The following is a 138,839-nucleotide window of genomic DNA, read 5'->3' as shown; positions in this document are numbered from 1 at the left end:
CCTCCACTCTCTCTAAAGCCTCCCAGCCTGCTGATAAAGCAGGCATCATCATCACACTTCACAAATTTGGAAATGGAGGCTCAGACGAGCTGAGGGCAAGCCTGGCTGAGGCTGGGATTTCAATCCAGATCTTGGACTCAAACATCAGGAATGATGCTAGTTGAATCCAAACACATCAACTTCAACTGAACCCCTGGGAGCAGCATCTGGGCCTTCAGCTGCCTGGAGATCCCGGTCCCACCTCCATTCCATCCCCTAGAGCTCAGAGAAAACAAGTCAGAAACATCATTGACATAATCAATTCAGTCCAACTGGATTCATGGCACCAGCAATAAGGTGCTCTTTTTGGAGTGTTTCCATGAACTGGACTCTGAAAGCCTTCACCTCAGTTATCCCACTCTAGTGAGTAGACACCATTCTCCTCCCTTTAGAAGCAGGGAAATTGAGGCCTGGAGAGGTCAGGCAACAAAGTCACACGGCCGGTCAGTGGCTCAGCCTCCAGAGGCCTAGTCATAACCACTAGGGGACACTGCCCTTGTACTGACATTAACACCAGAGAGGCCAACAATAGCTAAATGCTCACTTGTTGTTTAGTCACTAAGTTGTGTCCAACTCTTCTGCAACTCCAAGAACTATAGTCCGCCATGGTCTTCTCTCCATGGGATTTCCCAGGCAAAAATACTGGAGTGGGTTGCCATTTCCTTCTCCAGGGGATCTTCCTGACCCAGGGATCAAACCCATGACTCCTGCATTGGCAGGCACATTCTTTGCCACTGAGACACCAGGGAAGCCCAAATGCTCATTTAGCACTATTCTAAGTGACCAGTCCTCATAAAGATCCCTAAGGGAGGTGCTATGGCCATCTCTCATTCTATCAGTAAGAAAATGAGGGCACAGAGAGGTAGAGTGGCTTCCCCAAGGTCACACAGCTGGGAGGAGGCTGAGTTGGGATTTGAACCCAGAAAATAAAGTTCTGAGATCTGTGCTTTTAGCTCCCTCCCTCGTGTGACAGTGACAAGGAACCCTGGAGTCATCCTGTAGCTTCCCCCAGGCTGCCCATCATTTCTGGCCTCATCACTCCCTCCTACCCGTCTGAGCTCTAGCTCCCCTGCTCCCACCCTGCCCAGTGGGCTGGGGGACCCACAGGATCCTACAGACCAAGCCCTCCTCCTGCTCCCACAGGAGTCCCCTTGGCCACCACTCTCCCACTAACTGCCCTTGGTGTCCCGTCTCCCAACTTGAACCCTAAGGGCTAGATTAGACTTGGAATGTCCCATCCCTAAAGCTCTGGCAAGCCATCTCATCCACTCTTATACCCATTCTACAGGTGGGGAGACCAAGGCCCCACAGGGGATGACCTGACATATTCAAGATCACAGGTACCTCATTCCCTGCTGGACTCAGGCAGCCTGATTCATGGGCTTCTAGTGCCCACCCCAAGAGCCAGCACCCTCCTTTCTTCTCCAGGCACTGGCTTAGAGTGACATGTCCTGATGAAGCTCCAGAAACAGCTCTCAGCTCCAAGATGCTCCATCAGCTGGTAGGTCTGGGTCCCTGTAGGGGTCACATACCACCTGTGGACAGAGGACAATCACCATAGCAGGCTGAGATGTGGCCTGGGCTCAGCAGCTGCTGTCACTTCTGATTGCACGTGAGACGTGTCCCTCTGTCCTTCCGGTTATCAGGGGGGCAAATGGGAGTGCTGCAAACAGGAATCAGCTCCTTGTCCCTTTTTTAAAAAGATTTTTATTGGTATAATTGCTTTACCATGGTTTGTTATTTTCTGCTGTATAGCAAAGTGAATCAGCCATATGTTTATATATATCCCTTATTTTTTGGATTTCCTTGTCCCTTCTGAGGAACCAGATTTCTTAGGCAGTGGTTCCCAAATGTCAGCTTATGAATCAGCTACATCAGAATCACATCTCAAAAATAGAGCTTCTCAGGCCCCACTCACAGATCAAGGAGAAGGCCCAGGAATCGGGATTTGAAAAGCCTCCTGTTCCCACTCAGCCTACTCTGGCCAGTGAGCTTGGGAACCACTGCTCGGGACACTTCATTCACAAAGGGTCAAACATGGGGGCATCTTAAGGACCCTCTAGTCCAGCCCACCCATTGTACAGATGGGAAAACTGTGGCTCATGGAGCTTGTCCTGGGTCACAGAGTGACTCAGTGATGGTGTTCTGACTCAGACCCAGGTGTCCTGCCTCCCAGACCGAGATGTTTGCCCTTCTAGGCCATCTGCAGAAATAGCAGAAAAGTCCTTCTAGCTCAGGGCTGGAGGCCATGCTTGGCATGGAGCAAAACTGTCATAGAGAATTGTTGGATGGAAATTGAAGAGCGTTGAATTGGAGACAGACAGTGCCTGTTTTTGCTCATCTGTCACCCTTCTATGTGGTTCTGATGAAGCTTATTCACAATGCTCTGTGAAGCACCAACACACATCATGTCACACACACACGTCACACCACATATACCCATCACACCACACACACACACACGGGAGGGTGTGTGACTGGACCAGGCTGCCCAGAGTTCTCATTCCTCTAGTCACTATATCCCCTTCTCTTGGATCTGTGAGTGACAAACTATGTTTTCAATGTCAAATGCCTCATGATCTCTTGGTCTCACCACACCTAAATAATGATACAACTATACTTTTAAAGGAAATCAACCTTGAATATTCATTGGAAGGACTGATGCTGAAGCTGAAGCTCCAATACTTTGGCCACCTGATGTGAAGAGCTGGCTCATTGAAAAAGACCCTGATGCCGGGAAAGATTGAAGGCAGGAGGAGAAGGGGGCAACAGAGGATGAGATGGTTGGATGGCATCACTGACTTAATGGACATGAGTTTGAGCAAACTCTGGGAGATGATGAAGGACTGGGAAGCCTGGCATGCTGTAGTCTAATTTCCATCCAACAATTCTCCATGGGGTCACAAAGAGTCAGACATGACTTAGCGACCGAACAACAAAATACTTTCAAACACTCTCAGCTTCCCTGTTTATAAGCTGGAGATGCATCCATCCACCCTGCCTCACAGGATCTCAACAGGAACCAGAAGTGATAATACTGTCAAGAGCCTGAAAACTATAGAAGGCTCAGCAGACAAGAGGAGGCAGGTCCAAACCCAAAGGCAGTCCTTTGAGGATGCACCATCAGCTTGCCTCTGCATGATAGCTCTTTGGAACAGGTTGGGCCAGAATGATTAGCCCCCTCTCCGGATAGGTACACTGAGGCACCGCGAGGTCAAGGACTCACCCAAGGACAGGCTACTGGTTCTTCAAAGATTCAAGACTTGAAATTGAGAAAGGAGAGGAAGAGTAATCCAGGCCAGCTGGAGTTAGCCAAGGAGCGGGTCTTGAAGGAGGTGGAGCATCATGTAGAGAGACACACGGTGCCCATGTGCACATGCATACACACACATAGGTATGCACACATATGTTCACACCTGCTCTTGCTGCCAGCCCAGGCAGAATTAACAATGTAAGCAGTCTCTGTATTTGGACTTTAGAAAAATGGCACAGATGAACCTATTTGCAGGGCAGGAATAGAGACACAGATGTAGAGAATGAATGTGAAGACACATGGGGGAAGGGGAGGGTGGAATGAACTGGGAGATTAGGATTGACATACAGATACTTCCATGTGTAAAAGAGACAGCCAGTGGGAACTTGCTATATAGCACAGGGAGCTCAGCTCAGTGCTCTGTGATGACCTAGAGGGGTGGGATTCGGGGGCTGGAGGGAGATCCAAGAGGAGGGTGTATATGTACACATAACTTTGGGCTTCCCAGGTAAAGCTAGTGAGTGGTAAAGAACCCCCACCTACCAATGCAGGAGACGTAAGAGATGCAAGTTCAATCCCTGGGTTGGAAAGATCCCCTGGAGGAGGAAATGGCAACCCACTCCAGTATTCTTGCCTGGAGAATCCCATGGACAGAGAAGCCTGGTGGGCTTCAGTCCATAGGGTTGAAAAGAGTTGGACATGGGTGAAGCGACTTAACACACATAGCTGATCCACTTCACTGTACAACAGAAACTAACACAGCATTGTAAAGCAATTATACTAAAAAAAAAAAAAAAAAAGTGTATACTTGAGGACTAGCTAGACAATTATCCTGTCAATCCCACTTCTAATGCCTTCCTCCTTGTTCTTGGACAAAACTAGGAATCTCTTTTACTTTTTATTTTTTGGGAAACCTCTTTTAGGTTCACAATTCAGCCCCTTCTCCAGCTGGCACTGTTTCCATGCCTCCCACACAGCCCCTGCTCACCCCACGAGTTTCCATCACAGCCCTCTCAGCCCAGCGAAGCCTGACAAATCCTTCTTGCAAACATGTATGTCTCAGGCTCAGCATAACCTCCCAAAATAAAATAAAAACAAGTTTGAAGTGCCTCCAGATAACTCAAAGTGTTCCGCTCACAGCAGCATTAACAGCATCTGCTTTCTCCCCAACAGCACAAACATTTCTTGTCTGCAGTAACCATTCAGGCCAAGTCCAAGGACAGCCAGAAAAGCCTGTTGCCCCAAAGACCCCTGATAACTGGACCACAATGAATAGATTCCCCCTACCTTCCCACCCTGAGAGTGTTGGGAGTCAGAAGAAGGAAGACAGCTGGTTTCTGGTGCAGACAGAGCAGGACGAGAACAATCACAGGAATTGTCAGTGTCACTTACTATTGGCCAGGCACTGTTCTAAGCACTTTGCCTACATTAGCTCATTTAGTCCTCATTCCAGCTCTGTGACACAAACATTATTATTGTGCCATTTTACAGATGGGGACACTTGCAGAGACTGAGACCATCTAACAACCCAGGATCAGCATCGTCTCATGGCAATCATCACTGGAGCATAAAAATGGCTGCCCCTCGAGGTGGGCATGCACACTCCTCTTTGCCACAGTCCTCACCACCCCCTGCTGTATCACACTTTGTCTGCCTGGCTCATTTAAGTCACTTGCTCCACCCTTGCACATGTCTGGGTTTCAACTCCAACACTGTAGTGTCTCCTCCCCTGTGCTTCCTCCACCCTCATCCAAAGAGTCAGGATCTGAGACCTGAAGATCTGAAAAAAGCTCCACCCTTCCCCTTCCTTTAGACTGACTCCTCCAGGAAGCCTTCTTTGTTTAATCATCAATTCTGCAGGTACCTGAGGTGAAAGGATTCCTGCAGGTCATCTTTTTGCTTCCCTGGTGACTCCGTGGTAAATTATCCATCTGCCAATGCAGGAGACATGGGTTCAATCCCTGGGTCAGGGAGATCCCCTGGAGGAGGGCATGGCAACCCACTCCAGTATTCTTGCCTGGGAAATCCCCTGGACAGAGGTGTCTGGTGGCCACCAGACTGTCCGTGGAGTCACAAAGAGTCGGACATGACTTAGCAACTAAACAATGACAACCCATCAGTTATATGTGAGAGACTGGGTAGAAAAGAGCCACAAAACGCTGCTTCCTGCCTGCCCCATCACCCATCCACATCCCACCAACATGGTCTCAACTCCCATTCCTCCCCATGGCAGGGGAAAAAGGGCTGGTGCTGTTTGCAGGCTTATTTTACAAATGAGGGAACTGAGGCAAGACTCTGGGTCCCTCTTTGAAACATGAGAGGCAGCTCTCAGGTCCCAGGTCTCCCTTGACACCAAGCAAAGGCTCTTTTCCCCCTGATCACTCTTCCCCTTCTGACTCTTCTCTTAGTTTCTCAGCTCTAGGACCAGGTCTGGATCCCCCTGGCATTCTCCTGGGCACAAGCCTCCGGACGCCCAAGCCTGGAGCTCCCACTGAGCCTCCTCCCCTGGTACTCAGACCCTCTATTCTGCCTCCCCCATTTACAGTCACCCTGGCCCCTCTTTTCCCATGTTCCCCTCTCCCCTCTGCACGGCCCTCCACAGGAGCCAAGGAGGGACTCCGGGACATCGCTGCAATCATTCCCCTGGCTGGCCCTCCCTCCCAGGGCCCCAACCACTTGAGAGACACCTCCTTTTCTGGGGTTGGCGGTGGAGTCTTGGGCCCATCCAGGATCATCATTTCTTCGAGCCTTTGAAGCACAAGCCCTGGCAGATCACTGAGCTCCTGCGTTCTCTTCCTCCCCTGGATACTGCCTGTCTCTGGAGCCCCTGAGCATCTCCCAGACAGCTTTGCAGGTTGCACACAGCACCCCCTGCCCCGAGCAGCCACATGCTGCAGTCCTAATTGTCACTCACTAGGCATCACAGCACGTCCCTCACGTCCTGCCCTATGCAGCTGCCAACTGGAGAGAGTGCCGCCGCGGTCTGCCACTCCTGCAGACGGGTGGGGTGGGGGTGGGGGGGTAGGGGGGCCTCTCCCTGCCCTCACTGAGCACCCCCACCCCTACCACCAGACCTCTAAATGCCCTCAAGCAACTGGGGGTGGACCTCAGGGACTGGGAGACAAGGGCCCCCCAGCTGGGGAAATCTCGCTTGGCTGTAATTAAACTCCGCCACCATGCTGGCAGCAGACAAAAAGGAACCCATAATGGGATTAGAATTGTCATAAATTAAAATCATAAATTCAATAAACGCCTTATCGGCCTCCCTCTGGAAACGGCTGGCCTACAGCGGCCAGCTCTGATAGGCATAATGGAGACGCTGCGGGAAGACGGGTCAGTGCAACCAGGCAGGCAGCAGGCGGGGAAGACTCTGGCCCAGCTGCCAGCCCAAGCTTACGGGGCCTGACCGGGGGGCCCTTCTCCAGAGAACTTCCCATGAGGGCAGACCACGGCACCTGGTAGTGCTTCAGAACCAGCCGTGGCTCCCTGTTACCCCCACAACTTAACGCAGCCTGGCTCTTCACCAACTCCCCACTTTAAAGTCTGCTGACACATGCCTCTGCTACCCACCGCATGGGCATCCATAAAATGGCCTCTGGCCTCAAATGTGTGGTGTGATAGAAAGACATGCTTTTCAGGTGACTATGGTAAAAAGTCACCTAATACAAAACATAGTATTTTAACCACATTTAACTGTGCAGTTCAGTGACTGAGAACTCACATGTTGTGCAGCTCTCACCATCATCAACTCCTGAATTTTTCACTTTCCTAAACTGAAACTGTCCCCATTCAACACTAATTCCCATCCTCCCAACCCCAGTCCCTGGCATCTCCCAGTTCTCTTTCTGATTCTATGAATCTGACTATTAGAAGGGCATGCTTGGACACAGACAAGTTCTAGGTTCTGAATCCCAGCTCCAGCACAGGCCAGTGGCATGCTCTCTGAAAGATATCTGCATTCAGGATCATCTACCTGCACGTAGTTAGAGTTCCGAATGAGTGCCAGCTTCTGTGCTCACCGGTGGGGGGGAACAGCAGTGCGCAAGACACACAGGTCACAGATCTGGCATTCTAGTGGGAAAGTCAGACACATGCAGGTTTTGCATGTGTTAATCATCAGTTCTGCAGGTGCCTGAGGTGAAAGGATTCTGACATTACTATGATTGTCCTTGTCAACAATTTCAGGAATTGTTGTTTTGTCGCTAAGTTGTGTCTGACTCTTTGCGACCCCATGGACGGTAGCCCACCAGGCTCCTCTGTCCATGAGATTTCCCAGGCAAGAATACTGGAGCGGGTTGCCATTTCCTTCTCCAGGGAATCTTCCCAACCCAGGGATCAAACCACGTCTCCTGCATTGCAGGCAGATTCTTTACCAACTAAACCAGGAGGGGCCACCAAGGGGAAGCCAAAGAGGCCTGACCAAGCTGAGAAAGGGGACTTGCAGAGAGAGAAGGTCTTTGTGAAGAACTAAAGCTGGAGCTGAGATCTGAAGAATATGCCAAGGTGGGGGTTAGTGTTAGTCACTCAGTTACGTCTGACTCTTTGCAAACCCATGGACTGTAGCTCACCAGGCTCCTCTGTCCATAGAATTCTCCAGGAAAGAATACTGGAGGGGGTTACCATTCCCTTCTTCAGAGGATCTTCCTGACCCAGGGATCGAACCCAGGTCTCCTGCACTGTAGGCAGATTCTTTACCATCTGAGCCACCAAGACTGCTAAAATGGTGGGAAAGAGCTCTCAGTGAAAGGAAGAGTGTGTGCAAAGTAGCAGGGGATCCTAATTTTTCAGGATCTGAAGTTTATACAACTTGGGTGGGAGGTGGTGGATTTAAAAAAATAATGCAAAACAGCACTCTTCATTCAAAAGAATGCAAAATTATGTGTGAAAGTTAATGTTTATTTAGAAAGAAATACAATGAAATAAAGTTAATGTTTATTTAGAATGAAAAAGTATAACTTAACTATTTTTTAAGCTGACAAATACCACAAACATTCCAAAATCCGGGGGCGGGGATTTTTTTTTTAACTGCCTAGCACCCCTATAACAGTTTCTTACATTTTTGGCTACATACTGTTGGATTCCCCCTTCACATGTCAAGACTTTGGAATCTCATTTTCAAGAGAGAAGACAGAAAGATAATTCTTTCAGCATGGTTGAATAAAATGCACACACACGTATATATTAATCTACACACTCTATTAAGAGTCTGTTATATGGAATGCATAAAACACAAGCTTCACACACAGACACACTCATTGTCTGTGGAGCTGATACAGGTTTATGTCCTACTGTTATCTACAGAAAATGTCCCCCCAAAAGATGCCTATGCCCTAATCCCCACAACCAGTGAATGTTTGGTTACATGGCAAATGGGACCTAAGGTTACAGATGGAATTCAGGTTGCTGATCAGCTGACCTAAAATAGGGAGACTGTCCTGGATTATCCAGATGGGCCCAATGTAATCCCAATGGTTTTAGAGGTGGAAGAGGGAGACAGAAGGGAGAACCAGAGAGACGGCAGCATGAGAAGAACTCGGCCCAGCGAAGCTGGAGGAAGGGGACAAGTCAAGGGATGCAGGCAGCCCCTAGGAGCTGGAAAAGCAAGGAAACAGATGTTTCTCTGAAGGCAGAAAGGAATGCAGCCCTGCCCATACCTGGATTTTAGCCTTTGATTCAATCCCTGGTCCGAGAACTAAGATCCCATATGCTGCGTGGTGTGGCCAAGAAAAAAGAATCCCAGGAAGAGGATACGGAGGCTGGGGAGTGGGGGAGGATGGGAAGGATGCAATATAAGTAGGACAGATTGAAGGTGGGGTTTGAGGAAGGGGCAATGTCAGGGAGACGCCAAGCTTCTGGCTCAAAGATGGGAGGATTCAAAGAGGCAGTGGTGGGTGTAGGGGGTCCAGGGGAGGGACCCTGTGTGCCCACCTCCCCATTCCACACTCTCCCCCGCCCGTAGGAGAGAGAAGGGAAGTCACTCCCGACTTCCCCTGCAGCCTCCCAAACGCCACATTCAAAAGAGACTGAGAACTTCCCTCTGCTCTAATGCTACCAAGCACCCAGTGCCTCAGCCCCGAGGCAGAGCAAAAATCTTGCAGAAAGAAAAACGGGGCTCTCTCCTCGTGAACCACGCAGCTTCTCAGGCTCCCTCAGGAGGCCACCCATTCCTGAGCCCAGTGCTCACCCCCCCACCTCTCAAGCCCCCACCCCCTAACCCTCTTGGGGTCTCCATTCCCCAACCTCAACTTCCAAACCAAGCCCAGAGTCATTGCTAGTGCTTATTAAGCCACTAATTAATTGAATTTTTCCCCCTCATTGCATGCTGTTAATTAGTTTCTTGTAGTAACAGAGACTATTATTCTTGGAAGTAATAACTTGGTTCAGGAGGCAGTTTTAATGTTACTTATAATTGCTGGAGGGGGTGGGATCTTGGGCTCAGGTGGGCGGGACTAACTCAAGGAAGGAAGGGAGTAAAGCAGACACAATTCTCTTGCCCAAAAGATGACTTTTTCATTTGTCTTAACAGTGTCCTGCCTTTTCCAATTTTCTCCAAAGAAACACATTACTTTTATAATATCAAAAGAAAAAAACTTAAGGCAGGGGAGGCCTTAGAGTGTCTTGAAAAATTGTGCCTGGGAGAATGAAGCCAGAGTGCTGGACTCGGGGGCCAGAGAGCAGTGGGCTTCCTTTGTTCCCACAGCTTCTGTTCCAGGCTGTCCTTTCTGTCTCCTCCCCATGAGCCCGCAGTGAATCAGCCCCAAAACCAGGGTGCAAAATCAGGGCTCTGCCTCCGAGCCCAGGGACCTAACACTGATTCAAGCTGAGTTACAAAGAGAAAATAGCTGGGAGCCATGTGTGCCCCAGATCAGGAATCATGAGGCCACGGTGAGGAGATGACAAATAAAAACAACCAAAGGGACTTCCCTGGTGGTCCAGTGGTTAAGGTTCTGCCTTCCAATGCAGGGGACATGGGTTTGATCCCTGGTTGGGAAACTAAGATCCCACATGCCACAGGGCAACTAAGCCCATGCACCACAACAAGAGAAGCCTGAGCTTCTAGATAAAGATAACTAGATAAAAAAGCCCACGTGCCTAAATGAAGAGCCTGCATGTGCCACAATGAAGACCCAGCACAGCCAATTTTTTTAAATAAAAAATTAAATAAATAAAAGCATCCAAAATCACAAAGTCCCTCCATTTTCGTGGAGCTTGCATTTTAGCAAAAGAAACAAAGAAAGAAGAAAAACAGAAAATAAAAGAGAAGATCATCGGTGCAGAGAACCATACTGGAGATGGGATGGCCGGGGTCTCCTGGAGGAGATGCCATTTTAGCTGCAAACAGAAGGATGAGGTGGGGGGGAACCCAAACATAAAAGAAGGGCCTTCTAGAGGACGAGTCTGTGTTTATCCCCAAGGAGGGGCCTCAGTGCACTCCCCCCACCACCAGATTCCTGCTTGTCCACAGAACCCTGCAAAAAGCTATCACTCACACCAATAAAAGCACCCGTTAACCTTGAGTCAGCCCTCAATTAGCCACAAGGTCTTAACTCCATCATTAGTCTGGGGGTTACAGGGGAGGGCAGTGGGAACCGCATCTAATTCCCAAAATGACCTGTGATGTTGAGAAGTGGCCAAACAGAGGCTGACAACTCCTCACTCCTCAACAGGAATTCATTTTGCTCTTCCTCAGTTCTCCCAGGACAAAGAGGCCACTTACCAGCAGGAGGATCATCCTTGGCAGCTCCAATATGACACCCATCCTTTGCTACTGCGGCAGGGGACAGTATTGCGCAAGGCGCCCAGGGGCACTGGTGTGCAGATAAATGCTTAACAACCAGCTCTCCAAGGGGGAAAAGCCCTGATTTGCAGCATCTGCCAATTTCCATGTTGTCAATACCCTAGCCAATTTCAAACTACCAAGCTGACATCACTGAACGGAGATGCAGACTGGGGTGAGTCTGCCTGGCACACCACTGCTTTAGGCATGACCCCTCTGCAAGTCTCCCCATCTGCAAAACGAAGATTAAATGAGATTGTGGTAAATAACCATCACCCTTGAGAAGTGTCAACAGAGGTTGGTGCTGACAAAACAGGGCTTCCCTTCTTCCACCCAAGGAAAGCAGAGGAGTCCTGGCACGAAGTTGAGAAAAATCACCGGAGCATTTAGGGACTGAATATCCTGTTGAACCATCTGGGTAGAGATGAGGTGGGGTGGGTTTGCAGGGGAGGGGGCAGGAAAGAGAACATAGAATCAATTCCTGCCCCCCGCCAAGCTCAGTGCAGAGTTTCACCGGCTGGGTGGTAGCAGAGGGAAGGAAAATGTAGCAGAACTTAGGGTCCCCAGGACAGGGACCAGGCTTGGCTGCCTTACGGTCTATGCCCAGTCCCCGGCCCAGGGCACAGCAGGAAACACAGCTGTTCAATAATGTTTGCCAGATGAGCTAATGAATGAATCCCAGCGTTCTCTCTAAGTGGGGGATGGGAGCCTTCCCCCCTTCTCTCTCCAAGTGGGGGATGGGAGCCTCCCCCCCCCCCCTCAGTCCACACACATGCGCAGCAGGCAGCCTGAATTGTGGCTGGGGCCCTGGAACCGATCACCAGGCAAGCCCCCCACGCCTGCCCAGGACCCTGGGGTCTGGAGATGGGCCTGCGGCGCTGCATGAGAGCAGGTTAGAGACAGCCTGTGATTCATCGCAGCAAATGCCCAGAAAATAAATATCACACTGCCCTAGCCCTTCCCACTGCAGCCTCTAATATCATTTCCGTGGGAAGAGGCCTTATTATTCAGTGCCTGTGGTGACAGCCAACGAGTAAATCAGTGACCTGGAGATTGCTCCCTGGGGAAATTGGATGTGGCTTCTGGTGATGGCCACTCTGCAGGTGCTGCGTGGGAGGAGGAGGGGTGATTTGGGGGCAGGAGTTGGGGCGGGGTTTTCACATGGAGAGAAACTCCCTGCCCATCTTCCTGCTTCCCACGAAGCTCACCTGATTGGGAACTCCACCCCATGCTGTGCAGTCACTTCCCAGGTTCTCAGCGGGTTGGGAGTACGCCCACCACACCCCTGTGCTGTCACTTGCCTTCCTGGAACAGAACCAGCTCACAGACAGAGGCACAACTCAAAGGAAGCATCCTGTGGTCTTCTGGGCACTAGTCCTTCCCAGAGCCTGTCCCCCAAGCCCTAAATCCTATAACAGTATCCACTCTTCCAGGCTGGAGTGGGTGGGAACCCAATCCACCAGTTACAAGGATGAGAGATCATATCTGTTTTCCCAGTATTGACACCTAATTCTTTACTGTTTGCCTGGCACATAATAGCCCCTCAGTAAATATTTGTTGAATGAATAGATGAATAAATGAAGGCCCAAAGAAATGGTTACAGAATGGAACAGGCATGTGTGTGCATTTTTCATCTGTTTCTCTGCCTTGTTATGTTCCTAATCTTTTCAAGGACACACCACCACTTTTCATCACAGCAGCTGTTTAATGTACCAGGTCACACTCATTTATAGTCTCTAGCTTTAAAGTCTTCTTAGTTTTTCTTCCTTTCCTCCAACTATCATAATGACACTACTCTGAAGTCCTCTTCCCCCATCCAGTTGGTGGGCATCATGAACACGCGCCCTGCATCCACTGACCTCCTCCAGCATCATGTCTTCCCACATCCCAGCAGGCCCGCACGGGATAGACTTCATGGTCAGTCAGATGCTAAGCTAGTAGGAGCTACTTTGGGGACAGAGGGCTTTCCTGTTGCCTTGATATTTCAGTGGAGAAGTAAAAGTTCTGGGCACAGTACCCACAGAGCCACGAACTTGGTGAAGATTAAAGGACCAGTTCCAAGCTCTCCCCAAGGTCAGCAGGATACAACAGCGCCAGCTCCACTACCTGCCACTCTAGCAAATCTTTCTCCTAATTATACCTGAATTATGCAAATCAATACCAATGTCGATATAGGATTTCCTCTAACAAGTCAAGAACATGCAAGAAGTAAAGACACGGGGAGATGGAAATCCATCTAATTAGGAGTGAGTTTCTCTCTTTCTCTCTTGGCTGTGTGAATAAATGGTTGCACGACAACCCCAGAGAAGAGGTCAGCAGGTAGAACAAAGCAGGGAAGAAGGCAGAGAGAACGTGAAGATGGGGTGTGAGCCAGAGGGGAGAGGACTGGGAGACTGTGGTCACGCTGAGAGCATGATGGATGTAGCATCAGTCACAAACAAAAATGGGATTTTTCCACCGAGCAGTTTAAAATCTGCCAAAGCTGGAAGTTGGGGGCCCAGGAACACAGAGAAGGCATAGTCAAAGGGAGGAAGGAAGGAGGCAAGGGGGAAAGAAAGAAAGAGGGAGGGAGGGAGGGCTTTCATATAGTGAACTTTTGCTATGTGCCTCTGAGAAGCATTGTACCTCCAGGCTCTCATTTAACCCTCAGCACTTTGAGTTAGGTACTGTTATGACCCCATTTCAAAGATGCAGACTGTGAGCTCAGAGAAGTAAAATATCTTGCCAAGTTTCCACTGCTATAAGGGGAGTAATAAGTTTATGTGCTCAGTCGTGTCCGACTCTGTGCAACCCCATGGACTGTAGCCCATCAGGTTCCTCTGTCTATGGGATTTTCCAGGCAAGAATACTGGAGTGGGTTGCTATTTCCTCCTCCAGCGGATCTTCCTGACCCAGAGATCGAACCCGTGTCTCCTGTGTCTCCTGCATTGCAGGTGGATTCTTTACCCGCTGAGACATTGGGGAAGCCTGTAAGCAAAAGGCTGGAGCATCAGTTCTTCTTGTCCCATCGCACTTATTGCTTCATTATATGCAACTGGGGCTCAAAGGCAGAATGTGGGCAGGCAGAGAGCTGCCTTTGGGGGGTGGAGGAGAGGACAAGGACACCTACCTTGAAGCTGTAGAGCCTTAGGCCTAGGCACCCCCTCCAGCAGACCCCTCCGGCAAGGAAGAAGCAACAGGGCCTGAGTTTATCATGAGGGCTGGCTTAACTCCCTTTGCACTTTATGCTCAATAATTTTATTATAGCTTGTCTTCTCCAGGTAGACTGGAACACACCTGACAAGTAATTTATATACCCCATGTTCAAACATCCTCCAAGCTGATGGCTCAGCATGAGGCACTATAGTATAGTGGCTAAGATCTTGGCCTCTGGAAGCAGACTGTGTCTATCCACTGGCTTATAACAAGTTACTCTCCATACCTCAGTTTTTCCATCTCTAAAACGGGGCTGATGATAGTGCTTGATACATACTAGAAACTATGATAGCTGTTGTTATTGCTCAAGGCAGGGCACTAGGTCTCAAGATGACTGAGGCACCATCTCTGTCTTTGAGGAGCTCATAATATAAGAAGAAAAGGGAAAAGATGGTGCTGTAATAAGTCAGTTACAGAGGTAAGCAAAGGGGCTATGGGAGACCAGGAAGGAAGCCTTTAACTCTGCCTGGCTTTGCCCTTTAGGGAGGCATGTTATAGTCAGGGAAGGCTTCCTGGGAGTGGTGACACTAGGTGATGGTGGTTTAGTCACTACATCGTGTCCAATTTTTGTGACCCCATGGACTGCAGCCTGCCAGTCTCCTCTGTCCATAGGATTTTCCAGGCAAGCATACTGGAGTGGGTTGCCAGTTCCTTCTCCTGGGGGTCTTCCTGACCCAGGGATCGAACCTGGGCCTCTTGCACTGCAGGTGGATTCTTTACTGACTGAGCTATGGTGTTTGCAAGCAGAGGGCTCAGCCTGTCCAAAGGCCTGCAGGCATTCAGAAAGCCTGCAGCAGGCAGCAGCAGGAGTTGAAGCTGGAGAAGTGGGCGGGGCCTTGCCTCTCAGAGATCATGATCACCCATCTAAGAGGTTGAGGTTTCAGCCCAAAGTGCCAGGGAGACCCTGAAGAGAGACAGGATGAGCCTTGAACTTTGGAAGGGTTGCCGTGCATTTGGGTGAAGGCTGGAGAAGAGGTGCAGAGGTGGCGAGGTAGGAAGCTGCATCCTAGCGCCCAAGCCCCCAGCTCCTAGCTCCCAGCCAGACTTGCCTCTGGGGGGGCCCCTGGGGGACCCTGAGCTCAGCGGGACTGGGGAAGTTATTAATCGCTCCACACCGCCGCAGGCCATGGTCCATTTGCTGCTTTTCTCGGTCTGTTTTGAAACTGTGAAATGAGCCCCAGTGTTCAAGGCGGCCGTAATAACCATCCCGATTCTGACATTTAAATTACAGATGGCATTTTCAATTAAACAGGCGCTCTCAGCAGGTTTAATTTAGCTATCAGTTCTGGTCTGTTCTTTAAGTGCTAAAAAAAAAAAAAAAAAAAGCCAGCAGTGAATTCTAGGTCTCTTTCCAGGAGGAGGGAGGGTCTCTGAAATGTGACATAACATAACTCTCATCTTCTGGCTCTCAGAGACTTGTGCAGCCTTCTGTAAACAGTCACAGTCCATTGAATTCACCCTTGTGCACTCCCAAAGGCACTCACAAAACCACACACACACACACACACACACACACACACACACAGAACTACAAATCCAGTGGCTATGAGGGCATCGTTGAAACAAGTGTGGAGAGGCTTGTGGCCCCTCCTATCTGATAAAAAAAAAATAAAGCAAGAGATTCAGGAACTAGACAAACTTGGACTGAGATCTTTGCTCTACCACTAACTTGCTGTTGACCTGGAGCAACTTACTGAACTTTGCTGAGTCTCTGTTTTCTCAGTTGTAAAATGAGAATAAAGATGAGACCAAGTTGGAATAAGTATTAAAGTGTCCAGCACTGGTGCTGGCTGATATAAGTGCCAATAATCCTTGTGCCTCTCCTTTCTTCTTCCCTTACTTAGACTGTCACCCATCAACCTGGAGCTCTCCCAGTTAAGATCGCCATTCCTTGGGTCTTGGGTCCCAGATGGTGGCAGGTCGTTGTCCGCGGTGCTGAAAAACACCTCTTGCTTACTTTCAGTTCCTCATGAGTTAGCTCCTCCCTCCTGCCTGGTTGGTCTGCTCTGAGAATCTCCCTCAACCCAGGTCGCTACTGCAGGTGAGTTAGAAAGCAAAGGTCCAAATTCTCTCCTAAGGTTCTGCTTCCCCATATTCAAAGTCACTAAAATCCAGGCTGGGGAGCAGTGGAACTCAAAGAAACAACATGCCTGGTCCCTGTCCTCCAACCCTTATGGACACAGAAAATCCTCAGTTTCAGTTAAGAAAAGTCCAGCTGCTGGGCTCCATCAGATCATACCTGAGGTTTTGGTTGTCCTAGGTTGATCCCTGCTCTATTCTGGGGTTCTGAACAGGATGTAGATAGGCTGGCTTCTCTGGCCACAGCATGTGCTGGCTCAAGTACCAGGGAGAAGCTGGCTCTGGAGAAGCTGCAAGTGGCCAATTATAATGTATTTGCATGCACTGCCTGTCCCCTCACCCTAGAACACTTGTAATCAGGTGGAATTAGGGCTGAGGGAAGGACAAGGCAGAGATTATCACCCTTACTTTACAGACCAGCTAACAAAGATCCAGAGAAAGCCAGAAATCTACCCAGTGTATCACGTCAGATCTAATTTCCCAGTCAAGCCCACACCAGCAGACCAGGTAAATGTTCACCCAAAGAATAAGAAATTGGGAGGGTCAGAAGGCTGCAGCCCAGAATCTGGTTAAAATGGTATTCCTATGGCTGTGTGTTTGGGGCATGGCTGGCTCTCCAAGGGAGAGTTTTATATGAGAGAAAGCTCTTTGGCTCTGGTAGAAACTTATCTGCAGTTCACAAAGCACTTTCTCAACCACTCACCTCCTTGGCTCTGGCAGCAGGCCTGTGTGCTAAGTACTATTATCCCATTTCAAAGGGAAGGAAGCTGAGGTTCACAGAAGTGAAGTAACTTGTCCAAGGCCATCCTGAGAGAAAGCAACAGCATGTGGACTTGAACTCTGGACATGGGAAGCTCCATTCTCCTTGTTCTAATGCCCCAGGCCACTTTACTCAGAAGGGAAGGGGGGCTGGCAGGAGCCAGGGGGGCCAGATGCCCCCTTAGGGAAAAAATACAGGGACCTGAGATTGAAACTACAGGTATTCAAACCAGACTCAAGAAGGTACATGGGTGCATATACCCACATGCTCTCTTCCAGAGGCCTGGAGTCGCCTATATGTCTTAGGGGAAAAAACTAATAAAATCTGATATTTGTTTTGAGTACCAACTGTGCCCAGAGTTGCACTGAGTGATTTATGTACAGCATTTAATTTCCTTCTTATGACTGCCCAACAAGCTGACCCAACATTTATTCCTATCTGACAGATAAGTTCAGAGAGGGCCCAGCATCACACAGCCAAGAAGAGACGAGCTGGTCACTCTGCACCAGGGCCTGGGCTGGGAACCTTGTGCTCTGCCACTTCTCAGAACCTGACACCAAGTCCATTGCTGTGCTTCTCATCACCTACCCTCTGGCTCCTGAGATCCCTTGTCCCTGGTGGACAGGGGCCAGGAAGTCCAATCAAGCACTTGAGGCCCTCTAAAAACCAGGTCTCTGCCAGCTCTGCCCACTGTCCTCCTCATTTCCTTCCTGACTCCAGAAACTTCCCAGTGTTTCCATACTCCCTCCCCAGCCTAGGTCCTCTTCCTCCCAGCCCTTCCTCTCCACCCAAAGGAAACCAGGGCAGTGATACTGACCTCCCTCCCCACACCTGTGCACACAGCTGATTCTAGAACCAAGATACAGAGTTGGCAGAATCAGGCTGACCCTCAAGAGATGCACATCTATCCCCTCACCAACATGGCCTCAGTTTCCTCACCTGTAACTGGAAAGGTGTGGGGTCAGGGCCAGGGAGTGACTTGACTGCATACCCCTTAGACAGAAAGAGCCAGCACTCAGGTGGGTGTGAAACAGGACTCTCCTCTCCATCCTCTTCCTCCTTCTCCTTCCTTGATCCCTGGGGGCAGTTGTTTGATTGACAGGGTAGATCTTTCTGGATGCGGTTGGGGGTGGGGAGTATAATATAAAAAGGCAGCTGCAATATTAAAACAAGACTTTACATTGGGGGGAAATAAAACAGCTATTCAGTGCTCTCACAATGCAGGATAGAGACAATCCAACTCGCAAAACTGTCTTGGCCACAGGTGGATCAGACTGTGGTGGGGCAGGAGGAGGGCAGGATTAACTGAGGAGTCGGCAGAGCTACTGTGGGGGGAGAGCCCCCATTGCCGCCCTCCCCATGTTCCCGCTCCTCTCTCCTTAGTCAGGCCTCCAGCCCCTGGGGAACCCCAGCCTGAATCGGACATGCCCCCCCACTCCCAGCAGCTCCCTTGGCCCCAGGTCATTAGCCCTGAAAAACCTGCTCAAATCCAGGGAGAGGGTTTTTCAGCTAAAATATCTCCATCTCAGGCTAGTTTTTTCCTCGCTTCCCCACATCATTAGTGAAAGTGCAGTCTCTGCAGCTCCCAGGCTGTGTGGTGAAGAATGCCCCCCACTGCTCCCTGGGGACCCCTGGCCAGACAGAGGACGACATGCTGGGATCTGGCCTGGGGGTGGGCTGGGGGAGCAGATGGCTCCGGAGACCAAAAGGGAGGCAGAGGGAGTCCCGGCAGAGCCCCTAGTATCCTGCCCAAGAGGATGCTGAGTCCCCAGAAAACTGGAAGCAACTGCTGTCAGCAGGGCGGTGGCCAGCTGAATGCTTGTCCTGCACCAAACACCCACTCGTCCCTGCCCGAGGCTGTGTGGGGTGGGACTGTATGTTAAATGTTCATTGCGCTGCCTGGCCTCCTCCTCTCAGCCCTGTGGTTCTCAGTGACTCCATTCCAAGCCTTTCCCATTAGAATGTCACTCCTCTCACCACAATAATTAGCTCAGAAGTGGGCATATGAACCCACTGGACTTGACGCCAGAAAGACACGGGTCTGGGGGTGCTCAAGTGCCTTCTGGGGTGGGCCTGCCTGGGATGAAGCCACACAGAACTAACAGACAAAGAGAAAAACCCAAGTTCTGAATATATTGTTGGAGTTCCTGTATCCAGCTTTACCTGAAAGAAAGCTATACTGGGCTTTTCTGTTATGTGAGCCCCCAAATCTACATTTACTTAAACCACTTTGAATTGCATTTCTGTCATTCATAGCCGACAGACTCGCAGCCAACACAAGCATTTTAGCACACCTCGTTTTTTCCATCAGGAAACTGAGGCCCAGAGAGGTTACACTACTTGCCCCAGGTCACAGAGCTATCAATCTGTGTGTATCGAGCCAGTGATCCAGAGCGGGGGTTGTGGGGGGGGAATTCCCAACTGGAACTTGTTCCCCCTGGGGTTCTGAGAGGAAGGGGGCTGGGGGAGGCTCTGAAGCCATTTTCAGCAGGACAAGGGACAAAAAGGTAACAGGTTGCCATGGTTACCAGCTCACTGTGTGGTCCCAGACAAGCAACCTCACCTCTCTGAGCCTCGGGCTGGCAACAAAATGTCTCACCCTGCAGAGTGCAGGTGGCCCTCAGGCAGGCGGGATGACTGCTCTTGTCCCCCACCCCAGAGGTCTGTGAGCAGGCGGCTTCCCCAGCCAGGCAACGGAGTTCCCCCCCCACCCTGAGGTCAGGCACTCCCAACCACACACACACTCCACCTGGTTTTAAATGTCTCTCAAATACCAAATTCAATTTCGTATAACTCCACCAGCTCTGCAGTGCAGAATTCATCGGATGAGGAGCCTGCTTTTCGGAGAATAATTCATTTTTCCGGTGTTGGAGAGGAGAGTAATTGATCCAGGGGGCCGACACCTCCCTCCCTTTCTCCCTCCTCGGGACCATCTGATTCCAAATGCAGCTCTGAGACCGCTAGGTCAGAGTCAGGGGGCTTCTGCTTTAATATATTGGATTATTCCACTCGGCGGTGACGAAAAACAAGATTTAATTCCCCGAGAAATGCCAGCAGAGAAAATCATTTCCCTGCCTGCTTCTCCCCTCCTTTTTTTTTTTTCTTTTTATTTTTTTTTCAGAGACATCTTTGTCTTCGTGCAGGCTTTACAGCCTTGCTACAACCCTACACCACCAGAGACTTCCTGAACCTGCCTACCCCATCTAGAGTCCTCTTTTCCTGTCTTGAAGAAGATTCAAAACCCTCTCTGCCCACTCCACCTCAATCAAGGGCCCCTGAGGACAGATGTTTCTATTCAAATTTGGATGACATTATGGTACTTTTTGTTCAGTCTCTAAGCCATGTCTGACTCTTCGCAACTCCATGGACTACAGCACGCCAGGCCCCCCTGCCCTTCACTATGTCCCAGAGTATGCTCAGATTTCTGTCCATTGACATGATGCTTACCACGTTGATAAATTACAACAAGTCCGGGGAAAAGACCACTTAGTACCACAGCTCTGATTGATGGGACAGGAAGCTAAGAGCTGGCCAAGGAAGTAATTTACTTTGCTACCACCTCTCAGATCAAGAGTCCACTTACTGCCTCCTCCAGGAAGCCTCCCCTGATTAAGGTCCAAGTTAGCTATCCACCTTGGGTTCCCAAAATACAATTGGCTACCCCCTCACAGCCCTTTTACTCTCTGATGGTAGTTGCCAGACTTTTATTTATGTAACAAACTAGTCATAGCACTTGCTATGTGCAGGCCCTGACCCACGTGCCTTCCAAATATTAATTCATTTGAATCCTCCTAACAACCAGGAACTATGATCAGCCCCATTTTACACACAAGGAAACTAAAGCACCGACTGGTTATGTGACTTGGCCAAGGTCACACAGGTAGGGATGGCGAGAACTGGGAATCCAGGTGTCTCCTCCTTTAGTCTGTGAGCTCCCAAGGGACAGGGACCCTGTCAGTCCACTAAACCCAGAGGCCCCCACCCTCCAACAATCCCACCACTTACAGGACAGAAAACCCCATAAAAGTCGCATGGGAAAGCCCCTTGATGTGGAGCAAATTCCAGCTCTGGAGTGAGACAGTCATCAGCTAGATTCCAACTGTGCATCCTTGGGTGGGACTGTGCTGCCCTGAGCCTTGATTCTGTCACAGTCTCTCAAACAGGAATGAAAACAGTACACAGGTGCACTGGGAGGATTAGATAAAGCCATGCACCAATGGTGCTTTGAACACACCTAGCATGTAATGAGCACTCAGTAGGTGTGAAAGAGCCTGGACTCGAAAATGGAGGCTTTGGGGATACACTTGCACACTCAAATAAATAACAAAACCTGATCAATTCAAGTCAATGAAGCAAGCTCTGAAATCTGGGTGGAAGGGTGGATTTTTCTTAATATTGGTAGTAAGATGGGTGAGTTGCCAAGAACTACCAAGAAGAATCTTGCAAAGTACATGCAATCCATTTACTTCTGGGAGTTACTGAGATGTGGGAGACTCTGAAACAAGGGATCACTGGACCAGAAACAGCACTTGATGGGTGTTTCAGTCCTTCAGCAAGTGTGTATCCAGTTTCTTGGAGCCATGTGGAGGTGGGAGGGGCACAAGCCTTGGGGGCCCTTTGGACCCAGCTAGCTCTGCTGCTGACTGCTTTGTGACCTTGACCGTGAGACCCACCCTCAGAACCGCAGCTTCCTCAACCATAAATTGGGATGACAAAATGAAGCCTCCCCAGGGACTGCTGTGGGGGGCCAATCATGTAACCAGGGTAGCAGATCGAGAGGGAGTCATTCCTTCCCATTTCTCAATAACAGCAGCAGCAGTCAGCCCAATCCCATCAACCTCCCATCTTGTGCAGAAAACCTCAGAGGCACTGGGAGCCGGACCGGGAACCTGACTCCTTGGAGCAGCAAAGCAGATGGGCAGGTGGGGTCGCAGGTCCCATTTTATAGATAAGGGGCAAAGGGCTTCCCACATGGCACTAGTGGTAAAGAACCCGCCTACCATTGCAGGAGACATAAGAGACGCTGACTTGATTCCTGGGTCAGAAAGATACCTTGGAGGAGGGCATGGTAACCCACTCCAGTATTCTTGCCTGGAGAATCCCCATGGACAGAGGAGCTTGGCAGGTTACAGTCCTTGGGGTTGCAAAAAGTCAGACATAACTGAAGCAACTGAGCAAGCACGCATGTATAAGGGGCAAAGCCAAGCGAAATCCAAGTGTTTCTGTCTCCAAATCCATGCACTTGATCCTGGACGAGCAGCCTCCCTGATTCCTGGGAGAAGAAGGGAAGAGGGAGATCAGGGCTGGGAGGAGGCTGGGGACCCCTGTGTGCAGGTTCATTTATCAAAGGCGACCCCAGAATGGAGTCCATGAGGCTGAGACAGGTCACAGAGAGACCCCCTATGGGAGGAAAAGTAGGGGAGGGTGCCAGGCGGCCTGGGATGGAGACAGGTGAGTGATCAGAGAGCACTGGAGCCTCAGAAAGCAAATGCCTGGTATGTGCAGGGGTCCCTGGATTCCCATGGAGCCTCCCTCTGTGTCTTATAAACATCACCTGGGTGGCTGAGTCCATGCTCTTCATCTCCCTTCTTTGGCTCTTGCCCCTCCCCTAATCCAGGCAGTTCTTCCTTACATCTAACTGAAACCTTTCATGCTACATCACCAACAGACCCTCGCTGAAGCACCGGAAGATGTCCCCAGCCCTGCCCATGCCATCTGTGAGCTGGTGGCACTCCTGGCTCAGGGCGGTTATCTTGCTGACAATTAATTGGCTTTTGTTAGAGGAGAATGAATACCATCTCATCTTAATCTTCCTCATTATTCTCCTTGTTCAGCAGAGTCAACACAAGATTAGGTTTAATTTACGGGGAAAAAAATAGCAAAGTCATTACTCACCAGGAGATCAGGATTGGATCTGCCTGAGTGTTCTGTGTTCACTGCAAGTGAGGGGCCACGAGGAAGACCTGGAGTTCTGCTGAGGCAGGGACAGGCTGGGGGGACCTTGGCCCCCAGATCTGTTTGGGGCTGGATCCCTGGAGACCACCAGCCCTTTCTAGTCTTACAGGACTCAGGCCTCAGAGGACCCAGCCTCCTACATGTTTCTCAGCAACCTTTGCCATAAGACCAGTCCCAAAGGAGGGCAGGGAGCTCAGCCTCTGAAGAGTCAGACTCAACCCAAGTCCACGGAAAGAAATCAGGATTTGGATTCAGATTCTGACTTCTGAGACCACTTCCTCTGCAGAGAACTGGCCGGAACCAGCCCCTCCTGGGGGCTCCCTTGACAATGCTGCCACCTAGTGGTGGTTAGAGGAACTGGTCCTTCCTTCCATCCCTCTACATCCCCAAGCAAACCATACCATGTACCAAAAAAATCCAGACTCACAAAGTAAATCAGAAAGAGAAAGAGGGACTTTTAGCCATTTCAAAATGGTTAAATAGATTTCCACCAAGAAGTCTAAAAGAAAATTCATCTTATCTTCCCTGACCCCTTAACTAAAATGGCCCAGACCCCTTAGCACCCCCTTTTTCTGCCTGGGTCAATAATAAGCAGAGAAGCCCAGAAGCCTCACAGTCCTTGTCATTTCCAACTCTTTCCACTTCCCCTGCCCCAACTCTGTCCTCTGGCACATGCTCATCTTGGACCCTGTACCACAGTGGAGTAGCTAGGACTAGCTCAACTACTTACTCGTCATATGACCCTAGGCTAGTTACCCAACATCTGAGTCTTATCTCTTTCATTCATAAAATGGGAGTGCCTGATCTACCAGAAAGGGCCACTGAGCAGATTAAACAAGCCTGTGTGCTTAGCACAGGAACTGGCAGCAGAAAGTCCTCAGCAAATGCCTATCACCCTCACCACCATCATCACTATCATCCTTTTCATCCTGCTTCTCTGAAAGTTTGGTTTCATCCACTAAACTGTAAGCTTCTAAAGGTGGCTCAGTGGTAAAGAATTCCCCTGCCAGTGCAGGAGACACAGGCTCAATCCCTAGGTTGGGAAGATCCCCTGGAGGAGGAAATGGCAATCCACTCCAGTATTCTTGCCTGGGAAATCCCATGGGCGGAGGAGCCTGGGGGTTACAGTCCATGGGATCACCAAAGATCTGGATACAACTGAGCACACATGCATACACCTCTAACTCCTCATCCCCAGGTCCTGCTAGACAGAAGAGGGTTTTTTTTTTCCTAAAAGGACACTGATATCATCTCTGCTTCTTGTATCATTTATAGCTTATTAGACAGAGCACACGGTAGGTGCTGGGGAAACTCTCAGGATCACCTGCCAGCGTCTCCAGCTTCATGTCAAACCACTTCCCCACTTGTTCACTGAGCTCCAGTCACACTGGTTGCCTTTCTAATCTGTAAGTTCATTCCCAACCCCAGGGCTTTGCATTTACAACTCCTACAATGTTCTTCCCCCAGATATTTGGTTTCTCATCACCATTCAAATGTCACTTTCTCAGAGACATCCTCCTTGATCACTTGACCGTGCACAGCAGCACTCCCACGCTCACTCTCAACTTTGTTTACTATGCTCTAGAGGTCAAGCGCCTAAGTGGCTGGGTAGAACTCCTGTCTACCACTTACTAGCTATGTGGCCTCAGACAACTTGCTTTACCTCTCTGCGCTTCAGTTCTCATATGTAAAAATGGAAATGCTAATAATAGTGGTTCCTACTTCATAAGGCTCTTATGATGAATCAATACATGTAAAGCTCTTGGAGTAGCGCCTGTTGTCTCTAAGTGTTATATCATGTTGGTAATTATCCTATTTATTTAACTGCATGTATTTATGTTTCTCCATCTAGACTGTATATTCCAGGAACACAGAGGCCTTCTTTGCTTTATCCCTGCCTGGCAGAGAGCAAGTGCTTAAAAATACCAGTTGATTAGAAAGAAATCTTAGGGCCAGGCAGGCCTCTCCTTAATCACACTCAGGTGCCTTTGAGCTAAGTAGCCAAACAGTCGGCTATCTCTGGCTTTCACACTCTCAGGGCCCTCGGGCTCCCCCTGCTGGACAGAGAATAGGTTTTGTTGTGTTGTGTTTTTTTGCCTTGAGGCTGATCGCAGCCTGCTGTAGCTGTCAAATTTCCATGCCCGCCTAGGGGACAGTAAACCTGGCTCTTTAGAGTCAGACGCACTTGGATCAGAACTTGTGCTTCTCCAGTTATTCTGCACATCATATGGCAGGAAAGTCTCTCATTTGAGCCTCCTTATGGGCAGAAGGGGGGTAACGATGCCCTTGCCCCCTCCCCCACATCTAACTGGGTTATAGGCAGTGTGGTGTGAGGGCACCCAGTGCACAGGGAGACCTGCAGGCCCACACCCCCAGAGTCAGCCCTTGGATGATGCAGAGAAGCCGTCTCATCTTCCAAAGCTAAACACCACCAGGTATCTGCTGTTTCTCTAGGGACAGACACGCAGGGACAGTCTGGAGCACCCCATTATCTGAGCCCCTTGGGTCTCCTCTGTGGGCCCTATGGCCTGGGGAAAGAATCTGGCCTCTGTCCCTCTGGCTCCTTCCTCTGAGAGCTGGCAGTTGGCTGAAGAGGGCCTTGCTGGGCTTGCATACTCCTATTCACTTGACCCTCACCTCCCTGGCTACTGTCTCCCCCATCGTGGCCTCAGAGGCCAAGGGTTCCCTGCCTCACTCCACACTTGTTTCCAGATCTCACACTGCCCTTGGCTTTAGCTGAAGACCACAGACACTGCAACTCCTATATCTCCAGCCCAGAGTCCTCATGGCCCTCTTTCCTGAACACCCCCTGGGGGACTTCTCCCTACCTACAGCACCTTTCATGCCTTCCATACCCCTGCCCTGACACCTAGTCCTTGTGGACCCCTGGACTCAGATTCCTGGCCTCTCATACCCACTGCAACTCTGTCCAATCTCCTCCCAAACCCCCTCTGTGGTCTCTGGTCCTGACTCATCCCCATCTGGTTCCCCATGTGCCCATCCTGTTCCCTCACCCCCAAAGTATCACCTTGCCCATTACTCCTTTACTTAAATCTGCGAGCTCAAGGGGTAACCCTCTTCCTTCATGCCTCCTCAGCAAACTGGGTCCCCAAGGTAAGGCATCGCTTACCCTGTCTGATTGGCAACTCAGGTGCGTGTGAACAATGCCTTTCCCACTGGACTGTGAAATCCTCTAGAAAGGGCCAAAGGTGCTCATGGGACAGAAGGCTGTGGCTGCACCTTCAGACTAGGAGTTTTCAGGGATGTGTCTTCCCTATCTGACTGAGGATGCTCCCAGAGCAGGGAGCATATCTCCACCATTAGACTGGATATAGCCCTTCCCCAGATGCCCCATCCTTGATGTGGCCAGGCAGTGACTTTTCCAGGGACAAGGAGTGTCTTTCTCAACCTTGTAACCTTAGGACCCTGCACTAGGCCTGCCCCCAGGTTGGGGCTTCAGGAATCATGGGTGAATAAATGAACCAAAGAACAAATGCAGGCAGGCTGCAGCTTAAACTCTGCAAGCCCACTGCCCCAGCAGGTGGCATCAAGGAAAGCTGGAGAGGCAGGGAGATTTTATTGGTCATCCTTCTGGAGAGAACAGATTTCTCAAGACCCTCAACCACCCCCAAAACCAGCCGCTGAGAGTCTTGGGGAGGAGGCTGGGTTTGAGAGGTGCCGGGGAGGCCAGAAAAGGAGCTCCTGACCCAGAGCCTGGTACACATCCTTCCCTCCACCTCTCCCTTTGAACCAGTGCCAGGGGCTGGCCTCTGGGCAGGACTTGGAAAATGACCCATGAGACCAGATGCTAATGACTCCTGTCTAATCCAATACTAGGCCAAGGAAGACAGCATGAAGTGGGTATGAACTGAAGAGGGACACCAAGCTGACCCTTCCTGTGCCTCCCACCTGGTCACCACCCCCCGCCCCCCAATCTCCCACCTTGAGCCACTGGCACTAATCGTGGGCCCAGGAGAACTGGTACCTTAGACTAGGTGCTGCCATCACTCACCATCCTGCCTTCAGAAAGGAACAGGGCAGGGGATCAAGAGAGGCCAAGAAGGGAGCCCCCACACATGCCCTGTTCTGGCTTCTGGGCAGTTTGGGTGTCAGTCAGGCGCCAGGCCCAGCTCCCCATCCTTGGCCTCACAATCCCAGCCTTTGTTCCGCCGATCCAGGCCCGGCTGGCTCTGCACCCCCCCAAGGGCCCCTGGAAACCAGAGCAGCTGGAACCCCACCAAGTATTTATCCAGACTGGGCCAGAGGCCCTCAAGAGACAGAGACTAAGCAAAGGGAGGGGGGTTCATTCATCCGTTTGTTCATTCATTCCTTCCTGGGACAAATAATATTTATTGAACGCCCACAGTGGCAGGCACTGTGCTAGAGAACAAGTGCTAGGGGATTTAGTGGTCGGCCCAGTGCAGACCCACGCCCTCACCCATCTTATTTTCTGGATGCAAATATATACCAACAAAACCTCTCTCTCCCTATGTGGGGGCTGGGCTTAGAATATGGGACGGAGAGGAGTGCGTGGGGGTGGGGAGGGTGAGGATGCTACTAAGGCCTATCTAATCCTGGGCCTCTGCCCCTCCAAGGCAGCTGGGAGAGGCTGGAGGACAGGTCAGTCAGGGCTCCACCCACACGCTGCTGTTGGTCACCCGGGCCCCGAACCAGCCCTTCCAGTAGACGCAGTCCTGTCCCCCGTGCTCGAAGCGGACGAAGCGGACGCCGGGCCCATAGTCGCTGAAGGTGTGGGAGATCTGGAGGTGGGGAGTTGGGGGAGGGTCAGGCTCAGAGCCCTGGGGCCTCCCCCAGCCACCCCACCCCGGCGCCCTGACCCTCCTCTAACCCCCTGGACTTTCCAGCGCAGCATCCCTCCTCCGGGTCTCTCCCACCGTCCAGGCTAGCCCCGCCCACAAGCCCCGTGGGCGGGGTTTCAGCGAGCCCCGCCCCTCGCATCCAGGCCCCGCCCTCCGCCCTCGGGCCTCTGAGCTCACCTCAATCCAGCCACCGTCGTCGCTGTCCGCCGGCACTGCCACCTGCCCGCTGTTGAACTCGGCCAGCACGTCCTCGTGCTCCGACAGCAGCTTCACCGTGAGCTCGTACAGGCAGCCGGCGTCTCTGCGGCCCGAGTACCTACCCCAGGGGAGGGAGCGAGCGCCCGGGGCAGGCTTCAGCCCTGCTGAGCCAGTACTCTGGGCCCAGCTCTTAACAGAAATTAACCCTGCCGGCCGGTACTACCAATGACCCCGTTTTACAGATAAGGAAACCGAGGCCGGAGAGAGAAAATGACTCGCTCAAGGTCCGAACCCAAGAACTAAATCCCAGATGGGCCAGACCGAACCTTGGGACCAAAACCAAACCTGCCGAGAAAGTTCTTGTTTGGATCGCAGATGGATATTGAAAAACAAAACCAAAAAAGCTTGTCAATATTTAAAATTCAAGAGGGGAGGCGGTTTTCCACCTTCTCCTGAAAACCCGTGGCCCGTGTGATCGCAGGCTCTAGAGTTGGGAGGCAGGGGTCCCTGAAGCGGGGTAGCCGGTTCCAGTTGGCCCTCTACCCCACTCCCCTAGCCCCCCGGCCGCTCACCAGTCCTTCACCACGATGGCCGGCTGAGTGGTGTCCAGTAGCTCCTCCCAGTAGCCCTCAGCCTGCAGATCAATAATCTGCGCTTTGCGACACCACCTGGGAGACTGGGGGTTAGGATGGAGTGGAGACTCCTCCCCTCCCCTTCCCATCCGTCCCCCTCCTCCTTACTCGAAGGAAGAGGCGAAGTACTTCTTGACGCTCTCATCGTGGATGAATTCCACCCCGCAGTCTCCGGGCAGCTCCTCCACCCTCCAGCCGTCCCCACCGTGCTCCACGTCGCACCAGCCCTCCAGGTCCTCTGTAGGAACACGACAGCCCCACGCTGGCCACCCAGTCCCTGCGAGGGTGTGGTGGGGCTGGCTCTTGCCCCCATCGTGGGGGGAGGGCAAACGTGGTCCTTGAACGTTGGGCAGAGGGTGGTGAAGGTGAAGAGTGAGCACTTCCTGGTTTTCCCCCGGATTTTCTCACGCTCTCGGGAGGGTCTTCCGCGGGACCTGTCTTGCCCCAGGTCCCCGGGGATGGAAGGATCCCCAGAGAGAGCGAACCTCCCCCCCGCCCCACCCCGCCCAAACCTAACCCAGGGAGCAAGACAGAAAGATAATACTACAGTATGTATTGGGGATACTCTGTGCTGGGCACAGCGCCAAGCACTTTATCTCATCTACCGCTCATAGCAGTCTGGCCTTGTTACGGCCCATTGTATAGAAGGGGAAGCTGAGCTCCCAAGGCCAGGGAGACAGGGTGCGACCTCTCACCTTCCCCACACGGGTTGCGCAGCAGGTTGCGCCGCCTCTTGCTCAGGAAGTAGAACTGCTGCCAGTGGTCGCGCTCGTCCTCGGGGCCGTCCTGGGGCACCAGCCCCTCCTGCTGGCACTTGAGCAGCCACAGGGGGGCGCCGTCCACCAGCTCCTTCCAGCGAAGGCACACCAGGCGGCAGGCCTGCACCAGCTGGGCGGCCGGCAGCTCGGCCAGCACACGCAGCAGCAGCGGCTCTGGCAGCTCGTCCAGGTACGCCGCCTCCTCCGGCCGCTCCTCCCCGCCGCTCGCCTCCTCCGCGCACGCCTCCTCCTGCTGCTCCTCTGGGCTTACCTCCTCCGGCTGGCCCACGCTCCCTGAGGGTGGGCAGGGCGGGGGTGCTGCTGAGACTCCCCCCGACTGTCCCCCGCCGCGCCCCACAACCTCTATGTGAAGGGCATCGCCTCCACCCACGCTCCGACAGTCTGCAACTGGGGCCGGATTCCGTGACCAGAGAGTAGGGCCTTGTGGAGGAAGCCCAGGGGACCGGGGCCACCGATCAGCCCCAGGTGAACTGAAGAGGGGCCTCAGAGAACTGTTTCCCCTGCAGGGCCAGTACACCACATACCTGAGCCGAGAGCAATAACTGATGATATTTCTGACACATGGAAGTCCCTTATCCCTCTGAACAGCCCTCTGAGATCTCTGCTCCAGTCACCTCCTCAAAGGAGCCCTCCTGGACCTCCCCTATTACAAAGTCCTCTCACCTCACCGTTGGGAGTTCCGTCCTTCCTAGCTTTTATCCAAGAATGTGATGGTTTATAAACACCTTTCTTTGGACTAGACTGAGGGAATGAGGGCAAGAACAGGGTCTGGGCAACTCACTGCTTCACCCCTAGTGCTTGGCATCGGACACCCTCCCCTGCCCACTGTCAGCAGCTATTGTCTATTGGGCTGGGCTTTCCTGATGGTTCAAATGGTAAAGAATCTGCCTGCAATGCAGGAGACCTGGATTTGATTCCTGGGTTGGGAGGATCCCCTGGAGAAAGGAATGGCTACCTGTTCCAATATTCTTGCTTGGAGAATCCCATGGACTGAGGAGCCTTGAGGGCTACAGTCCATGGGGTTGCAGAGTTGGACGTGATTGAGTGACTAACACTACCAAGAGTTAGGCCCTATTTCATTCTAAGCATTTCAATTGTATTTACTCTTTAAATTATCACAGCGTCTCTTCAAGGTTGTCGGTATTATCGTCCCATTCCATTGATGAGGAAACTGAGGCAGTGAAAGGTGAAACCACCCAGGATCACACAGCAAATGAGTGGCTGGAACCTGGATTTGAACCCAGGCAATGGGGCTTCCGAGGTGATGCTAGTGGTAAAGAACCCACCTGCCAGTGCAGGAGATACAAGAGATGTGAGTTCGATCTGTGGGTCAGGAAGACCCCCTGGAGAAGGGCATGGCAACCCACTCCAGTATTCTTGCCTGAAGAATCCCATGGACAGAGGAGCCTGGCCATATGGGGTCAAAAAGAATCAGACATGACTGAGGCAACTGAGCACACCACCAGGCTCGAGAGCTGCCTTTAAGCACCACAGCCTTGAGGAAATGATTCGTGGGGTTGGGAGTTATCATTTTGATTTCAGGTGAAAATGCTCAGGCTCAGAGGTGTGGAATGACTTGCCAAAGGTCACAATGCTGGTATTCAGGCAGGGGACACAGGGACCTGAGGCCTGAAGGGAGAAGAAACAGGGGCGTGGGGATCGGGGAGGGAGGCTCCTTAAAAGACAATGTGTGTGTCAAACAGGGAGGTGTACTATGTACTTGGGAAGGAGGGTTTCTTCACTACTTTTTCTATCCCTGGCCCTCAACTTCCCTGTCTATAAAATAGGAATAATCCCTGCGCCAAGGCATTCAGACGGTACTGATAATCAGCTCCGCTGAGGAGTGGGCAAGGGCATTCTAAATTATGAGAGGGACCCATGTCAGGAGCTGTGGGCTGAACTGTCTCTTGGATCCTGGCTGGCCTCAGCTGGGCCATCCAAGCCTTGAATAAGCAAATACTGTGTGCCCCGTGTCCCTGGAGACGGTGGGGAGGAGGTGGAGCCACTCTGAGTGATGGGGGAGGCCACTGCTCTCAGACCTAGGATCAGGGCAGGGAGGATTCCCTAAGGGCTGGGCCTTGGAAAGCCAAGGCAGGGGCAGAAACAGGCCAGGCACCAGGGGAGGAACAGGCAGGGCCCAGACCCAAGGCTGGGGGTTGCCAGGACCTGGCCAGCCAGTCCGTCACCTCCTCACATGCAGCATTCCCCACCCCCAAACCCCAGTCAGACCCCCGAGAGCCGAATCAGGGTTTACCTCTTCAGAGCCCAGTGTACACAGGGAGTCCTCAGTACATCTTATTCAGTGAATCTTATTAGTTAGCACAGTTCCCTTCATTATTAGCATTTTTTTTTTTTTTTTTTTTTGGCCACATCTTTATGATATGGGGCTTTACCCACCCCTCTGGCCAGGAGGAAACTGAGGCCCAGAGAGGCTTACTGGCCTCTCCCAAGTCACACCATAGAACAGTGGGGATGGTGGAGAGGAACATGCCTGCCCTGAAGCCATGTCACTTGCCTGTCCTGCTGCCCACAGCTCTCTGGGGAGCTGGGCCCAGTGTCCTCACCTCTCTACCCCTCCCCCTGCCCTGCCCTGCCCTGGCCCTGGTGGACACCTGATGCTTCCCAGAAAGGTGCACCTCACCCAGTCCCCTCTCCTGGCCCCAGGCCTGGCACTCAAGGCCCCAGATCTGATTACAGGCCCCCCACCCCCTCTGGAGCACATACAACTCCCCACATTGTTGCCTTCGGAAAGTTATCTGGGTCCTGGAAGCTGCCTCTGAGGCTTATTCACTCACTTGGATTGGGCCCTTGAGTCCAGGGAATAGCTGGGCCCTGAGAAAAAGCAGGAAACCATTCTGGGTACTATGAAAGATGTGGCAAGGGGGCCATGGATTGGGAGCAAGAGCTGAAGGAGGTAGATTTTCAGGGCTAGAGGTGGGGGCAGGGCAACTCAGCCACCCTAGTGAGCATCACTGTTACCCATTGTCTCCCCCAGGCAATGGCCTCTCAGAGGTGCCTGACGACAAAGGGGTGAGGGAATCTGAGAGTGGGCAGATCTTGTTCCCACCCTGACTCAGCAAGCAACCCCTCCAGGCACAGCGGGAAATCCTAGAGAGGAGGAGGGGGTCTTTGGTGCCAGACAAGATGACTGGGCAGTCTCAAAGGGCTCGAAGCGTCAGCTAGAGCTGATGCCTTAACTCTCTCACCACTGGCCTGGTGCCCACTGGGCATCCAGCCAACCAAATGAGGATAGCCCCTCCAGACAAGGGATCCCAGGAAGAAGGCCTGGATAGGGTGGGGAGCGGCCAGTAACCCCAAGAAATTCGTGGGGATTCAGACAACTCATGGCCCAGAGTTGGCAAATTCAAGAAGCTGATGGAATAAAAAGGCTTGTGGCCTCTTCCATCGCAGATGGGTCCCAGACCCCGGTCCAATCAGACCCTCAGGAAGCCGGGAGGAGGAGGGAAGGTGGATCACTCCTATGCTATCTGCGTATTAAATGGGACCCAGGAGACCTCCCTTTGCCTGTCATCTCTCAAGGCCTCCCGCACATCAAGATACCAGACAGAAGGCTGTGCTCCTTGAAGACTGTCTCAAGGGCTCTGCTTGGGTGAAAGTTTGCCGCTCTGGGTCTGGGGGCCCCCTCGCTCTCTGATGCCCCCTCTCCGTAGCACTCGCCCGCCTGCCCCGGTCACCCCTCCTGTACTGAGCGAGTGGATCCGGTGGCGGCGGCGGCTACCTGGGTCACCGTCTCCGTCCATCGCTGCGGAGGGCGTTCGCGAGAGGAGGAGGAGGACCCGGAGCGCTGCGGGGCTGTCCGAGTCCCTAGGCGGCGGCGGCGAGTCCAGGCGCTGCCCGCGTCTGGGTCGGGTCCCGGCCGGCGGAGCCTTTTAAAGGCCCCCGTCTCCGCCCCCGCCCAGCGTTTGGCCCCGCGCCGGGACGCCCCGCAGTCCGGAGCAATCGGCCAGAGGCCGGAGGCTCCCGGTTTCTTGGCGGACCCAGGAGGCCCGGAAAGGTCGGGTTTTGTTTTTGTTTTTTAATGCAGGAGGAGGGGGAGCCCAGTTCGGGCGTCTCCCAGAGCCCTCCTGGGGTGACTGCTCGGAGGAGGCGATGAGGGGGCGGGTAGAGTCTGGGTCACGCAGAGGGTGCGGGGTACGCGGCCCAGGCGGAGCGAGAGGGCAGAAGCTCCTCCCGGCACCGCCCCGCCCCCGCCACCCCAGGTAATTTTCCTACATCGGTGAGGGGCACGTCCCAAGCCTGGTGCTCCCCAAGCGGCGGCGACCGGAGCCGTCCGCGGGGGCGGGGCCGGGGCGGGGCCTGGTCGGCCGCGCAGGCGAGGCCGCACCCACAGCGACTGCAGGTCCAGGCAGGCTCAGCCCAGGCCGCCAAGCGGGATCGCACAGCGGCGGCCGAGCGCAGGTGACCGGTGGGAGTAGGCGCGGGGAGCGCCGGGGAGAGGATGCGGGTTGCGGGGACCGGGGGCCTCGGCGGTTCCTGGCACCGCCGCAGTGCGCCGAGGGAGGCCCAGCGCGAACAAGGCCCAGGCCGCGGGGTTGCGCGGCGCGGCCTCGGGCGGCGGCGCGGGCGAAAACCCCAACTGGGGTTGCCATCGATGCGCGGGGGTCCAGGCCTAGACTTCGAAAGCCACAAGGAGGGATGGGAAGTCGAAGACGCGCGAGGGCACCTGGGCCTGGAGCCCAGCCACGGGGATGGGGGTGGGGGTATAGGAAAGGCGACTCGCCCTCGCCTACCGCTTCTCCAGTCTCAGTCAGGCAGGTCATTTCCTCCGTGGTCTCGGAAAAGTGGCTTGAGCCCTTTGGACGTCGGTCGGAGACAATGACAATTATGCTTTCCCCTCCTCTGTTTTGAGGATGGGAGAGAGAATGAGAAGGTACCAGACAGGATGCGGAGTTTTGCGTTCATATTTCCAGGCGAAAAACTGGCCTATTGAAAAAGGCTGGCTCTAGACTCAGAAAGGGCTCAGGCTCCTTTCCGCTGCTCCTGTCCGTGTGTCCTCAGGCAGATCCCACCTCTTCTGCCTCCTTCGCCTCCCTTAGGGGCTATTGTGAGGTGCCAGTAAAAAAAATCAGAGCCCACATTTTACTGAGCTTCTCCTGAGAGGGGTCCTTGAACCCTTTCCAGGAGGTAAGTACTGTTCCTGGCCCCATTTTACAGAGCAGGAAACTGAGGCTCAGAGAAGCCCGGTGACTTTCCTGAGACAATCAGTGGCAAAACTGGGAGGAGAACCTCCACCACGGCGTGCTGTGAGTACCTGGTCCTCGGGAGGGGGCCAGGTCTGCAGTGTAGCTTGTCAACGCCCACAGGAGGGCCATGGCGGTGGGGAACATCAACGAGCTGCCGGAGAACATCCTACTCGAGTTGTTCACACACGTGCCCGCCCGCCAGCTGCTGCTGCGCTGCCGCCTGGTCTGTAGCCTCTGGCGGGACCTCATCGACCTCGTGACCCTCTGGAAGCGCAAGTGCCTGCGCGAGGGTTTCATTACCGAGGACTGGGACCAGCCCGTGGCCGACTGGAAGGTCTTTTACTTCCTCCGCAGCCTCCGCAGGAACCTCCTGCATAACCCATGTGCTGAAGGTGGGATGCTGACTGGCTCTGACATGCCCCCCCACACACACACACACTGTTGTGATGTCAGCTAACATTCATTAAGCACTTAACTATGAGCCAGCCAGGCACTTTACGGGGCTTAATGCCTTTCATCCTTTCACAGCAATCCTAAGAGGTAGGTGCTGTTAGACATCAATCTTTCAGATGGGAAAACTGAGGCCAAGAGTGGCATTTCTTATTCCACTCTTAAGGTTATTTCCCCAGTGACCTTTCTGAGGAGAAGGAATGTTGGCCAGTTGGAACTAATTGTGCCAGGACACAAGACCCGGAAGTCAGAACCATATTTTCTTGGCCTGGTTCCCAGACTCCAGGATTAAGCCTACTAGGAGTGTCCCAGAGGACAAAGGGGACTTTGCTCATGAAAGAGGGAGAGATCCAATCTTCTTTCCAACACATTCCAACAGCAGGTGAAACATGACTTCTGTGGTCATCCAGAGGCCCCCCTTTCCATTGCTGTGTTGTAACTGATTAATTAGACACTGGGATGGGATGAGAACCTCATTCTCCTTTATGTGGTCAAATTCTGGAGTGAAATAATAAAACCACCCAAAGCCGTCCAGAGCTTTCAGATGCCTCCTCATTTGACTCCCCAACAGCTATGTTCTTGACCAGCAGTTGACATACCATGGTCCATAGGCCAAATCTGGCCCAGGATCTAAGAAGAATTTCTGAGGTTTTATGTGATAGTCAATATGTAGCCCACGAAACCTAACACTTTGTGGAAAAAGTTTACCAGTCTCCATTCCTGACCCCAGTTTACAGAGGATGAAACCAAGACTCAGAGAGAGAAAGCAGCTTGCATAAGGTCACAGAGTCCAGTATTGGTAGAGCTGGGACTAAATCCAGATCTGCCTGGTGTCAGAGTATTCCCTAACATTAGTCGCCTGGTCATTCCCACTGTCAGGATTCCCAGTAGAAGTTAGTCATGGTGGTGCCTGGCACACCGGATGTGCAGGGTTCCCCAGCTAAGGACTTGAGGGCAGCTGCTGAAATCCAGGGAGAGATGCTGGGAGCAAGGGGCGCTTGGGCGCTGACCACTAGGGGGCCTCCCTTTGATGTGAACTGTGCTTTCCCGCCAGAGGGCTTTGAATTCTGGAGCCTGGATGTGAATGGAGGTGATGAGTGGAAGGTGGAAGATCTGTCCAAAGACCAGAGGAAGGAATTCCCCAATGACCAGGTCAAGAAATACTTCGTGACTTCTTATTAGTAAGATCCATGGGGTCACGGGGCCGGGGGGTGGGGCGGGAGGAACCCAAGTCACTGCACCTTGAGGCCTCTCCTGCTCTGGGAAGGGCAGTCCTAACCCTGGAGGGCCCTGGTGGCGAGCCCCAGCCCCTCCCACCCCTCCACCCACCCTCAGCACCTGCCTCAAGTCCCAGGTGGTGGATCTCAAGGCCGAAGGGTACTGGGAGGAGCTGATGGACACCACACGGCCAGATATCCAGGTCAAGGACTGGTGAGTGCCTGGGGCGAGGGCTTGGGGGGGGGGGGGGCTGCCACTCAGGTGCCCCACCCCCACCCTGCCCCCCATCTCCAAGGCCCTGATGGGCCCTCCCTCTGCCTGCAGGTTTGCAGCCAGGCCAGATTGCGGGTCCAAGTACCAGCTGTGTGTTCAGCTCCTGTCATCAGCACACGCACCTCTGGGGACCTTCCAGCCAGACCCAGCAATGATCCAGCAGAAGAGCGATGCCAAGTGGAGGGAGGTGTGTGAGTCGGGAAGGGGACAGGGGCACACTGTCCAAGGCTGAGACCGCAGTCACACAGGCCTGGGTTCAGATCCCAGTTCCTCTGCTTCTGACCTGGGCTTTGGCTGCTCTGACCTCTAAAAGACTTCAGTGAAAATATGCTGGGAAATATATGTTCAAAAAAGTTGACTACTACTAATTACTACCAGTTATAACTATTATTTAGGTCAGGATTCAGTGATCTTTTTCTTAAAAGACCAGATACAAATAGTTTAAGCTTTGCTGGCTGTACTATCTCTGTCTCAACTACTCAGCTCATCAGCTCTGCCATTGTCATGAAAGCGGCTTTAGCAAATGGGCATATCCGTGTTCCAATAAAACTTTATTTATAAAACCAGGTAGTGGGCCCCTAGACCAGTTTCCCAACTCCTCATCTGAACCAGTGCTCTCCGGTAGAACTTTCTGCAGTGACAGAAATGGTCTGTCTGCCCTGTCCAGTTTGATAGCCCAGAGCCACACGCAACTGAAAACTTAGTAAAAGCCCGTTTGTAGTGTAGCTGAGGAACTAAAGTTTTAATTTTATCTAACATTAATTAATTTTAACTTAAATAGCCACATATGCTCAGTGATGACTGGACATCCTTTGGCAGCTTGCAACGTTTCCTTCAGTTCCTTTCAGCTGCACTTAGATAATCCCATGGAGTGGATCCGGCAGGATTTTGCTCCATTTTACAGATGAGGAAATAGAGGCATAGACAAGGGAGGTAGTCTGCCCAAAATCAGAGTAAGGACTCAAATTCCATTCTCCTGACTCTGGGTCAAGCACTAAGACCTCAGCCCATCCTGGCCCCCTCACCCACTCAGGCAGTGCCGCACTCGGGGTCAACTCCCCTGACCACTCTCCTTCCCTCCGCCCACACCCCCTTCACCAGGTCTCCCACACTTTCTCCAACTATCCGCCCGGCGTCCGCTACATCTGGTTTCAGCACGGCGGCGTGGACACTCACTACTGGGCCGGCTGGTACGGCCCGAGGGTCACCAACAGCAGCATCACCATCGGGCCCCCACTGCCATGACACCCCCGAGCCCCCAGCCACCTAATCCCAACTGAAAAACTGCTGTCAGAGAAGGGCTGGGTTTGGGAAAGGGAGGTGGAAGCCAGGCTCCCCCAGACTTCCTAGTTCATCTTTGCCCCCAGCTCCCCAGTTGCCACTTTGTGGAGCCTCTTTGTTTGTGCGGCCTTTATATGTTATGCGTAGCTAGCTCTCTGCCAGGGGTCTCAGTCTGAATGATGGGGCCCCTGAAGTTAGGGAGGTACAGGTCGTTCCCCCAGGCTCCTCCCCCAGTCACCTCTGAGGGAAGGTCTCCAAGTTCTGATGGTAACCCAGATCTATGTGTCTACCTTCTCTCCCTGGGCCATTTTCTCACTGTCTTCTTTGAGGGCCCCCAGAGCAGGGACAGTCAGGACTTCCGGCAAGCCTGTGACTGCCCTATGTAGTAAGGTGCTGGGAGGTGACCGTGCAGCTTAGACAGCTCTAGGAGTGGAAGGAGGGTTCTGCTGGCCCATCCTCTGCCCCGTTCTCAACCACCCTCAAACTCTCTCACTCTAAGCCCCTGCTCAGGGAGGTGGCTTTGGCCCAGAGGCTCAGGCCTGGTCTGAGATAGTCAGGCCCAGTGGGGTGGGGTCCTGGCCAGATCTAGACAGTCTTCAGTCAGGGAAGCCCCAGAAGCCACACAGGTATTAAGTGGAGGCAGGGCTCTCCAAAAGACCCCCCTGGAATTCTGTGCAGGGTAAGCCAGGGCAGGTGGGGGGGGGGGGTGGTGCCAGGACTGGTCCCCCTCCATGCCTAGACCATGCTCTCTTTAGCTTGGACAGCATTCCAGGCCCCCACGCTACCCTCAGAACTACCATTCCCAGGACCTCCCCACCCCGTCTGCCCACATTCCCACCTCTCCCTCCTGCTGGAAAGAGAGCTGTGCTCTAGTCCTACCCCTGCTGCATGTGGCCAAATAAAGGTATTCCAGCCCAACATGTGCCCTGTGTTTTCTGGGAGAAAATGGCAAACTTCATGGGAGGTCCTGCCTCTGGCCTGCAGAAGGTGCAACTTGTATGGCTCTGTCCAAGGTACGGAGAGGGGTTGACATTTCAGGAGCCAGACTTTGAAGAATGAGGGTCCTGGGACAGACCGCTGGAAGAGCTGCTGACCCCACATCCCAGCAGCCCTCCAGTACTGCTGGCTTCCTCTGGAGGCCTGGTCACCAGCTGGGGGGTGAGGCATGCAGGTTTCTTGGGCAGCTCTTGCCTACACCTCTTGCTGGGTCAGCAGTGCCACCAAAGGCACTACTTACTGCTGTTTTTTTCACTGCCCAGAGCTTTACTGACATTGGATGAAGCCTAAGAATTTATAGTGGCTCAGCTGGTCAAGAATCCGCCTGCGATGCAAGAGACCTGGGTTCAAACCCTGGGTTGGGAAGATTCCCTTGGAGAATCGAAAGGCCTGGAGAATTCCATGGACTGTATAGTCCATGGGGTCGCAAAGACTCAGACACGACTGAGTGACTTTCACTTTCAAGAATTTATAAGGGTGCCTGGCACACAGTAGGTGCTCAATAAGTACTGTTAAGTTGCAATATCTTCACTTAACAGTTAGCTAGAACCACAACCCACTTAACTGTATGGCAAGTAAGCAAAGGACTCTGTCTTGGAGGAGACGCAGCCCTAAGTTAACAGCCTGGCCTGGGTCTGGCACCCCTGGCAGCGCACAGCCTTTATGACCCTTTGTGATTACCTGAAGTGTTGTTCTTCAGTTGCTCAGTCATGTCCGACCCCTTAGAGACGCTATGGACTGCAGCCCCTAGGCTCCACTGTCCATGGGATTTCCCAGGCAAGAATACTGGAGTGGGTTGCCATGCCCTCTTTCAGGGGATCTTCCCAACCCAGGGATCTAACCCGGGTCTCCTGCTTGGCAGGAGGATTCTTTACCACTGAGCCACCTAGGAAGCCCCTGAAGTAGGTGCTTGCTAATTATCTATTGAATAGAGAAAGTGAAAGTCGCTCAGTCGTGTCCGACTCTGCGACCCCATGGACTATACAGTCCATGGAATTCTCTAGACCAGAATACTGGAGTGGCCAGCCTTTCCCTTCTCCAGGGGATCTTCCCAGCCCAGGGATCAAACCCAGGTCTCCTGCATTGCAGGCGGATTCTTTACCAGCTGAGCCACAAGGGAAGCCCTGAATAGGGAAAGGAATTAACTTAATCCTAACAAAAAAACACAGATTGGATTTTACCTTTGAGTTAATTGAGGCTGCCCGAGAGATGGTAGGAGCCAAGCGCAAGGCCAGATTTCAGCAGTCTCCCTCCAGACCCACTTCGCTCCGGGGGTCCAGGGATCCCGGGTAGATGTCTAAGGAGCGGCCCCAGAGGGGAGGAGCTGGATCAGGAGGCGGCTCCGGCTTCCCCGGAAGGAGGAGAGAAGGTCGGCCCCCGCCGCTAAGCCGCCCGCCGCCTAGAAGGGAACGCTTGAGGTCTGGAGCTCCCCCGACGCGGCCCCGGCCCTGAGAACCCCAGAATCCCTGGCACACAGTGGGTGAAGGGGTTCCGGCGCTGGGTTGGCGAGGTCTCAGGAGCGGCCCAGAGGGAAGCGGCCGGACCGCGGCGCGTGACGCAGGCGCGGGGCGGGGCGAGAGCGCGCGGCGCCTAGGAGGCCGCAGGCTCCAGGCCGATCCCCAGCTCCGGTCCCGCGGAGCGCGCCGCCCCGCGACCAGGTCTCAGCCCAGCCGGGGGACGGGTAGGGGGGCGACAGGCGTGGGAGGGGGCTTGGATGTCAGGCACTGCGGGTCTCCGATTCTCCCAACGTTGACCGAGCCCGAGGACGCCGTCACTGGCTGACCGACACCCACGGCAGGCGGAGAGGGACGGAGGGAGCCGCTTCCGGGCATGGTAGGGGCGTGGCGGGGGCGGAGCCCATCGCCGGGGTCTGGTCGCCCGGGCGCGGAATCTCTCGCCTCCGGGCCTGGCTGTCCCGGAGCATCCTCGGCTTCCGGGGCCCCTTCCGCCTCACCTCCAGACCAGCGCCCTGGCCAGGAGACAGTCTAGGGACTCTGGGCACCGTCACTCCCGCGGGCCTGGGACGGGGCCAGACTTACCCAAGCCTCAGCTTTGGCTTTCGGAAATGGGCTTAGTAACAGGGTCTCAGGGGGTTCTTAGGAGAGTCTAGGGAGAAAAGGCTAGTGTGTGGCTTCTGGACTGGTACGCAGGAAGCCCAGTAGGTGCGAGAGGCTGCTTCGTAGCGCTGATGCGCTGATGTAGACGTTTCCACTTAAGAGTGCCCCAGGATGACCTTCACCCACCCACCCCCACCCCCCGCTACCCCCTGCTGCAGTCAGGCTTTGAGGATGGGGTCCAGTAATAATGTGGGTTGCCATGCCCTCCCTCAGGGGATCTTCTCCGCCCAGGGATCGAACCCGCGTCTTTTATGTCTCCTGCTTTGGCAGGCAGGTTCTTTACCGCTAGTGCCACCTGATGTTGTTAGTCGCTCAGTCATGTCCAACTCTTTGCAACCCCACGGACTTTAACCCACCAATCTCCTCTGTCCATGGGATTCTCCAGGCAAGAATACTAAAATGGGTTGCCATTTCCTTCTTCAGGGATCTTCCCGACCCAGGAATGGAACCTGGGTCTCCTGCATTGCAGGCAGATTCTTCACTGTCTGAGCCACCTGAGAAGCCCAGTAACATGGGACCAGACTTTGGACCACAGGTTAAGACACCTCTAATTTGGAGATCCAACCAGTCCATCCTAAAGGAGATCAGTCCTGGGTGTTCATTGGAAGGACTGATGTTGAAGCTGAAACGCCAATATTTTGGCCACCTGATGCGAAGAGCTGACTCATTTGAAAAGACCCTGATGCTGGGAAAGATTGAGGATGGGAGGAGAAGGGGACGACAGAGGATGAGATGGTTGGATGGCATCACCAGCTCAGTGGACATGAGTTTGGATAAATTCTGGGAGTTGGTGATGGACAGGGAGGCCTGGCGTGCTGCGGTTCATGGGGTCGCAAAAAGTCATACACGACTGAGAGACTACACTTTCGCTTTTCACTTTCATGCACTGGAGGAGGAAATGGCAACCCACGCCAGTGTTCTTGCCCGGAGAATCCCAGGGATGGAGGAGCCTGGTAGGCTGCTATCTGTGGGGTCGCACAGAGTCAGACACGACTGACACAACTTAGCAGCAGCAGCAGCCCAAGGGACCAGGGGACTGTAGGAGCCAGGCTTGAGGCCAGAGTTTCAACAGTCTTTGTCCAGGCGGGGGCCCACCTCCCTCCCTGCATCCAGGAAACCAGGGTAGAGGTCTAGGGAGTGGCCCCGCAGGCCAGGGGCTAGGTCAGGAGGACTCTGGCTTCCCAGAGGGAGTAGGAAGCAGAGAGAAGGTGAGTCCTTGCAGGAGCTAACAAGTTCCTTGTGGTGATGGTGGTTTAGTCACTAAGTTATGGCCACCTCTTTTGCGACCCCATGGACTGTAGCCCACCAGGTTCCTGTCCATGGGATTTACCAAGCAAGAATCCTGGAGCGGGTTGCCATTTCCTACTCCAGGGTATCTTCTCGACCCGGGGACAAGTACCTTATTTATCTATTTCTCTAGTAATGGTAAAATGCTTCTACCTGGGCAGGTGCCAGTGTGCCCACCCTCATTTTTTATGGGATGAATGTGTTGAGAAGACTGTGAACTGTGTGAAAATTAATAAAGGGAAACTGATAGTACAATCCCAGCATCAAGAGGCATACTGGGCATTTCTGGCAGAAAGTGACAATACTACTGCAAATAGGAGGCAAAAAAGAACTTACCCTAGTGAAAGTGACAATACTACTGCAAACAGAAAGCAAAAAAGATCTTCTCCTCGTTTGGCAACAACTCAGCCAATGAGAGACTAACAACTCAACCAATGAAAAGCCATTATGCTTCCAACTCCTAGTGTCTTCCAGTGAATTTTTTTGTTTATAACAGCCCCACCCAACTTTCCCTTCTCCTCTATGAAAAGAGTCCCTTCTCCTTTACTGAGCAGGACTTGTAAGTGGTTTGGTGAAGTTGCATAGCCTGAATTGCAGTTCTTTGCTGCTCCAAAATAAACCGGTTTTGCTAGTAAAAAAAACGACCATTTTACTGTTTTAGGTTAACTTTTCACGGAGATTTCCACAGAGGTTTCACGGAGATCCGGGGAAGACCTTCCACCAACTCCAAGGCTGCTGAGCAAACAAGTGCCGCAACTCATAGAATCCACTGGGCTCATTACTTTCTTGCCAACCTGGCAGTTTGAGGGTAAGTTTTTCTCCTGGATCCGAGCTCCGCTCTTTCTGCGTTTTGAAGCTCTCCAGGCTTTATTTGGGGGCTTCCCTAGTAGTTTCAGACGGTAAAGCATCCGCCTGCAGTGCAGGAGACCCAGGTTCGATCCGTGGGTCAGGAAGACCCCCTGGAGAAGAAAATGTCAACCCACTCCAGTATTCTTGCTTGGAAAATCCCGTGGACAGAGGAGTGTGGTGGGCTACAGTCCATGGGGTAGCAGAGTCGGACACAACTGAGCAACTAACACACAGGCTTTATTTGGAATCAATTTGAAGGCGCCATCCTTTTTTTTATTAAGGCCTTGTTTGTCTGTGAGTACTTCGTTAGCTCTTAGGCCTCACTCCATGTTGAAATCAGACTGTTCCTAGTGGAACTGTGCTAGCTTCCAGCCCAACTACTTTTGGAACCAGGCTTTTCCTATTGAAACTGTGCTAATATTTGGCCTGGGGGCTGTTTAAGAATGATTCTTTTGTTCCAGAGAAAAAGCCCTGAAAAATAGGATCCTGGTTATATAAAAATGTTTTGAGGGTGCTTCCCTTTTCAGGGATCCAAGGCAATTTTATGTTAAAAAAAAAAAAAAAACAACCTGCTGTCTCTCCTTACAAGCATTTTTAACTAAATGGATCAACCGAAACAGATGTAATTTAGAACATCAGTGACCAATGTAGGAAACTTTTGAACCCCCCAAATTTCCTTTCTTAAAATTGTTCAAAGTAACTGAAGCAAACATTAAAGACAAAACAGTTTCTGAGGTCTTCGTCTACCCCCTCTTCTTTGTCTGTGGATGCTGGCTTCCCGATGCTCCCTCACTCTGAACCTATTGGAACATGCTCCTTAAAGTTAATCTTCTGAGGATTGAAATAAATCTCAGATTACCTATGTTCCCTGGACCAATTGTGAGCCATAGTTAAAGCATTTCCTAAAGTAACTGAGGATCCCCCATAGGTTTGCTGGAGATTTTAATACAGTTTTTCAAACCTGCCAGTCTGGTTTCTCAGATTTATATCAGTCCACGTGCTTGTTGGTGAGTGTCAAGTAAACACTGGATGTTCCCCATGGGAACATTCTGGAAGGGTTTTAATAGAGCAAACCCCTACCTTTTGGCAAGAGGCTATAGCACTCATTGAAAACCTCCACTGAGCAATGACAGTAGCTTTTCCTAAGCCTGTTGATTGGAACAAAATGCAGCCTTACACAGAAAAATCTGATGATGATTCTGTTCATGATTAGTCTAATCGACCTAAGGTTAATTTTTTTAAATATATGTATTTTATTGACGTATGGTTGACTTACAATGTTTCAGGTGCACAACAAGGTGGTTCAGTTATACAAATACACTTATATTATTTTTGAAATTATTTTCCATCATGTGTTGTTACAAGATATTGACCATAGTTCACTATGCTATACAGTAAACCTTTGTTGCTTATTGTGTATCTATTTTTTAATTAAAAATCTAGCTTTCTATTCATACTAAGTCAAACAAGTGAAATCAAAATGTCATAAATTTTTTAGTTAGGCAAAAATTCATAAGTTTTCTAAAATATATATATTATACATATTTGTATATGTATACAAAAGCTCTTCTCCTACACTTGATAAAGGCTTGAGAAAGAACGTCAGAAAAAAAAGAGTTGGAGAACATAAACTAAATGAAATGGGAACACTGAATGTGAAATAGAAAAAGTGAAACAAACTAGATAAAAGTAAAAGATCATCATATGCCCAGTTGTTTTTAAACAATGACTGCTCATTAGAAGCATTTCTGGTGCTCTGGAGGAAAAAAGCAATCCCTGAGCATTTGTATGATTTCACGTTATTTTTAAAGAAATATTCAACTTCCTTCAGATGTTGAGTCCCCTTGAGTAACCGTTAATTCCATGTTTATTAATGGACTGAACTGGGATCTTTTTCTTTTAGTTAAAAGCATGAGGATGGAATGGGAAACCGTGTCCACTCTTAGATTCATTTGGTAAATCAGCTTACTTGCTCCCTAAATGAGCCACCAGAAAGAAAGACCTCTAAAATTCTTAATCTTCAGCTCCAGCAAGTGTAGGTCCCTAAAGAGATCCAAAACCTTCTAGTTTCTGGTATTGCAGAGAATCAGGGTATCAGAAAAAGGATTTTTACCAATTTAAGCATTTCAGGAGTTTTCAATCTTCTCATCAAGTCTCTCATCAGCCTTTCCAGTGTCCTCCTAATGCCCAGTGAAGGGGGTCCAAGAACTGCAGGGGCTCTTCCCAATCCTCCCTGTTCATTAGCTCCAAGAAACATCTCTCCAGATTAGGAAGGAATTTCTGTCCTTACTGAGAGCAGAGCCACACTCTTGGTGCTCAGCCCCACTGCAGAGAACTAATACAGTTCAGATAGGGGGTCTCTAATAACCATCAACAGGCTCCTGTCTCCGAGCCTTTTCCCTTTTGTTTGGGCCTTTTGAGAGATACACACCCGTTCTCTTAGCTCCTCCAGCTCCATTCATTATTAGGTTAAGGCTTCTTGGAAGAGTATTATACCAGAATTTCTTCCTCCCAAAAAGAGGAAATAATTCTAGAATTTAACAGTAGCCATCAAAATAGCCAGCCAGGTAAATAAAAAGACCTTTTGACATCTTTTACTTGTTCTGTGTCTGACACTATGTGGGCTGATTCTGGAAATACCAATTGTTTGTCCCTGATGAATCAACTACCACCCTCCTTAAGGGCCAAATCTCAAACTGATACTGGCAAAATTCACAATGTACCTCCCATTAAGATTCAAATAGATCCCTCTAAACTCTCTCCAGAATTAATCAATAGTCTAAGTAAAAAAGCCCTTCAAGGTGTAAAGCCCATAATAGAAGATTTCAAGGCTCATGGTCTCATTATCCATTGCAATAATCCCTGTAATACCCCTATTTTACCCAAGGGGTAAAACCGAGATGCTGAAGATGGTTTGTCCAGGACCTCCAAGCATCAAACACTGTTATCTCTCAACACCCACCTGTTCCTAACCCCCACATGCTACTGACATCTGTTCCCTGTGGAAGCAAGTTTTTCACTGCGACTGATCTATGCAGTGTATTTTTCAGTACTCCAGTTGATAAAACTAACCAATAATCTTTTTGCCTTCACCTGGAATGGACAACAATACACCTGTACAGTGATGCCCCAGGGTTTCACAAAAAGTCCTTACTTTTCACATATCTTGAAAGCTGATTTAGATGATAAATGATTTAGATTTTGCTTTGTTAAAATACTTGCTCTTGTGCTCTCCTTCTCAAACTTCCTCACAGGAAGACAGCATCCACCTGCTAAAACTTTGAGGCATAAAGTCTCCAAAGAAAACCTGCACTTTGCTCAAACTCAGCTTTGATATCTAGAGCACGTGATCTTAGAACAGGGACTATGTTTGGATCCAGATAGGCTCCATAATGGGCTCCATGACATCCTGAACTTCCCCAGACCAAAAACTAAGCACCAGTTATGAGGCTTTCCCAGCCCTCTAATTACTGTTGAAATCAGATTCCAAATTTCTCTCTATGGCTCAGCCCTTACGTGCTTTATTAAAAACTGGTAAAGTTGACTCCATTAATCGGAGAGGTCAAGATGATACAGCTTTTGAAGACTTAAAGAAAATCTTAGAGACCACCTGCCCTTGAACATCCTAATCACCAGCTTCCCTTTTTCCTCTTTGCATATGAGAAGGCAGGGACTGTCCTCAGAGCACTCACCCAAAAACATGGGGACCATCGTCAACCTGCAGGGTTTTGTAGCCAACAGCTGGACCCTGTGGTGCAGGAATACCTCCCCGCCTCCACCCATGCCTCAGCCATTCCTGCCACTGCCCTCTGGTTAAGGCCACTGAAGAGATAACCATGGGATCCCATTCAACCACATTTGTACCCCAGGTAGTGGAAGCCCTCCAGAATTCTCATCCACTCAACAGTTTTCAGTCAGTTGTCTCACCTCATATAAAATCCTTTTGCTGACTGCTCCCCACATAACCCTTTCACATTTACTAATTTCTGCCCAGCTGCTCTTCTTCCCACCTTCACCACGAAACCCCTCAGCAGTGCCTGACCCTCACAGGTCACTCTTTGATTTAGAGGAGATGCCTCTAACCAATGCAGATTTTTCATGGTTTACTGATGGTCCTTATTTAAAGGGAGAAAACGGTAAATACTGTGCTGTGTATGCTATTACAACTCCTTTTGATATTGTTGAAGCAACACGTTTGTTCATTGTTCAGTGGCTAAATCCTGTCCGACTCTTTGCCACCCCATGGACTGTAGCATGCCAGGCTTCCGTGTCCTTCACTGTCTTCCGGAGCTTGCTCAAACACATGTCCATTGAGTCGGTGATGCCATCCAACCATCTCATCCTCTCTCGCCCTCTTTTCCTCCTGTCCCCAATCTTTCCCAGCAACAGGGTCTTTGCATTAGGTGGCCAAAGTATTGGAGCTTCAGCATCAGTCCTTCCAGGGAATATTCAGGGTTGATTTCCTTTAGGATTGACTGGTTTGATATCCTTGCAACATCTTTACCTATGGCTTAATTACCCTACAGGCTGAATTATATGTTTCTCACCGAGGCTTCTAAGTTTAGCAAAGGCAAAACTGCTTATATTTATACTGAGAGTCAGTATGCCTTTGGAGCAGCCTATGACTTTGGGATAACATGTGATCCCCTGGGCTGTAGCCTGCCAGGTTCTCCTATCCTTAGAATCCTGGAGTGGGTTGCCATTCCCTCCTAGGGGATCTTCCCAACCCAGGGATCAATCCTCCATCTCTGTATCTCCTGCATTGCAGGCAAATTCTTTACCACTGAGTCACTACGGAAGTCCCCACAGCTGATAAAAAGAGATATATTTTAATATTGTGTGTGTTAGTCACTCAGTTGTGTCTGACTCTTTGCGACCCCATGAACTATAGCCCACTAGGCTCCTCTGTTCATGAGATTCTCCAGGCAAGAATACTGGAGTGGGTTGCCATTTCCTTCTCCAGGGGATCTTCCGGACCCAAGGATTGAATGCAGGTCTCCTGCATTGCAGGCAGATTCTTTACCATTTTAGCTAACCGAGGAGCTCAGAAAAACAAAAATCTATCTATATCAGCTACTGGAATACTGGAGTGGGTTGCCATGCCCTCCTTGAGGGGATCTTCCCAACCCAGGGATCAAACCCAGGTCTCCCACACTGCAGGCAGATTCTTTACCATCAGAGCCACCAGTATTCTTGGGAAGCCCAAGTGGAATACTAGAGTGGGTAGCCTATCCCTTCTTCAGGGGATCTTCCAACCTAGAAATCGAACCAGGGTCTCCTGCATTGCCTGCAGATTCTTTACCAGCTGAGCTACTATGAAGAAGATTGCTCTACCAGAGCACTGTTATTTTTAATGAAAGCAATTAAGCCTTTATTATAAAATCTTCTTCATAGTGTGCTCTTGGGAGATGAAGACCTTAAGTATCACACCTTTCAACCTAGAGATTTCATCTATTGGAAAAGACACCTCAAGAAGGACTCTCTTCAGCCTCCTTGGAAAGGCCCCAATTGCTGCTAACCTCCCCTTGTGCTGCCAAACTCCAGAGAACAGACTCTTGGATTCATGTAACGCATCTAAAGAAAGCACCAGACCCTGACTGGACCTGCACACCATCTGGTGACCTGAAGGTAAAGATTTCCTGGAATTGAAGCAGATGACATCCAATGAGGCAGCTTGCCCCAGATGTCTAGACAAGGCCTGTTAGAGGGTTCAGTATTCACAGATGTGGCTGTCTTTCATCTAGACTATAAAACTGACCCTGGATTCTTAGCCAAATTCAGTCTCTGCATTTGCAACTTAAAATCTGTATCACTGATGAAACATCTGATTCCAAAGAGTTTCTTTGGAGATAACAATACTGTCTAATTACTTCATGTTTATTCCTACACTGTGTCATTCCAAAGTTCTTGTTAATTCCTTCAGTTTTGAGCATGACTTTGCTTCCCATTTGGCACTCATGGTAAAGAACTTGCCTGCCAGTGCAGGAGACAAAAGAGATTTGGGTTCAATCCCTGGGTGGGGAGGATCCCCTGGAGGAGGGCAGGGCAACCCACTCTAGTATTCTTGCGAGGAGAATCCCATGGACAGAGGAGCCTTGTGGGCTACAATCCATAGGGTCACAAGAGTTGGACACAACTGAAGTGACTTAGCAACAAATTGCTGTATTCAGTCTTTTAAGATACAGACTTTTAGATGGGAAATTCCTGAGAGATCTCCTCCTGCCCACCCCGCCTTGATACTTAAATGTGATCACAATGGGTGTCCAATATGTACACTTTCCCTCTGACATAGGACAAGACACTCAGGAAGGGTCCTTCCTGGCATCCAGGGACAAAAGGTGATTCAACGCTAGTTTAAAAAACAAAAAACCCTGAGTCTTGATCAGGGATGCCTTGGAGAAAGATCTTGATCCAAAGGGAGAAATGTGAAAATTAATCAAGGGAAACCTTACTAAAATGGACTGGGGAGGGCAGAAAGGGGAGTACTTGACAGTCAATACACATCCCAACAGGAAGAATCAATACAGATCTCCAGCAGGAAGTAACACTACTAGCGCCAGCAGAAGGAAGAAAATTTTTCTCCTTTCCCGGCAACAGCTTAGCCAATGGGAGACTGTCACAACTCAGTCATTGAAAAGTCACCATATTTGGAACTCCCAGTTTCCTCGAGCAAGCTTTATAATTATCCCTCCCAACTTCCATATCTCTTCTATAGAAGAATTCCCTCTCCTTTGCTTGGGCTTCCCTTGTGGCTCAGCTGGTGAAGAATCCGCCTGCAACGCGGGAGATCTGGGTTCTGGGTTGGGACGGTGCCCTGGAGAAGGGAACGGCTATCCACTCCAGTATTCTGGCCTGGAGAATTCCATGGACTGTATAGTCCATGAGGTCACAGTCTGACACGACTGAGGGACTTTCACTTTCACTTTCTCCCTTCACTTCAGAAGATTTACAAGTGGTTCACCAGTTGTATGTCCCAAATTGCCAATGTTAGTCTCTCAGTTGTGTCAGACTCTTTGTGACTCCATGGACTGTAGCCCACCAGGCTCCTCTGTCCATGGACTGTTCCAGGCAAGAATACTGGAGTAGGTTGCCATGCCCTCCTCCAGGGGATCTTCCCAACCAAGGGATCGAACTTGGGTCTCCCACATTGCAGGCAAATTGTTTACCATCCAAGCCACCAAGGAAGCAGTTCTTTGCCACTCCCAAATAAATCTCTTCTGCTGGTAAAATATCTGGCTGTTTTATTGTTTTAGGTTAACAACTGCTTTTTTGGCCAAAGTCACCATGGAAAATGAGAAATCTCCCCAGTGTCCCTACATGTGGGAGGAGACTATTCCCTCCCCCACCCATAAGCAGATAAGGCCCTGAGTGATAGCGGGTACAGGCCCACCTCACCCCCACCCCCTGAGGGAATCCCCTTAGACAGCTGGATAACCAGGATCCCCCCAAGGCAAGATTCAGGCCAAGGTGGTGACACCACTCTAATTTTCCCAAAACCCTGTTCAATTCAGGACTCCCCTTGGTGACTCATGGATAAAGAATCTGCAGTGCAGGAGATCTGGGTTCAATTCTTGGGTCGGAAAGATCCTCTGGAGAAGGAAATGGCTACCCACTCCAATATTCTTGCATGGAGAATCCCATGGACGGAAGAACCTGGCGGGCTACAGTCCACGGGGTCACAAAAGAGAGTCAGACATGACTAAGCAACTAAACAAGGACAAAAGAGTTAATGATGCTGTGGAGCACTTCTCAACCAGCCTTGTGCTCAATGCTTTACTTGTACCTGCTCAGTCCTCCCAGCCCTTTTGAGGTCAGGACAGCTACAACCTCCATTTGGGGTGGTGGGGGGACTACCTTCCCGGGACAGGGAAGCCTGGTGTGCTGCAATCCATGGGGTCACAAAGAGCTGGACATGACTTAGCAACTAGACAACAATCTTCCCAGATAGTCATTGCAGGCCACAGCTGAAACACAAGCAATCTTGCATCTTCACCCTCAATCTGCTTTTCAGTTTCTGGGCATTTCAGAGTGACCTGAAGTCCAAGTCAGAACTGTCAGGGTTGCGGGGCGGGGGGTTGGGGGGAACTCCTCTGGGGGATATTTTATCACATTGGTTTTCCAAGCTAAAGTGAACAATTTGGGGCGAGGAAGTTTGTTATCTCGGGACTAGCCCATCACTTAAGTTGTGAGCTAGTCTGTGGATGCGGTAAAGATTTTTTCTAACAATGAATTCACAGCATTAAAATGATATCACTGCAAGCTTTTGCACAGCTTACAGACATCAGCATGGTCTTCGCAAAATCTTACAGTTCACCAGGCCCACCAACTAAAAATTAAGCCATTAATTTTTAATGGGGGGATGGAGCCTCTTAAAAAATTAGTCCCTGAAGACTTTATCAATATTATTATTGTAATCTTTCAAACGCGCATAACATGTGACCCCTTTATTGTGAAGGTCTACTGTATACTAGGGGCTTCCCTGGTGGCTCAGCTAGTAAAGCATCTGCCTACAATGTGGGAGACCCGGGTTTGATCCCTGGGTCGGGAAGATCCCCTGGAGAAGGAAATGGCAACCCACTCCAGTACTCTTGCCTGGAGAATCCCATGGACTGAGGATCCTGGTAGGCTACAGTCCATGGGGTCGCAAAGAGTGGGACACGACTGAGCGACGTCACTTCACTTCACTGTATACTAATGTGTGTACTCAGTCGCTCAGTCGTGTCCGACTCTTTGCAACCCCATAGACTGTAGCCCAGCAGACTCCTCCATCCCCAGGATTTCTCAGGCAAGAATATCGGAGTGGGTTGCCATTTCCTTCTCTGGGGGATCTTCCTGACCCAAACCCATGTCTCCTGCATTTCCTGCATTGGCAGGTGAGTTTTTTACCACTGAGCCACCTGGGAAGGCCACCGTGTACTAGAAGGGGGCTCAGATGTTCCCTGGCCCGGGTCCCTGGGGATCTGTGGGGTCCACCTTCCTGGTCGGAGCTCATGACCACTGTTGCTTCCTACAGGCCTGTGTGTACACCTCATCCCCCGCAGCCATGGCCCTGGTCAGCATCAACCAGCTGCCCGAGAACATCCTGCTGGAGGTGTTCACGCACGTGCCCGCCCGCCAGCTGCTGCGGAACTGCCGCCCCGTCTGCTGCCTCTGGCGCGACCTCATTGACCTCGTGTCCCTCTGGAAGCGCAAGTGCCTGCAGGAGGGCTACGTCACCGAGGACTGGGACCAGCCTGTGGCCGACTGGAAGGTCTTCTACTTTCTGTGCAGTCTCCGCAGGAACCTGCTGCGCAACCCGTGTGCTGAAGGTGAGCGGGGGCTGCCTCCCTCCCTTTCCTGAACCTCAGGACCCTTGCACTTGCTGTTCCCACACTACCTGGACTATTCCCTCACTGTCCCCCACCCCCCTGCCCCAAAACCTGTCACGCTCCCTTGGTCCTTCTCATCCATCAGATCTCAGTTCAGAGATATGCCCTGATCCTGCATCTGAAAATAGTGCCCCCCTCATGTCACATCGCCCCATTTCCTTCCTTCATTGCACTGGTCATAACCTAGAAATACTCAGTTTCTTGGTTTTTTTTTTTTTTCCTCTGCTACAAATTTCAAGTTCCCGGGGCCTGACAAATCTTGCCACTTGGCAGCCCGTGTCCACATAGCAAGTGCTCAGGACACATTGGTTGAATGAATGAGCATACACCCTGCTCCCCTTCCCATCTAGTTCAGTCTTTGCTATCTAAGGGCTATGTGCAAGCTGGCTCTGTGCCTAGTCTGAGTCATTATCCTCCTGTCACCTCATGATACAGAGGAGGAAAATGAGGAATTTGAGAGGTGACTACAATCACATGGTTTGAGGCTCCAGTTTTGCCTATGTTCTCTTATATTTGCCAGGGTTTGTTTATTTTTTCTCCCTTCGTTAGCACCTTCATTTCACATCAGGCATCATGCTTCCTGCTGGGATGAAGCAGCAACTGATCAAGAGGCCTGGTCTGTACACTTAGGACCTTTTTCATGCTTGTTTTCTCTCTCTGTTCTCACGAGTGTCACGCAGGTTAGCCAAAGAAGAAAGGTAGGCTCCATTTTATAGGTGGGGAGTACGAGACCCCCCAAGATGAGTGTCTTGCCCAAAGATCTAGAACTGCCCAGCTTCTGGAGTCTGGTCCTGACTACTAATAGCCAGGCCCCATATAGGCCCCACTCAGTCTCCTGGCCTGCCCCAAATTCTGCTCAGAAGCTGCCCAGCAGGTCCAGGCCACCAGCTTTGCTCATCAAACCCTGCAGAGACGGCCACCCAGCCTTGCTCAGCTCTCCCTGTGGGCCTGCCCTGGGCAGTAGCCCAGCTCCTGGATTTCTGAATTCTTCTGGTTCTCTGCTAGGGAGCCCCCATGGAACCTGGGAAATAGATGTGGGCTCCTAGTAGAGGGAACAAAGGAGTGATTTTGAAAAGCTCCCCTGGTGATTGTTCTGGAAAGCCTGGAGAGGAATCAACTTGTTTCAGGGGAGACAGAAAGGATAGCCTTATGCCTCCAAATCTACTCTGCCAACCTGGTGGGGAACCTGTCCACAAATACAGGGTTACTACACGGCACCAACCCAGAGGATGCCCGGCCCCTCTGTCCTCCCTCCTGCCCAGGGCAGCAGGTTCCCACCACCCACCAGCAGACCGCCTCGGATCTCAGTTACATAGCTGACCTCCCAGACGTCGACACTGGGGGGACTGCCAGAAAGGGGTCTGAGGTGGGATGAACTCATACTAACCGTTCAGAAAAGAATTACCCTCTCGGGCCCTGCATCATTCAGTGGTTTGAGAACTGAAACTTGGGTATTTCCCAGAGCCCCCCCGGCAATATGGAAGTGAGGAAAGTTTGGTTTAGAATTTCTGCTTATACTTTTTCTTTTTTTTGCCCCCAGCTTCACATTAGGAATTTAGCCAGTCAGAAAAAGTTGGAAAGTGGGAGGGGAGGGTCCCGGATCAGAGCTGATGCGATGGGCTCAGGTCAGAATGTGGAGCAGTGGGGGATGGGTCTTTGCAGAGTGGCTTCAAAGTGGCATGGGGGGCATGCCTTGAGATCTGAGCCTCCCCGACCCCTGCCCCGCCTCCCAAGACCAAGTGGAGAGGGCCAGGCTGAGCATTCACACAAGGGATCTCACTCGGGCTTCTGTTTTTCCTAGAGGATATGAGATCCTGGAAAATTGACTCCAACGGAGGGGACCAGTGGAAGGTGGAGAGCCTCCCTGGAGCACATGGCGTAGACTTTCCTGACTCCAAAGTCAAGAAATACTTTGTCACGTCCTATGAGTAAGATAAACTGAGCCGAGAAGCTGTGTGGAGGGAGGAGGGTCCAGACACCTTCTGCCAAATCCCAAGGCCTAAGTGAGGGCCTGCCTATGAAGCTCCAGGGAGGGGGTTCCCAAAACCAGCTCACAGTCTACTGCTACCTAGAGCAGGAGTCAACTCAGTGGCCACGTTAAGAGGCAGCAGGGGTGGAGAGCAGTTTGAGGAGGCAGGGAGCCCATTTGGGTGGGGAGGCTAAGTCAGAGGCAGTACAGCCTGTCCCCAGTCTAGGGACCTGAGTTTACAGGTGCCCTCCTTAGGGTTCTGGGAGACTGGGCCTAAGGACTGGGGTGGATGCAGCCCAACACAAGTGGGTCAGGCTCCCCGCATGTTCCCCACGGGGCTGCCAGGAAGCAGGAGCCAGAGTCCACAGCAGCAGTAACTGGCCCGCAGTGATCGAGCGGGGACTCCTGGGCCACTTAAACTACCCCGCTGGGTCCAGGCCATGCCTGCAAATGCATGCCTTTCCCTCTGCTCCCCAGTATGTGTCTCAAGTCCCAACTGATAGACCTCAAAGCCGAGGGCTACTGGGAGGAGCTACTGGACAAGTTCCGGCCGGACATCGTGGTTAAGGACTGGTGAGTGCCCCCCCCACCCCGAGTCCCACACTCTGCAGCCCTCCCTCTTCTCTTCCTGAGATCCCCTGTAGGGAGTGCCCGTGGAACCCAGCAGTATCTTGGGGCATGGGTTGCCCTCCTTCCTGCTGATAGAGCCAGCACTTACTCATTGAGCACCTGCCTCCCACTACCACCACCGCCCTGCACCAGCAGATGTTAACCCCAGTTTACAGATGGGGAGACTGAGGCCTACAGATGAATTGTCACAAACAGGCATGGGAGCAAAAGATACCAGAACCCAGCCTCCTTGGACCTCACAGATACTCACATGCCTCCTTGCCTGTCTGCCGCCCCTGCCCCTTTAACTGTTCATCCCACAACTCTATCCCAGGCTCCTACTCTGTGCTCAGAGTAGGGTGGGCACAGGCTCTGCCCTGGCCTGGCTCAGGGCAGAAGCTGAGCCCCAGTGCCAGCCAGGCCCACCACTCTGAGAGCAGAGGGTGGGGTTTGAGGTGTGCAGAGCTACGGAGGTTTCAGAGGGTGCAGTGGGACTGCCCAGAGGCTGAGTTCTGTGCCAGCCCCCATCACACAGGCCTTCCTCCCAAACCTCCATGAAAATGTACAGGTGACACACATCTGACAGCCCAGGCCTTTATCTTTGTAAAGAGCCTGTCGCTTTTTAGGTTGAAAAAAGCGTTATGTTGAAAAAAAAAAAGATTACGTTGAAATCTCCACTGGAACACCCAAGAAGGTTATTGCCCCTTTTCTCAGATGGGCTCATTGAGGCCCAGAGCAGACTATACCCCCAGGGGCACACGGAGCACTGCAGCCACCTGGGCCTCATGGGCAGAGCAGGGCAATGAAACTCGGAGCCCCAATTTATGGGCCTGCTGCCTGCTTGCTTCCAGGGCCGCCTCTGTCTTGGGGTGCCCAGTCCTGAGCCCCGCCCTCCCACAGGTTCGCCGCCAGAGCAGACTGTGGCTGCACCTACCACATCCGAGTACAGCTGACCTCAGCCGACTACCTCGTCCTGGCCTCCTTCGAGCCCCCACCCGTGACCATCCACCAGTGGAATGATGCCAAGTGGACAGAGGTGAGGCCTCACCTGCTTGCCCCTCGCCACCTACTTCTCCCAAGGCCAGGATGGCAGGAAATCAGGAGCAGCCGCAGGGCCTGGGCTGCCCCAGTCCACTGCCTGGAGCTCCTGCCTTCTGGGCGGGAGGCTCTCCCTTGCAGGACCTGGCTCCACCCTTCCCTTCTCCAGCTCCAGTCCTAGTGATTGCTCTCTCTCCCCTCCCTCCAGGTTTCCCACACCTTCTCGGATTACCCTCCAGGTGTCCGCCACATCCTCTTTCAGCATGGGGGCAGGGACACCCAGTTCTGGGCAGGCTGGTATGGGCCCCGCGTCACCAACAGCAGCGTCGTCATCAGCCACAGGGTGACCAGGAACCCGCCCCCCGCCGTGGCGCAGCCCTAGACCTTGCAGAGGCCAGAGGAGGCACCCCACCTGCCCTCCGCACTCCATCTCCACAAGCCTTCTGACTGTCCTCTGACAACCATCCATCCGTCCTCTGCCTGGGCCAGTCGAGTGCCAAAGGTCCCCTGCAGGCAAGAGCCTGTAGGGGGCAGCCCCCGCTCTGACCTGCGGCAAACCCAGCTTGTGAACTTACTGTCAGGTAGCTCTGACTTTTTTGTTGTAATAAATGTTTTCAGCAAAACTCGCCTGGGACTGGGGCCAGGGGTGGGGCTACAAGGTCCTTGGCACTTGGGCAGAGAAGCAGCCCCTTCCTTCCAGGTAGTGACAGCCCAGTTCAGCCCTGGGGGCTCTTTATTGAAACAACTCACAGCACAGCATTTGAGACAGACAGAGTTGGCCGGCCGAATCCCAGAAGGCTGAGAAACTGAGGTCCCAGCACTCTTCCCTGTCCTCCTGGGCGGAGAAGGGAGAGATTCCTCCACGAAGGTAACCAGACCTGAGCAACCCAGGGCTGGAGGCAGGGGTGGTCCATACACAGAGACAATAAGAGCACTTGGAATCAGGGTGGCCCTGCAGCATGGCCCAAGGCTGGGCCCCCAAAGTCCGACAGTCGTGGCTTTCCTGGGGGGTATGAGGGAGGGCAGGTGCACCCTCAGCTGCTTTTATGCGCCCGCTCTTCTACGTAGAGCTGCATCTGATGGACAGGAATAGACACTATGGTCAGACGGACAACCAGGGCACCTCTTCTAGGGAACCCATGGGGTCTCCGCCTAGGGTGGGGCTTGTGGGGTCACTGCCAGGGGTTAAAAGAAGAGGGGATTGGGAGCCTTATGCCAGGCATGCCCTATCATTTCCCCTGAGCCTTTGTCCACAAGCCACCTGGCGAGGCCTCTGCACAGGGGCCCCAAGCGGCTCACCTTTAAGATGTCTGATGTCATGGTCTTTAGAGGTATCAGTCGGGGGTCGTGCATGTGGACATCCTGCTCGTCTGCCAGGATCCAGGGGAAGTCCTGGGGAGGGGACCAAGGGAAGGGTGGCAGGGGGCCCGTTGCCCACCTTCACTTTGCTCCCCTCTCCCCTTCCAGAAATGGCATCCTCAGACATCAGGAAGCATCAGAGCCATCAGGGAATTGCCGTGTGCAGAATCCCAAGTTCCCCCACCAGAAAGGCGTAGTCTATAGATCTGAGCTGGCCTGGGAGCCCCAGTGACTCAACATGCCCCAAACACCAGTTCAGAAACTGGATCAAGGCTCCCCTCCACTGAGCGGGTGCCTCACCCTCCTCTCAGCGCTGAGTGCCCAGGTAGGGCACTGACAAGGTGATGACCTCAGAGCTGATGCAGGAGAGCTACTGATGCCAGCACTGCCATAAGCAGTGTGATGAGTGCCCTGCTGGGGCAACACCCCTGCTCGAACAGAACTCTGATTCTCAGCGCCTCCCAACTGTCTCCTGCCCACCCTGCTACACCAGTCCCATCTCACCTTGATGACCTGGATCTTCTCCATGTTGCGAGTGGCAGCTTCTCTCGTGTGCACTAAGACGGTGAAGGTACAGCCTAAAGAGGCCAAGTTCGGTCAAGCCTGGGCCACCCCATACCTGCCACTGGACACAGCCTTTTCCCACACAGCCTAACTGGCACAGCAACCCCACAGAGCAGAGTGTGAACCCAGTGCTCAGACAAGACACTCAACAGGGAGACTTAACCCCCAGGTGGAGTCAATCAGGGAGGCCTCCTAGAGTAGGAGGGTTCTTAAGAGGGGTTCTAAAAGGCAGGAAGGAAGAGAGGAGGCTTGGTGCAGCCAAGTAGGGACCCAAGGACACAGGCCAACACTGAGCCATGGAAATGCCCAGGGAAGAAGGGGTGGGGAAGAGCACACCTGGGGGGTTGTGGTCCAGAACAGCATCACACACACTGATCTTCAGGATGAAGGCTCGGAGCAGCTGCTCCACGTGAGACAGCAGGGAGTCGGAGCTGGGAAGGAGAGAGGAGGAGGGTCTCCCAGCACATGGGTGTCCCCCCTCCCACTGGCAGGCAATCAAGCCTGGAAGCAGCCCTGGGGGTACAGAGGGCCTGGTGCTTCTGAGGGCCTGCCTACTTGATTTCACATGGTTAAAATCCTCTGGGGAGTTTAAAACCAAAGCCTTGTCCCATCCCAGGCTAATTAACTCAGAATGGGGTGGGGTGGAGGGGTGCGGGGAGCATAAGGAACCCTAGTAGGTGGTTCTAACGTGCAGTCCGGTCTGAGAACCAGGACACCAGGCCAGGAAGGGACAGGGCTTGCTTGAGGCCACACAGCAAGTAGGGACAGATTCTAGTGCCCTGACCTTACCACAGGAAGCTGGCAGCTGACCAGCCCAACACAGCCACCCAAGGTCAACTTCTAGTTGACTATGGACTGGATGCTTGACTGGGAAGTCAGGAAACTGGGTCTGTGTCCTGGCTCTAGGTGACCAGGTCAAGATCATCTGAGAACCAGGACACAGTTGATTGATTTCTGCATCTATAAAACGAGGTTGGGACCAGCCATTTGCCAATGCCGTGATTTTCCAGGTGTGATACAGGATGGTTTTCTGTGATACAGGAGGGTTTTCTGTGTAACCTGTGTGACATCCACAGAGACTGCTGGGTGGCCAGCTGTGTCTCGGCCACTAACAGGCCCCGTTAGGGCAGCACACCTCACCACGTGTCCTCCCAGGCCTTTAGCAAGGCATTCGGGGGTTGCCTTAAAGGGGTTAGGATAGGGGTATTGCTAGGGAGCCTGTGGATGGGGAACAAGGCAGCGCACCTGATGGATAGCAGCGGGGGCTGGGTGATTTCAAAGACGAATTTCTCCACTGGGCGGTGCTCCTTGTCCAAAATTACCACCACCACTTTCTCCACATCATTCTGCAAGGACAAGATCCCCCTCCTCCAGAGCTGGGTCCCTGCCTCCTGTCTCCCCTGCTCACTCCCCTCCACCTGCTCCCTGCCCAGGGAAGGTTGGGAAAGACACTCGCAGTCCTGCTCAGCTTCCAGGCGCAGAGTCCCTGGGATCCCAGAAAGAGGTTTGAGAAGTTGAGCAGGCACCCCAGGGGTACCCACAGAGAGGGAAGGATGCTGGGTCCCATTGTAATGCCAGGATGTCTCAGGGAGCAGAACAGATAGAGGGAGGAAGCCCTGAGGGGCCAAGCCCAGACAGAACTTGGGGCAGAGGGAGAGAAAGGAACATGGGAGAAGGACCCAAAACCTTCAAGGCAGGCCCCACTCAGCAAATTCCACAAACCAAGGCTCCAGGCCCAGCATGCCTTGAGCATACCCACATGCCCTGGGGCCTGTCCCTGGGCAAGGGTGGTCTCCAGAGAGCAGGGAATAGGCTTCTGGGTGTTATTAGTCATGTGGACACCACATGGTCCCAGCATTGCCCCATCCTGGGGCATGAAGGGGCACGGCAGGCAGCGTAGGCGGAGGGCCTGGTGTTCTCACCTTTTCCAGGAGCGGCTTGACACAGTGCAGCGTGTCCTGGATATACTGGTTCAGCTCCGGATGACAGGACATCTACACACAACCCCCACGACGGCTGGTGAGGTTGCAGCACTGATGGGGGGACCCCTGACACCCTCTCCAGCTGCCCAAGGCCCTGCCTGCCTTTGGAGAAAAGACCAGCTGTTCCCTAGGGCTCCCCACCAGGAGACAGACTTCCCGTCATGAGGCTAAGAACTGAACTATCCACAGAGGGGAAGAAGTTAGAAGATCCTAAGAATTCAGTCCCAACATTAGCATTTAATACAGCATTAGGAGTTTCTAATGCGGGGCCACTGAGCTCCTCCAGAGTCTGAGATGTCTCTAAATTGTGGGGGTTTGAGCATACAGGCATTTTTCCAGAGAAGGGATCCAGGAATTTAATCCATTTTCAAACATTAAGAATCTGGAACTAAGGACCTGAGTGGCCTCAGGCTTAACTCCTCTGCCTTTCCTTACTTCATCTGTGGAAGATCTCATTTAAAAAGAAAAAGGAGGATTAAGTGAGACAAGTACCTAGTACACAGTGTTGTTGTTTAGTTCTTAAGTTGGGTCTGACTCTTGCAACCTCATTGGCTGGAGCCCACCAGGCTCCTCTATCCATGGACTTCTCCAAGCAAGAATATTGGAGTGGGTTGCCATTTCCTTCTCCAGGGATCTTCCAAACCCAGGGATCAAACCCGGATCTCCTGCATTGGCAGGTGGATTCTTTACCACTGAGCTACCAAGGAAGCATGGTACACAGTGGGTACTCAGTAAGTGCTGATTCTTTTTTTTTTCATTTTCCCTGTATATCTTTTTGCTTGTTTTTTGTTTCCCACCCCCCACCCCCCACCCATATCTTTTAAGCTTCCACCACCTTCCAGTGTTCAGTCATTTGTTCTAATATTTACTGAGTGCTTTCTAAGGGGCAAGAACTTCTAGAGGTTGCTGATGTAGTTACATGTATTTACTGCTTCCTCTGCCTTTTAACCTAAAACAAACTGTTACAATTAGGGTAAATGACGGTAGAGAGAAGGTGCCTGAGGTTATAGGAATCCCCTCCAAACCAACCATTCATCAGTTTCAGGAGACCTTTAAAAATCAAAGATGGGGGAAAGGGTGGGGGGGACTCTAATTAGAGGACCTGGTCCCTAACTTCTGGCAAGGGGAATTCCCAGTTCAGAGAGGAGGGAAGGGATGCCACGGCAGTGAGGGATGGGAGGCTGTGGAGCTATTAGCTGCTTCTGTGAACAAGACGGCAAGGCCAGGCCGCTGGGGAATGAGGGCGCTGAGCCTGAAGGTGGAAGAGAGTTGAAAATCCCCTCTCCATCCGCTCTGTGATTCAGAGGTGACCCAGTGCACCCAACCTGGCTGTGGGGGCTCACCTGGACAGGCACATTGTACTTCTTACGCTTCTGGAAGATGCCCACCGGGTAGACCTCACGCACGTAGAGGATCAGGTGCACCGCCACCTCCAGGAACTCGCAGAGCACATCGGCCACCACTGAGAGACGGGCAGAACCCGGTGCGCTCGTTGAGGGGGAAGCCCGCCAGCCCTGGCCCTCCCTCGCCCCGCTACCCGGGGTCCGCAGGTCCAGCCTCCCTACCTTGACCAAAGTTAAGGTCCTGTCGCGTGAGCGTGGTCATCCTTCCCGACACCTGGGGGGTGGGGCAGAAGCGGGAGCTAGTTCCAGAGGCCCCGGCAGCCGCAGGGCCCGCCCACTCCCACTGCCCCGCCCCTCGACCTGGGAGGGAACCCGGGCAGGACTGCCCGTCCCTTCTCACAGAAGCAAAGCAGCTGGGAAAGAGTCCCTCCCCCCCCCCCCCCCCGCCCTCGCCCGCCCCACACAGGTGTTAGAGCTGGGAGGCAGCCTAACGCCTGCGATCAGCCTCCGTGCACTGGCCGCTTCGGCCTGCAGCCTCGTGGGGCTAGAAAAGGCCAGAGTTGTGCCCGCATGAAAGGGCACGGCAGCGGCCGCAGAGGGAACAACTGGATGCGCAGGGCCAGGAACGTAAAGCTGGACACGCGGAAAGCGAAACTAGGCTGGAATTAAGACTTCACCCCCTGCGAGGCTGAATTCCTCCTCTGCGAGAACCCCGCCCCTCCCCTCTCTCTCCGTACCGACTCCGGCCTCGATTCCCGGATGGGGGCCCGGCCCCCGCGAGGGAGACCACCGACCAGATTACTCCCGCGCGCCTCCCGCTCAACCCGCGGCCGGGCGCTGCTCCGTGACGTCCGCGGCGCTCCGCCGGGTCCTAACGCCGGCTCCAGCCACGCCCACTCCCCACTCAGCCAACCACGGGTGCGGGGGGGCGGGGCTGAGAGAGGGGTGGGCCCTGCCTGGGCGCCAAAGTGATCCCAGGGCCCGAGTCGGCTGATGCTGCGCCACGCCGCTTCCTTTCAATTAAAGGTGGGCGCGAAAAAAACAAAACTTTGGTCTCTACATCGGATCGCAACATATTTGCCTCCTTATGGCATTTCTCTCGCTTTAGGACATAGGGGACGAGGGCGGGTAGGTGTTGCTGGTGAGAGCCACTGGAGGTCACAGATGGGCACTCTGGACAGCGACATCTACCGCTAGCTCCAAAGTCACCATCCCCGGAACCTCAGCTGCCCAACCGAAAGCGAATCCGCCGGCTCCGGGGCGGGGATAGAGGAGGGCCGGCGAGCAGCGGGGACGTCCACGTTCCCACCCACATCTGGAGCCTATATGCAGCCAGTCTTTACCTCCCAAGAAGATAAAAACCTCCCGGGTTATGCATCGTAACAATAGCTGACATTTATAGAGCCGCTTCCCAGGTGGCTCAGCGGTAAAGAATCCTCCTGCCCATGTGGGAGACGAAGGAGATAGGGGTTCGATCCCTGGGTGAGGAAGATCTACTGGAGGAGGAAATGGCAACCCACTTCAGTTTTCTTGCCTGGATAAGCCCATGGACAGAGGAGCCCATGGACAGAGGACTACAATCCATGGGATGGGGTCTCAAAGAGTCGAACACGACTGAGCATGTACACAAAGCACAAGAACAAGCCAAGTGCCAGAGACTGGGCTTAGTGTGTCCCTGGATCAGCTCACCAAGTTCTCAAAACAATTCCACTGCAACAGTTGCTATTATTGTCCCCGTTTTACAGATGAGCCAAACAAGGTTCAGAGGGGTGAAGTAACCTGCCAGAGTTACCCAGCTACTGGGGGATGGTGTGGACACAGATGTCTTCTGCCACTTCACTTTATAGCTCGAATGTTCCCCAAAGGCATGGACTCTGGAAGGGCTGAGAGGATCCTGAGAAATAATATTAATATTAAAATAATTCCTAACACGAACACCCACTATGTTTCAAGCACTGATTTCTTTAATTTTCTCATTAACAGTAACAGCCAAGCCTCCATTTTACAGTCCTACTTCATAGATGGTAAAACTGGCTCAGGGATGTTTCCTAATTTGCCCAAATCACATAGCTGGAATACAAACCCAGTTCTGACTTCCACTCTAACTCCAGGGCTTCAGCTTATTTTCAACCCCTTTATTTTACAGGTGGAAAAACTGTCGGGGAAGTGGCTGTGAAGTTATGGACAACAAACCAGGGACAGATATCTAGGGATCTTGTCTCTGACCTCCAGGGACACAAAAGCTTGTTAGAAGTCACGCCCATCTGTTGGTACACAGATCTAGCCAGGAAAGTTTACTGTTTACCGCTTAGTATCAGAAACCTCCACCCCCTTCACCCCAGATGCTTTCAAACCTGCACCTACACATTTCATATGGCAGTGGTGATGGAGGAGAGAATAAGTAATCTGGCCCATTAAGCCAAAGATGCCAACAGAGCATTTCTCAGAAGCAGTCTCAGGAAATCTGCATCAAAATCCCCAGGGAGCCCATTAAACACTTGGAACCTGGGCTTTCTGGACTTATGATATCAGTCAGGGTGCACAACAGGGCACTGGCCCTTTAACAAGCTCCCAGGGGTCTGATGCCGAAGAAAGGGTGGGAACTGCAACCACCCTAATTGCTTAGGGAAAGTCTGCATTTCATAAAATTGCAATGTTTAACCCTATAGAATGAAGGATTTATTTTAGAAATGGATGTGCCTGGCAGAACATTCTGGGCACAGCAACCCTTCCCAAGACCTGGAGACCTTGCCCACATCACATAGGAGAGGACCATTTCCAGATGGAGCCAGCTGAGCAGCTCACTTGCTTGTAGGCAGGTGTCCCCTGGCTCCTTGAGACTTAATCACTGTGGATGCTTGGGAAACTGGGGAAAATGAGTGTCCCTCTTTGCCCCTCCCTGGAGGCTGCTCAAGCAGCATTTTCATTGGTAACAGAAAGTGGCAGTCTTAAGGGGGGCAATTCTTTGTGAAAAGTCCCTTAGGATGGAGCTCTAGGGAGCAGAAGCTCAGAGCCCAGTTACTCCTGTGGGGTGGCCTCCAAGGCACAGCGCAGGTGACATGGGGTCTCGTGCCAGTGTTCCTTCCATTGACCCTAAGTTCCAGCCCCCTGCCCAAAGAAGACATAGTGCAAGCCACTCAGAGGTCTCCTGCCACACACAGCTAAAGAACTTCAGAGAAACCTTGGTAGACAAACACCCCAAAACTCACATTTTTCCACTGGGGACACTGAGGTCCAAACAGCTTTGTCTGACCCTGGGGTACCTACCTTGTCAACTAGAAACTGGATAAAAATACCTCAGTTTGGGGCTTTGGATTCAGAGCTAGCCATAAACAGAGGAAGGGGGGCTAGGAGACAGCTGAGGAGGGATCAAACTAATCTGACTCCATCCCCCAAAAGGCCTCCATCTCATTTGTGAAATGAACAGGCTGGACAGATGTTCCCTAAACCTCTGATGACCTCAGGTTCCACAGGGGCCAAGAAGCTGGGGATAGGCAGGGGCAGAGGGGCAAATCAGCGTGGGGCCTTGAGAGAGTTCTGTGAAAAGTCATCTGTCACTTCTGTCCACACGGCGTCTGATTTTTCATATCTTAATCACATCAGCATGATGGATGGTCATGGGACCCAGATTACATTATGGAGTTAATTTATTACATTTTTGAATATCCATTTGCTGGGAGTCTGCTTTTCAAAGTTATTTGCATATTCTTCACCATAATGACAATATGTAGGAGGGCACCTGGGAAGGAAGGGAAGATGTTTAGGAGGAGAAAGAGCTTATTTGCCAACTGCAGCAGGTTCCTGAGGGTCTTCAATGGGAACAGAAAGAAACTCACTCCCTAGAGACATTTAAATTGAAACTGAGAGGTGAGATGTAAGAGTTTTGCCAAGACTGCATGGACGAAGGAAGATTCCTGGGGTTCACTGAACAACACACAATGAACGAATGGGGTGTAACAACAAGCAATGAAGTGTCCAGACCCCTAAGATGTTTCCTCTCATTCCCACCAGGATGATCACAGGACATATCATCCATCCCATCGCTGCCTAAGGTTCCCAGGACACCAGACACAGGAAGGTGGGAGGAGCCACAGAGAATCAGCCAAGTTTAGCCTGGTGACAATCCCACTGTCACCAGGGAAGAGTGCTAACAGTAGGATTGACCGCAGTGCTCAGGAACCTAGCCAGCTGGGACACCCCCTGAGCAGAGGCCCAGCCTCGTTCATTCTCTAGGTTCAGCACCTCCCCAGTGCCTGGCCAAATCCAGGTTCAAAATGAATGTGTGTCCAATGAGTGAATGAAAGAATCTGAAGGAATGAAATGGTGGTGGATAGTGACTCACTGACACTTGCCTGACATGAGTCCTTATTGAGTCCGGATGAGGAGCAAAGGCCTCTGATTTCAGTGGGCGGGCTCTAGGTGGTGGTGTGCAGAGAAGAGCTGCTTTCACAAATGAAGCAAGAGCTGCAGAATGCACCCCCCACGGTGCCCCTCACACCCTGCTGTGAGAGGCCGCTGCTGCTCTCCCTACCACTGCCCTTTAACCAGATGAATCTCGATGTCTTCATCTGTAAAATGGGATCGTGGTAGCACCAATTCCATAGAGTTGAGCAAGGAATACGTGTGATAATGTTTGTAAAGACACAAAGTGCACAATGTCTGGCATGTAAATGCCCAATTAATGGCTGTGGTGACAATTGTATTAAGTTTGACACACACACACACACACACACTACCTAAGCCCCTAGAGCAAACACTCTGGACCAGCCATCACGCCTTTCAAATCCCCATCCAAAACATCCATAGCTGTGCCCCTCTTGCTATTTCCATTTCCCCAGGCAGCAGAGTGAAGTGAAGTGAAGTCACTCAGTCGGGTCCGACTGTTTGCAACCCCATGGATTGTAGCCTACCAGGCTCCTCCATCCATGGGATTCTCCAGGCAAGAATACTGGAGTGGGTTGCCATTTCCTTCTCCAGGGGATCTTCCCGACCCAGGGATCGAACCCAGGTCTCCCACATTGGAGGCAGATGCTTTAATCTCTGAAGGGAAGCAGGGAAGCAGGCCACCCCCAAAATGCCCTGAAGGGGGACATGCATCCTCATGGCCCAAGATGCCTAAAGATAAGGGGCTACAGCTGAAATCAGCGCCTCTCCCTGCTCATCTGGCCTTCTGGTGTGAGGTGGGACCTGTACAGCTGCCCCAGATCCTGGGGTCCACTGCTGACCTCAGACTCAGGTCAGAGTCCTGGCCTTAGGCCAAAAACACTGGATGGCCTCCAATACATCATCAACCAGGGCGGAACCCCTATGCCTTTTCTTCCCCAAGGTTCTGCTGACTTTCTAGTGTCATTGACCCCCTTGTTGGTCAGGGGGACCTTACAGATCATTTCTTCTTGAACTCTGAAACTTTATTCACAGAAATTCACAGAGACACTAACTGTTAACCACATTTTAGGGGGTTGCCGTGCCCTCTGAAGTCATCCTGGACCACAGAGTACGAGACCTTGATGCAGCTCAACTGCCACTTTTTAAAAATAACTGCTTTACTGAGATATAATTAAATAAATAATAAATATAATTCAATAAATAAACCTTTTCAAAGCATCCAATTTGGTGGTTTTTAATATAGTCACAAAATTGTGCATCCATTGCCAATATCTAATTCTGGAACATTTTCTTTGCTCCAAAAAGAAAAACCCACACACATATTGGCAGCCACTTTCCTACTCTCGCCTTCTCCCAACCCCTGGCAACCAAGCCCTAGTCTACTTTCTGTCTCTATGGATTTGCCTATCTGAACATTTCATGTAAATCACACAATACACAGTCTTTTATGTCTGGTTTGTTTCACATAGCATACTGTATTCAAGGTTCATCCAGTCTGTCACATATACTGGTACTTCATTCCTTTCTGTGGTCAAATAATATTCCACCACATGAATATACCACATTTTGTTTATTCACTCATCAGGCTATGGGTATTCGAGTTGTGTCCACTTTGGCCATTCAAACATGGAGAAATTGAGGCCCAGAGTCACCAAAACCTGGATGGGACAGGATTCCAGACCTCTACTAACATCTACCTCCCCCTACAGCATCACTCTGGGAGGGCCCAGAGAATAGAATCCAAAAGACCACCCTACAGATGAATATCCATCACAACAGCGCTGGAACCAGAAGAGCCAATAATTCACTTCCGGTTCAGTAAATGCTGGGCCACAACTTCATCCTGGACAGGGGGAATCATGCCCACTGTCCTCCTCCCAGGCCCAAGCTACCACTGCCTCTTTTCTGCCACAGATTCCAGCTGGTCTCCCTGCTTTTGTCCTTGCCAAATGCAGTCTATTCTTAACTGTGGGAATCAGAGCAAATTTGTTACAACCTAAATCAAATCATGCAGGGCTTCCTTGGTGGCTCAGCGGTAAAGAATCTGCCTACCAATGCAGATTCAATTCGGGTTCAATCCCAGGGTCAGGAAGATTCCCCTAGAGAAGGAAATGGCAACCTGCTCCAGTATTCTGGCCTGGGAAATCCCATGGACAGAGGAGCCTGGCAGGCTCTACAGTCCATGGGGTCACAAAAAAGTAGAATGACTTACCAACTAAACAAGTCAGATCATGTCTCTGATCAGCTCATAACCCAAACCATCCTGGGGCCCAACAGGCTGATAATAATCATATTACAATAACAATAGCCGATAATTTTTCTAGATAATATCCTGTGGGACCAGGACCTTAGAAACTTTATCTCCTTACACAGCCATTTCACTTAATCCTTGATCCCTGAGAGTTAGGGCTAGCTGTGAGCTCAGAGAGGTTAGGCCACTTGAAAGAGAGGGGGAATGGCATCAGAAAAGGAGCCCAGGCATCTAGCCTGACTACAGAGCAGAGCTCTTAAACCTCTGAGCGATAATTTGCCACCCTCCGGAGAAAGAAGATAGTCGAAATGGAAGCCGCTGGGACAGCTCTGGAGGCCAGGCAAGACTGATGCTTTGCACAAACCGGGCCCGCCCCACCGCTCTTTGATCTTTGCTGCGCTGGTGGCCCCTCTGACCCCGCCGTGAGTTATGGGGGCCGCGGGACCCATACACAGCATTCCTGGACTCCCAGGGTAGGCACTCTGCGTGTGATCAATGAGCCCGCCCCGAGCGCTGGCTTTGTCCTGCCTGGACCGTGTTGTGGAGCGTCAGACCTATTTTGGACGGGGCGTGGCGAGAGGAGGACTGTGTGTGTGTGTGTGTGTGTGTGTGTGTGAGGTGTGTGAGAGGCGGACTCTGTGTGCGTGTGTGTGTGTGTGTGTGTGTGTTAGGTACGGGGTATGTCTTTTTCCCCTTCCCTCCCAGGGTATGAGAGTGGGGAGGGGGCTCTAGTGCAGCCGTCAGGGCGCCGAGTCTCACCTGATAGCACTTTGAAGACCCCCTAGAATCCCACATGGAAGAGCGACCCCTCCCAGAACCTCGCCCCCAACTCCGCTCACTTTCCTAGGCTGCAAAGGCCCCGCGGTGCCCGGTTCCGCCTTCCTCGCACCGGGCGTTTCTTCCGTCCCATTTGACAACCTAGGCGGAATAATCCTTTTGGAGAACCGCCGGCCCCTGCTCCGCCAGACACGCCGCAGCTGAGCGCTCAGCCCCGATCCATTGTTGGGGTCCGCCAAGGACCCCCTGCCGCGGCCCTTTGTCGCCCGCTCCCAGCCGGGCCGCTCCAGAGGCGCCACCGCTGCCTGCACCCCGCCCGTCCCACGCGCCCCGGGCCGCGCAGAGGCGGCTCTAACGCACCGGGAGGAGTGGGCCCGCCTCTCCCGGTGCCCGCAAGGCCGCCCGGCTGCGCCCGCCTTTGTCTACCTTCTTTGTCTGCCCCGCGCCCTCGCGGCGGCGGCGGCGGCTAGGCCTCTGGGGAGCCGGACGGGAACGCCGAGCGCAGCTGGCGAGGGCGCGCTGGCCGGGAGCGCGCTGGGCCCGGCTCGGCCAAGGGCTGCCCCTCGGCTGGGGGCAGCGGAGCCCTCTCCCCCGCCACCCCTCCCTCTCCCCTCCCCGTGTTCCCGCCCCCTTCCTTCCCGCCCGCCCCCCTCCCCCTTCCCTCCAGCCCCTCTCAGCCTCGGCACATCCTCCTGCCGCCCGCGCACCTCTCCGCGAGGTCCTGGCTTCGCAGCTCTGCCCTCTGCTGCGCTCGGCTCCCGCAGGCGCTCGGCCCGGAGCCCCTCGGCCCCCGCCCCGCCGGTCAGACAGGTAAGGCATGGCCTTGGCCCGCCCCCGGCCCCGCCCTCCCGCCTCACCTAGTTGCGCGCCTGGACAAAGGTGGGCTACCTGGAGCGCTCAGGAGCCAGGCGCGCTGGGGACCGAGGCTGGAAGTGAGGATGCTGCTTTCTTCCCTGTCCTCCCGGCCCTCGGACACGTCGGTCGGTGGGTCCTACGCCTCCCCTCCTCGACGCGTCTCCCCCCATCTCCTGGCTCTGCTCCTGGGCTCCTCGTCTGCCCACCTTCCTCCGGGCACCGACTTTTCCACGTTCTGACACTGCCTCGCGTGCGCCCTCGCCTCGCTCCCCCGGACTCGTCTCTCGCCCACTCTCCTCCTCCGCACTAGCCTTCTCCCTGTGGGATCCGGTCTCTCTTTGTCTCTCTGTCTCTGAGTCTCCGGGTGGTCTCTTGGGCTGAGGGTCCCAGATTGACGTCGTTTGAAGAAGCTAAAAAACTCCCCGAGCCCCGGGCAGAGCTAGCAGGAGTGTCCTCGGCTTTTAGCGAGGCTACCTACGGGGCTAGAGTGTGTGCAGGGAGGGGGGAAGTGCGCCCCCCTCCCCCGCCAGCACTGCGGGGGTCCCGCGCCCTCCCATCCGACCCGGGCCAGTTCCGCGCCCTAGTGATCCCGACGGCGCCGAGCTAGCTCTTCTGGCCCCGGTTAAGGCCCTCTCCCTGCCCACTGCCTGCTCTTCTCCAACCGCGCACCGGGGTCTCAGGAGCCTGAGGGAACCAGGTGTGAGAGGTGAGGCCTCTTGGGTTTCCCGCCAAGTCCTCCCTTGCTCCACTGGATGCTCCCTCGGCCCTCGCCTCGGTCTGCTCTCTCTTGCTCAGAGCACTCTTCCAGGCTGCCCACCTCCCAGCCTGGTGGCATGCATGAAGTGTCCTAGCGTTGGTTCAGGACCCCTCCGGAGTCAGGCAGATGGAGGCTGAGGGACAGATCCTGGACAAAGGAAAGTACTTCTCTGAGCCTCAGTGTCCCCTTGATAACTCGGGGATAATAGCACCCACCTACAGAGATGTGTGTGGAAACGGTGAAAAACCGTATTGAATGTCAGCGCAGCACGCACTTGGCGGCCATGGGTGATTCTACAGTCTTTGGGTGGGTGGGGATGAGGCTCCACAGAAAGGGGGAAATGGATCCAAAATTCAAGGCTTAAAGACCCTGAAAAGAAACCTGACTATGGCCCCTCCCCTATCACAATCACCTCCCCCTACACACTCTTCCAGGCACTCTTCTCTCTTTCTCTCCCTCCTCTTCTCTCCTTGTCCTAAAATCGGAGCTTAAAAATCAGAATGAAAAGGGCCTCTGCTCTCAAAATGAGATCAACGTGGCTGTTGATGTTGCCAACAGCTGGTCATTGATTGAGAGACATCCGTGTGTCTCATTGCCAATTCTGAACCTCCATCTTGCACCCATTTCTTTTTGTTTGTTTGTTTTTAAAAAAATATGTATTTATTTGGCTGCACCAGGTTGTAGTTGCAGCATGTGGGATTGAGTTCCCTGACGAGGGATGGAACCTAAACCCCCTGCATTGGGAGTGCAGAGTCTTAGCCACTGGACCACCAGGGAAGTCCCTCTATTTCTTTTTCAATGTCGCTCACTCACAAGCCACTTCCTTTCCTCTGGGGGGATTGTCTTTTGGACCCTGAACCTGCTGGGGAATCACTGAAACCCTCTGACCATCTGTGTCATCACAGCAGGTGGCACACAACTCCAGGAGTCAGGCAGTGATGTGGACTTGGTGGCATAAGGCGGTCAACTTTATAACATCTCCTAACTGGCAGCTTCTGGATTCTCCTAGCTGAGTTTTTCAGCTCCAGCCAGGACTGGCAGCCAGAGCCTTTCTCTTTAGAGAGGCAAGAATGGGACTGAGAACACACACACCCACACATACACCATCCAGACTCCTGTTCACCATCCTTCCTGCCACTTTCACTGCCTTCTTCACCATTCAGTCCACCCCTCTCCCCATCCCTAAACCCCTCAATGGCTCCCTGTTTCCCCTAAATTAACAACCTTGCCTGCCTCCCACCACACCCCCATCAGCATCAGAGTTTTCAGCCATGATAGAAGGCTGATCATCTCCATGCCCTGATGGACTCCAAACTCTTCCCTCTATCTGAAATGTCTCCCCTTGCAGGCCAAGGCCAGATGGCCCATCCTGTGGGAAGCCCTCCTGCTCCCCCTTTGCCTCCCTGTCTCTCCTGGGCTGCACTTCCCTGGGCGGGGCGGGTCTTGTTCCAATTATGGTCCCAGTGCCTGAGACACAGCAGGTGCTCTGTCCATATTTGTTCTGATGAATGGAGTCCTTGGCTAAGGGGATAGGGATGAAAATTGCAAACCACAGGTTATCCCTGGGTTCCACTGGGTCCTGCTGGCCAGGCCAGGGGAAGAGTGGGCTCTAGAGCAAAGGACCAGAGCTGGGGTGGTTGGAGGGGGAGCAATTCTCCTGGAAAGTCCCTGTGGCACCAGGGCCTCTGCCTGTCTCCAGAAGTTGAGGATGATTTCTGTGCCTGATGGTAACAGAGGAAATAGACTAGACAGGGAAGCAGCTGCCTGAATTCAGCAGACTAGCTTAGCAGCTGTGTGGCCTGCACCTTCACTTGTTTCAGCCAGAAACGTGACAGAACAGAGATTTTGCATCCTGGCCTCCCTGATTCCACATTCTGGGGTAAGCAAAAGCTGGGCATGTTCCTGGGGTGGGGAGGAGTCATCGGGCATCATTCTACTTGCTCCTTCAGGTGAGGTTCCCTTCTCTTGCTGCTCCATGCCTTCTGCTTGTCCAACCCCAGCCCTTCCTCTCAAGGGGGCCAGTGGAGCACATATCTCCCCAGGAAAGACCCTGCCCCCATGCCAGATCCCAGCTTTGGCAGCCACCCCCCCCCCCAACTACAACACCATGGCCTGGCATTGACTCTCTGAGACCCCCCTGAGTGGGTATGGGGGGCACAAGTACTAGAATCCAGAGCAGCTGGGATGACATAATTGCAGAACCTCAAGTTTTTAGGACCCCCCTCTGTGCCAGCCTCTGGGTTAAGGCCCCCATTTTGTCATATCTAAAAGTCACAGCATCGGCACTGGTATTAGTGTCTGAGTAAGCATGAGACATCATGGTCAAAATGTGGCCTTTGAAGTCAGGTGGCCACGAGTTCAAATCCCCACTCTCCCTTTCACTCTGCTGTGTAACCTTGAGCAAATCCTTCAAATGTTTGTCCCGATGTTGATCCACTGTTACTGTCATTATTACCTGAAAAATATTGTCCACTTCAAGGGGCTAAATTAGATAATACACATAAAACCCTAAGTCTTAAGAACAGTCGATGCCCTGTAAATGATACCCAAACAAACATTGACTTTTCAGATGTGGGACTGAAGCCCAGAAAGGTTAGTTGGCTTGCCCAGGGTCACACAGCTATTAAATGCTGGAGCCAGGATGCACACCCAGACTTGTCTGACTCCAGGTGTCTTTCTACCCCACACTGGCCTCGTCCAGAACTGACAGCAGACATTTTATCACTTGATGATTAAGTGATGGGTCCAACAAAATTGTCTGGGAACCAAGATAATGACATTTGGGAGATGAGGGCACCAAGAGGATGGCTTAGGAGAGGAGAAGGAGGGGTGGCCAGTACCTGTAATATAGTAGGAGATAGGATTCCACCCACCTTCCCCCCAAAATAATACCCTTACATAGATTTTTTTGAGGTGTGAGGCCTTGGGAGGGTGGGAATTCCCAAGGCTTCGGATGAAAAAAAAGCAGATGGAGCTGGCCCTGTGGGGAAGCCAAACCTCATTTGCCAAGACAATGGTCCCCTCCAGGCGGGCCTGGGCCTGTGCTGACCTGCCCCACCGAAGCCATCAAGCATCCCACCGAGGACTGGGGACGGGGCTACCTGTGTCCACCCCCTGCGCATGAAGGCACAGATGCTCGAACACTTCCAGGAACCCACCCCCAAGCCCCACGCCCGCTCTTTCCCCTCCTCATGATAACAGCAGTTACTGTTTACTGCACCCTTACTGGATACCACTCACTGTATACCTTTACCTCCCTTCATTCTCGAAACCTCCAGCATTTTACAGGAGAGGAAACTGAGGCTCAGAGGGGTTAAATGACCTGACCAGGGTCACACAACTCTTTTCGCTCTGTTCAGGGGGGCTCTCCCATGGCTCAGATAATGGGTTGGATTGACATGTGTGTGTTTGAATCAGTAATAATTATATTTGTGCCTTCCTCTGTCACTGGGCCTGCGGCCTCCCTGCCGGATCAGAGTGGGGACCTCTAGATGGCAAGGACTGTGTTTTTACCCACAGATTAGAAGCTCCCTCCAGCAGCTTTCCCCATGTCCTGGGAACGTCCGAGGCCAGAGTTGTGGGTCCCCTCGCAGGCTGGGAAATCCCTAAGGGAAGCAGTCAGATCTCCCCCATTAGACTGGAGGCTTCCTGGGGTGGAGACTGCTTTTCTTACTCAAACCAGGGCTCCCTGAGGACAGCAGCTGTGTCTCATCAGTCTTAGAGTCCTCCAAGGTGAGACCTAGACTTCCCTGTTAACCATGAGAGCTCCCCAGGGCAGGGCTTCTGTCCCAGTCAGAGTTTACTGGCAGTTTCCAGAAGCAGGGACAGGTTTTCAGACTGGAGCATCTTCCCTTGCGTGGCACCCAGGCCCTGCACCCAGAGGGGATCAGGAAGTGCTGACTACCTGATGTCACTCTCCATGGTGCTGCATGGTCAAGAAGCAGAATTCTCTGTGAAGCCGGGTTGGCAGACCTGTGCAGGGTGGGTGGGGTCTGGCTGTTCTGAGGCCTGGGGAGGGGCTGAGAGGTGTCACTTTAAGGGTGCAGAGCCTCAGAAAGGCAGGGTAGATGGGTAGGGACTAGCTCAGGACTGTCAGGGTCAACCTGCCAACAAGCACCCTCCACCCAGGGCAGCTGTTTCAAGTCTCACCCCCCACACCCCCCACTAAGCTCACCTTTGCTACCTTCCCACCCACCTACACTGCCTGAGTTCCTTCCATACCTAGAAATGTCCCCTCTCCCAACCACACAGAAGTTCTAATTTCCTAAATAGTCAAATCTCATGACAGGTTAATAATCCCATTTCACAGACAGGGAAATAATGACTCATGATGAGGTGTGGTGGTGGGAGGGGTTGTGGGAGGGGCTAGAGAGGCAAAATCTGGTCCCAAATTGCCTTAGGATGGCTTAGGAGCCCAGCTGGTAAAATGAAGATCCAGCTCCCCCTCCCCCACCCTCATTGAGGACAGAACTATTTTGTTATTATTTATTTACTTGTTTATTTTTGGCTGTGCTGGTTCTTTGTTGCTGCACAAGCTTTTTTCTAGTTGTGGTGAGTGGGAGCTCCTCTCCAGCTGTGTTGTGTGGGCTTTTCATTGCTGTGACTTCTCTTCCTACAGAGCATGAACTCTAGGGCAAGTGGGCTTCAGTAGTTGTGGCTCCCGGCATTACAGCACAGGCTCAATAGCTGTGACACTCAGGCTTAGTTGCCCCAAGGCATGTGGGATCTTCCTGGACCAGGGATAGAACCCATGTCTCCTGCATTGGCAGGCAGATTCTTTACCACTGAGCTACCAAGGAAGCCTGATATAACTATTTTGATTGAACAATTACAACTTCTCATTTTCCAGCTCTGGGGAAATCAGCTCCCCTTAAAGAAGATAGGAATCTGCTCCTAGGGAACCAGGACCTCTAAGACCCCCACCCACAACTGGAATTCCAGATTTGTGGAGCTGACTGCCAGGTGACCCCACTGTTTTAAGAGCCGAAGGGGGGACCTGGGGATGGCCATCTCCACTGTTCAATTCCAGCCATTCCAGGAAATGTATGAGGAGGTGTGTCAGAGGGGAGAGTCAGGCAGATCAGTTCCAAGTTAGAGCATTCCTTCTAACAAAGTCTGTCCTGAGCACTTTTGAGTTGGGGTTCTGAGTATGCAAACGCTGCCCTGGGGCTCCCAGGTGTGAGAGTGAGGCGAAAGTTCTTTGTCTGTAAAGGAGCTGATCTCTGTCTGCTCTGTGTGTTGTGTAAATGTCCCCTGGAGAGTTTTAAGCTGGAAAACTAGTGATCCAATTTGTCCTTCTGATCACAAAGCTGAAAATGTTTTGGTGATAAGCTGAGGCCAGGGCCAAGGCAGACAGCAGCACCGGAAGTTGTCTGGGTTACCGGAAACATGGCAGGGAACGCAGCCGGAGTTTTGTCTTAAGGCGGCACCCACTTGGAGCCCAGTCTGACCTGAGGCTGCTACTTTGAAGGACAGAATTCAGCCCCTTAATGTCAGGGTTCCCAGAGGGGAATGGTGACATGCTCAGAAGGCCACAAAACCCCAGACCCACTTCTCCCATGAGCTGGGAGGGCTCAACACCTGAGCCTAAGAATACTGACTCCCAAACTGCCCCAGAGTAAGGCTGGGTTCTCTAAAGGGAACAAGATCCCCATGGAGATGTTTCTTGGCCTCTCAAGGGTAGAGGTCTCTTCTAGTCCAGGTTTAGCAGAAGCCAGCTACCTTCCAGTTTCTTTCTTTTGTTTATTTTATTTTATTTAATCTTGGCTGCACTGGGTCTTTGTTGCTGTGTATAAGCTGTCTCTAGTTGCAGTGAGCCGGGGCCACTCTCTAGTAGCAGTGCTTGGGCTTCTCATTGCAGTGGCTTCTCTTGTTGCAGAGCATGGGCTCTAGGGTGGGTGGGCTTTAGTAGTTGCACCTCATGGGCTCTCTAGTTGTGGCACACAGGCTTAGTTGCCCTGCAGTGTGTTGGAACTTAGTTCCCTGACCAGGGTCAAACCTGTGTCCCCTTCCTCGGCGGGTGGATTCCTAACTCGACCACCAGGGAAGTCCCGACCTTCCAGCCTCTGATGAGTTAAAGAGGATTAGAATGTTTCTGTGTGGAGCATCATTTTTTTTTTTTTTGGAGCATCATTTTAAGACCTGAGCTGTGGCCAGGGATGTGGCAGGAATTCGAACCCTTCTCTCTCCAGTTCCCTGACCGCCCCCCCCCAGCACTGTGCACCCCTTTCTGAGGAGCCCTTGAAAGATAGGTGTGCCCCAGTCATCCCAGAGACCCCAGGGCTGGTCTCAGGAGGCCCATCCCGGCAGCTCGGTGGGTTAGGATCTCACCTGTGCTGGAGGTCAGGCATGATTGGAGAGGTGGCCAGAGCAAGGCAGAGCTCCTACGAAATCGAGTGAGAGGGAGGGCTGGCCCAGGAGTGGACTTCTTATCATCACACATTATTGTGTTTTGTTTTGTCTCTCTCTCTCTCTTTTTTTTTTGGCAAGGAGCTTGCAAGAGCTTAGTCCCTGACCAAGGATTGGACCCATGCTTCTTCTGAAATGAAAGTGCAGAGTCCTAACCACTAGGCTGTCAGGGAAGTCCCACATATTGTCTTTGAACACTCACAGATATGTCCTGTGAATTCATGCTACTCTGATACCTGTCTGTGGTCCCTGGGGGCTCACTCCAGAACCAGGAGGATATGAGATGTCATCCCTCCCCACAGGGGGCTGTCAGTTGGATGGACAAACAAATGGAGGATCTTGTCACCATGGATCATAAATTCCCAGGCTTCCTTGGCAGAGGGCCCTGGAGACCATTTAATCTAACTCAATGATCCAGTAGTCTGCTTCCACTATGCTTCCCATCTGTTTTATTTATTTATTTATTGAGCAGTGCCAAGCATTTCCCATGAAATCTTATCCATAATCCCAGATGTTCAGTTTCTGAGTCAGGCCCAACTCTTTGTGACCCCATGGACTGCAGCACGAGGCTTCCTTGTCCTTCACGATCTCCCAGAGTTTGCTCAAACTCATGTTCACTGAGTCGGTGGTGCCATCCAATCATCTCTTCCCCTGTTGCCCCCTTCTCCTGCCCTCAATCTTTCCCAGCATCAGGGTCTTTTCTTGTGAGTTGGCTCTTCACATCAGGTGGCCAAAATATTGGAGCTTCAGCATCAGTCCTTCCAATGAATATTCAGGGTTGATTACCTTTAGGATTGACTGGTTTGATCTCCTTGCAGTCCAAAGGACTCTCAAGAGTCTTTTCTAGCACCACAGTTCAAAAGGATCAATTCTTCTGTGCTCAGCCTTCTTTATGGTCATCCATACATGACTTTTGGAAAACCATAGCTTTGACTATATGGACTTTTGTCGGCAAAGTGCTATCACTGCTTTTTAATATTCTGTCTAGTTTTGTCATAGCTTTTCCTTGTCTTTTAATTTCATGGCTACAGTCACCATCCAAAGTGATTTTGGAGCACTAGAAAATAAAGTCTGTCACTGTTTCCATTTTTTCCCCATCTATTTGCCATGAAGTGATGGGACCAGATGCCATAATCTTAGTTTTGTGAATGTTGAGTTTTAAGTCAGCTTTTTCACTCTCCTCTTTTACCTTCAACAAGAGGCTCTTTAATTTCAGTACTAAGAACAAAAAAGGCATGATTTTAAGAGCAGCGTGGCACCCCACCACCACCACTAATTTCTTCCCCAAATCAAAATTTTTTTCCATCTCATGAAGATACAACTTCAAGCCCTACTTTCACCAGACTCTTCAGCCTCCTTGGAGGGGCTATGCAACCTCTGTTATGCCCAATGTACCATATTGCCTACTTTAAAGTAAATCAGTGACAAAAAAGAAGCTATCCTCAATGGTATAAAAGAAGACAGTGGATGTCAATCGTATTTGTCAATATGAAGCGGAGCCTCTAACTGGCTTTGGTCGTTGGTGCCCAGAAAATCCTGGAGAGTGTAAATAAGTCATTGCAAATGTCAACAGTTCTTTTAAACTGCTCACATTTCATCCCTGGAACACTCTTCACTGACCCAGGAGAAGACCAAGTTATGGTGGGGCTGTGCCCGAGTTAAAATTGGGTAGAGAATGCATTTGAGAGTGGCTGTTGCTTCCCAGGTGATGCTAGGTGGTAAAGAACCTGCCTGCCAATGCAGGAGACATAAGAGACGTGGGTTGGATCCCTTGGTCGGGATGATCCCCTGGAAGAGGCATGGCAACCCACTCCAGTATTCTTGCCTGGAAAATCCCATGGTCAGAGGAGCCTGGCAGGCTACAGACCATGGGGTCATAAAGAGATGGACACAATTGAAGTGTACCTACAGTATGGGCTTCCCTGATAGCCCAGTTGGTAAAGAATCCACCTGCAATGCAGGAGATCCTGGTTTGATTCCTGGGTCGGGAAGATGCCCTGGAGAAGGAGTAGGCTACCCACTCCAGTATTCTTGGGCTTCCCTTATGGCTCTGCTGGTAAAGAATCTGCCTGCAATGTGGGAGACCTGGGTTGGGAAGATCCCCTAGAGAAGGTAAAGGGTACCCACTCCAATATTCTGGGCTAGAGAATTCCATGGACTGTATAGCCTATGGAGTCATAAAGAGTCGTAAATGACTGAGCGACTTGCAGCTTGCAAAATAGTTTTAAAGCATTTTTTTTAAATTAAGGCTAGAATCAAATGCTTAGAGAATCCCTGAAACATTTCTACCAAATATGGTGGCTCAAGTGTGTCACTTTCACACGTGAGAGGGAGATTCAGGGCGAAAGAGTGGGGATTGATAGCCAAGTTCTCCCAGTGGGTGGTTGTCTGGCTCACAGTCTGGACTGTCATAACCCCTCAGCTCCATCAGAGCCTCACTGATATCCCTGGCCTGGGATTCCCATCGGACCCTCTTTAGCCAGCCCAGCTCCCACCTTCCACCTTCCACGTGCCCCCCTCTCCCCTCCAACCCATCAAGAATCGGGTGAGCTGATCAGTAAAGGAGGAATTCAGGCCCCGCAGTTGTCTGCCAGGCGGGCAGGCAGGAGCCTCCGCCTAATCTCCTGGCCCCTAAATGCAAGGCTGTTGTGGAGCGAGGGGGTGGAGGCTCAGGAGTCAAAGCAGGCTCCAGACTCCAGACTCCATTAACTGCCTTCATTTGCATGTGACACTGCCTCCCTGCAGGCTTCTGGATGGAGACCTCGCTGGCAGTTTAACTCCACACAGTATAGGGACAGGAGGAGGGCTTGAAACAAACCCCTTCCTCCTCTGTCAGGTTCCTCTTCTCAGCTGCCAGAGCCTGGCCCGGCTCCTGGGCTCTGACTGCACTCACAGCAATGGCAGATTACATGGGAGAGGCAAGCGACTCCCGCTGAAGCTCAGTGGATGGGTGAGGGGGTGCAAGGACTGACTGTCCGTGTGCGCTGGGTGCAGAGAAAACCCAGACCCTGAGGTGGGGCTTTGTCACCCAGTGGTCACCTTGTGCTTATGGCTCACTCTCCCAGAGCCCGGGTTTTCTCCTTTTAAAAATATGGAGAACAGCCTGCCGTATGCAGGGCAGTTGAGAGGATGCAATAAAAAATGGATGAAATAAGCTTGTAAGAGCCTGGCTTCCCAGTCGCTCGGGGAATAGCAGCTCTTATGGTGACAATTGCTCTAGCTTAGTTAAGTTTTTAAGGAGCCACTATTAGATCTCTGTTGTGAGAGAGCTGTCTCTGGGTGTGGATGGTCCTCCTGTCCCTCAAGTGCTGCTGAGTGTCCCCAGTCCTAGGGAAACCAGACCCAGGCCCAGAAGAGTAGTCTTTGTGTGCAAACCACAGGTAGAACCGTCCAGGGCTGATGGGGACCCCGGGGAGGCGGGGCACCCACTGCCTCTTCTCTCCTGGCTGCTTGGTGCCTTGGGAGGCAGCCTCCAACTGGCTTCCTGAGCAGCAGAAATGGATCGGAGCCCTCATTGCTGTGGATCCTTGGCACGACTTCTGTAGCAGCCCGCATTTCCTAAGCGGCTCTTTGCCAGGTTGGCATCTTGGCTGCTGCACTGTGCCAAGATTCAAGTACAAATCCTGTGGGCTTGGAAAGAGGACTCCATGCTGTCTTCAGGGCAAAGAGGCTCTGGGATCCCCAGCCCTCAGTCTAGCATGCTCTGTCTCTCTCATTCTCTCTCTGTCGCACACACACACACTCAGACACACACACACACATACACCCTCCCTGGGAATTTATGTATGATCTTGGGCTTAGGTATCAGTTTGATTCCGTTCTGATCCATAGTTGTTGTTTAGTCTCTTAGCGTGTCCAACTCTTTGTGTCTCCGTAACTCGCCAGGCTCCTCTGTCCGTAGGATTTCCCAAGCAGGAATATTGGAGTGGGTTGCCATTTCCTTCTCCAGGGGATCTTCCTGACTTAAGGATCAAACCTGCATCTCCTGCATTGGCAGGTGGGTTCTTTACCACTGAACCACCAGGGAAGCCCAAAGTTATAAGTGCCTATTATTTGCAGAGCCTTGTAAATGTGATAGGAACAGAGGGGAAAAGGGGACAGAACTTCCTGTCTAGTTGGGGGGGGGTCTTAAAAAAAAAAAAAAAGCTGATTGGCCAAGCAGAAAATGATCTGGGCAGAGCTGTGTGGGATCCCTGAGGAGGGAACCATATCTCAGTGGGGAACTAGTGAAGGCTTTCTGTCAGAGGGGACATTTGGGAGGAGTCCCAGAGGACGGGAAGGATTTTCATAGAATAGCATCAGCGAGAATAGAGAGAAAAGAAAGATGCGGGGTGGCGGTGTTTGAGGCCCAGGGAATAATCTCTATTGGCTGTGATGGGGAGGAAATAGAAGGCAGGGCTGCAAAATTAGGTTGGGGCCATGTTACACAAGATCTTGAGTGCCAGGGTGAGGAGTCTGTGGTTAAATGGGAAGGGAGTAGGGAGCCAGGGACAGTGGTAAGCAAGATCAGAGTAGCTTGGCAGCAGTATGGGCTGTGGCCAGGGGCAGGATGGTACCAATAAAAGTCTGAGGAAGGGGATGGCCTGCATGCTGAAATTCTCCCTTCCCTGCTTCAGGCTGGCCCCATACATGATATGTGGGGTGCAAAGCAGGCAGGGAACAAAGATGGCACTGAAGTTGGGGTTCCTGGGTACAGTGAACTGACCCATGGTCACCAGCAAGGGCTTGGTATCAGGACTTCATTGGGGGGGCAAATGTGGATGGGGTCATGATGCAGGGGGTTGTCTAAGGTTGGGGTGGGGCTGGGCTTCAGCTCCTGGCTCTGCAGGGGAGATGCTGTCCTCTGGGACTAGTGCGAGGGCTGGTGACCGAGCTCGGAGGCCAGTTCTGAGTCATTGATTGGCCTCATGTGTGTCCACAGGGACAGCAAGCTGCCCCTACATGACACGGGGCTGCTCACTCCTCCCCCCCTGCCAAGACTCATCCCGTCTCTTGCCTGCACTGTTTGGGTGACTCACCTTGCTCCTCTCTACCCTCAAGATGGAGGGATTCTACTCCCTGCCCAACGTCCCAAAGGTTCCCTGTCGATGGAGGCGCTCTGTGGGTTTCTCCCAGGTTGTCCATGTGATGTCCCCACAAGACAGAAGTGGGGGCTGGGTGGGGGACAGCATCCAAAACAGACTCCACCTCCCTCAGTCACAGGGAGCAGAGGATGCAGTCGGGTAAATGCAGCCCGACTCACCTTGCTCCTCTCTACCCTCAAGATGGAGGGATTCTACTCCCTGCCCAACGTCCCAAAGGTTCCCTGTCGATGGAGGCGCTCTGTGGGTTTCTCCCAGGTTGTCCATGTGATGTCCCCACAAGACAGAAGTGGGGGCTGGGTGGGGGACAGCATCCAAAACAGACTCCACCTCCCTCAGTCACAGGGAGCAGAGGATGCAGTCGGGTAAATGCAGCCTGGCATCTGCCTGGGGCTTGGAAATAGGGTTTGAAGGGTCCCCGGGAGCAGAACAATGCTTGACTGACAAGCCCCTCAAAGGGCCCCTCCTCCTCCCACCTGGCTGCCTCCGGAGTGCAGGCCCGCCTAAGCACCAGCCTCCAGGGCTCTCATTATGGAAAGGCTGGGGGTGAGGCTGGCGGGGCAGAGCCCAGGACGGTGGAAGCCAGGGCCCCGTGCCTCCCCGGGGACTAGGACATGCCAGGAGGGAATGAAGGGAAGGAAGGGAGGCCAGTGACCAGGTAAGGTGGGGGAGGAGCTGTTTCTCTCCCTCTGCTTCCCCCCCACCCCCATCCCAAGCAGGTCAGCCTGCCCTTCCCACCCGCTTCAAGAGCCCCTCACTTGGGGTTAGCTAACGGTGAAACTGGGGCGGGATGGCCGCGGCGGAGGCTGCAGGAACTGAGGGGGCTGGAGGGAGAGATGCTGGCCGAGGTCCCCAGGCCACCAACTTTTCTTCAGCCCTGGGCAATTAGAAGGCCACAAATCACAAGGAGACGGTTGTGTAAGCACCTTTGCGAGCCTAATGGAATATGGCAGGGGGCCCGGGGAGGCCGTAAAAATTCAATTAGCCCAGCTAACCTGGTGCCCAACTCGCCTGGGATACAGTGAGGCTGGTGGGGTCGGCGGGGTGGAGGTGGGGGTTGGAGAGGGGAAGGCTGTGGGGAAGGGGAGGGGACATCCCCACTGTCCCCCAGCCACAGTTCTCCTGAGCCTTAGCTCCAAGTTCTTCTGGAACATTTGGGAATTTTGACTCTTCCTCCAGTGCAAAGAGGGGAGCAGTGAGGTCCCATGAGATGCCCCCACTTCCAGTGCAGAAGGATAGGCTGTCCCCAGGGGAGGTCAGAGGTAGTTCACCCCACCCTGCAGGGTCAGAGTCCAGCCTCCAAAGCGCCCCCTGGCCCCCGGCCCCAGGAGGGACAGTGCTGGCCCTGTCAGAACCTGCCTGGAACTTGGAGGAAGAGAGAAGGCAAGGCTGGGCTGTCCAGGAACAGCACGTGGAAGCTCAGGGCACAGGCTTAGCAATGACTAAATGCCACTTACTCCATGTGACTCAGCCTCTCTGGGCCTTAATTTCCACTTCAGAAAATAATAGGCGCCACTTCCGAGAGTCGGCGAAAGGACCAAGTGATAGAAACGCACACCAGGCTCGGAACCCGATTCTTTCTTACAGCACGTGCTCAAATGCTTTTATTCCGCTTGTTTGATTTTAGGCTTTGAGTCAAGTCTCTGGGACTAGAGGCCTATTGCTGAGCTTGGAGGGACTCAGCTTATTCCTGGGAACTTAGCCCAAGGCAGAGGTTTGCACAGAAGAAAGGAATCTAGACTGGAACCTGGGTGTTTCTTAAAACTATTGAAACCCAGGGATTCTCAGCTTCGGCACTGTGGTCTTTCTGGGCCTGGACAGTCCTGTGCCTTGTAGAGTGTTTAGCAGCATCCCTGGCCTCCACCCAGTAAAGTTGGCAGTGCTGCCTAGTTTGGGCCACCTACAATGTTTCCAGATGTTGCCAAATGTCCCCCGGGTTGGGGGAGGATCAAAGTCCCCCTCCATCCCTGTTGAAAAAGACTGAGTGAGTTAGGGAGGGACATCCCTGGTGGTCCAGTAGTTACGACTGCAAGCTTCCATTGCAGGGGGGTTCGATCCCTGGCTGGGAAACTAAGATCCCGCATGCCTTACGGCATGGCTAACAGATAAATAAATAAAAATAAATATAACCAAGCAACTTATAAAGAAGAGTGTGAATGAGAGGACTGTGGGTGTGGAGGAGGAGGGCTGCAGAGATGCCCCCTCATGGTCCTACTTTTCTTGCAGGAAGAAGCCCTCGGCTGAGCCCACCACCCACCCTGCCCCCATGCTGCTCCTCGCCCTCCTCCTGCTCCTGGAGCTGAGCCTGGCAGGCTCCCTGGGACCCGGAAGCTCTGCTCAGAACCTCCCGGAGAATCATATTGACCTCTCGGGACCAGCACTGTGGACGCCTCAGGCCAGCCACCACCGTCGGCGGGGCCTGGGCAAGAAGGAGCGGGGCCCAGGCACACCTGGCTGGACCCAGGATGGGGCTGTGGTCACTGCCACCAAGCAGGCCTCCAGGCTCCCAGGGGCAGAGGGACTGCTGCGTGGGCCGAGTCCTGCAGGCCTGCTGCAGGACAAAGGTCTGCTCCGGGGGCTGACTCGGCCCTACCCCGAGAAGGAGAGCCGGGCTCCAGGGTCAGAGAGGGTGAAGAAACGAGGCAGGGAGCACAAGAGACGGAAGGAGAGGTTGAGGCTGCACAGAGGTTAGCAGGAGGTCTGCGAGGGGGTGGGGCCCTACAATGGGGGGAGGGGGGCAGTGGGGGAAGGGGATCAGACCCAAATGACCAAGGGGTCGGACTTCAGGGGATGGACATGGAGGCTGGGGGTGGAGTCAATGGCAAGAGCTTCCTGGGAGAACAAATTGGATGCCCCAAAGGGGGCAGGTAGTGGACCCTCAGAGGAAGAGAGGGGTCTCACTAGATTCAGAAGGATCTGGTAAGAAGAGGTGCTGGGAAAGGCTGGGGTCGGGGTGGAGCAGGGGAGGAAGAGAAGGATATGTGGCCATAGGAGCTCAGTCTTATCCATAGATCATCCTCCTGATTCAGGAAGTTCTACCTTGTGTCTGACCTAAATCCATCCTATTGTAAGTCCTGAACAGAGATGGAACAATTTGGCACATCACTCCAAGCACATCACTTAATCAGTGCTGAAACATAGAGCAGAGGCCAAGAGCTTAGGCTCTGAAGCCAGATCTGCCCCAGTTCAGATTCTGGCTCCACGACTTCCTGGCAAGTCACCTTTCTGTGCCTTGGTTTCTGCAAAGTGAGGGCATGGCCCCCTCTATCCTCACAGTAGATTCAGAGAAATCTTGCTATCCGGAGTACCTAGAACAATGCTTGTCATTTGGCAGGGGCAGCAGCAGTGGTTGTTTCTATTCAATAGTTAATTCTCAACTTTCTCTCGATGCTGAGTCCATCCATGTCCTCTGACCTGGACACGGCTGACCCAAGGAGAGCAGTCACGTCCTTATTTCTCCTGCCTCTGCCCTGTTTGTTGATGGAGTTTCCTCCCCATCCTTCTTTGTTGTTTTTTCAGTTGCTCAGTCATGTCCGACTCTTTGTGACCCCATGGACTACAGCATGCCAGGCTTCCCTGTCCTTCACTATCTTCCAGAGCTTGCTCAAACACATGTCCATTGAGCTAGTGATGCCATCCAACCATCTCATCCTCTGTCATTCCCTTCTCCTCTTGCCCTCAATTTTTCCCAGTATCAGGGTCTTTTCCAATGAGTCAGCTCTTTGCATCAGATGGCCAAAATATTGGAGCTTCAGCTTCAGCATCAGTATTCCAATGAATATTCAGGGTTGATTTCCTTTAGGATTGACTGGTTTGATCTCCTTGCTGTCCAAGAGATTCTCAAGAGTCCAACCTCCTTACCTTCCTTCACGTTCCCTTCATGTTCCCAAATCCGCTGTGAGCTCCAGACTCTCCAGAACAAACATGTTCCAGCAGCTCCAACCAGCTGACCCTTCTCCAGTCTCCCCTGGCCAGAGCCCAGGCAGGCAGCCTTGGCTTCAAGTCTCTTCATGTGACAAGACTGCCTCTAGGGGCGGGCCAAGTGCCACAGGCATGGATGGGAGTGGGGTTCTGCAGGAAGTGGGTGATGGAGCCTCAGCCTCCTTTTCTCCTGCAAACAACTGAGGCTTGTTACCCTGCCAGGCCCACTGAAACCCCTCAGGTGGGCCGAACACAGTCAGAAGAGGGGGACCCAGCTTAGATTCTCAGCCTCCCACCCCCGGGGATCATGTGTCAGGTTGATGTGAGGGTGGTAACATCCTTGATGCCAAACTGGAAGGCGTACACCCTACATGGACTCAGCCCAGCCCAGCTCTAGTCCCGGCTCCAGTGGACCAACGAGGCCCTCCCACAAGAGTGAGTGAGTGGAGGAGGGGACAGTGGCCATCTGGAGCTCAGGCTGGATTCATCTCAGGACGGTGGGGTGGCCCCAGTGGACCCAACCAACCTTAAAGTCAGTTCTTGTCTGAGAAAAAGAGGCAAGGATAAGCGTGGGCCCTCTAGCTTTTCTTGAAGCCTCCTGGTTCCCGTGTGCGTGTGTGTGTTAGTCACTCAGTTGTGTCCTACTTTTTGTGACCCCATGGACTGTAGCCCGTCAGGCTTCTCTGTCCATGGAATTTTCCAGGCAAGAATACTGGAATGGGTTGCCATTTTCTTCTCCAGGGAATCCTCCTGACCCAGGGATTGAACCCGGGTCTCCCGCATTGCAGGCAGACTCTACCGACTGAACCACCAGGGAAGCTGGTTCCTGACCACCCCCCAACCCTGCACGCTTTCCCCCTCACACTCATCCTACCCCATGCCCATGTATCTTGGAAGGCGGCATCAGTGGTTAAAAGTACTGATTCTGTATTAGATGGACCTGGGTTTGAATTCAGATTTCAATACTCACTGGCTGTGCACCCTCAGGCAAGTCACCTAACCTCCTTGTGCTTCAGTTTCCTTCCCTGTAGATGAGACTGAAAGAGTAACTACCTCCCAGAGCTCCTGCAAAGGTTAGGTGAAATAACGCTTGTAAAGCAGGACCCAGCATGCAACATGGTCCCAGCTGCAGCGTGTGCTCAGCAAGCAGGGTCATCATCACCACGTAGGGAGCTCTCACTTGCCAGCCTTCTCAAAGGCCTCTCCCCTCTGCAATGCCTCTCAGCCTCATCACCTTACTCCCCTACTCAAACTTCACCTCCTCCAGGAAGCCTTCCATGGTTAATCCTACAAACTTCACCTCCTCCACGAAACCTTCCATGGTTAATCTTACTGGTTTCCATTCATTGCACTTACACCCCTGGCTGCACTCCGTCAAGCTGGACTTGGACTTGCTGGAATGTTGTTTTAGAGGGAGAATCCCCAGCAACACTGCAAGTTCATCCTAGACATTCCCCCTTATTGTGCCCCCAGCCTCCTGTTTCCAGCCCCCTCCCCAGGAGGGTGGGCAGTGGGATGCTGGTTAAGCCAGTAACTTGTCCTATGGCTCCTGCTGCCCTCTAGCTCGCAGCAAAAAATGCGGGTCCTGCTGTGGGCCGATGGGGGTGATGAGCAGATAAAGTCGCTGTGTTCCCTGCTCCTTGTCTCAGGCCGAGCCTTGGTCAGAGGCCCCAGCTCCCTGATGAAGAAGGCGGAGCTCTCAGAAGACCAGTCCCCGGATGCTTTGATGGAGGAATCCTCCACCAGCCTGGCCCCCACCATACTCTACCTCACCACCTTTGAGGCACCTGCCACCGAAGAATCACTGATCCTGCCCGTCACATCCCTGTGGCCCCAGGTAAGGGGTTGGAAGGGTCCCTGGGATGACCTCATGCAAACCCCTCCTAGTACCTTTAGGGAGACTGAGGCACAGGGGCAGGAGGGAGATGGTCCAGGCCCATGGGGCTGGATGGAAGCTGGTTCTCCTGATGCCCATCCAGCCCAGCTACGGCCAGCAGGCCCACTGTCCAGGGAGTGCTGCCACTGTCCAGGCAGTGGTCCAGGGGCTCATTCTATGGAATGCCAAGGAATCAAGTGCCAGCTCAGCACACTGGTCTCTGAACCAGAAAAGGCAGGCTTTTGGGGAAGAATTTTGTACATCCCGCAAAGGACAGAGAATAACAATGTCTAAAACCATGTCCCCACAATCCAGAATTAACAAGCTTTAGTTAACACTTTGACACATCTGCTTCAGACCTTTAAAAAGAGAGGGAGCAAGCAAGCAAATGTGGCAAACACACCAACCATTAGTGAGTCTATGGTAGTTTAGTTGCTAAGTCATATCCAACTCTTTGCTACCCCATGGACCGTAGCCCACCAGGCTCCTCTGTCCATGGGATTTTCCAGGTAAGACTACTGGAGCGGGTTGCCATTTCTTTCTCCAAGGGATCATCTCAACCCAGGGATAGAACCTAGGTCTCCCGCATTGCAGGTGAATTCTTTGACAACTGAGCCACCAGGAAAAACCCCTTGGTGAGTCTAGACAAAGGGTATTTATTCTTGCAATTAACACGAAGTGCATCTTTGCACTTCTTCTGTAGCTTTGAACATTTTTTCAAAATAAAATCATTAAACATGACCAATAAAATAATACATGTAGAAGAAGTAAAACTTTTTAAGCAGATCTTCCTTATTCTCTTTTTGAGTCTTGCACTCCCTTGAGATCCTGATAAACCATCTCCAACAAATCCACGGTTATCCATGCCGTCGAAGGGCTCCCTGAAGCCCATCTGTTGAGAATCCAGCCTTATGGCGTGCTTGCATGCTCAATCACTTCAATCTTGTCCCACTTTTTGTGACCCTATGGGCTGTAACCCACCAGGTTCCTCTGTCCATGGCATTCTCCAGGCAAGAATGCTGGAGTAGGTTGTACCCTCCTCCAGGGGAGCTTCCTGACCCAGGGATCGAACCCAGGTCTCCTGTGGCTTTTGCATGGCAGGCGGATTCTTTACCGCTGAGCCATTCTTGCCCACGTTCTACTGTGCACAGATCCAGCCCCGAAACCACAAAAGGTGGAGCCGGGGGGGTCTAGAGTAGAACTGAACTATGGGCGTGGCCTCAGCAGTGCCATGCCATGGAGAACTGAGGACATCTGTAGGGGAGAGAAGGGACAGGGGAGCGAGCAGCTGGGCTTCCTCCTGAGCGGACACGCTGCCTCCCCAGTCCCCACCCGCAGAGAGCCTGGGGACTGCAGCAGCTGTCTGTAGGCTCTGTCCTGCCTGGGGGTGGCTGCTCTGGGAAGACACTGCCCAGGTAGCTGCTGGAGCCCGAGTCCTGGAGGCCATCTCGAATTCCCCAGGCTGAGATTGCAGGCTGTCCAACACGCCATGAGCTGGCCTAGGAGGAGCCCCTCCTTTGCCCTCTGATCCTGGGGCCCCACCTTTCTTCCTCCGCCTTTTGGGATCTTCAGGCTCCCTCTTCTCCACCCTCCTCTGCAGGCTCACCCCAGGCCTGACGGGGAGGTGATGCCCACACTGGACATGGCCTTGTTCGACTGGACTGACTATGAAGACTTAAAGCCTGAGGTCTGGCCATCCACAAAGAAGAAAGGTACATCTGCCCACCCCTCCACACCCCTGCTGGGCTCCTCCCCTCCCCCACCATGCCCTGGGATAGGGGCCTGGTGACCCCAGCCTGACCTACAGATGTCCAAGTTGGGGAGGGGCATGGAGTCTATAAAGAAACAAGTACCTGAAATAGACATGTTGCTCTCAAATGCTCATTGCACACCGATGGATTCCAACTAGCTACTCCTTTAACCTGAAGAGAAAGAAAACATGTCTGTTCTGTTGATCCCCTCTGCCTTTTTTAAAAGTATTTTAAAATTTTGTTTTTATGTATTTATTTTGGCTGAGTCTTTGTTGCTGCCTGGGCTTTTCTCTAGTTGCAGAGAGCAGGGGCTACTCTCTAGTTGAGGCCTGGGGACTGCTCACTGCGGTGGCTTCTCTTGTTGGGGAGCACCAGCTCTAGGGCAGGCGGGCTCCAGTAGATGTGGCTTCCCAGGCTCTAGAGCACAGGCTCAGGAGTTGTAGCACACCAGTTTAGTTGCTGTGGGATCTTCCTCACCCGGGGATTGAATCCGTCTCCTACTTTGGCAGGTGGATTCTTTACCACTGAACCACTAGGGAGTGTGTGTGAGTAGCTTAGTCGTGTCTGACTCTTTGGGACCCCATGACCCTCCAGACTCCTCGCTCTGTGGAATTCTCTGTGGAGTTTGTTGCCGTTCTCTTCTCCAGGGGATCTTCCCGATCTAGGTATCGAACCCAGGTCTCCTTCATTGTAGGCGGATTCTTTACCATCTGAGCTACCAGAGAACCACCAGGGAAGCCCCCCCCCGCTTTTATTTGTCCACTCCATTGACATACGGGATCCTAGTTCCTTGATCAGGGATAGAACCCATGCCCCTTGCATTAGGAGCACAGAGTCTTAACCACTGGACTGCCAGGGGAGTCCTCTGACCCCATTTTTAGAGAAGGGAAAACTAAGGCAGAGAGGCTTCATGTCTTCCCCAAGCCACACTGTGGAAGTGGTGGTGTCAGCACTCTGACCCTGGCATCCAGTGCCTAATCTCTGCGCTGATGAGCCTCAGCCTCTGACCACAGGTCCTGTTTTCCCCAGAGAAACACCGTGGCAAACTCTCCAGTGATGGGAACGAAACATCACCAGCTAAAGGGGAGCCCTGCGACCATCACCAGGACTGCCTGCCAGGTACCAAACCAGCATTGTGTTCCAGGCACTAGGCAGGGCGCTGGGGGAACTGTTGTGGGGGTGGGAGCGGGTGGGTGTTCCCAGACATATGAGCAGGATCCTTTAGGGATAGTAAATAATAACAACCACTCTAATGAGAGTTGCTGCCATACTTTATTCTATTTCATCCTTAAAGCAACCCAGACAGAGAGAGACCCTGTCATTCCCAATTTTCAGGCAAGGAAACTGAGGCTCAGAGAGGCCAAGTGTTTCAGCTGTGATCACAGAGCTCGGAAGTGGCTCCAACCTGAGTCTGCTGTTCTGAACCGCTGTCCCACACTGCCTTAAGTCAGGATGACCCTTCTCCCAACTTCTCCCTAATGTCTTATCAGGCTTCATTCTGTCCTCATCCTGTCGTGACACTGCTGGGCTCCTGTGGGTGATGATATCCTGACCTGTTCAGCAGCTGAGCCCATCAAGACAGTCTGAGAACAGGGGCCTGGGGTTTGGATGGATGGTCTAAACCGCTGGCCCTCGACTGGGTCACTCGGGACTTCTGGGAAGCCAAAACCAAGTTGGAGTTAGAAGGGCAGGAGGTTTCTGGGGATGGTGGGGGATAAGGCCTGTGAACAATAAAAGCGGGAGGAAGGAGGAATGGACAGGAGTCTGATATAATCTCGGCCAGCCCAATGGGCAGCTCCAGAACAAAGACTCCCTGTTACAAGAGGCCCCCACTGGGCAGAAATAGCCAGGCCCTGGCAGCCAGTCACTGCCCGGGCTGTTCTGCCCAGTGTGACATCATCAGCCCAGGAGGCTCCTGCAGGTGTTAACAGCGGGGGCTGGAGGCTAACTGCTCTCCTGGCCAGTGGACTGCAAGGGCAGAGACTCGACTGGCACACCTTGGCTCCTGTTAATTCAGTAGCCAGAATATTCTACAAAACAGCAACTGAATCATTTGGCATTGTGTAAACCAGACCACCAGCTCCCTGACAAGTTGTTTCCCTTCCAAACGGTTTTTCCACCCAGAGCAGGAAGAAAAGGCTCAAGTTTGGGCCAACTGGACAGTGGCTCTGAGAGCTGGCTCTGTGGTGGGTGAGGTTGTGCCTGGGGTTGCATCTCAGGGGCTTCTGTTTCCCCATCTGTCAAAAGAGGACGTTGGCGTCCATGATCCCTGCGGCCCCTCCTAGCTCCACGCTGACTCCACACCTGGCGGCCCCTCAGCCTTTCCACCCAGTGGGGAATCAACAGTGCCTTTCCTCCTCCCATGATCAATCAATTGCCCATCTGGGGCGTCTAGGGTCTCAGCCGCCCGCCCTCTGGGGACCTTGGCCGGGACATCCATCGGTGGTTCCGCCTGGGAGCCTTGTGCACCAGATGGTCCACCCTGCCAGGGGCAGCCCCGCCATGGAGATGATGGATCTCCTGTCCAGTGGGAGCATGTATGGGGCGGCGGGGAGGGTCTGCTCGTCACGGCTGACCGCGTGTGCTTGCCATGTGGGCAGGGACCTGCTGCGACCTCCGGGAGCATCTCTGCACGCCCCACAACCGAGGCCTGAACAACAAATGCTTTGACGACTGCATGTGCGTGGAAGGTGAGGCCAGATGCTGGGGGCTCCCTCGGCACCGAGAACCTTGCCACCTCCCATTCTCCTCGAGGCAGGGGTGGGCAGCGAAGGGGGTGAGAGGATCCCTGGGGAACTGAAGACACCAGCAGGAACAGCTTCGCTCGGTGCTTTCCCAATCTGTGAATTCATTTAGTTTCCATTCCTGGCATCGTTGCTCAGATTTGCTTTTCTCACCTCTTGAAATACAAGCTGGTATGATCTCCCATGATCTGGAGACAGGAGAAGGGAGGAGAGAGAAGCGTATCTTTTAAAAGAAGATCAAACCTGAGAAGGCTGGTGCTTTCACACCAGAATTCTATCCCAGGGGAGACATTCCAAGTGTGATAACAAGGGGTGAGGAGTGAATTTCCCAGCACTTTCCCAAGGAAGGAGGCTCTTACCCAGCTGGCTCCCTCTGAACTCCTCTGAGCAAGCTCTGAGCTCCCACGTGGAGCAGAGGTGTCCCTCCTCCCAGGTGTGCCTAGATGTACCCAGCTGTGTGCCAAGCACTCTACCTGTTAGCGCCTCAATCCTCACAACCATCTCAGATGGGAGCTATCGTTCTCCCCATTTCACGCAAAAGTAAACTGAGGCACAGAAAGGTTAAGTCACTTTCACAAACCTATATAGGTAGAAAAGTGGGGGAAATATTTTAAATTGTGTATTCTGAAAATGTTCAAATACATATTAAAGTCGTCGCAATAGTATAAAGAACCCCCATTTCCTATCATCCAGTTTCACTAGTTCTCACTCACGGCCAATCTGTGCTGTCCCCTCTGCCTCATCCAGTTCCCCCACTGCAATAGGATTTTTTTTTTTTTTTTTGGCAATAGGATTTTGAAGCAACTCCTAAGAATGTAGATATTTTACCTGTGAATATTTCCATATATACATCTAAGAGACAAGTACTCTTTTAAAAACAAAACACCGAAAATGCACAATAATTACTGGATGTCATCCCACCTCCAAGGTTCACTTCTCTAGGGTGAGGGGTTTGACCTCTGTCCCTTTGTGGACCGTCCTGAGGTACACGCCGTATTTTTTGCTCACATTAGCTTCAAAGTTATCTGCTGTGAAAGCAATAAAGCTGCTTCAGTCCAATTATTCATTTGTCCAGTTGGTCAAGACATATTTCCTGAGTGCCTACTGTGTATCAAGTTCTGATCAAGACATTGGGGATTCAGGGGTGAAGAGAACCAACAAGTTCTCCACCCATGGATTCCATTCTAGTGAGATGAGCGACAGTTAGCAAATAACTGGGCTTCCCGAGGAGCTCAGATGGTAAAACATACGCCTGCAATGCAGGAGACCCAGGTTCAGTGCCTGGCTTGGGAAGATTCCCCTGGAGAAGGAAATGGCAACCCCCTCCAGTATACTTGCCTAGAAAATTATCTGGACAGAGGAGCCTGGCAGTCTACAGTCCATGGGGTTGCAAAGAGTTGGACACAACGGAGCGACTAACACATACACACACACACAAGCAAATAATTAGATGTCTGTAAAAAGGAGTAGAACTGTGAAGACAGTAATTCAGGCTGGCCTGGGAGTTATTTTAGAAAGGATGGACAGGAGCGGACAGCAGAACTAGCCACCTGAAGATGAGAAGTGGGGTAGGAAGGGAGAGTCCCAGACAAGTAGCAGAACGAAGGCAAGGACCTCGGACAGGAGCAAGGCTGGCATGTTCGAGTGCGCCTGGCACACAGCAGCCACACGCTGGCACAAGAGGAGGTGGGAGAAGTTGGGGGGTAGGATCAGGACTTCATTTACATTATCATGGGAAGGTGTGGGCAGGTTTTTTTTTTTCTTCTTTTTTTAGTATTTATGATTTTGCTGCTTCGGGTCTTCGTTGCTTCGCCACATGTAGGATCCTTGTTTGCCCACTAGGGATCAAACCCGCGTCTCCTGTATTGCAAGGCGGACTCTTAACCCCTGGACCGTCAGGGAAGTCTCACAGTAGGTTTTAAGAAAGGGAATGACCCAGTCTGACTTTTGAGTATACCAGCTCACTCTGGCTGCAGGACTGTGCGGGGCAGGACTGGAGAGGCAGGGATGAGCTAGGAGGTGAGGGGATGGAGGTAGGCAGGGGTGGAGATGCTGAGAAGCCACCTTCTGTTGCCTGTGTGCAAAGTGGGGGCCCATTTGGCGAAGGAGGAGACTGAGGTGCATAGCAGGCTGGAGGGCACTTCATTCCAGGGAGCTTGGAATAGCATCAGGACCTCCAGGTCCAGCCTGCCCAGGTGAGGGGACTGTGGCCCTACTGCTGCACATGCCCAGTTGGTGCCCTGCTGGATGCTCAGTGGGCAGCCCTCTGCCAGGGAAGCCATCCTTCCTTCCTCCCCTCAGCCTCAGTTAGGAGGGGGTAGCTTTTCATGCCTTCGAAAGCTAACTGTGCAGCCAAAGCCCCATCTGCTCATTTCCCTGGTCCCTCCCATCCTGGTCGGTCCCGCCAAAACTCTCATTTCCTCCCTGGAGACTCAGAGTCTGGGGAAAAAACAAAGAAATTTAGTGGAAATGACAGCTCCTTAAAGATGGTCCAGGGAATTCCCTCGTGGTCCAGTGGCTAAGACTCTATGCTCCTGATACAGGGGGGCTGGATTCGATCCCTGGTTAGGGAACTAGATCCCACATGCCACAACTAAGACTCTATGCAGCCAAATAAAAAAAAATAAATGTTTAAAAAAAAAAAAAAAAAAAGATGGTCCAGGAAGAGGTTTTCACCCAGATGCTATAGCAGAGGGATCCAAGTGATGCCAGGAACCCTCAGGAGGACCAAAAGTCCTGAGGACTTCTGAGAAATTCTGAAATGTTGGATTCCCAGAGCTGAAGTCCAGCAGTCTAGGCCAGCCTGAAGGGTTCCAGAAGGGCTTCTGTGGCTACCAACCACTCCTATTCATGATCCCCTGCCCCTCCCAAGTGTCACTCGTGTGGCCACAGATCTGAAGGCTCAGTGATCCAGGTGTTGGTTCTAGACCCCTAAGGACAAACTTCATGGCAATTCCTGTATTCTCTTGGCAGTGAAATAAGCAGATCTTAAATTGGTGATGGCCCCTCTCCCTGTGGTCACTCCTAACCGGAAATGTAGAGATTGCTCAGACCACACTGACACCTCCTTCCCTAACCCCCGACCCCGAATCAGGAGGATATGGCTTTTTTTTTTTTTTTTTTTTTGGCTGAATTGCTGTCTTAGTTGCAGCACACGTGATCTTCATTGTGGCATATGGACTCTCTAATTGTGGCTCTTAGACTCGGTAGTTGCGGCGAGAGCTTAGTTGGTCCATGGCATGTGGAATCTTAGTTCCCCAATCAGGGATCAAACCCACATCCCTTGAACTGCAAGGTAAATTCTTAACCACTGGACCACCAGGGAAGTCCCGGGAGGATGTGGCCTGAAATGAAAAACACGCCTACCCATGTATGCCAGGGGATGTCTATCATGGGCCATGATTCAGCCCAAGCAGGAACCCCTCCCACTGGTGGGCCAAGAGGGGCATGTCTACTGTAAATAAGGTGGTCAGGGAGGGTCCCTTTGAGAAGGGACTGTGAAGGAGCCAGCTATGCCAAGAGCTTCAGGAAGGGATTTCTGGCTGTGAGAACAGCAAAGGCCCTGAGGCTGGAAATGGTGGGGTGTATGAGGAAAAGTGAGAAGACTAGGTGTGGCTGGAGTTACAGAGTGAGGAGGAGTGGGAGGTAAAGAGAGCAGACAGGGGGCAGGGCAGGTCCCAGAGAGTCTTGTAAGCCAGGGGAAGCAGTTTAGATCTCCTTTGTACAGTGTACTGTACAGTAGGGAGCCCACGGGAGGTTTTATAGGGAAGGGCAGAATCTGAATCTCTTCTATTTATTATTATTATTTGCTGTGCTGCATGGCATGTGGGATCTTAGTTCCCTGACCAGGGATCAAATCCAAGCTCCCTGCATTGGAAACACAGAATCTTTACCATTGCACTACCAGGGAAGCCCTGCATCCCTTTAAAAATAATTTTAATAGACTATTTTTAGAGTCGTTTTAGGTTTACAGGAAGATTAGACAGAAAATACAGCAGTCTCATATGCCTCTCCCCCGCCCCCCAGTTTCCCCTGTTATCTTACATTAGTGTGGTACACTTTTTAAGACTGGTGAACCTAGAGTGGTACATTATTAAGTCCATAATTTACATTAGTGCTCACTCTTTGTATTGGGATTTTGACAAAGACTAGACATGTACCCACCATTATAGATAGTATCGCACAAAATAGTTTCGTGGTCCTAAATATCTCCTGTGCTCCATCTGTTCACTCTTCTCCGTCTGTGATTCTCTTTTTTAAACCCATTCAGGCTGCTGTGCGGGGGATGGACTGGTTGTAGGGCAGGAAAAAAGAAGGCAGTGATAGTGAAACGGTGCGAGGCCAGGCGGGGGGAGAGGTGGGGAGGACTGGCTGGTCTCACGTCTGACCCCTCTTGCCTCTCTTCGCTCAGGGCTGCGCTGCTACGCCAAATTCCACCGGAACCGCAGGGTCACCAGGAGAAAGGGGCGCTGCGTGGAGCCCGAAACGGCCAACGGCGACCAGGGGTCTTTCATCAACGTTTAGCGGCCCGCGCGAGACGCCTCCGCACCAGCCTGGGGAGCGAGCTCCGGAGTTTTGGAGAAGCCGGGCAGTTTGTTTATAACTAGCGGTGGCGGATCAAATGCGGGACCAGCTGACTGAGGCTGCAGGCTCAGATCCAGGACGCTCTGTTCCGAGCCCTTGACGAACTGCCCCTGCCCAGGAGCCGAGCAGCAGCACGCCTGCACCCAGCCCTGGGCGGACGAGAGACCCACACCGCCTGCGCATCCGGTGTCCGTGTTCTCCGCGATGGCAATGTCGAGAGTGCCCTCTATCGTCCGACCGCAGCACTGCAACGGTTTCAAGTTTCAAAAGGAAGTTTTTGAGCTGGGAAAGAATGGAAACTCCTGGAGAGACGGGGAACCAAAAGGCGGGAGATGAATACCGAAGCACCTCCTATGTACCAGGCACTGTGCTAAACGCGGGCCATACGTTATCTCGTTTATCACATGACCTTTTAAAGTAGGCATAATCACCATTTTACAAGTGAGGAAACTGAGGCAGGCTTAAATGATCTTGTCCAGGGTCCCAGATCAATGCTCCTCAAACCTTCACCTGTGTGAGAATGCCCAGGGATCTGGTTAAAATGCAGATTCCAATTCAGTCGATTCTGCATTTCTAACAAGGTTCAGGGCTTGCTGATGCTCCTGGTGACCCGGGACCTCACTGAAAGCACCAGGTCCCGGGGAGTCAGGAGTGGAGCTGGCATCTGAACCTGGGTCTGCCCAGATCCAAGGCTCACATCCTTGCTCTTCCACAACCAAGGACTCATTCCAAGTTCTCCACGGCTTTCGGTGAGAGACACATGTTCCCTGCTGGCTCCTTTTGCTGTGGTGAAGGCTGGAATAACAGACAATTCCTTCCCTGGACAAAGGTGTATCATTTCAAAGAAGAAGAAAAAAAGAAAATGTGCATTAAGCACCTGCTTGCTTACAAGGCAGGATTTGGGCAGATTGGCGAACTGGTGTTCTGAGAGAGGAAGTGTTTAAGGGAAACGGTAAAGCTGTTCCTTATGTCTATGGCCCTGCTCACCAGGACTTGCACCTTGGAGGGCCCTGAAAGCTGCCATCCCAGGGGTTCTTTGACTTTTGGAGTTCATGACCTTTGAGAATCTAATGCAAGCATGGACTGAAAAACACACATTGCCAGTTGGCACCCACTTTGTATACGTCTTAGTGGTTCTAGTTCCCCCAGAGACCATCTACAGGTCTACACTTCTTCAACAGAGTGTACTGAGGAGCTGGGGACATCTCTTCTAACTGCATTCATCACGGGCCAGACCCATGATGCCCACCCGGACACCTTTCCAAGCTGATGTGACTCTAGTGGCCACTCAGAGGAGTCACTTAAATCCCTCCACCTGGCATCTCACTCCAGACCAACCCTCAGGTCCAAGGCAAACAAGGTTGCAAACCTTCCCTCTCCAGATGCCTTGCTGGCCTGGACCCCTGCCGGAGGGACCACTCCCACAGGATGCCAGGCCTGTTTACTCCATTGGGAAAATCAGTTGGGGGTCAAGGGTATGGCACCGAGGAAGGCAAACAGATCTAGAAGAAACCAAATACACCGGCTCTTTTCTCCTTATTCAAGTTCAAAGCCCATGGGAATCTTAGGGAGGGGAGGACCGCAAGAGATCAAAGCCGGCTATTTGAAAATTGAATCCGCCTGCAGTTTTGTCTGTTTGAGACCAGACAAGGCCTGTGCTGTGTGCCTCATATGGGGTGGCCGATTTGAGATCATGATAGAACCCTAGTGGGGGTGGCTGCTGGCAGAGAACCCAGAATTGCTTTTGTCTGGTGGCAGCGGGGCGGGGAGGGGGGGTGCGGTGGGCAGTGGTAAGGGTGGCCCTGGCCATCGATGATGGAAACACAAAGCTGGAAGGCTCAATGGAGCTATCAGTGCCTACCAAGGGAGCTCCATGGCTGGAAATTCAGGGCCTATCTCTTTGCCCTAGCTACTGCCATTTTGCATTTGCAAAGGCAAAGTGGGTGGAATTCTCTTAACTCCAGAGTTAGGGGTTCCAAAGCCCCCTCTGTGTTTAACAAACCTCTGTGCCAGAAGTTCTTCCTTAGGTCTACCTTAAATTTCTTTTGCTGGTGCATAAGCCAATATCCTCGAATCCAGGGTTCAACAAACTTATCATAATGGGCCAGATAAATATTAATATTATAGGCTGTGTTCCAATGAAGCTATTTATGAACACAGAATTTCAGATAATATTCACTTGTCACAGATGATTATTCTTTTGATTTTTTTAAAACACATTTTGAAATGTGAAAACCTCTTAACTTGCAGACTACACAGAAACAGGCAGTGGGTTGGACTTGGATCCCAGACCGTGGTTTGCCAATCTCTGCTTTAATCTGCTGGTCTCAGCCTTGGCTGCACATTAGGACAGTCTGGGGAACTTTCAAAGGTACCAAAACTTTCAAAGCTGCCTGAACCCACCTGCGAAGATTTAATCGCTCTGGGTTGTGTCTGGGCATCGTACTTTTGCAAGGCATCCGGGTGGCTCTACATGTCACCTGGGCCTGGGCGTGGGACCCCTGCCCTTGTCCTCCTGCGGGAGTGCAGCTGCTGACAAACGGCCTGCTCCACCACTCACTACCTTGGTGATCCTAGGAGACTTCATTAAGGTCTCTGTGCCTGGATTTATCTGTAAAATGGGGATAATCACTCTTTCTTCATAGTGGTGTTGTGAGATGTAAATACAATATCCTAGCAACATGCTTGCTACAGTGCCTGGCACATAATAAGCCCTCAGTGTTAGCTAATCTATTTTCTAGGATGATTTTAGCAGGTGTTCTGTTTTTTGACAGTGATTCATCATGTACTCAGAGATCAGTTCAAAGTCACCATTCAGGATCCTTTCCCAAAGCATGTTCCCTGGAACACAGGGCTGTGAGATACTCTCTTAGGAAAGAGGGGATGGGGTTCTGTGGTCAAAGAGGTTTGGAACACTGTTCTGGACTCAGCCCAAAGCAGCATGTACAGATTCTGTCCACTAAGGCAGAGCTGTGGATGTCAGTGGCTTTGCAACAACAGGATCAGGAGTTTGTAAATATATCCCCCCTCCTCACCCTGAGGCTGGGAAGAGCTGAGCAGGAGGCCAAGTGGAAACCAATAGCTACTGGGATGGTCACCTGTGCCTCCTGCATTCCTCCTGAGGGAGCTTTCCAGCCATTCCCCAGAGATATTCACTGTTCCCACGGGGCTGCCTTTCTGTGACTTGTCTGGTGATGCCAAGAGTGGCTCCTGAGCCTGCCAGAGATGGGCGAAGGGTCAGGGGACATGAGAACCATGCTACATGGGAATGTGACAGCTTCACCTGCCCCTTGAGGAATCACCGAGCCATATGTCATGTCCCGAAGCCAAGACCCCTTCCACCACCTAGAAGCTACAGGTGGAGCCTTTGTTGTTAATCCACTCAATCGAGGCACCCCATGGACTGCAGCACGCCAGGCTTCCCTGTCCTTCACCATCTCCTGGAGTTTGGACTCATGTCCATTGAGTTGGTGACGCCATCCAACCATCTCGTCCCCTTCTCCTCCTGCCTTCAGTCTTTCCCAGCATCGGGGTCTGCCTTACTTCAAGCCATATTCAACACATCCAATACAATCTGATGTCAAGATGACAGGCATCAACTTCCTGGAAGGGATCCACTTTGCAGCTGGAGAGACTTCCATGTAACCTGCAAGGAACACGTTTATAAAACAACAGAACAGCAAGGAAAAATTGGTGCTGGAGAGGAAAACTATTTAGGCTCTTCATTGGGGATTGCATGCAATTGACAGGGACACCATGTCCTTCATGATGATCTTCACTCCTGTGGGAGATGGGAGGGCATGTGCTGGGGAGGGCATGGTAGGACTTGCCAATCTGAAGAAACAGGGGCTTCCATCACAGGGAGTATATTTACTGAATCCTAAATCAGGATGGTGGTCTGATGGAGGATAAGCAGCCTCTTCTGGATGCGAAAGGCTTTCTGGTCCCTCCGTCCTTTTTTTGTTATTGTTGGGACAAGGAATAGTGACTTTATTCGGAAAGCCAGCCAACCCCATCTTGCCTGACTTAGAATTCAGTCTCCTTTTATATTTAAAGGGGAAACTCAAACACTTTCTGGTTCCCATCAGCCTTCATCTCTTCCTCCCTGCAGTCAGTCATTCACAGGTGAACCTGATCAGGATGTTCCTTGTGTGCTAAACAAAGGTATTTTAGCTTAATGCTCATTATCTGGGAAGCAGGGTTCCCAGTAATGGGCCATTATGTGTAATTTAAGTTTATAGGCAATGTCCCTGTAGTGATTTATTTGTAATAGGATACAAAAGGTCTTCCCTATCACAATTCCCACTGTCAATGTCCATCCCAGTCTTGTGGGGAAAGACCTGGGAACTTGGCAGAAATGTGGGATCCCGGCCCCACTGGGACCTACTGAATCAGTATCTCTAGGGGTGGGTTTTCACAAGTTCTCCAGGCTGTCCTTGTGCACAGTAAAGTTTCAGAGACACAGAAGATGCAGAGGGGGAGACAGGACGGTCAGACAACCAGGGACATTTGGATGATTCGGGGGCATTTGCATATGGGTGTGAGTTGACCAATCTGAGATCCACTTTGCCTGGTTAATAACCAGCAGTGACCAACTTGCAGGCTCCAAGGCCCTGCCTCCTGGGCTGGAACTGGCCTTTATTTTCAGAGGAAATGTAGTGGAGCATCTGGGCCTGGGGCCTCAGTTGTTGGGTTTTCTGGCTCTTGGGAACTTCCCTGGGGGACTGTGGTTCCTATTTATAAAGTATGGGGGCAACAGGGAAGTGGGGAGGTGCTACACTCTTGAGTCCCATGATGGCGTGTTGCATGCGCTCTCTTGAGCTGTAAATAAAGAGATGATGGTTAATAAGCTTCACTGTTGTCTCTCTCTGCCCCTCGAGATGGTCTGTCTTGCAGACAGGGAGCACTGTCAGGGTGTTTTGGGGGAACTCGGCCTGGTATTTCTCCAGCTACTTATTCATTCATTCTGCACCTTGGATTAAGCATTTGCTCTGAGCTAAGCAGAAGAGAGTGGCAGATGATGAGATGGTTGGATAGCATCACCTATTCAATGGACGTGAACTTGGGCGAACTCCGGGAGATAGTGAGGGACAGGTAGGCCTGGTGTGCTGCAGTCCATAGGGTTGCAAAGAGTCTGACATGACTTAGCAACTGAACAGCCAAGCAGTACACAGGCAGGTAGGGTCTCTGACCTCACCTGGACTGCATCATGGTCCTCTAACCAGACCACTGGGTGGGAGTTTCATATTTTTTATCTTCTCCCACTTTAGGGTTGGGGCAGCTAAGGTCCCAAAGAGATTACAGGGCTGGCCATATACAAGGCTGGCAGGCACACTGCAGGCAGAGAGTGCTGAGAAAGGCAGGTGCCCACTTGGGCAGAATGAGGAAAACAAAGCCCCGCCACCTGAGGCCAGGCCTGGGCAGGCTCAGATGCCGACTTGGGAAAGGGCGTGAGCTGGCTGGAGGTAGACTGTCTTAGCACCAGGAAGGACATCTGTTATCTTAGTGGCAGCTCCAGCCAGCACCGCCCAGCTGTGCAGACCAGGCCCCCTCCAAGCCTAGCCGATCAGAGCAAGGCTATGTTATGGCTTTCAGTGGCTCTGTGTCCTAAAGCCAAGGGCGGGTCCAGACCCTCCTGGGAGCCAGAGTAACCAGAGATGTGGGAAGCCCCTAAAGGCCTAGGGTCCTTGTGGGGATTTCCCTGCCCAGGCACCACTGAGGGCCTGGTTCCTGCAGCTTGGACAGGGAAACCCCCCTAATCCAGGGTTTCTGTAACACAGGCCTGGGGTGCCAGTGTCAGGATATTCTGAGGGGCAGACACACGGTTCTGAGCCTACCCAGGCCCCTGACTCAATCTCTAGGGGTGGGCTTGGGAATCTGCATGTTGATAAATACCCCCTCACACCACCCCAAGTCCTGAGAACTACTGCACCAAACTTTCCTGAGAACTCACGTTCTTCCCTGCTAAGGCCCCAGATAGCTGGCAAATCCCCCACTGAGTGTGGATCCCAGGAATCAAGCCCAGGAGGTCCCCCTTGATATAAGCAACTGCTCAACTCAGCCATTGTAGTACAAAAGCCTCCAGAGACAACACAGAAATAGATGAGCACAAATGCATGAACATGGTTGTGTTCCAATAAACCTTTATTGACACCAAAGGGCAGCAGGCTGTATCTGCCCTTGGTCTGTAGCCAGGCCCTAGTTATTACTGCTGACCCCGGGGTCAATGGTTATAGAAAGGCATGCTGGGCTTCTAAAATCCCCCTTTGTTGTGGAATGTCAATTCAAACCCATTTCTGCTAAGGAGGGTCTGAGCAGTCTGAAGTGAAGGGTCAAGATCAGCTGAACCTGAGGCCATGGGGACTTCAATGCTCTGTGCTGGCAGCGTGCATGCAGCCCTCAGGGGATCAGGTGGCTGGATTGGCAGTGTCTTGGGGTTCTCCAGAGAAACAGAACCAACTGAGCATTTGTATTTATGTATCTTTAAGTGTCTATGTGTTTACTTCTTCTTTATATATGTATTTATATAGAGATTTATTTTAAGGAATTGGCCCATGCTATTGTAGGAGCCATCAAGTCTGAAATTTGCAGGGCCAGCCAGCAGGTGGGAAACTCAGGCAGGGCTCAATGTTGCAGGCTTGAGACCATGTTTTTTGTTCCCCAAGACCTCAGCTTTTGCTCTCGAGGCCTTCACCTGATCGGGTGAGGCCCACCCACATTCAGCCAGGTCCTCTCCTTTACATGAAGTCAGCTGCTTGTTGATGTTGGCCACATCTGCAAAGTGCCTTCACAGCAGCACCTGGAGTGGTGTGTGATTAAATCTTTGGGTACAACAGCCTAGCCAAGTTGACACATAAATATAATCACAGGGGCAGAGGCGGGGGGAGCTCCTGGAGCTGGGCTCCCAAACTCCAGATCCAGATCACAACACTTGGGTGTGTGGTAGCATCATCTGTGATGTACCATGAAGCTCTGGGCCTCCTTGCTCCGTTTGCCAGCTTTAGCATCAGGTGGCAGCAGCAGCGGTTACCATCTGTCATGTATGTGGGCATGGGTGCTTTGGTGTGCCCAGAGGAACGTCTGGACCTAAAATTCCACTTGGAGTGGATAGGGTGCAAGGGTGCTGTGAGTGGACCCACATAGGCAAGTGGCTAACAGGGGCACCCCTTCCTTTCATCGCACCCCCACCCCCAATGCTGTATCCTGAAACCCACCTGTTTGTGCTGGGAGGCCAGCCTCAGGACAACTGGGCTCCTTCCACACTGGTGATTGGTCAGTGCGGTAGGGCTGGGTAGTCAATTTTGCACAATGTGGCCCCAAAATGTCCCACTGTGTTCCCACCCTTGACCTTGTGTCAGCTCTCCACACATAGTGAAATCCAGGGTTAGCGAGGAAACGCATTCATCTGAACACTGCCCTGACCTCTGTTTACTGAGCTGAGTCCACTGCATGAGGCACATACCCTCTGGTGTAGCTGGAAGTTGTTGGAGCCCATTTTGCAGAGCAGGAGAACTAAGGTACTAAGAAACAAAGGCCACTTGTCCAAAGTAATGTAGTTACTTAGTGGCAGAGCTAGGGACAACTACCAAGTGTCTCTGAGTCTAAAACCTAACTGTGGGTAATAATTCCCTGGCATTCTAGTCATTGGGGCTTCCCTGGTAGCTCAGATGGTAAAGCATCTGCCTACACTGTGAGGTGTAGGCCCTCACGGGATTGAGACCCGGTTCAATCCCTGGGTCGGGAAGAGCCCCTGGAGAAGGAAATGGCAACCCACTCCAGTATTCTTGCCTGGAAAATCTCGTGGACTGAGGATCCTGGTAGGCTACAGTCCATGGGGTTCGCAAAGAGTGGGACATGACTGAGCAACTTCACTCACTCATTCTAGTCATGAAGACTCCACACTCCCCTGCAATACAGCACAGGGAGCCCAGTCTGGAGCTACGTGATCACCAAGAAGGGTGGGATGGGGGCGGGTGGGAGGCAGGCTCAGGAGGGAGGAGATAAACATATATATATGGCTGATTCGAATTGTACAGCAGAAACAACACAACATTGTAAAACAGTTATCCTCCAATTAAAGGGAAAAAAGAAAGAAAGAGTCTGTGCTTCCGAAGCAGAGGGTATGAGTTTGGTCCCTGGTCAGGGAACTAAGATCCCACATGCTGTGTAGTGCGACCAAAAAATAAAATAAAACCTGATTATGTCCACCAGCCTCATGTTCCTCTCAAAGGCCACAAGTTCACTGAGCACCTACCAGGAGTCTGTCACCAATTCTCACCCTCAGGCCCATCCACTTGGCAGATCACAGGACTGTGAGCTCACCCTGGGGCCATCAAGACTGCTGTCGGGGCCAGCGGGGGTGGGGGGTGGGACAAGAGCTCTGCCTGCAGGTTCCAGCCCTGGGCTGCCTAGGCTGAAGGTCACCCACTCACCTTCAGGCCGCCTCCCGGAGGGTTCCTCAGAGAGAAAAGAGAAAAGGGGTCGAGATTCCTCCCAGGGGCTTTCCAACTGGTGGAATCCGTGGAGGCACCCTGCCCAGTCCCACCACTGCTTCCTCATTCTTTTCTTATCTCTCCGCTACCTCCTTAGTGACCCCCAGCATGTGAGCGGAGACCTCGTGGAGCCTGCAGCAGAGACTGAGAACCAGTGAGCAGGCAGCAGTGGGTGAAAGCAAACACCAAGATAAACCCCACCTCAGATAGGCATCCGGGGCACCGCAGGGCTCAGCAGCATAGCTGACCTTGTTTGTGTTTCTGAGCAATCACTGAGGAGCAGCCAGAGCTCTCATGTGCCTCCTTGGACTCCAACCCCATCCACGTGGAGAGATGGGAGGCCACACAGAGAAAAGGAGGCAGCAGCCTGAACTCAGGACAGAGCTGGGACAGGCAGTGGAGGTGGGAGGCAGTCGGCATGTTTAGTGAGGGGCCTGTGAGATCAATCTGCCTGCCAATGCAGGAGGCATAGGTTTGATCTCTGGGTCAGGAAGATCCCTTGGAGAAGGAAATGGCAACCCACTCCAGTATTCTTGCCTGGAGAATTCCACGGACAGAAGAGCCTGGTAGGCTACAGTCCAAGTGGTCACAAAAGAGATAGACAACAACAATAACAATCTCAAACTCCCAATCCAGCAATCCTCTTTATGTCACCAGGTGTATGCATGTGTGTGTGTGTGTGTGTGTGTGTGTGTGTGTGAGCACATGTGATCTCACAGTTGTTAAGTCGCATCCAACTCTTTGCAACCCCATGGACTGTAGCATGCCCAGCTTCCCTGTCCTTCACCATCTCCTAGAGTTTGCTCAGATTCATGTCCATTGAGTCAGTGATGCTATCTAACTATCTCATCTGCTGCCTCCTTCTCCTTTTGCCTTCAGTCTCGGGGATTAGCAGATGCAAATCACTACACACACACACACACACACACACACACACACATACAATGGATAAGCAACAAGGTCCTGCTGTATAGCACAGGGAACTTTTTTCAATATCCTATAATAAACCATAATGGAAAAGAATAAGATAAAGAATGTATAGATACATATTGTTGTTGTTTAGTTGCTAAATCATGGCCATCTCTTTTGCAACCACATGGACCATGTAGCCATGTAGGCCACCATGCCCTTCTGTCCATGGGATTCTCTAGGCAAGAATACTGGAGTGGGTTGCCATTTCCTTCTCCAAGAGATCTTCCCGACTCAGGGATCAAACCTATGTCCCTGCATTGGTGGGCAGACTCTTTACCACTGAGCCAATGGGGAAGTCCACATATATTGTAATATATACAATTGAATCACTTTGATGTTCAGCAGAAATTAACACAACATTGTAAGTCAACTATGCTTCAATAATAAAGAGGATGGCTGGAGAATAGATGAGGGGAATGAAGAAAATACCATAAGACTGAGAGTTAGAGTGCAGCTGAGGGGCTGGACCTGTCTTGGGCAACAGCCAGTTACATTGCTTTCTTTCTGGCTGACATCTCACATGACCACTGGGACACAGCAGGGCACAGGCAGTTTCCTTTCTGCCTTCTCCACACTCACCATGGGGTCCGTAGGGCGTTGTGATGGGTTCTCTGATAGCTGACTTGAGCACTTGGATGTCTGGAGGCATGAGGAAATATTGCTAAGAGTTCAGTGAGGCTGTCCCAGGATGGGGCTCACCCAGCAGTAATTTTCATAGGGCCCCGAGGAGCTGGCAAAGCAACTGGAACATTAGGAATTATTGGATGCATTTTAGGGCTCAAGAAGGAGTATTCAAGGAGACTGACTGGGGCCTATAAAAGTTAGTGATGGATGCTGCCATAAGTCTCAATTCTGTGCCATTGGGATAATTGTTTCAGAATCAGTCTCCCAAAATGAAGGGCATTATTATAATAAAACTCCTTACATTTGTACCTATTTATATATATATGTGTGTGTGTGTGTGTGTATGAATAAAATTGATAAAATGTCTCTATTAATGAAAAATGTTCATCTATGTTTATATAAACGACTTTAATAATAATAAAAAAGAATCAGTCTCCCTTTCTTCTGACTAGTGATACAAACAGATGCCTCCCTGGTGAGGAGGCTCTCACACCTCCTGGCAATGTCCAGGCTCCTTCAGAAAACCCAGGAAGAGAGGAGCAGAGTCACCCACCCTAACATGCTCCCCCAACCTCCGGGGCATGTGCTTCTCCAGGAACCAACCCTTGCCCGGCTCTGAGTGAGTGATGCCATGAACACAGATGATCTTATTGACAAGTCACAATGACCTTTGATACTTTCAGAAACTTGGTATCAACCAGAGACCAGGCCAAGGGATCTGGGAGCTCAAGAAAGCCATCCTGACTCCAGCCCTACAAGGTTCCACTCAAGTTTCATCACTTCTACTGCCCATCCCCCACTGTCTTTGCTCAGAAAGAAACAGATCACATCCTCAGATACAAAGAACAACCCTGACTGATCTTGAGTGGCCTCAGCCTGCAGCAGCTTGAAGCCGGACTTTGGTTCCCAGCCAGAGATTGAGGTCACGTCTCAATCCTAATGACTAAAAAAGATCCCGATGCTGGGAAAGATTGAGGGCAGGAGGAGAAGGGGGCAACAGAGGATAAGATGGTTGGATGGCATCATAAACTCAATGGACATAATCTGAGCAAACTCTAGGAGACAGTGAAGGATAGGCATGCTGCAGTCCAGGGGTGTCAAAGAGTTGGACTGAACAACAAGACGACCAGTGGTCAGTGACATAGCCCTGGCCCTTCGGCTTTGCAGAAAAGAATTCCCACAAAGACAGAAAATAGTGAAACAAAGTATTTATTAGGAGGAAAAACAGGGTACAATATGTGTGGATATACACAAGGGCGGGCTCAGAGGGAAAGTGTCCTCGTGGTAGCCTGAATCATTTTATGGGGCATTTCTTCCAGGTTTCCTTTGACCAATCATGCTTTGCCTGGTCCTGAGGCTGCACTGGTTTAGTTCAGGGTCCTCCCACATGTGCATGCGCATCTCTTGGCCAAGATGGATTCTGGTGCAGATGACCGTAGGTAGGCAGACATCACTTACTATGAGGTGATGCCCCCTCCTTTTTTGACCTCCAAGGAGCCTTTCTGCGCATGTGTAGTTGGGGAGGTCTCCTTAACTTCAAGTATGAGGATGATGTGGTCTTTTATCTCTTATCTGGCAGGGCCCAGCCTCCTCCATTATCTTCCTTGTAGGGAGTTTCTGCTCTTATAATGGTGTCCCCTGTGGCTCAGAAGTAAAGAATCCACCTGCAAGTCAGGAGCCACAGGAGACATGGGTTCGATCCCTGGATCGGGAAGATCCAATGGGGAAGGGCACGGCAACCCACTCCAGTATTCTTGCCTGGAGAGTCCTACGGACAGAGGAACCTGGCTGTTTATAGTTCATAGGGTTTCAGAGAGTCAGACATGACTGAAGCAACTTAGCACACATGCACAAACTGTTATTATGAAGTTTCTGTTCACAGGGAAGAAACTGTTCAGCTGGGGGGCCATCTATCTCCTGCCTCATGACCAATGAAACACCTCGGGCTTCCCCTACCCTGCCAGACCTTAGGCCAAGAAACACAGAGCTGGTGTGTTTGGGTCAAGCTGAGAAGAAGCACTGGGGCAGAGGTCTCCAGATTGAATCCAGATGCAGCATAATCCTGGTAGCACCCAGGGGCCACGGCTCTGCCTTTCGGCCCCTTCCCTGATGAGCTCCCTGGGGAGGGCCTGCTCTCTCATAGGTGGTGTGGCTTTCAGACAATATTTTGGTTACTTTCTCTGTTTTGTTTCTTTCTGTTGATGTCACCCACTTGCGGAAGTGGCCAGATCACAGCAGAACTGTTGAGTGTCCAGCACATTGTGGCCCAGAAGACAGTTAAAAATAATTTCAAAGCCTTTTTATATTCAGTGCTTCCCCCCACCCGGGGCCTGTTTATCGCTCTATTTTTGAGATGCAGAAAGAAATTCAGAGAGATTAAGCAACTAACCCAAGGTCACACAGATATAGATAAGCAGCACTGGGCGGGGGCGGGGCGGGGGGACAGTAAAGGCTGGGGAGGCGGCAGCATGCTGAAACACTGAGGTCCATCTCCAAGGCTTTGCTAGTGGGAAAGAGGTATAAGCGTCTCCCAGTCCAAGGGGCCTTTCCCTGGGGCTTCAATTCAACAGGCATGTATCAGGAGCCAGGAGATGCTGAGAGATGCCAGAATATGCTGTGGTTTTTTCATAGCAGTCAGCAGTGACTTGCTTATTGAGTACCTACAAAGTGCCAGAAGCTATGTCAAGCATGCATCACCCTGAGGTTTAAGACCACTCTGCCAGGAGGCAGAGCAGGGATCCAAATAATACCATTAAAGGACACAAGTGACCATGGGAAAGAAATGGCTGTGACTGCTTCATTGGGTATTTGCATAACCAGCAGCACTGAGTGGCTTCCTGACAGAATCTGGATTATTCCGAAGACAAATGGGTGGCAGGTTTTCCCCCGTGCCCATGATGGAAGTGGTGCCACCACACTGGTTTAGCTGCTGTATTCCAGGCAAGTGTGGAGGTTGCAAGAGCCTCCCAGGGCTTGCAGTCTAGATTGTGGAGGGTGCGGGGAGACAGACAATAAACATGTCAACAAGTAAATGGAGAGGTCAATACCTTCAAGTACTGATAAATGCTACAAAGGAAAAAAAGTAGGATGGTTACTACCATCTTTGAAAACAGTTTGACAATTTCTTAACAGTTTAAGTATACACATACCATGTGATCCAACCATTCCATTCTAAGACAATCACCCAAGTAGGTGTTCAATAACTATTCCCTTAATGAATAAATGAATACATTTATTCTGCATGTCAGTTTTTTGGGTTTTGTTTTGTTTACAATTGTGGTAAAAAGAAATAAAGTTTACCATCCTAACCATTTTTAAGTGTACAGTTCCTGTAATGTAAAGTACAGGCTTCCCTGATGACTCATGGTAAAGAATGCCTGCAATGCAGGAAACCCAAGTTTGATCCCTAGGTCAGGAAGATCCTCTGGAGAAGGGAATGGCAATCCACCCGAGTATTCCTGCCTGGAGAATCCCATGGACAGAGGCTACAATGAGGTCGCAAAGAGTCAGACATGACTGAGCAACTAACACACACACACAATGTCAAGTACATTCACCTTGTTGTGCCATGTCACTTCCTTTTCATCCTGAAGGTACTGAGGATAAAACTCAGCCGAGACAGACAGAATTGGTCAGGGACATGAAAAATTTAAACTTGACTTCCAGAAGTGTACTCCCTAAAAAATATGGCCCCAAAGCCTGTGCTTTGTGAAGGTCCACTTGTCCTTCCATAGTCAGAGTGGGTCCTGGCAGGAACTCTGGCTCCTTTGAGAACAGTTTCACTTTCCTTTGTCCCTTTGGGCTCCCTCCCCCACCCCTGCTCAGTCTGCCCCACCTCCGCCTTGCCCCAGAGGGCCTCTGGCCCTAGCTGGTCAGATGAAGGCAGTGTCACTGCAGGGACATTCCAGAGATCCAGCCTTGTGCTTCATCTGGCTCCAATCTGTGTTCCCCTCCTTGCCTCACTCCATCTTTGCATCTCAGCCTGGGCTGTATTTTCCCGTGATGTGGGCAGTGGAGGTGAGTGGCTACATGTCACAGTCCTGAAATGAGACCTCCTTGGTCCCCAGCCCAGTTTCATACCAACTAGGGATATGCCTTTGGGCAAGCCCCTTAACTCCTCTTAACCTCAGTGATCTTATGGTAAATCAGCATAAGAATGGCACCCACACCACAGCGGTTGTTATGAATATTTATTATGAGCACTTTTCACATTGTCTGCCACAAAACTGTACTTAATAAATGTCAGCTCTAATCCCAGGAATTGTTTGTTTTGCATTTTCTCCTTACGAGGTGATCAGTTTTATTACATATCTACATGCTTGGATTAAACACCTCTAGGATCTAGGTTTATAGGAGACATCTCTTAGAAGGAAACAATATAATAATAATGTTATAATATCCAATAGCTATTGAGGAATTCCTCTTTTCTAGGTACTATGCCAGTAACAATAATTAGTGATAATTAACTAATAATGAATATCAAAACAGTAGCAAGTCCTGATCGAGTGCTGTCTGCCAGGCAATGTTCTAAATGTTTTTATATATTAACAAATCCTTATTAACAAATTCAAAATAACTATCCTTCAAGGAAGATATTATTTCCCTCATTTTACAGATCAGAAAACTGAAGCACAGAGAGGCAAAGTGACTTGCTCAAGTAGAACCAGTAAGTGGACAAAGTTAGAACTCAAACTCATTTCTCTGGTCCAGCTAGTCCTTTGGGCTCTGAATCCCAAACAATCGTGCCCAGTGTAGCCATCTGTCCGGCCTCTCTCTGAAGCTTACCAGCTCTCCATTACTCTGGCAGATGTGCTATTCTGCTCAGGGGGCTGGACAGCTGTGTCTCCAAAAGGGACATTCAAATAGGCCAGCGGACCCCGCGGCCCTGCAGAAGACCTCACACCCACCTGGAAAACTCTGTTCTTCATATCTGGAGAGAGTCTGTGTCTTGATAGGATCTTAGGACCCACCCAGGCAGTCTTTCAGGTTTCCACGTGGTCTCTTCCCTCCTGGAAATAAGAATAAGCACTTAGAGGGACCCAAGGGGATCCCAACAGTCTCGAATAAGTCTTCCTCACCTTTAAAGTGTCAGAATCATTTTTTTCTTCAAACATGAATTAGTTCATTCATCCTCACAAGGATTCTATGAGATTCTTCACTTTCACTGGGGAAGGAGGGAGGAGAGACTGTGCCCTCAGGGATTAGACACCAGCTGTTGCCACATCTGCAGTTTGTACTTGGAGGTTCCCCCAAGTTCTCCTGGCTGCAGGTGGCCCCGTCAGCCCACCTGCTGGGATTTTAACTCGGCGAGATATTGCGCCCTTTGCGACACAAATCTAGATATTCTCCAGCCGCCCCCCGCCCCGTAACTACCTGGGCGGTGGCGCCGGTAAGGCTCGAGTGGCACGACGCCGTCTCCTAGCAACCGGGCAGTCGTCACATGACCTATTCACGTGGCCCCCAAGCCCAGCTGGGGTTGGAGCGCTAGCAGCGGGCAGCCGGCGGGGCGGGGCCGGCCAAGTTTGTTTCCCGAGTTCGGAGACCAGGAGCCCCCGCGGTTGTGGCGCAGGTGCTGTCCGGCTGGGTCGCGATGGAGCTGCCAGCCGTGAACCTGAAGGTGGCGATGGGCGGGGCGGGGGTGGCGCGGGGCGGGTCTCCCGGAGCGTGCTGGGCATTTGCGCTTTTAAAGTAGGATTTTAGAGGTGAGAGGACCGAGAATCTGGGAAAAGTGGAGTGGTAGGGAGAAAGAGAACGAACAGAGCCCAGTTGGAAGGAGGTGGGCGGATAGACCATACCAGGGAAACGGATCCAGAAGGCCAGCAGGAAAGACTGAGAGGGAGCTGGAGGAGGGAAGCGGCCGTCTCTTCCTGGAGTCAGACCGGTTCATCTGGGAGCGCTGAGCCCCTGAGGCTCGCTTTGGCCTGCGCGCGAGAATTTCTCTGGAGAAAGAGGAAGGCGTGGTGGGGGGGGGGGGGGGGAGGGACTCACGGAGAGCCCGAGGCTGGACTTGGAGGCAGGACATCTCCCCTCCACCGAGAGAGGGGTAAAGCTTTCAGCTGGACACCCAGCATGCCCTTACCGCCTCTTTTGTTGGGAAGATCAAGTTAAGGAAATCAGATGATCCCAGACAGATGGTTTTTCAGAGTTGATAGATTCAACGTCTTTATTTCTTCAGCAACACAGACACCAATAGAATTTACTCAAAAGCAGAACCCCCCAACTTTGCACATTTAGGAAAACCCTGTAGCTCGCTGGGGTGTCTTCATTTCCTGAGCTGTAAGAGTGCCAAAAGCTGTTCTTCTTTTTCTCCCCACCCTCCCCCAGCCCAGTGCTTCTTGGCTGGGTTTGCCACTGAGAGGCTGAAGCCTTTAGCTTTGGTCAGAAAGGTGTTAACCTTGGGCCAGACCTGCCATTTGGGGCCTGGGTACGGTTTCCTTTGAAATTGTATGCAGGAGTACCCTCTTACTCACCCTTGACAAAGCTTTATGTGCCCATGGTGTCTGGTACTAAAGTAATGTAAGAGATAGATGACTACAGAACAATACATCTTCCATATTTGGATTATTAGACATGGTCTGTGCTGTGACTTCACGTGGGCACATTTCCTTAATATTGAATACTTGCTTCAGCAGACCTCTCCGAGGCTTCCAGTCAACCGCTACAGGGGGAGTGATGGCTGTGACAAGGGAAAGGGCTTGAACTGAAGATTTAGCAGGGAAGAAGTTTACACGAGGGCAACTGAGGTTCTTTGGTATCAACATTCACTCTGTTCCAGGCCGTGTGCGGTTAATGCCGACTACCTTTTCTCTGATTAGAGATTTGCCTAAAATAATTATTAAGGGGGAAGGAGGAAAGGGACAGAGGGGCAGGAACTGACAAGGGAGTGAGCCTTCATTCTTGGGGCGTCTGTGGTATGCCAGGTTATTTATTTAATCGCATCAACCTTCTGAGATTTTTGTAGTTGAGCCAACTACAGCTCAGACAAGATAGGTAACTTGTCAAGGCCCCACAGAGATTAAGTGGCAGAGTCAGAATTTGAACCCATCAGGGTCAGACTTCAAAGCTGTGTCCTTTCCTGGCCACCATTAGTTAGGGCCGACTTCAGCTTTGACAGTTTATGCCCAGTGGGAGGGCTTAGTCTGTTTTGTGGCCTTTTTTTTTTTTTGGAGAAACTTTATGGGCCTCACAGGCCACATGTGACCACAGATGTGAGCTCTGCTGGCTTTCAGTGCCCACAGTGAAACAGCTGGTCCTTTCTTTGACTTGGGAAATAAAACACCATATCTCCAAGGGTCTTAGCTGCTACCAGTCAGAGACAAGTAAGTGCTGAGAGGTCGTGAACAGCTAGGGTTGCCAGGTAACATTGAGGACATCCAGTTGAGTTTGAATTTCAGATCAACAGTGAATAAATTTTTTAATCTAAGTATGAAAAGTGAAAGTCATCCAGTCATATCCAACTCTTTGTGACCCCAGGGACTATATAGTCCTTGCAATTCTCCAGGCCAGAATACTGGAGTGGGTAGCCTTTCCCTTCTGCAGGGGATCTTCCCAACCCAGGGATCGAACCCAAGTCTGCCACATTACAGGCAGATTCTTTACCATCTGAACCACCAGGGAAGCCCCAGAATACTGGAGTGAGTAGCCTATCCCTTCTCCAGCAGATCTTATATCACAGGCAATATTTGGAACAGTCTAGAAAATTATTCATTATCTGAAATTAAAGATTAACTGGGAGTTCTGTTTTTGTTGTTGTTTTTTCTGGCCTCCCACGGGAGTCTAAGTGGGATAGTCTGAGATCAGAGCCCCTTGGGAGCTCAGAAAATGCCCAACTCCCCTGACCCTGCACTACCCGTGCCCTCTTTCACACATTCCTGGGGCATTGGCTCAGTGCCTGCTTGTGCCCAGCCTAGCCAGAGTGGGCAGGTGAACAGAAGCAGCTGCCCCGGGCCCTCTGGGTAGTTCCTAACCCAACACCACACATGAGGCAAGTCCTGAGCTGAAGGAACGTCGTTGTGAGAGTTTAGAAAGTTCTAGACTTGGGTTCATGAGGGCTTGTGAGAAAAGGCCCTTGGGAGGAGGGTGCAGGGGGGTAGTAGAGCATGAGGGTTAAGAATTCCGGAACCTGACTGCACAATAGTCATGAGGACGGCCTTGTCTCAGGGCCTCCCGGGTGGTGCAGTGGTAAAGAACCCACCTGTAAATGGAAACATGGGTTCAATCCCTGGGTGGGGAAGATCCCCTGGATTAGGAAGTGGCAACCCATTCCAGTATTATTTGCCTGGAGAATTCCATGGACAGAGGAACCTGGCAGATTACAGCCCATGGGGTCACAAAGAGTTGGATACAATTGCACGTGCACAGCCATGTCCCAGAGGCTGACTACCTAGCAGGCAGTGTGTTGAATGTTTCACACACCCCTCCACCTCTCCATAGCCACACAACACCCCCATGGAGCATTATTGTCCCCACTTTAGAAGAGCACGTGGCAGTTGTGAGAGCTCAGGTGATGGCCCAGAGTCACACAGCTCTCAGTCATGGAGCTGGGGTCTGATCCACATACTTGGCTCCAGCAGCCACACGGTCAACACTGCCTGCCTCTCCCTCCCCTCTCTGGCAGCCCTGACTACTGCCCCCTGGGCTCAGCCCTTGGGGATCCTTGGGGATCTTGCTGCCTCATTCAATAGGCCGCTGAATGTTTGCACAGGACTAAGAAATATATTCTGGGTTTTCTTTGTTTATTTATTTTGTTTTGGCCACACCACACAGCTAGTAGATCTTAGTTCCTCAACCACGGATTGAACCTACACCCTTGGCAGTGAAAGCACAGAGTCCTAACCACTGCCCCATCAGGAAATTCCCAGGAAAAATATATTCTGTATATTAATCTGTGTGGAGGGCGATTCCCTGGTGGTCCAGGGGCTTGGACTCTGTGGTTTCACAGCTTGGGGCCCAGGTACAATCCCTGGTCAGCGAACTAAGATCCTGCAAGCCATATGGTATGGCCAAAGGAAAAAAACAAATTCTTTATGGTGACCTCAAGTCTGTCGACCACCTGGCTAGGCAGTGCCAGCCCCACTGCCATGGGCCCTCCAGTGACAAATGAAGGGTCTGTATCCTGGTCCAAGGACCCCTCGATTTCCCCTTAGCCTTCCTTATCTCCTGGTCTAACATACTCGTTTCCATCGACCCTTCCCTTGCTCTTCCAGATCCTAGCACTGTAGTACAGTGGGTAGAGCACAGGCTTTGGGGCCAATCAGATCTCCCTCCAAGGCCAGGCTTTGCTGCTTACCAGCTGTGTGACCTGAAATAGGTTTATTAACCTCTCTGTTAAGGTTTCCTCACCATAAAAAGAGCATAAAAATAGACCCTACCTTCTAGGATGATAAGAGGAGGATCCAGTGGTTCAGGCAGTGGTGTAGCTTCACAGTTTGTTTTTTTATTTTAATCTTTATTTTATGTGTTTATTTTTGGCTGTACTGTGTCTTTGTTGCTGTGCAGGTTTTCTCTAGTTGCAATGAGCGGGACCCAGTCTCTAGTTGCGGAGCATGGGCTTCTCACGGCAGTGGCTTCTCTTGTTGCAGAGCATGGGCTCTAGGGTACACAGGCTTCAGTAGTTGCAGCACATGGGCTCAGTAGTTTGTGGCCCATGAGCTCGGTTGCCCTGCAGCATGTGGGATCTTCCCGGATCAAGGATTGAACCAGTATCTCCTGCATCGGCAGGCGGATTCTTTACCACTGAGCCACCAGGGAAACCCACATCACGTTTTTATTTGCACAAAAACTCAGACCCAAGAAACTGATTCTGCTTTTTGCATCTGGGCTCTCTTGTCATACATAACTGTTTGGGCCAATGAATCTCTCACAGCCTCAGTGTCTTCATAAGTGAAATATAAGGGTTAAAACTCTACCCCAGACAGTCACAAGGATGACATGTGCCAAGTGTTCAGGGCAGTGTAGATATGAGGCAGGCACATCTGCATCAGTAGCAGGGGTTGCTGTAGATGACATGGTTTCAGGACGACTCTCCGCAGAGGTTGTGGTGGTGGTTGTTCAGTCTCTCAGTCATGTCCAACTCTTTGTGACCCCATGGACTGTAGCCCACCAGGCTCCTCTCTCCATGGGATTCTCCAGGCAAGAATACTGGAGCAGGTTGCCACTTCCTTCTCCAAGGGATCTTCCTGACCCAGGGATCGAACTTGCATCTCCTGCATTGGCAGGCAGATTCTTTACCACTGAGCCCCCAGGGAGGTGCTTACAGTTATTTCGTGGAAACATCCAGTGACTGTCAGATGCCTGTCTCTTTCTGGTTGAGGCGCCCCTGTGGGACACAAGAGTGATAGATGCTGCCTCTGTGTCACCGGGGAGGAACCCAGGGCTCCAACACAAAAGGAGGTGGCCCCTGGACCAGAACTCAGGTCTCCTTCCCCCTGTCCAGCATCTTACAAGCCCCTGCTGCCATGGCCGGTCTCTCTCTCCCCTGCTCTTCTGACACATTGAACACTGGCTGGGAAAGGGCCAGGCAGCCCCGCCGGGCCAGGCAGCCCCGCCGGGCCAGGCGCTATATGAAGAGTCCAGGAGCTCAAGTCTCTCTCCTCTTGCCCAGCCAGGAACAGTCAGGGCACCAGGAGCAGTCAGGCTACCGGGGCACATGCTGAGGCCCCTCTCTCCCCCATCTCTGTGGCCGTACCTGAGACTCCCCAGTATTCTCTTGGTGACCAGAAACCTCCCCCAGAGCCAGAAGACAGTTCTCTTGTGTTGAGATAAGGGCTGTGGGAGACGGCAGAGCTGGTTTGGCTGGGTTTCTTTTTCTTTTTTAATTTCTATTGAAATGTGTTGTTTAATCACTAAGTCATGTCTCTTTGTGACCCCACGGACTACAGCACGCCAGGCTCCCCTGTCCTTTGCTGTCTCCTGGAATTTGCTAAGATTCATGCCCATTGAGTCGGTGATGCTATTTACCATCTCATCCTCTGCCACCCTCTTCTCCTTTTGCCTTCAGTCTTCCCCAGCATCAGGGCATTTTCCAATGAGTCGGCTCTTCACCTGACCAAAGTATGTAGCTTCAGCTTCAGCATCAGTCCTCCCAATGAATATTCAGGGTTGATTTCCTTTAGGATTGACTGGTATGATCTCCTTGCAGTCCAAGGGACTCTCAAGAGTGTTCTCCAACACCACAATTCAAAAGCCTCAATTCTTCAGCACTCAGCCTTCTTTATGGTCCAACTCTCACATCCATACGTGACTACTAGAAAAACCATAGCTTTGACTATACGGACCTTTGGTGGCAAAATGATGTCTCTGCTTTTTCATACACTGTCTAGGTTGGTCATAGCTTTCCTTCCAAGGAACAAGCATCTTTTAGTTTCATGGCTGCAGTTACTGAATTATAGTTGATTTACAATGTTGTGTTAGTGTCAGGTGTATAGCAGAGTGAATCAGTTAAACATATACCTATATTCACTCTTTTTTAGATTCTTGGCTGGGTTTTTTGTTGGAGCTTTCCTGCACGTTCGACCCCTCTGGGCCTGAGTGGGTGTGCCCTCCCATTACAAAGATGGGGAAACTGGCAGAGGAGGCTTAGTCTTCATGAGTTTCTTTTCCCACGGCTGAAGAGGCATGCTCCACTGGTGCTAAGTTTCCTAAATATTGAGCAAACAAAAGTGATGTCGCACTGAGGGGAGGTGTGTCTGCTAAAGGCCCGCAGGATTTCCAGGTCATACTGTTTTCTTCCCCAAAGAGAAGGCCTAGTTTGGGGGCTTAGCCAGGTGCTCACTCCATATTACAGGCTTTTCCGGCTCGAGGAAATATTTTACCCCACAGGTTAGAGAGTGGTTTCCTCACAGGCTTTCCTGCATGTTGCTGCCTTTCCTTTTCTGGGCTCTGTAGGCCAGGCCTGGAAAATCCCATGGACGGAGGAGCCTGGTAGCCTGCAGTCCATGGGGTCGCTAAGAATCGAACACAACTGAGCGTCTTCACTTTCACTTTTCACCTTCATGCATTGGAGAAGGAAATGGCAACCCACTTCAGTGTTCTTGCCTGGAGAATCCCAGGGACAGGGGAGCCTGGTGGGCTGCCGTCTGCAGGGTCGCACAGAGTCAGACACGACTGAAGCGACTTCGCAGCAGCAGCAGGCCAGGAGCGTCCCTTTATTAAAGACCTGCTGTGTGCACAGTCTAGAGGTGGGAACCAGAGCATTTGGGAATGAAGACCGTTTCTGAAGTAGAAGTTGAGGGAGGGAAGGACTCAGTGTTGATGTTGGGGAGGGGAGAAGTGATACGACTATGACGCCTTCCTTGGTGTCTCATTGTAGTTAAAAACCCAACACCAGGACCATGTGGCTGGTGGCGTGTGGCAGGTCCCGTCCCCTCTGTGGGCAGGACTTCCGTCAGAGGGGCCCGTGGTTTGCTCTCAAGATAAAGATCAGAAGATCCCACACCTCCCAGGCTCAGCCCTGCCCCCCACCCCCACCCAGCTTCCTGTCCCTCCTCTACTCTCCTCTTCCACTCCAGCTACATGGGCCTCTTTTCAGTCTCCAGAAGGTTCCATGGTGCTGTCTTCGCATCAGATGGTCAAAGTATTGAAGCTTCAGCTTCAGCTTGGGCTTCCCTGGTCATTCAACTGGTAAAGAACCTGCCTGCAATGCAGGAGACCTGAGTTCCATTCCTGGGTTGGGAAGATCACCTGGAGAAGGGAACGGCTACCCACTCCAGTATTTTGGCCTGGAGAATTCCATGGATTGTATAGTCCATGGGGTCACAAAGAGTTGGAAACGATTGAGCAATTTTGACTTTCACTTTCTTTCAGCTTCAGCACCAATCATTCCAATGAATATTCAGGACTGATTTCTTTTAGGATTGACTGGTTTGATCTCCTTGCAGTCCAGGGGACTCTCAAGAGTCTTTTCCAATGCAACAATTCAAAAGCATCAGTTCTTTGGCGCTCAGCTTTCTTTATGGTGCAACTCTGACATCCATACATGACTACTGGAGAAGCCACAGCTTTGACTATGTGGACCTTTGTCCAAAAAAGTGACGTCTCTGCTTTTTTACATGCTGTCTAGGTTTGTCATAGATTTTCTTCCAAGGAGCAAGTGTCTTTTAATTTCATGGCTGCAGTCACCATCTGCAGTGATTTTGGAGCCCAAGAAAATAAAGTCTGTCACTGTTTCCATTGTTTCCCCATCTATTTGCTATGAAGTGATGGGACTGGATGCCATGATCTTTGTTCTTTGGATGTTGAGTTTTAAGCCAGATTTTTCACTCTCCTCTTTCACCTTAATTGCTTTCTGCCATGAGGGTGGTGTCATCTGCATATCTGAGATTATTGATATTTCTTCCTGCATCCTTGATTCCAGCTTGTGCTTCATCCAGCCCGGCATTTCGCATGATGTACGCTGCATATAAGTTAAATAAGCAGGGTGATGATTTACAACCTGGACATACATACTTCTTTCCCAATTTGGAACCAGTAAATTGTTCCATGTCCTATTCTAACTGTTGCTTCTTGACCTGCATACAGATTTCTCAGGAGGCAGATAAAGTTGTCTGGTATGCCCATCATTAAGAATTTTCCAGTTTGTTGTGGTCCACACAGTCAAAGGATTTAGTGTAGTCAATGAAGCAGAAGTAGATGTTTTTCTGGAATTATCTTGCTTTTTCTGTGATCCAACAGATGTTGGCAACTTGATCTCTGGTTCTTCTCCCTTTTCTAAACCCATTTTGAACATCTGTAAGTTCTCAGTTCACATACTGTTGAAGCCTAGCCTGGAGAATTTTGAGCATTACTTTGCTAGTGTGTGAAATGAATGCAATTGTGCAATAGTTTGAACATTCTTTGGCAATACCTTTCTTTGGGATTGGAATGAAAACTGACCTTTTCCAGTCTTGTGGCCATTGCTGAATTTTCCACATTTGCTGGCATATTGAGTGCAGCACTTTCACAGCATCATCTTTTAGGATTTTAAATAGCTCAGCTGGAATTCCATCACCTCCACTAGCATTGTTTATAGTGATGCTTCCTAAGGCCCACTTGACGGCGCACTCCTGAATGTCTGGCTCTAGGTGAGTGATCACACCATTGTGGTTTTCTGGGTCTTGAAGATCTTTTTTGTATAGTTCTTCTGTGTATTCTTGTCACCTCTTCTTAATATCTTCTGCTTCTGTTAGATCCATACCATTTCTGTCCTTTATTATACCTATCTTTGCATGAAATGTTTCCTTGGTACCTCTAGTTTTCTTGAAGAGATCTCTAGTCTTTCCCATTCTATTGTATTCCTCTGTTCCTTTGCACTGAAGTGGGTAGCCTATCCCTTTTCCAGGAGATCTTCCTAACCCAGGAATCGAACCAGGGTCTCCTGCATTGCAGGCAGATTCTTTACCAACTGAATTACCAGGGAAGTCCACTCACTCCTCAGTCCCTGGGAAAAACCTCAGAAGACTATTTCTGCTCTCCCTTGGTTTCCGCATCTTTGTAATAGGAGGACACATCCACTCAGGCCCTGGGTGGAACAACACCTGGCTAAGTCGGGATTGAATCCTGGCTCTGCTCTGTGACCTGGTGCAGATTACTTACCGTTGAGCCTTGGTTTTCTCAACTATAAAACTGGGGAAATGGTGCTTCAGAGGATTGTAAGGATGAAACATGTTCACAGGCAGAAAAATCTTATCTTGGTGCCTGACACGTAGGAAGCACTAATTAATAAAGGTAGGTGGTGACCAAGATTCCTTCCAGAGCTCGCCTTCTGTCATGTTGTTCTTGTTCAGTCGCTCAGTTGTGTCCAACTCTTTTCAACCCCATGGACTGCAGCATGCCAGGCTTCCCTGTCCTTCACCAACTCCTGGAGTTTGCTCAAACTCATGTCCATAAGTCAGTGACGCCATCCAACCATCTCACCCTTTGTCTTCTCCTCCTGCCTTCAATCTTTCCCAGCATCAGGGTATTTTCCAAGGAGTTCTTCACATCATGTGGCCAAAGTATTGTAGCTTCAGCTTCGGCATCAATCCTTCCAGTGAATATTCAGGTTTGATTTCCTTTAAGATTGACTGAGTTGATCTCCCTGTAGTTCAGGGGACTCTCAAAGAGTCTTCTTCAGCACCACAGTTCAAAAGCATCAATCTTCAGCATTCAGCCTTATTTATGGTCCAACTCTCAGTCATGTAGGCTCAGCTTTTTCAGCATCTTGAGACCTCTATAAAGTCAGGTGTGTTGGTCCTTAAAGAGCTGTTCTCCTAGTCCTCTGTAGCTGGAAGAGGAGTTCTTTAGGGGTTGGGGACCACAGTCTGGACTTGGTTCACTTCACTGAGCACTGGGGGCAAGGTGGGGTATCCTGGCCATCTGCCCTGGATGTCATCTGGCCATCCACCCCCGCACCGTGTGGAAAACATCCATGTCTGTCCAAGCCCAAAGAACTTCTCTCTCTAGCACAAAGGTTAGGAGCCCTAGTTCTGGAGTCAGACTTACCATTTAATTACAGTTTTGCCATCAGTGGAGTCATGATCAACTTAATTTGCCTCTGAGCCTAGTTTTCTTGACTGTAAAATGGGAATGATTCTAGTATCTGCTTCAGAGGCCCAGAGAAGGTCATGTGAGACATTGGGCCCAGGGCCTGGCACATTGCAGATGTGCAATAAATAATAATTCTTTTTTTTTTTTTTTTTTGGCTATACTGGGTCTTCATTGCTGCGTGCAGGCTTTCTCTACTTGTGGTGAGCTGGGGATACTCTAGTTACCACGCTCCGGCTTCTCGTTGCCGTGGCTTCTCTTCTTGCACAGGCTGTAGGTGTGCAGGCTCAGTAGTTGTGGCGCACAGCGCCTAGTTGCCCTGTAGCATGTGGGATCTTCCTAGACTAGGGGTTGAACCCGTGTCCACTACAGGTGGATTCTTAACCACTGGACCACCAAGGAAGTACAATAGTAATTCTTCTAGAAATGCAGCCAGAGTTCCTTGCTGCAGGTGGCATCCTCTCCTTAACACCCCCCAGCCCCCTGAGCACAAGACCAGAAACCTGGGCCTTTCACTGCAGTCCTTTCTGGGTCCACCCTTGCTCTCTGGGCCCAGCATGCTGCTGCTGCCTCAGGCTATTGGCATCCTTGAACCCTCAGTGCCTGGAGCAAACTCCCTTAAAGGTCCTTGTCCACCACTGGACCCCACTCCTGCTGTCTCGCCACCACCCCCGACCTCAACCCCATCCCGGCCCTCCCCCTCCTCAGGGCTCTGGGTGTTGTGTCCTTGCCTGGGAGTCCACCCTGGAACACCCCACTCTCCCTCCCCTGTGCCTGGCTGGTCCCCAAGTCCCCTTTAGCACCAGTTCCGAGTTCCCTGCTTCTTCCCCCTGCCTTCCCCGTAGCATCCATCTGCTCCTTCCTTCCTTCCTTCCTTCTTTTTAAAAATTATTTATTTGGGACTTCCTGGTAGTCCAGTGGTTTAAGAATCCACCTGGCAATGCATGGGACATGTGTTCGATCCCTGATCCAGGAACTAAGACCCCACATGCCGAGTAAGCAACTAAGCCCTCGCGCCACAAGTAGAGTCTGCATAACACAATGAAGATCCCATGTGCTGCAGGTAAGACCCGACATAGCTAAACAAACAAATGAGTAAATATTTACTAACAGAGATCTTTAGTTGCAGCATATGGGATCTAGTTCCCCCCACCAGGGATCAAACCCTGGACCCCCTGCATTGGGAGCACAGAGTTTTAGCCACTGAACCACCAGGAAAGTCTAATACTTCCTTCTTTACTTGCTTTGCAATCAGAACTCTCTTGATTTCCAGGAATAGAGACCAGTTCCAGTAAAGAGGCCTGTCTCTGAAGGACATATGTGGCATTAGAAAGGGTGGGACAGTGCATGGACTCTTAGTATAAATCCTAACATGTTACCTTCCTGCAGAAAAGCTCCTGGTGACTTCCTTCAGCGCCCTAGAGATGAAGTCCATGCTCCTTGCTGAGGCCCTCCAGGCCCACCTTTCCCCTCTGGTCTCCTGCCCCCGGGATGCTCTCCCATTCCTTGGATGCACTGGGCATCTGCTCAGCCCCACACTGTACCCCAGCTCCGGTGTACTGAAATCAGCTTCATTTGAGCCCCTCCCAGCCATCAAGGCCTCCTCTGGTTTCAGAGCAGATTCCCAGGTTCCCCAAAGGAGCCTCCTTGGAAGCAGGAAGGGATGGGGGTGTCAGCTGCCCCAAGGGACTGGGAAGGGGTGACCTGGCAGTGTCCTCTGGCCTGATCTGTGCTCTTCCTCCTTTTCTACCACTGTTGGGGACCACTTTCTTGCTGGTGTCTGAGCAGACATTGCTGAAGCCTTCTTAGGTTCTAGGCAGGGGCTTCTGGTGTTTTTTGATTCCAGAAGCTTTCCTGCCCACTCATCCTACCACCATGGTGGTCACAGTCACAGTTCTCTTCTTTACCCCATCCTCTCTTTTTTTGTGCCACAGGCAATCCTCCTGGTTCACTGGCTGCTGACAACCTGGTGAGTGACTGTGGGTGTCCAGTTCTCTGTCCCCCTGGTCTCCCTAGATCTGGGTCCACGTGTCTCTCTGGGGTCCTGTCCACATGTCTTCCTGGGGCCTTGTCCATGTCTCCCGGCCCATTCCAAGACTAAATAGCTCCTCTGTCAAGATCATCATCAGCAAGCTCCTGTGTCCCAAGGATGCAGGTGGTACCCAGAGGCCTTTGCCATCACTGACCCTAGGAGCTTCGAGCCCTCATCCTCAGGAAGACGGCAGCCCGGGGGGCAGTACTGACAGCTCAGACCTTCCTCCAGACACTGCCCAAGCCCTTTGGGGCCTGGCATCCCTCTGGTTCCTCCCCCAGGGCCTTTGCGTCTGGGGCTGTGAGGTGCTGAAGCCTAGAGGCTGGCCTCTCATACCTTGCTGGGGTGGATGTCCAGTGGAGCTCTATGTGTCTGTGACCTTGGGTGAGCCACTCAAACCCCCTGAGTCATTTTCTCACCTATAATGTGAGAGTATTACTGACCCTCCCACTTATCCTGTTAAGTCATCTGAAGGTGAAAACACAATTTCTGAAACCATAATAATTGCTGACCTTTATTGAGGGTGCCTTCTGGAGGCTAACTCAGCAGCTCAGCAAGTAGACACATGATGAACCTGAGTTCAGGGGTGAGGTCACTCACTTAGGGGCGGACCCTCACTCTCGTTTCATACCCCCTGCCCAGAGACAGCAGACTCAGGATTTAGACTGACCCTGGTCATGTCCTTAGCCCTGCCATGTTCCAGCTGGGTCACCTTGATCAAGTGACTTCACTTCTCAGTACCTTGGTTTCCATCTGTAAAATGGGTGCAAGGATGCACGGCCCTCAGGAGCTGTGAGGGAGAAGCATGGCCTTGCTCTGCTCACCAGACATTGCCCAGGGGCCTGCACAAGGAAGGCCCGGGGACCGCAGGGTGACTTTCATCATTACTCTGTGCTTTATCTGTTGAGTTTCTGGGGAGATTTTTCTGCCCGACCAAGACTGGAAACCATTGAGCTCACATGTGCATTTTGCAGACATGGAAGTACAGTGCATGTGTTCATGGGTGTGAATAACAGGAGCAGTGATCATCATGGTTATGGCCTTGGGGAGCAGAGTGAAAATCCAGATTGCTCAGGCACACTCCCTGAGATTCTGAGTTAATGAGTCCAGGCTGGGCCCCCAGCACTTGCTTTCTCAAAACCAAAAATATGAGATGACTAATTCTAAGTAAGCCCCACAGTGCTCTGCACCTAACTGCTTTGCACATGTTTTCCACATGGTACACTTCAGGGAATGTCATTTACATTTATGAAGCACCCCACTGTGTGCTTGGGCCATCCAGGTGGGTAAGAGCATGGCCTCTTGAGCCAGACTGCCTGGGTTTAAATCCCAGCTCAGCCACTTAGCAGCTGTGTGACCTTGGGCAAGTTCCTTGACTTCTCTGGGCCTCAGTCTCCTCATCTCTAAAATGAAGATGACCGCAGTGCCTCTTTACAAGGGTTGTTAACACATATGCACATAAATGAACCCATTTAAAGCACTCATAACTGTGCCAGATACTAGTAAGAGCCCTGGGTTAACTATTCTTTTCTTTGAATTGACAAACAGTTTAGTTAGTAGTGATGCTCTACAAAATAAAAGAGAGTGGGTGTTGTGTTAGAAGGTGGTCCTTACAGTGGGGCAGTCAGGGAAGGAGTCTCGGAATTAACATATGAGCTGAGCCTAAAATGACAAGAAGGGACTAAATGTTCAGGTAGAGGGAACAGCAAGGCAAAAGGATGAGAGGTATAGGCTGGGCTATGTCATCAGACCCCACAGGGCCCTGTAGACCATGGTCAAGAGTCTGAATTTTATTCCAAGAAAGTGTTGGGGGACTTTTAGCAGAGAAGTGACATCTCCTGATTTACCTTACTGGTTGCTATTTATGCAGGAGTTAATAAGTGTCGCTAGTGGTAAAGAATTTGCCTGCCAATGCAGGAGACGTAAGAGACACAGGTTCGATCCCTGGGTCTGGAAGATCCCCTGGAGGGGGGCATGGCGACCCGCTCCACTATTCTTGCCTGGAGAATCCCGTGGACGGAGGACCCTGGCGGGCTATGGTCTACAGGATCGCAAAGAGTCAGAAACAACTGAAGTGACTTAGTACACATGCAAGCACATTTATGGAATGGCCAGGATGGGGCAGGAGTGGAAGTTAGGGGACCAATGGGGAGAGGCTACAGCGAAATGATCAATCCCAGTAGGAGAGGATGGTGGTTTGGACCTGAAGGGGTATGACCAGATTCCGGATCCGTTTGGGAAGCAGAGCCGATGGGACGTGCTGACATTTTTGGCGCATGGGTGGGAAGTAGGGGAGTGGAGAGGGGAATGAGGCCAAACTGTGGCTTCTGCTCGTGGGGCCCCTGAGACCTGGCACCCCAGGAGGTGACCTGTGGGAGGGGTGGGCACCTAGGGGGCACCTCTTGACTTGACTCAGGCGCCTCCTCCCACAGGGGCTGCATCGTGTTCCAGGGCCCGTATCCCTGGACCAACTTCCCCATCCTGGCCTTGGGCGTGTGGGCAGTGGCGCAGCGGGACTCTGTCGATGCCATAAGTATGGTGAGCTGGGGGAGCAGCCAGGGAACTGGCTTCAGGGTGGTCATGGGCCCAGCTCCGTCTTCCCCTTCACCTGTCCTGTCTTCTCTGCCTTCTTTTTTCCCCATTTTCCATTTTCTAGAGTCCAGGTTCCCAGCCCACATGTATCTTCACTAGCCTGGCCTGCTGCTCTGCCTGCCTGGCTCAGAGAGTCTCCTCAATTTTTTCCCCAAAAAGGGCATGGGGTGGACCCCCACCAGTGCCCCATGAGATTGGCCGCTCCTGGAAGGCAGTAGGGCATGCACCAGTAACCCCGCTTGAGGGCCCCCCTAATAGGGAGGGCTCCCCGTGAAGAGGGAGCACCACCACTTTGTGAGGTCAGAGTGGACACAGTTTGGCTAAACTGTCCCACTGGCAGCCCCCAGACACCCGCTCAGACCCCATGGCTGTGAGCACCAGCGTGGGCCTCTCAGGACAGTTAGAGACAGATTTCTTCAGTGGTGGAGATGGAGCCAGTGAATTCCACAGGACCTTCCATCTAGAAGATTCTGAGCCCATGTCTTGTGCCTCATCATAGCCTCAAGGATGAGAAGAGTTGGGGGAGAGGGCTCTGTTAGAGCTGGCAAGTTGGGTCCAGACAGGGACCCCAACCCTGCTCTCAGCCCTGCAGTCCCCAGTCGGGCATCTAGTCTGCAGAGTCCCACCTGCTGTCTTGGTCTGTCTTCCGGCAAACCCCAAGGACACAGTAGGGCACAAATGGAGCTTCCAGTCTGGTATATATGGTGGGGGGTGGGGTGACAGGGCAGCAGCATGCTCATCAACACTAATGACACTGGTCACCCCTCGGCCCTGTGCCTGGCTGTCTTGCAGTTTCTGGGTGGCTTGGTGGCTACCATCTTCCTGGACATTATCTACCTTGGCATCTTCTACCCGAGGTCCAGCCTCTCGGACACGGTGCGCTTCAGCGCAGGCATGGCCATCCTCAACCTGATCCTCAAGCCGATCTCCTGCTTCTTCGTCTACCAAATGTACCGAGAGCGTGGGGGTGAGCTCCTGGTCCACGTTGATGAGACCACCACCTGCAGCCAGCTCCCCAATTCCCCTCCCACCAGCCCAGGTGCTGGCACTGCTGTCTCCTCCTCTCTCCTCGGTCTCTGCCTTGCCCGCCCCCCAGCCCGTGCCCCAGGGAGCCAACCTTGCCCCCTGAGGCAGGGATTCAAGGTGCAGAGTGGGGTCTGGTGTGGGCTCTGGGCACCAGGCTGGAAAGTGCAAGTTTCTGGTCTCCTAGAAGAACCCAAGGGTTCCCCAGCCATCCCTGCCTGGTATGAACTTTCCCTGGCACCAGGCTATGGTGCCATGTCCTTCTCTCAGCTTAAACATGGGTGCGACTGGGGGCCTGATCCAAGGCCCCAGGCAGCTCTGGGCAGCCTGCAGCCCGAGGCCCATAGGCACCTGCAGGGCCAGCTTCCCCTCTCAGCTCCCTCTAGTCCCATTGCTGGAACCCCCTTTCCTGCCACCTATGGGGTCTGGGTGACCAGGGGAGAGGCAGTGTTGGCCTCGGTCCTGGGAGCCCTGGCTAAAGCCAGCCCTGAGCTGCACATGCCTTTCCTTAGCCCGGCCCCACCCGCCCCCTCCCACAGCCTCTCTGAGCTGGACCCCTGCTTGTTGTAGCCCTTCCCCAGCCCCCTGTGACACCCGATTTCATGTCCTTTCTCTCTGAGAGAAGTGGGGAGAGGTGTGGTCTTCTGCCTTTCACTCTTGAAGAGTGGCCTGAGACCTGCTGGGGGAGCAGCTGGGTTGAGGCTGGGAATGGCCCAGGGCTGCCCACCCTTGGCAAACCCCCAGGCTGTGGGACCTGCCCTGGGGTAGGGAGGAGCCAGCACCATCCCTTCATTAGACAGATGAAGATACAGAGGCCTGGGGCGCTGGGGGCTTGTTCAGGAGCACAGGACAGATGTGGGGAGTGAGGACAGGAGTGAGGAGTATGGCACCCAGAACCCAACAGCCAGCCTGGCATCGTCTGGGCTCTGCAGCTGCGCCAGCCCAAGGGGCCTTCTGGATGCTGTACAATGATGTCTGCTGTCTGGGAGAGGAGCTGGAGGGGAGCCTGTGGGTCCAGGGCTGGGCATCCCTCGACCAGATTCCTGAGCACATGCTCCCAGGGAAGCACTGAGGCATAGTGACTGAGAGCCCTGTCTTTGGGGTCGTGCAGCATAGGTTTGAACCCTAGTGTCCTCTGTTTTGAGCTTTATAATCTTAAGCAAGTCGGTTTATCTTTTTAACACTCGGTTTCCTCATCTGTAAAGTAGGGACAAAAAAAAAAAAATACCCTGCTGTAGGGTTACAGGAGGATTGAATAAATGATACATGCTAAAGGCTTGGTGCCTGGGGCTGCTGCCACTGTCACTGTCCTGGGTGCCCAGATGCCCAGCTCTGGCTTTTCTTGATGGGGTGAGATGGGCAGTGGGGAGTAGGGGGATCTTGGTTTGGCCTCGTGGAATGTCCTAAGTCCTCACCCTTCATTTTTTTCTTTCCTTCCATCTCCCTCCAACCCCCAGGTTCCCTTGGGCCCTCAGAGGAGCGCAGTTCATACCAGCCGATCGACTCCTCAGAGGTGCCTGCTGACCCGGAGAGCAAGGCTCACGTGACCCGAGGATACTGAAGCCCAGCCCAGGGGCCAGTCTGACAAACTGTGGGGCCGGCAGAGAGGAGGCCTCATCACATTCTTTGTGCCTTGGACATCATCCTAGGGGGTGCCCCTGACCGCCCCCTGCTTTCTCAGAACTAACTTCTGTCCTCCAGTTCCCTATCTCAGGGGTCGCCTGAGTCAAGTGCCCTAAGAGGCCCAGGGCCCCTGTGCACACCTGTCCCCAATTCCTCGAGGCCTCTCCTCCCTTCTGGGTAGCCCACTGGTCCCAGGCTGGGAACTCTGGTTGCTTTTGTCCCCTCCACCCTTAGCTGCTCCGTGCAGGCCCCAGGCCGAGCCGTGCCCGAGCCTGGCAGGATCAGGCCTCTGGGGGCCACTGGTGCCCCCCACCTCGGCCTCTCCTGAGGTTGGCCATGCCCTCCCACAGGAGCTCTGAGAGCCTCGGATCTTGCTCACTGCCAGGAGCACAGGGGTGAGGACCCCTGGCTTCTCACTACCTGGTCACTTGGTGCCTGGGGACCCCAGGGCTGGAGGCAGGAGGGGTCTGCGGCTCCTCAGACCCCCATCAGCCTCCGGCTGCGGCCACAGCATTAAAGTTCAGGGAATTCTGCAGCCAAGTGTGTTTGAGCCGTGTTTCTTCTCCTGTCAGAGCTGGGGCCTGGACTTGCCATTCCCAGGAAGATTTCTCCTGTGAATCTCTAGGGTGCCAGGGCTTAGGTGCTTGTTTTCTTGTGACAGAAGGAAATGGGGGCTCGTGACCAGCTGGGCCTGCGGGTGCTCAGCTCCGGCCTAGCCGAGGCCCCAGGAGAGAAGGGCACTGCCATTGTGTCAGACAGGCATCCGTGTCTCTGAATTAAGTGACTCAGGTATTGGTTTGAGTCCTGCTCTGCCACTGACTGTGTGCCCTTGGGCATCTCAACCTTTGGACCCCGTGTCTGCTGGAAGAGGGCTGATAACTGCCCAGAGAGAGAGACGACACAGGTGAAATGTACAGTGCCTGACCCTCGGGAGGGCTCCCTAAATGACAGCAAAGGTTTTTGGTGGGGCTGCTCCCTAAGCCCATGCTGATGTTGGTCAATAGTCCAGGGGTGGCCTCCCCCTGGCAGACCTGGTGTCTTGGACTCAGAGTAAACTGGGACACCTGTCCAGAAGTTCCAGGGGTTTCATGGCCAGGACCCTACCCCACCCCCATTGGGATGGGTATTGACCACCGGGCCCCAGGCATCTGGGCTTTGTCAGGCCATCCTGGCTTGCTTGTCCCTGGCACAGAGAGGTCAAGGCTGGGTGCACAGCCCCCACCACCCCATTCTTCCGTATCCATCCATCCAAAGAGGCTGAGTGCCTACAATGCTGGGCATGGGCCTGGGGCTACAGGGGTGAACTCAGGTCCTGCCCTCAGGGTAACAGACACTGGGAGTCCTCTGTCAGGAGGCCTGAGCCCTGGAAAAAGGAACAAGGACCTCCAAGGACTCATGCTCTGGGGCCCAGGAATGCAGAGCAGCTGCAGCTGCAGAAAACCAGAAACAGTCTCATAGTCAGACGGAGGCAGACAAATAAGCCATGGTCCATTCATTCTAAGGAATACTGTTCAGCAGTTCAGATGAATAAACCAGACCTATTTCTATCAATGGCAGTCCCCCCAAATACCGATTGCAGAATGGCACATGCAACCTGAGAGCATTAGTGTGAATTTTAAAAGCTCATAGAAATACTTTATATTGTTCATGGGTGTGTATGTGGTAAGACATAAAAGCGTTGACTGGAAGGACCTGTCTCAAGTTCATGATTGTGGCCCTGGGTGGGAGAGAGTTTCCAATTCTCTGCCCCCCTCCTTTTTTAAAAAAAAATTTTGGCTGCACTGGGTCTTCATTGCTGCACACAGGTTTTCTCCAGTTGCAGAGAGCGGAGGTTACTCTAGTTGCAGTGCGAGCTGCTTCTTGCGGTGGCTTCTTTAATAACTGCAGAGCACAGGCTGTAGGGATGTGGGCTTCAGTACTTGTGGTGCATGGGCTTAGCTGCGGCATGTGGAATCTTCTAGGACCAGGGGTCAAACCTGTGTCTCCTCCATTGGCAGGTGGATTCCTACCCACTCTACCACCAGGGAGGTCTCCAGTTCTCTTGTTTATACCAGTTCCTGGCACGTGGGAGGCTGGCAGTGTATGTGCTCCTTGAACATATCAGGAGCAGATGAGAACAGGAAGAAGGAATGAGGTCAGGGAGGCAGCAGGGGCCAGATGACGCAGTCAGAAGGTCATTTCAAGAACTTTGAATGAGATGGGAGCTGCTGGAGGGCTTTGGGCAGAGTTGGACATGGTCTGATTTATGGTCTAGAAGGATAGTGTTGGACAGAGAGGTGGGGGTGGTGACAAGTGGTCAGGCCAAGCAGAGCACCAGGCACCAGCTATATCAATCTAGGGGAGTTCTTCAGGTACTTCTGCCTGATAGGGATAGAACAAGTCAGGAATAGGCCAGAAAGATCCCTTAGAAAGGGAAATGGCAACCCACTCCAGTATTCTTGCCTGGGAAATCTCATGGACAGAGGAGCCTGGTGAGTTATAGTCCATGGGGTCACAAAACAGTCGGACATGACAGCATACACAACAACAGGTAGCTGTAGAAGTTCTAGTAGGGTACTATAGATAGGAAAACCTAGGAAACTTTGGGAGACCACTGTAAGTTAATGATCACTCAAGAAAGCTATTGGAAGGTAGTGAAATTACAGCCTTGCTAACTATAAAGTCATAAATAAAGGCACGAGATATGCCCCAGGCCATTGTGTGTGTGTGTGTGTGTGTGTGTGTGTGTGTGTGTGTGTGTGGTAAGTTGCTTTAGTCGTGTCTGACTCTTTGTGACGCCGTGGACTGTAACCCACCAGGCTCCTCTGTCCGTGGGATTCTCCAGGCAAGAATACTGGAGTGGGTTGCCGTGCCCTCCTCCAGGGATCTTCCCTGACCCAGGGATCAAACTCACGTCTTTTATTTCTCCTGCATTGGCAGGCAGGTTCTTTACCACTAGCATCACCTGGGAAGCCCCAAGGCCATTAGGTGAAAGAAAAATGTCACCACTCTTCTTTTCATATAATAATCCTAAGAGATTAAGAAGAGATGGCAAGAATACACAGAAGAAGTGTACAAAAAAAAAAAGTCTTAATGACCTGGATAACTATTATGGTGTGGTCAATCGCCTAGAGCCAGACATCCTGGAGTATGAAGTCAAGTGGGCCTTATGAAGCATCACTACAAACAAAGCTATTGGAGGTGATGGAATTCCAGCTGAGCTATTTAAAATCCTGAAAGATGATGCTGTAAAAGTGCTGCACTCAATATGCCAGCAAATGTGGAAAACTCAGCAATGGCCACAGGACTACAAAAGGTCAGTTTTCACTCCAATCCCAAACAAGGGCAATGCTAAAGAATATTCAAACTACCACACAATTGCACTCATTTCACATGCTAGCAAGTGCTCAAAATCCTTCAAGCTAGCCTTCAACTAGTATGTGAACTGAGAATTTCCAGATGTTCAAAATGGATTTAGAAAAGGCAGAGGAAGCAGAGATCAAATTGCCAACATCTGTTGGATCACAGAAAAAGCAAGAGAATTTCAGAAAAACATCTGCTTTGTTGACTACACTGAAGCCTTTGACTGTGTGGATCACAATAAACTGTGGGAAATTCTTCAAGAGATGGGAATATCAAGCCACCTGCCTCCTGCAAAACCTGTATGCAGGTCAAGAAGCAACAGCTAGAACCAGACATGGAACAATGGACTGGTTCGAAATTGGGAAAGGAGTACATCAAGTTTCTATACTGTCACTCCGCTTATTTCACTTATATGCAAAATGCCTGGCTGAATGAAGCACAAGCTGGAATGAAGACTACCAGGAGAAATATCAACAACCTCAGATATGCAGATGATACTACTCTAATGGCAGAAAGTGAAGAGGAACTAAAGAGTCTCTTAATGAAGATGAAAGAGGAGAGTGAAAAAGCTGGTTTAAAACTGAACATTCAAAAACTTAAGATCATGACATCCAGTCTCATCACTTCATGGCCAATAGATGGGGAAAAAATGGAAACAGTGGCAGATTTTGTTTTCTTGGGCTCCAAAATCACTGCAGCCGTGAAATTAAAAGATGCTTGCTTTTGGAAGAAAAGCTATGACAAACCTAGACAGCTTATTAAAAAGCAGAGACATCACTCTGCCACCAAAGGTCTGTATAGTCAAAGCTATGATTTTTCCAGTAGTCATGTACAGATGTGAGAGTTGGACCATAAAGAAGGCTGAGTGCCTAAGAATTGATGCTTTCGAACTGTGGTTGAGAAGACTCTTGAGAGTCCCTTGGACAGCAAGGAGATCAAACCAGTCAATCCTGAAGGAAATAAACCCTGAATATTCATAAGGACTGATGCTGAAGCTCCAATACTTTGGCCACCTGATGTGAAGACCTGACTCATTGGAAAAGACTCTGATACCGGGAAAGATTGAAGGCAGGAGGAGAAGGGGATGACAGAGGATGAGATGGTTAGATAGCATTAGAGACTCAATGGATGTGAATTTGAACAAACTCCGGGAAATAGTGAAGGCCAGGGAAGTCTGGCCTGCTGCAGTCAATGGGGTCAAAAAGAGTCAGACACAACAACTGAACAAAAACAACAATCCCTAGTTTGACCTCAGGTCAGACACTCTCCTGACTGATAGGAAGGAGAAGCTCATGATGTAAGCTCACATCTTCTGGAAGAAGGTAGTCTTTTCCCCTCCCCTTTTCCTTTGACAATAAAATTGTAGTCTACTTAATCCTGGGGCAGAGCTCCCTCACTTGCCCACCTGCATCTCTTACAAGTATCCTATGTTAATAAATCTGCTTCTTGCCTATCATTTTGTCTCTTGCTGAACTCCTTCTGTGCCGAGAGACAAAGAACCTGAGCTTCATTAAGTCCTGAAACCAAGTGTGTGATCTTAGTTGGAAGACTGGGTTTTGGCTGGGTTCAAGTCCCAATCTGAGGTGAATGGTTTCATGCCCACGGCAACTTGGTATTGGAGGCACCAAGGAAAACATCAGGCACTCAGGCACTGAGGACAGTGCTGGGCTCATGCCGAGAAGAAACTGCATGATCAGCATCAGTAGTGGTCATCACTTTGCCAATAAGGTTTGTATAGTCAAAGCTATGGTTTTTCCAGTAGTCATGTATGAATGTGAAAGTTGGACCGTGAAGAAGACCGAGCACCAAAGAACTGATGCTTTCGAACTGCAGTGCTGGAGAAGACTCTTGAGAGTCACTTAAGTCCAAGTCAATTCTAAAAGAAATCAGTCAATCCTAAAAGAAATCAGTCCTGAACACTCATTGGAAGGATTGATGCTGAAGCTGAAGTTCCAATACTTTGGTCACCTGATGTGAAGAGATGGCTCATTGGAAAAGACCCTGATGCTGGGAAAGGCTGAAGGCAGGAGAAGAAGGGGATAACAGAGGACAAGATGGTTGGATGGCATCACCAACTCAATGGACATGAATTTGAGTAAACTTCAGGAGGTAGCAGAGGACAGAGAAGCTGACATGCTGCGGTCCATAAGATCACAAAGAGTCGGACACGACTGAGTGAATGAACAACAAGTGGTGTTGGTCCCCTGGGACCAGCAGGCGTCTCCCAGCAGCTGATGGGCAGTTTGCTTGCTGGGCCATCTCAGTGCACAGTGGAAGCACCTTATCCCCTCTTGGAAGAGGACAGTGGGGTTGGCTGGGTGCCATGTGACAGGCATGTTTAAATGGAACAAAAGAGCACACACTGGCCTGAAAGAGGGTAAGATATTCCCGTGCCAGGTGATGAGCTCTGCAAGGCTGCGTGGGCTCTCCCATCTCTTGGTGAGGAAGTGTCCCAGGCCAAGCAGGGTGGAAAGGCCACACTGCAGAGATTACCTCTCCAAACCTGGAAGCTCTGGGGTCTGTTCTGAAGGCAGTGCAGCAGATTTCACTCATGGACTGGATGTAGGAGAAAAATAGAAAAGAGGAGATCAACATGGCAAGGTTTGCGGCTCGATCAGCTGGAGCTACCACTCACCAGGAGGAGGCAAGGAGGCCAGGTTCAGGGCAGTGATGCCCAAAACTTGGCCCCTGTGCACCAGGGCCGAACTGAATCTTGGAGACAGACTTTTGGGTGAAGTAGAAAAGAATAGGTTTATTGCTTTGCCAGTCAAAGGGGGACACATAGTTTTATGGGGCAGAAGTCTGCTGTATCCCCCTTTGCCTGCAAGGCAATAAAGTTGTTCTCTTCTATTTTACCCAAACCTGTCTCCGAGATACGAGTAGGCCCTTGTGCCCAGAGGCTGAGTTTTCGGCATCAACAAGGCCAGAGCCCAGTCTCCAGTGGGTCATGCTTGAGGTAATGGGGCTTTCAAGCCAGACATTCTCACTACTGTGGTCTTTCTACTCCTTTTTTTTTTTTTTTTTTTTTGAGCACCTTGCAGCTTGTGGGCTCTTAGTTCCCCAAGTAGGAGAACAGTGAAAGTGCTGAGTCTTAACCACTGGATCCCATGCCCTCCCTGCCCAGAGAATTCCCACTTATTTTTAAAAAACCAGCTTCTATAGGGATTTGGAAAGAGACTATATATTTTTAACTTATTTATTTTTGACTGCACTGGGTCTTCATTGCTGCAAATGGGCTTTATCTAGATAGTTGCAGGGAACCGGTGCTACTCTTCATTGCGGTGTGCAAACTTCTCATTGCGGTGGCTTCTCTTGTTGCTGAGCACCGACTCTAGGGCGCAGGCTCAGTTGTGGCACATGGGCTTAGATGCCCCACAGTATGTGGGATCTTCCTGAACCAGAGACCAAGCCCATGTGCCCTGCATTGGCAGGCAGATTCTTAACCACTAGACCACCAGAGAAGCCTGAGAGTAGCTCTTTTTGTCTATAGTGTTGTCTGACATTCTAGAAACTGTCAACCACAGGGAGCAAATTCCTCTTGCCTTTGGTTCCCTGCTAGCGAGAACTCAAGTCACCTATCTTGTTTACAAATCCTCTATTTTTTGTCTTCACTAAACTGAACCTTCCAGATTTAGGAACCAGAGAAACTGCCCTGAGAGGGCCAGTGTCTTTTCCTATTGTCAAAACTGGACCAGAGCAGGAAACACTATCCTTCCTTTGCATCAGGCCTGTCAGGCGAGTGTATGCTCCTCGGTTCTTTGTCTTGTCACAAAGATTTGGAGTGACGGACATTAAAGCCCTCGGCATGTCACAGCTGTTGGGTCTTGGACAGACCATGTTATAGCTCTTAGACAAATCAGTGTTACAGCTCTCTTTTATTTAGAAGATAGTAGGAGAATCCATCCTCGAAGAAGAGAAGAGAAGAGAGTGTTATAGCCATGCTTTCTGGGAAACAAACTCACTCAGAAGGACAATGCAGATAGTGGAGTACAGTTTATTACACCGGCGGGTCCAAGGCAGAGTCTCCTCTTAGCCAAGGACCCCGACCAGCATTTGTGAAAATCTTTTATACCCCATGTGTACGTGTCCAAACCCACCACCCCAATTCCCTTGAGACTTACATAAACAAAGGAAGGGTAAATACAACTATAATAACCCCATCATTCATGTGTTATGTGTTCAAACAGTCAATAATCAATAAGCCCGCAGTTACATTCCAAACAGTTAATAATCAATAAGCTTGTGGTCACGTTCCAACCAGTTAATAATCGATAAGCCTGTGGTTACATCCTGATAGATACGGAAAATGTTTATGACCTGTCCGGAGACAGGGGTGATAACGGTATGTTTCCTCTTAGGCAATGAGTAACCTGGATGTGATCTTCAAGATTCCCCTGTCCAGAGGGGGTCTTATCCTTCCATTATCGTTCCCACAGGCACTAAGCAGAGAGTTCAGAGTCCACTGGAGAGGCAGCCGAGCATGATCAGCATATATAGGCCTGAGATGAAGTCCTGGCCCTATGAATTCCTTCTTCAAGAATGGAGGAGCCTGCCAGCATGCGGGGTGGTGGGGAGGTGGGGAGTAGAGAGAGAAAGAGGGTACGCATGCGTGGGAGAAAGAGAGAGAGCTCTTTGGCTCCTCTTTTTATATGTTTTTTTTTTCTTCCCCCTGGCCCTGCCCTATGCAAATTGGGCTTGGCCAGGAATACTGTTCTACCTGAAGTTCTCACTCTGGCCCTTGGACCTTCCTTTGACCTTCCTCTGTTCTATTTTCGCGGGCTTTTCCCTTCCTTGTCTTTTAGCCACCGCCATTTTGGACTCCTTTTCCCTATTCTAACTACCTAACAGGCCTATCCTCGGAGTCTCCAAACCAGCTCTGGAGCCAGTGAGTCTTCGTTTTAATCCCAACTGCTGCCTGTGACTGGGGCTGTAAGAGACTGGATGGTCCCTAGACTTCACTGAGCCTCAGTTAGATAAATGGGACATCTCAGTTAGATAAATGTGCATTAATTTTTCAGAGGGAGGGATGACCAACGTAGGAAGGAAAATTTTTCTCAATCCTCCCCGGGCCTCTGGATAGGTCTGAAATTAAACTGACAGAGATTATTAATTTTTTTTTGGCTTGCAGGATCTTAGTTCCCCAACCAGGAATTGAACCCACACTCTTGGCAAAGAAAGCTCAGAGTCCTAACCACTGGACCACCAGGGAATTTCCCAAACTGACAGAGATTAACAGGAGAAAAGCGTATAACCTTTTTCGAACTTTTATGTATGCAAGAGAATGGAGACCCAAAGAAGTGGCTGGAGCAGGAAGCTTTTAGACAAGAGAAACAAGAAATCTGTGAAGCATTAACAAGACAAAGGTTTGGGAACCTAGGGTTGTAAATAGTAAAGAAGTAACTAGAAAGATAAAGGTTTAACAGCTGATAAGGGTTTAACAGATAAGGGTTTGTTCATACAGATTTCTTGATCAGAATCCCCTGTCTCTGGTGATAAATGTCTTCTTTTCTCCTGAAACAGCAAGGGTATCTTGCATGCGGGCCTCTCATGACCTGTTTCAGGGAAGAAGAGCAGGAGGGTTGGGGAAAGGTCAGAGGGACATTCCTGCTTCTGCTGTTTTCTCAAAAACTCCTGTAGCTTAAAATCCCCTTGAAATTAAAAAACGCTTGCTCCTTGGAAGGAAAACTACTACAAACCTAGACAGTGTATTGAGAAGCAGAGACATCACTTTGCTGACAAAGGTCTGTTTAGTCAAAGCTATGGTTTTTCCAGTAAGTCATGTAGAGATGTGAGAGGTGGACCATAAAGAAGGCTGAGCATCATAGAATTGATGCTTTCGAATTGTGGTGCTGG

General features: G+C 51.5%; 6 protein-coding genes and 1 long non-coding RNA gene across 16 annotated transcripts; 4 read left to right on the top strand and 3 right to left on the bottom strand.

Annotated features, from left to right (window-relative positions):
- Nucleotides 1–27,027: 27,027 nt before the first annotated feature.
- Nucleotides 27,028–33,660, bottom strand: FBXO2 (F-box protein 2). Its single transcript, XM_061160399.1, has 6 exons — nt 33,227–33,660; nt 29,404–29,760; nt 28,817–28,946; nt 28,649–28,744; nt 28,056–28,194; nt 27,028–27,818 (listed from the first exon to the last, which is right to left on the bottom strand). Exons 1-6 carry the CDS (start codon nt 33,246–33,248, stop codon nt 27,684–27,686), a joined length of 879 nt encoding a protein of 292 aa, XP_061016382.1. The 5' UTR covers nt 33,249–33,660; the 3' UTR covers nt 27,028–27,683.
- Nucleotides 33,661–33,805: 145 nt separating this feature from the next.
- On the top strand, nt 33,806–38,831 carry FBXO44 (F-box protein 44). 2 transcript variants are annotated; one of them, XM_061160409.1, is made up of 6 exons: nt 33,806–33,906; nt 34,812–35,083; nt 36,196–36,322; nt 36,477–36,572; nt 36,684–36,819; nt 37,734–38,831. In XM_061160409.1, the coding sequence occupies exons 2-6, from the start codon at nt 34,819–34,821 to the stop codon at nt 37,875–37,877; spliced, it is 768 nt and encodes a 255-aa protein (XP_061016392.1). In that variant the 5' UTR covers nt 33,806–33,906; nt 34,812–34,818; the 3' UTR covers nt 37,878–38,831. The 2 variants fall into 2 exon arrangements, with proteins under 2 accessions (XP_061016392.1, XP_061016391.1); XM_061160408.1 differs by having other exon boundaries at nt 33,847–33,906; nt 34,663–35,083.
- Nucleotides 38,832–40,232: 1,401 nt separating this feature from the next.
- Nucleotides 40,233–56,727, top strand: FBXO6 (F-box protein 6). 7 transcript variants are annotated; one of them, XM_061160404.1, is made up of 8 exons: nt 40,233–40,327; nt 42,975–43,121; nt 48,605–48,790; nt 52,176–52,470; nt 54,332–54,458; nt 54,977–55,072; nt 56,009–56,144; nt 56,355–56,727. In XM_061160404.1, the coding sequence occupies exons 4-8, from the start codon at nt 52,206–52,208 to the stop codon at nt 56,526–56,528; spliced, it is 798 nt and encodes a 265-aa protein (XP_061016387.1). In that variant the 5' UTR covers nt 40,233–40,327; nt 42,975–43,121; nt 48,605–48,790; nt 52,176–52,205; the 3' UTR covers nt 56,529–56,727. The 7 variants fall into 7 exon arrangements, with proteins under 7 accessions (XP_061016387.1, XP_061016386.1, XP_061016385.1 ...); XM_061160403.1 differs by having other exon boundaries at nt 40,262–40,385; XM_061160402.1 differs by lacking the exon at nt 40,233–40,327 and adding an exon at nt 40,460–40,567.
- A 123-nt stretch (nt 56,728–56,850) lies between these two features.
- MAD2L2 (mitotic arrest deficient 2 like 2) lies at nt 56,851–62,286 on the bottom strand. 2 transcript variants are annotated; one of them, XM_061160411.1, is made up of 9 exons: nt 62,132–62,286; nt 61,617–61,668; nt 61,395–61,513; nt 59,992–60,063; nt 59,315–59,415; nt 58,406–58,500; nt 58,010–58,083; nt 57,446–57,538; nt 56,851–57,222 (listed from the first exon to the last, which is right to left on the bottom strand). In XM_061160411.1, the coding sequence occupies exons 2-9, from the start codon at nt 61,654–61,656 to the stop codon at nt 57,181–57,183; spliced, it is 636 nt and encodes a 211-aa protein (XP_061016394.1). In that variant the 5' UTR covers nt 61,657–61,668; nt 62,132–62,286; the 3' UTR covers nt 56,851–57,180. The 2 variants fall into 2 exon arrangements, with proteins under 2 accessions (XP_061016394.1, XP_061016393.1); XM_061160410.1 differs by having other exon boundaries at nt 58,010–58,062; nt 62,132–62,262.
- DRAXIN (dorsal inhibitory axon guidance protein) lies at nt 62,154–97,809 on the top strand. Its single transcript, XM_061159776.1, has 9 exons — nt 62,154–62,312; nt 69,085–69,618; nt 69,670–69,740; nt 84,136–84,596; nt 87,480–87,667; nt 89,307–89,418; nt 90,487–90,576; nt 92,058–92,147; nt 96,613–97,809. The coding sequence occupies exons 1-9, from the start codon at nt 62,154–62,156 to the stop codon at nt 96,723–96,725; spliced, it is 1,818 nt and encodes a 605-aa protein (XP_061015759.1). The 3' UTR covers nt 96,726–97,809.
- A 10,338-nt stretch (nt 97,810–108,147) lies between these two features.
- On the bottom strand, nt 108,148–113,143 carry LOC133069169 (uncharacterized). Of its 2 annotated transcripts, XR_009695799.1 has the most exons (4): nt 112,953–113,143; nt 112,669–112,812; nt 111,781–111,882; nt 108,148–108,641 (listed from the first exon to the last, which is right to left on the bottom strand). It is a non-coding gene; the product is annotated as an uncharacterized LOC133069169 (long non-coding RNA). The 2 variants fall into 2 exon arrangements; XR_009695800.1 differs by lacking the exons at nt 112,669–112,812; nt 112,953–113,143 and adding an exon at nt 112,247–112,333.
- On the top strand, nt 112,352–130,179 carry AGTRAP (angiotensin II receptor associated protein). Its single transcript, XM_061160398.1, has 5 exons — nt 112,352–112,490; nt 124,309–124,343; nt 126,839–126,944; nt 127,791–127,965; nt 129,479–130,179. The coding sequence occupies exons 1-5, from the start codon at nt 112,464–112,466 to the stop codon at nt 129,580–129,582; spliced, it is 447 nt and encodes a 148-aa protein (XP_061016381.1). The 5' UTR covers nt 112,352–112,463; the 3' UTR covers nt 129,583–130,179.
- Nucleotides 130,180–138,839: the final 8,660 nt, after the last annotated feature.

The sequence above is a fragment of the Dama dama genome, chromosome 14, assembly GCF_033118175.1.
Source record: "Dama dama isolate Ldn47 chromosome 14, ASM3311817v1, whole genome shotgun sequence".
Lineage (NCBI taxonomy): Eukaryota > Metazoa > Chordata > Mammalia > Artiodactyla > Cervidae > Dama > Dama dama.
Note: the sequence above shows the minus strand (reverse complement) of the source record. Positions and strands in the feature narration are given on the sequence as shown.

Excerpts from the sequence above, each read along its gene's own strand:
- FBXO44 (XM_061160409.1), top strand. The coding sequence starts at position 34,819 with ATGGCGGTGGGGAACATCAACGAGCTGCCGGAGAACATCCTACTCGAG. Across the intron at positions 35,084-36,195 it reads GCATAACCCATGTGCTGAAG|AGGGCTTTGAATTCTGGAGC; the intron begins GTGGGATGCTGA and ends CTTTCCCGCCAG. Across the intron at positions 36,820-37,733 it reads GCGATGCCAAGTGGAGGGAG|GTCTCCCACACTTTCTCCAA; the intron begins GTGTGTGAGTCG and ends CCCCTTCACCAG.
- AGTRAP (XM_061160398.1), top strand. The coding sequence starts at position 112,464 with ATGGAGCTGCCAGCCGTGAACCTGAAG. Across the intron at positions 112,491-124,308 it reads TGCCAGCCGTGAACCTGAAG|GCAATCCTCCTGGTTCACTG; the intron begins GTGGCGATGGGC and ends TTTGTGCCACAG. Across the intron at positions 127,966-129,478 it reads AATGTACCGAGAGCGTGGGG|GTTCCCTTGGGCCCTCAGAG; the intron begins GTGAGCTCCTGG and ends TCCAACCCCCAG.
- DRAXIN (XM_061159776.1), top strand. The coding sequence starts at position 62,154 with ATGGGGGCCCGGCCCCCGCGAGGGAGACCACCGACCAGATTACTCCCG. Across the intron at positions 62,313-69,084 it reads CCCCACTCAGCCAACCACGG|CCGGGCCGCTCCAGAGGCGC; the intron begins GTGCGGGGGGGC and ends GCCCGCTCCCAG. Across the intron at positions 84,597-87,479 it reads GAGGTTGAGGCTGCACAGAG|GCCGAGCCTTGGTCAGAGGC; the intron begins GTTAGCAGGAGG and ends TCCTTGTCTCAG.
- FBXO2 (XM_061160399.1), bottom strand. The coding sequence starts at position 33,248 with ATGGACGGAGACGGTGACCCAG. Across the intron at positions 28,947-29,403 it reads GCGCAACCCGTGTGGGGAAG|AGGACCTGGAGGGCTGGTGC; the intron begins GTGAGAGGTCGC and ends GTGTTCCTACAG. Across the intron at positions 28,195-28,648 it reads GCCATCGTGGTGAAGGACTG|GTACTCGGGCCGCAGAGACG; the intron begins GTGAGCGGCCGG and ends CCCCTGGGGTAG.
- MAD2L2 (XM_061160411.1), bottom strand. The coding sequence starts at position 61,656 with ATGACCACGCTCACGCGACAGGACCTTAACTTTGGTCAAG. Across the intron at positions 58,084-58,405 it reads TCTGGACCACAACCCCCCAG|GCTGTACCTTCACCGTCTTA; the intron begins GTGTGCTCTTCC and ends TGGCCTCTTTAG. Across the intron at positions 57,539-58,009 it reads AGAAGATCCAGGTCATCAAG|GACTTCCCCTGGATCCTGGC; the intron begins GTGAGATGGGAC and ends TCCCCTCCCCAG.
- FBXO6 (XM_061160404.1), top strand. The coding sequence starts at position 52,206 with ATGGCCCTGGTCAGCATCAACCAGCTGCCCGAGAACATCCTGCTGGAG. Across the intron at positions 52,471-54,331 it reads GCGCAACCCGTGTGCTGAAG|AGGATATGAGATCCTGGAAA; the intron begins GTGAGCGGGGGC and ends TGTTTTTCCTAG. Across the intron at positions 55,073-56,008 it reads GACATCGTGGTTAAGGACTG|GTTCGCCGCCAGAGCAGACT; the intron begins GTGAGTGCCCCC and ends GCCCTCCCACAG.